Raw genomic sequence first — 144,179 nt, 5'->3', positions numbered from 1 at the left:
CAATAGTAGAATAACTGAGGCAGAAGAATGAATAAGTGATTGAGAGAAAGAATAGTGGAAATCTCTGCTGTGGAACAGAATACAGAAAAAAGAATGAAAAGAAATCAGGACAGTCTCAGAGACTTCTGGAACAACATTAAATACAATAACATGCAAATTATAGATTTCCCTATAGAAGGAGAAGAGAAAGGGCCTGAGAAAATATTTGAAGAGATTATAGTTGAAAACTTTTCTAACATGGGAAAGGAAATAATCACCCAAGTCTAGGAAGGGCAAAGAGTCTCATACAGGATAAACCCAAGGAGGAATACGTGGAGACACATATTAATCAACCTAACAAAAATTAAATACAAAGAAAAAATATTAAAAGAAACAAGGGAAAAGCAACAAATAACACACAAGGGAATCCCCATAAGTTTATCAGCTGATTTTTCAGCAGAAACTCTTCAGACCAGAGAGCGTGGCAGGATATTTAAAGTGATGAAAGGAAAGAACCTATAACTAAGATTACTCTACCCAGCAAGGATCTCATTCAGATTCCACAGAGAAATGAACAGCTTTACAGACAAGCAAAAGCTAAGAGAATCCAGCACTACCAAACCAGCTTTACAACAAATGCTAATGGAACGTGCTAGGCAGGAAACACAAGAGAAGAGAACAAAAGAGGAAAGGAAGAAAAAGGACCTACAAAAACAAACTCAAAACAATTAAGAAAATGGCAATAGGAACATACATATCAATAATTACCTTAAATGTAAATGGATTAAATGCTCCCACCAAAAGACCTGGCTGATTGAATGGATACAAACACAAGACCCTTATATATGCTATCTACAAGAGACCCACTTTAGACCTAGGGACACATACAGACTGAAAGTGAGGGGATGGAAAAAGATATTCCATGCAAATGGAAATCAAAAGAAAGCTGGAGTAGTAATATTCATATTATAAAAAATAGACTTTAAAATAAAGACTGTTACAAAAGACAAGGAAGTACTCTACATAATGATCAAGGTATCAGTCCAAGAGGAAAATATAACAACTGTAAATATTTATGCACCCAACATAGGAGCACCTCATTATAAAAGGCAAATGCTGACAGCCATAAAAGGGGAAATTGACAATAACACAATAATAGTGGGGGACCTTGGAGAAAACAGAACCCTCCTACACTTTTGGTGGGAATGCAAATTGGTACAGCCACTATGGAGAACAGTATGGAGGTTCCTTAAAAAACTAAAAATAGGGCTACCATATGATTCAGCAATCCCACTCCTGGGCATTATCTGGAGAAAACCATAATTCAAAAAGATACCTTCATCCCAATCTTTATTGCAACACTATTTGCAATAGCCAGAACATGAAAGCAACATAAATGTCTATCAACAGAGGAATGGATAAAAAAGATGCAGTACCATATATATTATACAATGGAATATTACTCAGCCATAAAAAAGAATGAAATAATGCCATTTGCTGCAACATGGATAGACCTAGATATCGTCATACTGAGTGAAGTAAGTCAGACAGTCAGACAGAGAAAGACAAATATATGATATTACTTATATGTGGAATCTAGAAAGGGTTACAAATAAACATATCTACAAAACAGAAATAGAGTTACAGATGTAGAAAACAAACTTATGGTTACCAGGGTGTAAGGGGGGAGGAGGGATAAATTGGAAGATTGGGATTAACATATACACACGATTATATATAAAATAAATAAATAATAAGGACTTACTATATAGCATAGGGAACTCTACTAAATACACTGTAATGGCTTATATGGGAAAATAATCTAAAAAAGAGTGAATATTTGTATATGTATAACTGACTTACATTGCTGTACACCTGAAACTAACACAACATTGTAAGTCAACTATACTCCATAATTTTTTTTTTAAAGAATGCTAAAAAAAAAAAGAAGTAGAATCTAGACTCCTTGATCAGCGTTTTCTGACTAGAATGAGTGGGGATAGGGCCACACATTTTTCTGTGGTATTTGGGAGCAGTAGAGTAGTTATTTTCTAAAGGTTTATCTCTTGCTGGTCAATACCTTTCCTGGTCTTTTGGTTAGAGAGAGCAGGCTTTTGTTTGGGCCAGCCATTTGCATTCCCAGGTTTCTGGGCTCTTCAGCTCCAAATACAGGATGGCTGAGATAAAAAAGTAAACTCAGGGAACTCAGCACTGTGTTAGTCTTTGGGTTCTTTGGTCCCTATCCATTCTGACTTCTCTCTACCTCTCAGTCTTCTGATATTCATTTTATATGTAATAACAAAGGTCTTTAGTTGTATTTAGCAGAAAGAATAGGGAAGAGTATGTCTATTCGATTTTTCCAGAGGCAGAAGTATATCCTGCATTTTTATTTGATAAATCTGACTACCCTACTCTTTCTGAAATATATTCTTCTTCTCTACCACCCTCACCCGGATTTCATGAGTATCATTTACTCTTCGTATTAGTTCTCAGTTTAATTACTTCCTCATGTAAAGCATATTGCACATTGGTGAAATGTAATGCTTTGTACAATGTATTTTTGAAGCACTAAAGATATAATATGCGAGAGTCAGAGTCAAGATGGTGGTGTGAGGAAGACACGGAGTTTGCATCTCCCCACAACTAGGGCACCTGCCAGACACTGGTAGGGGACCTCAATGCCCAAGGAGATGGGAGGAACACCCAAGTGAATGGTAAGATGTGGGGTGACTGAGGGGGGAAGAGAAGTGGAGGTCGGACAGGACTGGTGCCCCTGATGTGTGGCTGAGAGGTGGGAGGGGTTCCCATGCCTGGAGGGACCCTCAGGAACTTGGATAAGAGGGGAATGCACCCAGCGTTTCCCATGCCCAATCTACCAGGGAAGTCTGCCCATCTTTCAGGCTCAGTCCTATGCCCTCAGAGGCCCCTGTGGGCTGTGTTGGTCCTGGGGCCATAGGAGGGAGGATGGTGGAGAACAGGAGAGGCAGGTGGGAGGAATCCTCCATGACTAGAGGAGTGGGAGACGAGCAGAGGGTGTTTGCCTTGCCCACTCGGGCCCAGGAAGCCTGCTGGGCTTCCAGGTGCGGTCCCCTGTCCTCTGAGACAAGAGTCACGAGGAACGCCTGGGTCCCTTCTGTTCTGTTGAGCCTAAGCCCCACCCTGTACAGCCCCCAGGGATTTTTCCGGCCCTGTGAGTCCTAAGAATAGGCTCCACCCACCACCCAAGCCCCGCCCATGCCTAGGCCCCACCCTCCACAGCCAAGCCTACTTCCACCTTTTCTTTTTCCTTCTCTTTTTTTACTCTTGTGGTTCTGTTTTACCTTCCAGTTGTTTCATCTACAGTTTTATTTTTATATTCTTTCTAACATACCTGGATGTTTCCTAGTCTAATTTTAGTTTTTACTCATTATTATTGTTCTCCTTTTTTTTTTTTTCCACCCCACATGGCTTGTGGGATCTTTGTTTACAAACCAGGGGTTGGGCAAATCTCCTGCAGTGGAAGTTCTGAGTCCAAACCACTGAACTAACAGAGAACTTCAGACCCCAGAGAATATTAATCAGAGTGAGGTCTACTGGAGGTCCTCATCTCGGCACCAGGACCCAGCTCCATCCAACAGCTGATGAACTCCAGTTATGGGAGCCTCAAGCCAAACAATCAGTAAGAGAGGAACACAATCTCACCCATCAAAAAAAAAAAAATGAAATGACAAAATAATATGTCACAGATGAAGGAACAAGGTAAAAACTTATAAACCCAAATAAATGAAAAGGAAATTGGCAATCTACCTGAAAAAGAATTCAGAGTAAAATAGTAAAGATGATTCAGAATCACAGAAATTGAATGGAGGCATAGATTGAGAAAATACAAGAAATTTTTAACAAAGATCTAGAAGAACTAAAGAACAAACAAACAGAGATGAACAGCACAATAACTGAAATGAAAAATACACTAGAAGGAATCAATAACAGAATAACTGAGAGAGAAGAATGAGTAAGGGAGCTGGAAGACAAAAAGGTGGAAATAACTGCAGAGGAGCAGAATAAAGAAAAAAAGATTAAAAGAATTAAAGACAATCTTAAAGACCTTGGGGACAACACTAAATGCAATAACGTTTAAATTATAGGGGTCCAAGAAGAAAAAGAGAAAAAGAAAGGGTCTGAGAGAATATTTGAAGAGATTATAGTGGAAAACTTCCCTAACAGGGGAAAGGAAATAGTCACCCAAGTCCAGGAAACACAGAGAGTCCCATACAGGATAAACGTTAGGAGAAACACACCAAGACACATATTAATCAAACTAACAAAAATTAAATACAAAAATATATATTAAAAGCAGCAAGGGAAAAATGAAAAATAATATACAAAGGAATCCCCATAAGGTGATCAGCTGATTTTTTGACAGAAAATCTGCAAGCCAGAAAGGAGAGGCAGGATATACTTTAAGTGATGAAAGAGAAAAACCTACAACCAACATTATTCTACCTAGCAAGGATCTCATTCAGATTCGATGAAGAAGTCAAAAGATTTACAGACAAGCCAAAACTAAGAGAATTCAGCACCACAAAACCAGCTTTATAACAAATGTTGAAGAAACTTCTCTGGTGGGGGGAAACAAGAAAAGGAAAAGACCCACAAAAACAAATGCAAAACATTTAAGAAAAAGGTAATAGGAACAAACATATTGAAAATCACTTTGAATGTAAATGGATTAAAGGCTCCAACCAAAAGACACAGACTGGCTGAATGGATACAAAAACAAGACCTATATATATGTTGTCTACAAGAGATCCACTTAAGACCTAGGGACACATACAGACTGAAAGTGAAGGGATGGAAAAAGATATTCCATGCAAATGGAAATCTAAAGAAAACTGGAGTAACAATACTCATATGAGATAAAACAGACTTTAATATAAAGACTGTTACAAGAGATAGGGAAAGACACTACATAATGATAAAGGGATCAATCCAAGAAGAAGATATAACAATAATAAATGTTTATGTACCCAACATAGGAGCACCTCAATACATAAAGCAAATGCTAACAACCATGAAAGGAGAAATTGACAGTCACACAATAATAGTAGGGAAATTTAACACCCTGCTTACACCAACAGACACATCATCCAGACAGAAAATAAATAAAGAAACACAAGTTTTAAATGACACAATAGACAAGATAGATTTAATTGGTATTTATAGAACATTCCACCTGAAAGTGGCAGAATACACTTTCTTCCCAAGTGCACAGAGAACATTCTCCAGGATAGATCCCACCTTGGGTCACAAATCAAGGCTCGGAAAATTTAAGAAAATTGATATGGTATCAAACATCTCTTCTGACTGCAATGCTACGAGATGGGAAATCAGTTATAGGTAAAAAACTGTAAAAAACACAAATACATGGAGGCTAAACAATGCTCTCCTAAATAACCAAGACATCACAGAAGAAATCAAAGAATAAATTTAAGAATACATATAAACAAATGGCAATGAAAACACAACCACCCAAAACCTGTGGGATGCAGCAAAAGCAGTTCTATGAGGGAAGTTTATAGCCATCCAAGCTCATCTCAAGAGGCAAGAAAAATCTCAAATAAACAATCTAACCTTACACCTAAAGCATCTAGAAAGAGAAGAACAAAGAAAACCCAAAATCAGTAGAAGGAAAGAAATCATAAAGATCAGAGCAGAAATAAATGAAATAGAAATGAAAAAGCAACAGCAAAGGTCAGTAAAACTAAAAGGTGGTTCTTTGAAAAGATAAATAAAATTGACATACCCTTAGCCAGACTCATCAAAAAAAAAAAAGGAGAGCATGCAAATCAATAAAATTAGAAATGAAAAAAGAGAAAGCACAACTGACACTGAAGAAATTCAAAGGATTTTAAGAGAGTACTAAAAACAACTATATGCCAATAGAATGGATAGCCATGAAGAAATGAACAAATTCTTGGAAAGGTACAATTTTCCAAGACTGAACCAGGAAGAATTAGAAAATATAAACAGACCTATCACAAATAATGAAATTGAAACTGTAATTAGAAATCTTCCATGAAACAAAATCCAGGACCAGATGGCTTCACAGGCAAATTCTATCAAACATTTAGAGAAAAGCTAACACTGATCCTTCTCAAACTCTTCCAAAAATTTTCAGAGGGAGGAACACTCCCAAATTCATTCTATGAAGCCACCATCACCTTGAAATCAAAATCAGAAAAAGATATCACAAAAAAAAGAAAATTATGGACCAATATCACTGATTAACATAGATGCAAAAACCCTGAAAAAATACTAGCAAATAGAACCCAACAACATATTAAAAGGACCATGTACCATGATTAAGTGGGATTTATCCCAGGGATGCAACGATTCTTCAGTATATGCAAATCAAACAATGTAATACACCATATTAATGAATTGAAGAATAAAAACCATATGATCATCTCAATAGATGCAGAAAAAGCTTTTGACAAATTTCAATACCCACTTACAATAAAAACTCTCCAGAAAGTGGGCATAGAGGGAACCTATATCAAGATAATAAAGGTCATATACAACAAACCCACATCAAACATCATACTCAATGGTGAAAAACTGAAAGCATTTCCACTAAGGTCAGGAACAAAGCAAGGTTGTCCACTCTCACCACTATTATTCAACATAATTTTGGAAGACCTAGCCATGGCCATCAGAGAAGAAACAGAAATAAAACGAATACAAACTGGAAAAGAAGAAGTAAAACTGTCACTGTTTGCAGATGACATGATAATATACATAGAAAATCCTAAAGATGACACCAGAAAATTACTAGAACTAAACAATGAATTTGGTAAGTTTGCAGGATACAAAATTAATGCACAGAAATCTCTGGCATTCCTATACACTAACAATGAAAAATCAGAGAGAGAAATTAAGGAAACAAACTCATTTACTCTTGCAACAAAAAGAATAAAATACCTAGGAATAAACCTACCTAAGGAGGCAAAACACTTGTACTCAGGAAACTATAAAACACTGATGAAAGAAGTCAAAGAGGACACAAAAAGTTGGAGAAATACACCAAGTCCTTGTACTGGAAGAATCAATATTGTGAAAATGACTATACTACCCAAAACAATCTACAGATTCAATGCAATACATACCAAATTACCAATGGCATTCTTAACAGATTTAGAACAAAAAAATTTACAATTTGTATGGAAACACAAAAGACCCCAAATAGCCAAAACAATCCTGAGAAAGAAAAATGGAGTTGGAGGAATCAGGCTCCCTGACTTCAAACAATACTACAAAGCTACAGTAATTAAGATGGGATGGTACTGGTACAAAAACTGAACTACAGATCAATGGTACAGGATAGAAAAACCAGAGATAAACACAAGCACACATAGTCACCTAATTTTTGACAAAGCAGGCAAGAACATACAATGGAGAAAAGACAGCCTCTTCAATAAGTGGTGCTGGGAAAACTGGACAGCTACATGTAAAATAATGAAATTAGAGCACTACCTAACACCTTACACAAAAACAAACTCAAAATGGATTAAAGACCTATACGTAAGACCAGACAATATAAAACTTTTAGATGAAAACAAAGGAAAAACAGTCTTTGACATAAACCACAAGATCTTTTTTGACCCACATCCTAGAGTAATGGAAATAAAAACAAAAATAAACAAATGGGACCTAATGAAACTTCAAAGCTTTTGCACAACAAAGGAAGCCATAAACAAGATGAAAAGGCAACCCTCAGAATGGGAGAAAATATTTGCTAATGAAGCAACTGACAAAGGATTAATCTCCAAAATTTACAAGCAGCTCATGCAGCTCAATATCAAAAAAACAAGCAACCCAATTAAAAAATGGGTAGAAGACCTTAATAGACACTTCATCAAAGAAGACATACAAATGGCCAAGGGGCACATGAAAAGATGTTCAATGTCACTAATTATTAAAGAAATGCAAATCAAAATGACAATGATGTATCACCTGACACAGGTCAGAATGGCCATTATCAAAAAATCTAGAAACAATAAATGCTGTGGATGTGGTGAAAAGGGAACACTCCTACACTGTTTGTGGGAATGTAAATTTATACCACCACCATGGAGAGCAGTATGGAGGTTCCATAAAAACTAAAAATAGAACTACCATATGACCCAGCAATCCCACTACTGGGCATATACCCTGAGAAAACCATAATTCTAAAGGAGTCATGTACCACAATATTCATTGCAGCTCTATTTACAATAGCCAGGACATGGAAGCAACCTAAGTGTCCATGGACAGATAAATGGATAAAGAAGATGTAGCACATATGTACAATGGAATATTACTCAGCCATAAAAAGAAAAGTAATTGAGTTATTTATAATGAGATAGATAGACCTAGAGTCTATCATACAGAGTTAAGTAAGTCAGAAAAAGAAAAACAAATACCGTATGCTAATGCCTATATATTGAATCTAAAAAAAAAAAAAAAAAAAATGGCAGGGCAGGAATAAAGACCCAGACATAGAGAATGGACTTGAGCTCATGGGGGTGGGGAGGGAGAAACTGAGGCAAAGCTAGTGGAAAGCAGCAGCATAGCACAGGGAGATCAGCTCGATGCTTTGTGACAACCTAGAGGGGTGGTATAGGGAAGGTGGGAGGGAGGCTCAAAAGGGAGGGGATATGGGGACATACATATGCATATGGCTGATTCACTTTGCTGTACAACAGAAACTAACACACTGTTGTGAAGCAATTATACTCCAATAAAGATGTATTTTAAAAAAAGATATATGAGATTTGTTAAGTTCTCTCTTGCACACTTAACTGTAAGTACTGTGAGGGTAGGGATATGATTCCTTTTTTGCTCACCGTTATATCTCTAGTGTCTTTCTCAGTGCTTAGCATAGAGTCAGCAGTCAGTGAAGACTGTTGAATGAACAATTAAATGTTAGTAATATAAAATATCAACAGGAGGGATTTGGAATAGTAATGAAAATACAGGTGATTGGGAACTTCCTAAAGTGACTACAGTTGGATTAAAAAATTATTTCCATAGACCATTGTAGAACAGGGAAAGGCCTTGTTCAATAACATGATGTAGCAACTCTTACCAGAGAACAATGTTATATAGTAGATGATCATTCCACTTTTAAAATTTCAATATTTATTCCTTAAAGTATTCACACCTATACATGATACCTGGATTGGTAAAATGTTATGAGATCAGTGGGTTGAGAAATCCGTGGTTGAATTGATTCTTATCCTCTCAGTCTTCCCGTTAGCAAGAGAGATAGATAAACATTGGTATTCTCAGGCAAACAGCAGACTTATACTGTGAGAAAGGCAAGGTAAGAAAAGGGGAAGTATCATCCTACGTAGAGGAAAGAAAGAACAATCATAGCAAACCACTGCATTTGCTGAAGAGACACTTAGTCAAGGCACTGCTTGGCTGCAGCTCTCTGTGGACTCAGCACAGCTGTACCTCTTAAAGCAAGGTCAGATAAATTAACCAAAGTTAATTTCTTAAAATTACTTTGTCATCAAACTTTTATGTCTCTTCCCCTGTCATGAGTAAACCTTCAGGGTGGTTGTGCCTATTTCTCCATGTGTAAGCTGAAGGGGAAGATGGACATAATGCTCACTGTCATTTTTGTAAATGGCACCTTCACTCTTCTTCAAAACTCTGAAAGGAGATGGTAAAGGCAGGAAGTTAATATTGTAGCACAAGCCAACACGTTAAAATAGTAGAATTTATGTTTAATTGTTGGGATCAGCAGCATAGATCATTTAACAGAAAAAATAATACAAGTTTGCTTTACATTTTTTTTCTTTTCTTTTCTTTTTTTTTTTTTTGAATGGGAAGTTGTTGTTTAGTGAGTACAAAGTTTCTGTTTCGGAGGATAAAAAGTTATAGAAATGGATAGTGGAGATGGTTGCACAACTCTGTAAATGTATTTAAAGCCACAGATTTGCAAACATAAAATAGTTAAACTGGTAAATTTTAAGTTACTAATATTTTACCACAATTAAAAAAAATGTAGAGAGACTCCCCAAGGCTCCTTGTCACCGGCTGGAACAATTTTTCCCAAGCCATTCAGCCATTTATCAATAAAGGATAAGCATCATTTGAGGGTTACTGAATATTTTTTTTAATGTTTAGCAGGTAGGTATATATGACTAGATCATAAGCTCCTTTTGTGTTACAAAGTCGTGATTCTTTATATCTGCTTCAGTGTAACACATAGATGTTGAAAATTATTTATTAAAATAATTAATGCCTTTGGCCATCTATTTCTTTTTCAGTCAGTACAAATTACCTTATGTTAGGAGCTTTCTGTACATTGAACATTTTTACCAATGATTCATTATGAATTCTGAGTGGCTATTCTGGATCACGTTTTACTATTTGAACAGATTTTAAGACATTACATTAAACAAATTTCATGTAGTCCATATCACACATAAAATCCCAAGCCCTTGTGAACCTGTTGGCTGCTATCACAGTGGTTAGTTTACAGAGCAATAAATAATTTATACATCAAATGCTTAAGAGATGGATGCTTAGCAAAAGGACTTAAGAACTTTGAACCTGGAAAATAATACATACAACATCCTTGAAAACATTGATCTTTTTTTATCTTTTTCATTTTTTTATTTAATTTTTATAACATCTTTATTGGAGTATAATTGCTTTACAATGCTGTGTTAGTTTCCGATTTATAACAAGTGAATCAGCTATACATATACATATATAACCATTTATCCTCCCTCTTGAATCTCCCTCCCACCCACCCTATCACACCCCTCTAGGTGGTCAAAAATCACCAAGCTGATATCCCTGTGCTATGTGGCTGGTTGCCACTAGCTATTTATTTTACATTTGGAAGTGTATATATGTCCATGCCACTCTCTCACTTCATCCCAGCTTACCCTTCCCACTCCCTGTGTCCTCAACTCCATTCTCTATGTCTGGCTCTTTATTCCTGTCCTGCCCCTAGGTTCTTCAGAAACTTTTTTTTTTTTTTTAGATTCCAAATATATAGGTTAGCATGTGGTATTTGTTTTTCTCTTTCTGACTTACTTCACTCTGTATGACAGACTCTAGGTCCATCCATCTCACTACAAAAAACTCAGTTTCATTTCTTATTCTAGCTGAGTAGTATTCCATTGTGTATATGTGCCACATCTTCTTTAACCATTCATCTGTCCATGGACACTGAGGTTGCTTCTGTGTCCTGGCTTTTGTAAATAGAACTGCAATGAACACTGTGGTACATGACTTTTTGAATTATGTTTTTTGCAGGGTATATGCCCAGTAGTGGGCATATGGGTATATGCTGGATCATATGGTAGTTCTATTTTTAGTTTTTTAAGGAACCTCCATACTGTTCTCCATAGTGGCTATATCAATTTACATTCCCACCAACAGTGCAGAACAGTTCCCTTTTCTCGACACCCTCACCAGCATTTATTGTTTGTAGATTTTTTGATGATGGCAATCCTGACTGGTGTGAGGTGATACCTCATTGTAGTTTTGTTTCGTATTTCTCTAATGATTAGTGATATTGAGCATCCTTTCATGTGTTTGTTGGCAATCTGTATGTCTTCTTTGGAGAAATGTCTATTTAGTTCTTCTGCACATTTTTAGATTGGGTTGTTTATTTTTTTGTTGATTCTTCCAATCCAAGAACATGGTCTATCTCTCCATCTGTTTGCATCATCTTTAATTTCTTTCATCACTGTCATAGTTTTCTGCATACAGGTCTTTTGTCTCCCTAGGTAGGTTTAGTCCTAGGTATTTTATTATTTTGTTGCAATGGTAAATGGCAGTGTTTCTTTAATCTCTCATTCAAATTTTTCAACATTAGTGTATAGGAATGCAAGGGATTTCTGTCCATTAATTTTGTATACTGCTACTCTACCAAATTCATTGATTAGCTCTAGTAGTTTTCTGGTAGCATCTTTAGGATTCTCTATGTATACTATCATGTCATCTGCAAACAGTGACAGATTTACTTCTTCTTTTCTGATTTGGATTCCTTTTATTTCTTTTTCTTCTCTGATTGCTGTCACTAAACCTTCTAAAACTATGTTTAATAATAGTGGTGTGAGTGGAAAACCTTGTCTTGTTCCCGATTTTAGAGGAAATGGTTTCAGTTTTTCACCATTGAAAACGATGTTGGCTGTGGGTTTGTCATATATGGCTTTTATTATGTTCAGGTAAGTTCCCTCTATGCCTACCTTCTGGAGGGTTTTTATCGTAAATTGGTGTTGAATTTTGTCGAAAGCTTTTTCTGCATCTATTGAGATGATCATATGATTTTTCTCCTTTAACTTGTTAATATGGCTTATCACATTGATTGATTTGCTTATATTGAAGAATCCTCTCATTACTGGGATAAACCTCACTTGATCATAGTATAGTGTTGGATTAAATGTAGTGTTGGATTCTGTTTGCTAGTATTTTGTTGAGGAGTTTTACATCAATGTTCATCAGTGTTATTGGCCTATAGGCTTCTTTCTTTGTGACATCTTTGTCTGGTTTTGGTATCAGTGTGATGGTGGCCTCATAGAATGAGTTTGGGAGGATTCCTCTCTCTGCTGTGTTTTCGAAGAATTTGAGAAAGATAGGTGTTAGCTCTTCTCTAATGTTTGGTAGATTTCGCTTCTGAAGCCATCTGGTCCTGGGCTTTTGTTTATTGGAAGATTTTTAATCACAGTCTCAGTTTCAGTGCTTGTGACTGGTCTGTTTATATTTCCTATTTCTTCCCGGTTCAGTCTCAGAAGGTTGTGCTTTCCTAAGAATTTGTCCATTTCTTCCGGGTTGTCTATTCTATTGGCATATAGTTGCTTGCAGTAATGTCTCATGATCATTTGTATTCCTGTTATGTCAGTTGTTACTTCTTTTTCATTTCTAATTCTATTGGTTTGAGTCTTCTCCCTTTTTTTCTTGATGAATATGGCAAGTGTTTTATCAATTTTATCTTCTTAAAGAACAAGTTTTTAATTTTATTGATCTTTGCTATTGTTTCCTTCATCTCTTTTTCATTTATTTCTGATCTGATCTTTATGATTTCTTTCCTTCTGCTAACTTTGGGTTATTTTTTGTTCTTCTTTCTCTAATTGTGTTAGGTGTAAGGTTAGGTTGTTTATTTTAAATTTTTCTTCTTCCTTGAGGTGAGATTGAATTGCTATAAACTTCCCTCTTAAAATTACTTTTGCTGCATCCCATAAGTTTTGGGTCATCGTGTTTTCATTGTCATTTGTTTCTAGGTATTTTTTGATTTCCTCTTTGATTTCTTTAGTGATGTCTTGGAAATTTAGTAGCTTATTGTTTAGCCTCCATGTGTTTGTATTTTTTTACAGATTATTTCTTGTAATTGATATATAGTCTTATAGCATTATGGTTGGAAAAGATACTTGGTACAATTTCAATTTTCTTAAATTTACCAAAGCTTGATTTGTGAACCAAGATATGATCTATCCTGGAGAATGTTCCATGAGCAGTTGAGAAGAAAATATATTCTGTTTTCTTTGGATCGAATATCCTATAAATATAAATTAAGTCCATTTTGTTAAATGAATCATTTAAAACTTGTGTTTCCTTATTTATTTTCATTTTGGATGCTCTGTCCATTGGAGAAAGTGGGGTGTTAAACTTCCCTACCATGATTGTGTTACTTTCGATGTCCCCTTTAATGGCTAGCATTTGACTTATGTATTGAGGTGGTCCTATGTTGGGTGCATAAATATTTACCATTCTAATATCTTCTTCCTGGATTGATCCCTTGATCATTATGTAGTGTCTTTCTTTGTCTCTTGTAATGGTCTTTATTTTTAAATCTACTTTGATATGAGAATTGCTACTCCAGCTTTCTTTTCGTTTCCATTTGCATGGAATATATTTTTCCATCCCCTTACTTTCAGTCTGTATGTGTCTCTAGGTCTGAAGTGGTCTCTTGTAGACAACATATATATGGGTCTTGTTTTTGTATCCATTAAGCCACTCTGTGTCTTTTGGTTGGAGCATTTAATCCATTTACATTTAAGGAAATTATCAATATGTATGTTCCTATTACCATTTTCTTAATTGTTGTGGATTTGTTATTGTAGGTCTTTTCCTTCTCTTGTGTTTCCTGACTACAGAAGTTCCTTTAGCATTGTTGTAAAACTGGTTTGGTGGTGCTGAATTATCTTAGCTTTTACTTGTCTGTAAAGGATTTATTTCTCCATCAAATCTGAAAGGGATCCTTGGTGGGTAGAGTAATCTTGGTTGTAGGTTCTTCCTTTTCATCACTTTAAATATTTCCTTCCTCTCCCTTCTGCCTTGCAGTGTTTCTGCTGAAAGTCAGCTGTTAACTTTATGGGGATTCCCTTATATGTTATTTGTTGTTTTCCCCTTGCTGCTTATAATATTTTTTTTCTTTGTATTTAATTTTTTATGGTTTGATTAATATGTGTATTGGTGTGTTTCTTCTTGGATGTATCCTGTATGGGACTCTGCACTTCCTTGGCTTGATTGACTATTTCCTTTCCCATTTTAGGGAAGTTTTCAACTATAATTTCTTCAAATATTTACTCAGTCTCTCTCTTTTCCCATTCTTCTTTTGGGACCCCTATAACTCGAATGTTGGTGAGTTTAATTTTGTCCCAGAGGTCTCTGAAACTGTCCTCAATTCTTTTCATTCTTTTTTCTTTATTCTGTTGTGTGGTAGTTATTTTCACTATTTTCTCTCCCAGGTCACTTATCCGTTCTTCTTACTCAGTTATTCTGCTATTGTTTCCTTTTAGAGAATTTTTAATTTCATTCATTGTGTTGTTCATCATTGTTTGGGTGCTCTTTATTTCTTCTAGGTCCTTTCTAAACATTTCTTGTATTTTCTCCATTCTATTTCCAAGATTTTGGATCATCTTTACTATCATTACTCTCAATTTTTTTTTTTTTTTTCTGGTAGACTGCCTATTTCTTCTTCATTTTTTTTGTGGTTTGATGTGTTTTTTACCTTGCTCCTTCATCTGTTGTGTGTTTCTTTGTCTTCTCATTTTGCTTAACTCACTGTGTCTGGAGTCTCCTGTTCACAGGCTGCTGGTTCATAGTTCCCATTGTTTTTGGTGCCTGCCCCCAGGGCTAAGCTTGGTTCAGTGGGCTGTGTAGGCTTCCTGTTGGATAGGACTCATGCCTGTGTTCTGGTGGATGAGGCTGGATCTTGTCTTTCTGGTGGGCAGGACCATGTCCGGTAGTGTGTTTGGAGGTTCCTGTTACCTTATTATGATTTTATCCAGCCTCTCTGCTAATGGGTGAGTTTGTGTTCCTGTCTTGCTAGTTGTTTGGTGTAGGATGTCTATCACTGTATCTTGCTGGTCATTGAGTGGAGCTGATTCTTAGCATTGCGATTGAGATCTCTGGGAGAGCCTTCGCCATTTGATGTTATGTGGTTCTGGGAGGTCTCTTGTGGACCAATGTCCTGAACTTGCCTCTCCCACCTCAGAGGCACAGGCCTGACACCCGTATAGTGCACAAAGACCCTGTCAGCCACATGGCTCAGAAGAATAGGGGGAAAAAAAAAAGAAGGAAAGAAAGAATAAATAAAATAAAGTTATTAAAATAAAAAATTTAAAAATATTATTTAAAATAAAAAATTAAAAAGTAATAAAAATATAATAAAGAAGGATTTAAAGAAAGAGAGCAACGAAAGCAAAAAACAAATCCACCAATGATAACAAGTGCTAAAACTGTACTAAAAATAAAAAGAGAAAGGCCAGATAGTACCCTAGGACAAATGGTAAAAGCAAACCTATACAGGCAAAATAACCCAAAGAAGCATATACATACACACTCACAAAAAGAGAAAAAGGAAATCTCTCTCTCTCTCTCTCTCTCTCTCTCTCTCTCTCTCTATATATATATATATATATATATATATATATATATATAAAGTAAGAGAGCAACCAAATCAATAAACAAATCTACCAATGAAACTCTAAATACTAAACTAAATAAACATAAAACCAGAAACAAATTAGATGCAGAAAGCAAACCCTAAGTCTACAGTTGCTCCCAAAGAAGCCCACTGCCTCAATTTTGGGATGATTCATTGTCTATTCAGGTATTCCGGTGATATAGGGTGCATCAAGTTGATTGTGGATATTTAATCCACTGCTCCTGAGGCTGCTGGAAGTAATTTCCCTTTCTCTTCTTTGTTCGCACAGCTCCTGGGGTTCAGCTTTGGATTTGGCCCTGACTCTGCATGTAGGTCACCTGAGGGCGTCTGTTCTTCACTCAGAGAGGACGAGGTTAAAGGAGCAGCTGATTAGTTGTCTCTCACTCACTGAGGCCAGTGGGAGGGGGGGATATGGGATGTGGGGTGATCCTGCTGCAGCAGAGGCCAGCATGAGGTTGCAACAGCCTGAGGTGTTCTGTGTGTTCTCCTTGGGAAGCTGTCCCTGGATCACGGGACCCTGGCAGTGGTGAACTGCACAGGCTCTCAGGAGGGAATGTGTGGATAGTGAGCTGTGCTTGCACACAAGCTTCTTGGTGGCTGCAGCATCAGCCTTAGCATTTCATGCCTGTCTCTGGTGTCTCCACTGATAACCGGGATTAGCGCCACTCTCTGGAGCTCATTTAAGTGGTGCTATAAATCCCCTCTCCTCACACACACCAAAACAATGGTCTCTTGCCTCTTAGGCAGTTCCAGACTTTTTCCTGGACTCCCTCCCATCTAGCTGTGACATACTAGACCCCTTCAGGCTGTGTTCACGCAGCCAACCCCAGTCCTCTCCATGGGATCTGACCTCCAAAGCTGGAGTCTCAGCTCCCAGCCCCCACCCAACCCAGCAGGTGAGCAGATAAGCTTCTCAGACTGTGGGTGCTGGTCAACACCTATCCTCTGTGTGGGAATCTCTCCCCTTTGCCCTTTGCACCTCTGTTGCTGCGCTCTCCTCCATGACTCTGAAGCTTCCCCCCCACCACCTCCCGTCTCCACCAGTGAAGGGGCTTCCTAGTGTGTGGAAAATTTTCTATTTCACAGCTCCCTCCCAGAGGTGCAGGTTCTGTCCCTATTTTTTTGTCTCTGTTTTTCTTTTTTTCTTTTGCCCTACCCAGGTATGTGGGGAGTTTCCTGCCTTTTGGGAAGTCAGAGGTCTTCTACCAGAGTTCAGTAGGTGTTCTGTAGGAGTTGTTCCACATGTAGATGTATTTCTGATATATTTGTGGGGAGGAAGGTGATCTCCACATCTTTCTCCTCCACCATCTTGAAGGTCCCTGATCTTTTAAATATTCAATAATTCCTCACTCTCCTGTGAACCTGACACCAGATGAAGGCTTGTGTCCTGGGGGCCCCCAAAGTCCTCTTTCAGTATGTGGAGTTGTCTTTTCAAAGGACAGAACCTCCAATCTCTGGAACTCCACACTCCAAGACCCTCCTTTCAAAGTGCTTGCTGCCTCTCCCCTTCTCTACTTTGATTTTCTCCAATTTTTTTCCATTTCTACTTACACATTCATTTAACTCTTTCATTAAGTTTGAATAATAGAAATGTACTATTAGCTTGCATTAGAAAAGACACATTGAATGCCAGGTTTAGGGAAAGGAGCCTAACATACAATAGTTAGAGGTGGAAATATTTTGGGACTCGTTTTCTGAAGATGTTCCACAAGGGTATAAAATAGTCCCAAGAGAGGTCAAGTTGATAAGATATTACTAAGAGTTTTATTCTTGGTGGAGTACACCAACCATTTTCCCTGTTCAACTGTTCATTTATTTTCTAAGATAAAACTGAAGTTATAGAATATTTGAGGAATTTGAATCTCTGCCATAGCACTCACCCTATCTCCTCCCTCAATCCTGTTCCTGTGATACTCCCTACAACCTCAGCAGGATCAGGAGCTACTGAGAATGAGAGATGGAGGAGGATATGCTTTGTCAAGCTCAAACTAGTCATCAATGTGGTAGATTTGAAGTTTCAAAGCAAAACTAAACCTTTCATGTTTGGCATTTGGTTAATAATTTGGAGGATTTAAGTAAGATTACTGGTAGTTCAAAGAATTTTATTTCTGTATTTTTCCTGAAATTAGTGAAAGAGGAAAAGAGCAGAAATTGTCGTCCTCATTCATAAGGCAGAAAACTTGGTGCCATTTTCCCAATGGCAGTGGGTTGGAGGAAGATGTTCACTGCAAGTTATGCATGGACTAGTGTGTCTCAGGGATCATGTCAAGATGATTTCAATTCCTAAAAGCTGGAATAGACAGTTCATATATCTGAATGAGTATAACTGATTATTAACATGAAAAATAGCTTTGCTATGTGCAGACTTCAGTTAAAGAAGAGATAGAAAAGATTAAGGCTCAGGCACCTCTCTAAAGGCTCATGGGAACTATTTATTGAGCAGAATATAATTCAGAATTTTGAGCAGAATAGACTCAGGAATTCAGAGGAGGTGTTTTTAGAGGAGGGATTTATAATTGTCAGATAAAATATTCAGTGGGTGCTCTGTACAAGAGGAAGGGTTGAGTTGAGCTTTAAAAGAGAAAGATAATTTCATAATCATGAAGGTTTGGAAACTGCATTTGTCTGTTTGTTCTTTAGGTTTAGATGATCTGAGTAGGCTGTAAGAATTCCAGCTACAAATGATAAGACATTTTTCTTTAGTTAGAACTAAACCAATCATTGTGAAAGCAGAGGTTTGGCCTCAGCCATTTTACCCAGCCTTATTTGGGTGAATCTGTAGGGTATTAGTTGATTACTGTCAATAGTTGAGTCTGTGTATGACAGTGTACTGGAAACAAGATAAAAAAGAGAGCATATTCTGTAATTCTGAACATGGGAGTGTTACTTCCATCTTGAAGAAGGCACACTATATGGAGGAGCGGAAGAGGGAGCACTGAGGACAGAAAGGAAGTTGAAGATATAAAGTGCTTACAGGCAAATTGGCTCCCAGCCAGAAAAAGGAAATGGCTCTAATGGCATATTTATACACCCGTTTCCAGATCTTTTACTTTAAAAAGGGACAGTTATGCAGATCTACTCTGTAGCATTTATGGATCTCTATCACCTGATGCAAATCTACACATTTCACTAAATCTCCCTAAATATATCTGCTCTTTTATTATCTTATTTAATGACCCCTCCCTACCTTCAATATTGATCCATTTTCTGTATATCCTTTAACATGTAGTCCAAGTCTAGCCTCCCAAACATGTCCATAGATGAACCAAACACATACAGTTCCATCCCACTATTTATTTTTATTAACAGCTACAACATTTATACTGTATCATCCAATGTAACATGTTTTCTAGACAAATATATTCATGGCCAATACCACTCTCATATCTACTGTCTGCCACCAAGACTTCTCCTAAGATAAATGCTCATACTTGCAATTTCTAGACTCAATTCACTGAAATTATTTTCTTGCTAGAAAGACACATCTAAAACAGATTATCCTTCAAATAGTCTTCCCAGATTCATTGCTAATCTTCGATGCTTTAACTCACACTGAAGTTCTTCTCTTCTTCATCACCGAATTAAATTTCCTTACCTTTTTGCTTGCACATAATTTAAACACATAAGTAGTGTAAGGTCTCTAATGCATTCCCAGAAGATATATTTCTGCATCATAATGTTCTACTTAGGTCATAAACTACTCAAGGTCAGTGTGAGTGCCTGTTTAACTCTCTTCATGTTCTTCTTACAGCAGCATATACCAAGAGATCCTGAATCATTGTCTTCATGAAAAAGTAGTTGAAGGTGTTTTTCTCCTTAACATTGGAAAGAAAATCAAGGTTAAGTTGAAAATGTATAAAAAACCATTTAAGTTTAATCAGAAAACACTAAATTGTGTGTAGGTATTTATATTTCTTTACCTCTTCACTCAAGTTGAAATTTCTTTAAACACAATATTAGTAAAGGCTAATGACTACTAAGTAGTCAGATTTATGCTATAATGTTAGGGAAGAAGTAAATTTTAATAAAAACTTAGGTTTCAAGGTATGGATGGGGTCCTTGGCTTGGAATTTTATAGGACCAGAAAAACTAAGGCACTGAGTTCACAGGCATATCCCTGGGGGCTGAGCACTGCAGCATTGACACCTCATCTTTGCCATCAGATGTTTGGAGGCATAAAGGCCACCATAGCACATGTTTTTTTCAGAGTAAGTGCACAGTTAGCCTTGACATACCAAAGCCAGTAAGTCCTCATGTATTCTCCCAGCAGTTGGCAATGTGAATCCCAAAAGCTGGCAGTTCAGCTGAATTTTGACACTGGGATTCATTGATTAAGATGTGCAGTGTCCCCCAACCCAAGTCATGTTATTCCAGATTGTATCATTTGAGGCCTTCCTGAAATAATTCATCCAGCATTTATACTAGTTCTTTACTCCTCAAGTACAGATGACACACAAGATAAGATATTGTGTTTCTCCATGTTGCTTTCCTTTAGAATATTCAAGGGCATGCTCAGACTTAGCAATAACATAATCATGATTTCAAAGGAAAGGTCTGAAACCAAATGAAACATGAGTATGCATTCACTTAAGAAGCTTCTTGTCAAAGATTACATGGATTAGCCTGGGTTCACAAGGTAAGCTTATTCTATATCATCCTTTTGTGTCTTCCGGGTCTCATTCACAAAAGTAAACTTCCTGGAACTTGAGAACTGAAGCAGAGAAGAGAAAACACACACACACACACACACACACACACACACACACACACATGTTGACGTTGGCCTTAACAACTTTCTTGGAGGATAATTATTCCTTTTAATAAATCTGATCAAGTTGAATATGTCCAATGATTCCTTATGGAAATTAGAATATGTAGAATATGGCCTTCAAGGCCACAATTCCTTCTTTATGATCTAAATTACTGTCACTCTCATCTTTGCTCCAGGAAATCTTAGCCACAGGATCTTTCTTTCACTTCTGGAAAATACCACATTCATTTCCAGCCCACAGCATTTATCCCTGATGATCCTCTGCCTAGAATATACCCTGTTTGGCTCCTACTCAGCTCATGAATCTCTGCATGGAGGTCACTTTCTCACCTATGCCTTTGCTTTTGCTGACCAACCTAATCCCATAGATATTCCCTAGTTATACATGCTAAAATTCCACAATTGATTGTTACAGACTAGGAGGATTTGGGGATACTTTGGTTAATATTAATAATGTGAACATTTCTTTAATCTGTCATTTCTTTGATTCTATGGCACACATTTCTGCTTTTTTTTTACATTGTAACTGTTTTTTTAAAAATCAGTGTGCTTCTTACAATACATATCACAACACACATGCCAGCTGCTGGATGGGGAACAAGTTCAGATAAATTCATCATTGCCTGGGAATTTACCAATTTAGCTTTGCTTAATCTCATTCACCCATCTATTGCAAGGTTGCTACTTAAAGGTAGCTACTTCAAGTTAAATGCTTAAATCTCTATTGTCTTCAGAAGACACATAGTGGATGTAGCTTTTAAACAAAAATTTATTATGTTAGTATGTAGCAGAACAGAACATAATCTCTCACACAGCAGGCAAAACAATTCAGGGGTAGAAACTGACAAATCTCAGGAATATATCATGTTTCTGTTAGGCTAGAGGGGTTGGTATGCCTAATCAATACTTCATGGAGGGGTAGCACTTAGACACCAAACATATCATGAGGTTTTGGTTAATGTTTCAGATATTTTTCTTTTTACTTCCATTGGTAGGATTTCAGTTATTGGGGGAAAAAAAGGACTATAAGTTTAACCAAAAAACAGAAATGCAAATAAAACACCAGTGTTCTATGTGCCTCAAAATTACCTCTATCATAAAGCTGTCAAACACGAGTCTTGTGGGTTACGAGAAGCTGTGTGGCCCTGTGATGCTGCCTGTAAATATCAACTTCCCAAGACACTTTAGTCTTTGGATGTCAAGAGGCTTCTACCAGAATTTAGACTATGAGATGGAACTCATATGCTATTTTGTGGATAAATTTGTACTGGAGCTTCTTTAAAAGTATGGAAAAAATATTTAAAACTCAAATTTATTTAGCTTTCATGCAGCCCATAAAAATATAAATTCGTAATGTTGATGAAATATAGTGAGTGTGTATGTTTGTGTGTGTGTTTGTAGGACTTCCTGTTATGTTATATGTAATTGTCACAAATTGTGGGGGTCAAACTTACAGCTAAGGTCTTAGCAGTGTATGGTCAGGCTTGTGATACAAGAAAGATAAGAGTGTCTCCTTCCTATGGGGGCAGTCTGGATAATGTCAACAAAGGTCCAACTCAGCAGCAAAAGTCTTGAAGTTAAGACTTAGCACAAGAACTGCCAAGATGAAAAATGCTCTGAGATTAGGGGTCTGCAAAGGGGTGCATGGGGATAAGTGTTTGTGGAGACCATGTGGGAAAAAATCCTTCAGGCCTTGGATCACAACAGAACCGGAGAGTCAGGGAAACTTTTGGGCTGCTTTGGCAGCTGTGGCTCTAATGAATTCTTTCCATTGAAATAGCACAAAATTTCCCTCAATGATGATTTATGCCTTCAAGAATCCAGGGGGTCCTCATCAATTAAAATCTTCCCTCTTCTTTCAACCATAGGACTCTGTAGCTTTGGACTATGTCAGTAATATTTTCTCAGCCAATTAATCCAATAATTGGTTAATTTATTCATTCAGTTAACAAGCATATATTACAGGGCTGTTTAGAATGACTATGTAAATAAAACAAAGTCCCTGGCCTCAAGGATCTTAGAGTTTAGTGAGAAAGGCCCATGTGAAATTAATACTCCAGAAGCCAGCCAGGTGAGAATGGGTTTTGTTTGCTTAGTTATAAGCAATGTTTCTTTGTTTTGATTTTCTAAAGTTTACAGTATTTTCTGTACTACATTATTCCCCCAGAGCTAAGTGAGAGCCTAAAAATGTGTGTGTGTGTGTGTGTGTGTGTGTAACTCAAACAATAGAATATGTGTATTCTATTTGTTTGGCTCTACACCACTTGTTAGACTTAACTGGAGTTTGGTGGAAAGGGATTAAAGATGCATGGTAGGGCTTCCCTGGTGGCGCAGTGGTTGAGAGTCCACCTGCCGATGCAGGGGACGCGTGTTCGTGCCCCGGTCTGGGAGGATCCCACATGCCGCAGAGCGGCTGGGCCCGTGAGCCATGGCTGCTGGGCCTGTGCGTCCAGAGCATGTTTTCTGCAACGGGGGAGGCCACAGCAGTGAGAGGCCAGCGTACCGGAAAAAAAAAAAAAAAAAACAAGATGCATGGAATAAGAGAGGAGCAAGTCCTGACAGAGGTAAAAGGGGTCTGATCCTCTTGATATCATTGAAGCCTGTTGTACCATGAATATACAAGGAAGCCTGATAAGAAATATCTTCACAGGTGTGGAAGCCAAGATCCTGAGCCTAGGAGAATGCCTAGGCCCATGATCTGTCACTCAGGCTAAGAGGATAATTACTGACTTCCATGTGAGAAGCTGCTTCTAACTACAGCTGGATGGCCAGTTCTCTTAAATGACCAGGCCAAGATGACCATGACTTTCTGTTGTTTCCATGGAACCGTTAAAGTCCTGCCTTAGATTAAGATTCCTGTTCAGTGAATGTGCACTGGAAATACTATTATCCTTCTTGACATACGGATGTCCTGGAAAGTCTAATTGCATTCCCAAAAGGCAGAAACCCTTTAAAAAATTAAATTAAATTAAATTAAAAATTAAAAGGCCATGTTTCAGTCAAGGGTCAAGCTCCTAAAGAGTGAAGACAAAAAGAGGTATGGAATTCTATAAGCCAAGTAGAAGCTAGGGAATGGTTATAAATAAATGTATAGTTTTCTCTATTCCATCTCACCTTCTACTTCAGTGGCTTCTGTCTTTCCAAAAGAAAATTAGGATGTTAGAGCTTCTAATCCTGTTGTACTGCTACCTTTTATGGTCTATATGAATATTCCTCCTCCATGAAATCTTCACTTAAATTTCAGATGTACAATAATCTCTATGGGAAAAAAGAAAACAAAAAGCAAAACTATAGGCTAGTTCTAAAAGACAATTTATCCTTTCCTTGGTTTATGAAAAATGGTGCATATTTAGCTTAATTGAATAAGATGTATCCTTACACATCTTTATATTTCCTTATACAATATCCTTCAAAGGTAAGCAGCCAGATATGGCTTGAGTGAAAAGAATTCCTTGTTCTGGGAAGCCTTAGGAAATGTATTGAAAGCTAGAAAGAATTCAGTCAGGAGGAGAGGAAGAAAGAGTAAATTTCAGGGTAGTAACTGAAGCCTGAGCAATGATCCAAATATGGTAACATTCCAAACATCCTTAAGAGACCACAAACAGACAGGCCCAGTGGTGTATGGTAATGTTTTAAAAAGAACAATCTGCAGTTCATTGAATACCCATTCCTCTTCTGAACCCTGCAACCTGATCTGTTTTACTGGAGCTAAAGGTAGAAGCACAAGGGAAAATGATTCCAAATACAGAATGATAGCTATCAAGTTAAACTTCTTCCTTGTAATAACTGTAGGTCAACTAGAACGGCATGTGGCAAAGTTCAAATAATTCATGGCCACATAAAAGTAAAGCTAGTGCTCAGAATCAGTCAAGATTTTTCTTGGTTGTCAGTGAGCGAATCAAACACAAACCCATTCAAGCAAAAAGGAAAATTAGTTGGCCCATTTAACCAAACCACATATGCGCGCACACACACACACACACACACACACACACACACAGAATGGAGAGCCCACAACAAGATCAACCAAATAAGATTCACCAATTGTGTGCTTGCGTGTGTGTGTGGTGTGTATGTGTGTGCATGCACACGCAAGAAGAGACAGAGAGAGGGAGAGAGAGATACCTGATATAGACTATATGTCCTTGTCTGCCTATATTCTGATTGTATGTTGGCCTCAGTTTTTCGGGGCTCTGCACATGGCTGGGAACATAGTCACTGACAGCTCTGAGTTCACAGCTTTACAGCTTTGTACTCAAGGGAAAAGTACCTTCTCTCTTGGAGGGACCATATTAAAAATTCCCAGGAGATGTTTAATTGACCTGGTGTATATCCTTTGCCCTCCCTGAGCCAAACTGTGTGGCCACACAGATGGGCTATTCTGATTGGCTTGCCTGTTTCTCAAATTCATTCTTATGGCCAAAGGAAAATGCCACTGAGATTGGAAGCCCCAGCAGCCACATTTGGGTCAAGAGGTCTACTTCAAAGATAATAAATTTAGTTAATTGCCAAAGAAAGGGAGACTTCTAATTGATAGCACCAGGCCACTGTGAATGGCCCTGATGTGTCCAGTCTTATGTACATGTCTGACTATGTAGATTCCTTTAACTCTTATACTCAACTTGAATTCTCTCCTAATTCCTTTCTTCCTGGTCTCATCTTGTCACTCCTCCTGTTACCTATCTTCCATGATTTTGAACTGTAATATTCCCCTCTGTCACCCCAGTGTCTTTGAAAAATACACATAGATGTTCATTACTGTTGGCTAATTTCTTTATCTTTCAACAGGACCAGTTAGTTATATTTTCCTTTCTACTAACTGACCTCCCCTGAATTTTAATATATATTATAAAATAGTCTTTCAGACTCAGTAAATTATGCAATTTTGCATAACATTTATTTTGAATAGTATCCTGTGTCCATAGCATGTGGCTTTAATTATCAAGATTAAAGGGTTCCTCCACTATCAAGGAACAATAGTTTTAAATTTGTAAGTAAAACTCATGCTTTGTTTATTTATTTTTACCTAACAAAATGGATATGGCATTATGAGATCATTCTAAGATTTGGTTAAGGGATAACACATGTGATTATATTTATACACACACACATGTAAATTCAGACTGTTAAGAAAATGTTAAAGAATTTCTTTAAAATGTTAAAGAGTTTTATAAAAAATAGAGATGTAGAGATGGTTCCTAGAGGGCAACTATAACATGGCCTTCTCTTCAGCAGAGGGTTTATTAAGGTTTCAGGTTCAATTGTAGAGAAACTGTCCAGGGAACAGATCTCAACCTGTTCAGTTTGGTTTATGGGTGTGAGATGTGTTTAAATTGAGCTAATTAGCTGTTTTTAGTCACATTAAATTAGTGATCCATCTCTCTGGGTAAGTCCCCAAAAATTTATGGGGTTTTTTTTTGTTTTTGTTTTGTTGTTTTTGCGGTATGCAGGGCTCTCACTGTTGTGGCCTCTCCCATTGCGGAGCACAGGCTCCGGACGTGCAGGCTAAGCAGCCATTTCTCACGGGCCCAGCCGCTCCGCGGCATGTGGGATCTTCCCGGACAGGGGCACGTACCCGTGTCCCCTGCATCAGCAGGCGGACTCTCAATCACTGCACCACTAGGGAAGCCCAACTGATGTATTTTTTAAAGCTCCCAGGTTTAGAAGCCATTGAGTGATAGATGGCAGTTAGATCTTCCGTATCTAATTAAATTGTCATTTCTATATACTTAAAATGATTATGGGCTGAAATATTTGCTACAGTATAAACAGTGGGGAAAATTGTTGAAAATTTCCATTGGGGTCTTCTCACATTGATTTATCTGGCCTCAATGCACTTCCACTCCCACCAAAATAATTTTTTTATCTTTTGTTTTCTAGTTCACATGGTACCTCCTCTGTGAAGCCTTTTCCATAGATTTTGGTTGCCAGATTTAACAAATAAAATATAGGATACCCATTTAAATTTTAATTTAATATAAACAGTTTTTGTTGTTGTTGTGGTTGTTGTATAAGATTGTCCTAAATATTGCATGGGACATTCTCATACTTAAAACAAAGAAACAAACAAACAAAAAGCATTGTGTAATATGCAAATTTAGTTGGACAGTCTGTATTTTTTCTGGTAACTCTAATTTAGGTATTATGTTAGTTTGTTAAGGATTCTATAACAAAATACCACAGGTTGGATGGCTTAAACAGCAGAGATTTATCTTCCCACAGTTCTGGAGGCTAGAAGTGCAAGATCAAGGTGTCAGCTGGTTTGGTTTCTCCTGAAAAACCAACTCAGTTCTGCTGTTTTCCTCCTCAACATATATACTATGTCTTAGCAAAACATGGTCTATATATGCACAAGAGTAAACATTAACTTCAAATGTATGTCTCTGGAAATAGGTGCCAAGAGTACTTAACTTCCAAATTTATTGTATGACATTATCCTCCATCTTTTCTGCACACTCTACTAGGTTCCTTTATGAATGCAACTGCAGTTGCAAGGTAATCTCAAAAACAAACTCTGACTTCTGCTCCATGTCATTGTAAAATACTTTATTTTTTAACACCTGAAAAATCAGGCTCCTCCAGGAAGGAAGGGAAATGGGTAACAAGTATTTCTGGGGCCAGATTGGCAAGGATACTCAATCTTTTGTCAAAAATTTACAATATTTTTTTTGAATAATAACATAATTCTGACTGAAGGAAATCAAGATTAGGAATAATACGATGAAAAAATTTTGGGGGCTAGGACAAAGATTTGATTACAGGAAGTGAAAATCAAGTTTTACAAAACAACATTGCAAAGTGTTGCTGTATGTGGTATTCAGAGCTTATCTATTAATGGGCAGGAGGTCAGGGATTTTAATAAAGGTGGATTCCTCTACATTTCAGCTTTGTCTTTGGAGAGGCCCGCTTCACATTTACAATCAGTGGGTGGCTATTAATCTTATGAGGGATTTTGTTTTTGCTGTTACGGTTTTCTCTTTTCCTTTAGCAGCTTTCAGTCACCAGGAACTGCAAGTGAATTTAAAGTAAGAGATATTTCTCTTAAATGCTTGCAATTTTCTGGTTCCTCGGCCCCTAGCAAATGTCTCATTGTGTTCAACTAATATTTACAACATTTTGCAATACAGCTATTTTATATTATTTTCAAGGTTACATTCCCCTGCCTTGCTTTGGAAACTCCTTAAATATATAGATAGATTATCTAGATGTATACAAATGAGACATTTCTTAGGTTCAAAGACACTCATAAATAAGAAAAATGGGGTAGTTTCCTATTCTACTAAAGTCCTCCAAATCTCAGAAGCTTGAGATAAATCTCTGACCTTCCTACCACATAAAGGCCCATATTTAGAAGACAGAGGATCTTTGCTTATTCACATAAAGTGACACTATAAGGTGAACTTTCAACCTTCAGTAGGAAGGTGATGGAGCAGTGATGCAAGATTTGTGAACTATGCCTAACTATAATATGTCTCTGACTGGTGTTGCTACAACAATTTCACTGTTTTGAATATCTGAGTGTATTAAGGTCATAGACTCAAGTTCCAGCAGTGAAACTATTGAGTGCAAAATTGAGCATACACAGGAAGGTATTCTGAAAAAAGGCTTGTGGCTGGGTAGACTGGGCACTGGAGAAAGGCCAGCTGAGAAGGAGACAGGCAGTTTCATTAATTCATTGCTAACATGACTTCTGGTGAATGGTTCCATGTCTAGGGAGATTTGAACTAATTTAGAAAGATGACAATAACAGTCTGTGACATGAGAAAACTTCAATCACATTATGTTGGGAGACTCTTGAGACACATCTGTAGGTAAGACATAGTAATCAGGAACAGACTGTTTTCAGACACATAAAGACAGGAGCAAAGATATATGAAGTTATCTTAAAAGTGCCCAGCTGAGTTTGTCCTTGTATGTGGGCTGTTTACTGTAATGTAGGTAAACTTGAAAGAAGTAATGAATAATAGCACATTGCTTCTCTCCTTATGTCGTATGCTGAACATAATCATAAACTGTAACAGGTGGATAATCTTGTGTGTCCTATCTAGGGCCTGATGAACAATAGATATCACTTTATAATAGTTAATAAAACAACAAACAAGTACTACAAGTTCCTTAGGGTCAGAAAAATCCTACAGAAACAAAGGGGTGAAACAACTGTAACAGCAGGAAGAATTATAGATATAATACACTGGTAAAATATATTTTTTACAATTAATCACCCAAAATTGATATATTAATATCTAAAGTCCATATTTCTTTTCAGAGTATCTTAGTTTTTACCTAATATCTTTTCCTTTTCCAGGATCCCATCCAGGATACCACATTCCATTTACTTACATGGCTTCTTAAGATCCTCTTGGCTGTGGACAATTTCTCAGAATTTCTACATTTTCAAGATTTTGATAGTTTTGAAACATATTGGCCAGGTATTTCTTAGGATGACATTCATTTAACATTTTTCCGTTTTTCTCATAACTAGGCTGAGATTATGTGTTTTATTCAAAGAAAGGACATAGATGTCAAGTGCCATTTTCATCACATAATAGCAAAGTACATACTATCAACATTAGTTATCACTGTCGATATTGATCTTAATCACATGGCTGGTGTAGTGTTTATCAGATTTTTCCACTGTAAACTCTTTTTTTTTTTTTTTTTTTACCTTTCCATACCTTTATCTTTGGAAAGAAGTCACTATGAAGAGCCCACACTTAAGGAGTGAAGATTTATGTTCCCTTCATTAAGGTCATAGTATCTACATAAATTATTTGGAATTCTTCTGCAAGGGAGATTTATATCTTCTCTCCTATTAATACTTTATTCATTCAGTCATTTATGTTATAACTATGGATTGTGGGTATTTATTTTTTACTTTGAGTTATAATCAAATACTACCATTTTATTTGTTTCTCAAATTTTTCCTGCTGTGCCTATTAGGAGCTCTTTCAATTTGGCCCTGTATCCCTTAGACATAATGCTATCTTCTTTTTTTTTTTTTAATAGCACTTCCTTACTTCCTAGTACTACAAGATGTTATAGTACATTTATTGCCCTATTCCTAGAATAAACCATTTCTCTAAGGAGTCCTGGTTCCTTTTATTGGAAAATGGTATTAGAAACCAAGATCTGAACCCTAGGTTTGCTGATTGATACCAAAGTGCTGTTGCATCGAGGACCTTCCATCTGACAGAGGAAGAAAAGTATACATGTGTATACAAACCTACATTTATAAACATTTCTATAAATGTATCTATATGTAACCACCTGTATTTATAGATAGGAGTATTTATACAGATGGTTACATATAGATATATATATATAGATACATCTGATATCTCCAAGTCTAATCCATTACCAGAGGCTTTTTTGTATTAATCTATATGATCATATGATTTTTCTGCTTTTGCCTGTTGATAAGGTGTATAATACTATTTCATATTCAAATAGTGTCCATGCCTAGAATAAATCCAATTTAGTTGTGTTATATAATTTTAAATGAATTATTAAATTCAATTTGCAATATTTTTGAGGATTTTTTTTTTCATTTAGATTCTTAAGAGATAATGGTGTCTAATTTCCTTGTCTTGTAATATTTTTGTCTGGTTTTGGTGTTAAGGTAATGCTGACCTCATAAAATGACTTAAGAAGCTTTCCTTCTGCTCCTAGTTTCTGGGAAATATTATTAATAATTGGTATTATTTCTTCCCTAAATATTTGTTAGAATTAACTAGTGAAACAATCTGGGCATGGTGCTTTCTTGTTTGGATGGTTACTGATTATTGATTCAATATCTTTAATATAAGTATGAGACTACTAAAATTATCTCTCCTTGTTTGAGTTTTGGTAGCTATGCCTTACAAAGAATTGGTCCATTTCATATATATTATCAAATTTGTGGGCCTAGAATAGTTCCAAATATTACTTTATTATCCTTTGTGCCCATGACATCAGTAGGGACAATACCTCTTTCATTTCTTCCATTACAAATCTGTGATTTTTCTGTCTAATTTTATTAGCCTGGTTAGAGATTTACTAAATATTTTATCTTTCCAAAGAATCAGGTTGGTTTCATTAATTTCCAGTATTGTTTTCCTGATTTCAATTACACTGCTTTCTGCTCTACTTTGTATTATTTCTTTTCCTATGCTTCTTAAATCATTCTTCTTTCTCCAGATTCCTAAGGTGGAATCTGGGGCCAAGGAGAGATTTATTAAGTAAGAAGAAAGTGGATGAAAATATGGTCATTGACGAGACCCTGGATATGAAGGAAATGATTCTCAACGCCGAGAGAGTCAGAGGTCTCTAGGCGGGGGCTGGAATCCGTGGGGCCCCTGTGAGAGGACTTCAGTCTGAACAGCAGCACCCTCATGGGTCTGCTGGCCATTGCAGTGGCCATTTCCACAGTCATCGTCATCAGCTTCGTGATGCTGAGGAACAGGCAGTACAGCACCATCAGCCATGGGATCGTGGAGGTTGACCCAATGCTCACCTCAGGAGAGCGTCAGCTGAACAAGATGCAGAATCATGGTTACGAAAACCCGATCTACAAATACCTGGAGCCGGTGCAGATTTAAGCATGTGAAGCGCGACACCCGGCTGGAGTGGGGGGTGAGGCGGGCAGCAGACGTCCAGAGGTTTGGATCGACGACTGACAGACAGTTACTTCCAGAGGATTTCATCTTACACTCAGACCTCCTGGATCATTAAAACTATAAAGTACTACTGTAGAATCACAATTTCCATTCTTTTTAAATGGGTGAAAAAATGTTAATATAACAATATATGACATATAAACCTTAAATGAAGTGAAAAAAATGCCTATTACAGATATTTGATTGATGTAGTTTTCTTTTTAAAATTAATCAGGAATCCCACTTCTATTGTGTTGTCTCACACATGCTCTCTGTAGAAATGGAAAATGTTGATTTTCAATGATAGGCTGTATATGCTACATGCAGGCCGTTTGTTCCAGCTGCATTGTGTCAATCAGCTCTTTACGGCTCACTGTCCTGGTTTTTGTTTTAAAAAAAAAGAAAATGCAGTATTCACTTTAAATGAGCTTTCAGAAAGTTGCTGAGAAACTAACTGAAATAGGAGCCGCAGTTGATCCTTAAAATACATCATGATCCCCCTCTCAAGATTCCTTTGAAGGACCAGTTTCTTGGAAGTCTGGTGCTCCCACCACTGGGAACCTGGGTGTCTCTACACAAGTCCTGTCACCAAAGAGACACTCAAAACAAGCATTTGAGTTCCAGCATCTTTCAGTGAGCCTTGTGTGTACAGATTAGGGACACTACTGCGTTTCTTCTGAATCCAGTTCTTACACAGAAACTGACCTGTAATTTGTACATGATGTTCTTCCACTGTCCGCCATTGACTCACTGTAGCTTTTGACTGCTCACTTCCCTCCCGAGTAATGTCCAGATGTGTTGTTTTCCTCTTTGGGCATTTCCCACCTCCTCTGAAGGCACTGGTCTCCACTGTCCCTTCCATTCACTAAGAGAAGACAGAAGGAGGAGGTGGCCAGCATCCTGGGGAGGATGAGGGAGGTTTGCTTTTCTCTGTAAGGTGGATGCTCCAAGCTGTGCACAAAATGATCTGTAGACCCCATGGAAAGGTTTGAAGATTTTGTTTCCTTCACATGTGTCTTTGTGATGCTTGTATAGTTGATATTGATGCTCACAGCTGCTTATTTTCCTTTTTTTTTTTTTTTTTTAATTCTGAAGGCTCTGTTAACCTGTGATTTTTGTTTTGTTTTGTTTTGTTTTGTTTTGCGGTATAGGGGCCTCTCACTGTTGTGGCCTTTCCCATTGCGGAGCACAGGCTCCGGATGCACAGGCTCAGCGGCCATGGCTCATGGGCCTAGCCGCTTCGCGGCATGTGGGATCTTCCCGGACCGGGGCACGAACCCGTGTCCCCTGCATCAGCAGGCGGACTCTCAACCACTGTGCCACCAGGGAAGCCCCTGTGATGTATTTTTTTTTCTATTTCCCTGTGACTTTTTTTTCTTCTTCGTCTCCTTTACCCCATCCATGACTCTTCCCACTATGCACAGGTAAACTTCACCTACAAACTCCTTAATCTGATCTGTGGAGAACGTACAGAGTTTAAACACATCAATGCTTCCAAAAAAAAAAAAAACCTTGAGAAGCACAAAAATACATGGAGGAAACTTAAAAAAAAAGAGGGACTTCCCTGGTGGCACAGTGGTTAGGAATCTGTCGAACTCTGGTCAGGGAAGATCCCACATGCCACAGAGCATCTAAGCCCATGTGCCACAACTACTGAGCCCGTGTGCCACAACTACGGAAGCCTGCACACCTAGAACCCATGCTCCACAGCAAGAGAAGCCACTGCAATGAGAAGCCCAGGCACCGCAATGAAGACCCAGTACAGCCAAAAAATAATAATAAATAAATAAATTTTTTAAAAAATAACTAAATAAAATAAAAAAGATTAGTGAATTGAAGTCTTTCTTCCTTTCTGATATGTGCATTTATTATTGTAAATTTCCCTCTAAGCACTACTCTCTCTGAATTCCATAAATTTTAGTAGGTTGTATCTTCATTTCACTTAGTTAAAAATATCTTCTAATTTTTCTAAAGACTCCTTTATCCATGTGTGTTGTTTAGAAGAGTGTTGGTCAATCTTCAAATATTTGGAGACTTCCCAGCTGTATTTCTGTTATTGAATTCTATTTCCATCATAGTATGAGAACATACTTTGTATAACCTATTCTTTTTAAGATTAAAGTGTGTTTTACAGAACACTAGGTACTCTCCATTGGTGAACGTTCTATGTGAGTTTAAAAAGAATGTTTCATTGTTGTCATATGGAGTATTCTATAAGTGTCAATTAGATACATCAATTAAGCTCTTTAGATAAACTATATCCTTACTGATTTTCTTCCTACTTGATTTATCAATTACTGAAACAGAAGTATAGATATATCCAGATAAAGTGGTAGGTTTATTTATTTTTCTTTTCAGCAATATAAATTTTTGCCTCAAGTAATTTGAAGCTATTTTGTTACATGCATACACATTAAGGATTGTTATATCTTCCTAGGCCCCTAACTCCTTTATCAATTTGTAATGCCCATCCTTATCCCTGATAATTCCCCTTATTCTGAAGTTTGCTTTGTCTGACTTCTCTTCTGTACCATTCTAGCTTTCTTTTTCTTAGATAGTAATCTGTGTCTTTATATTTAAAGTGAGTCTCTTATAGACAATATGTAGTTGAGTCTTGTTTTTTTAGTCCACTCTGATAGTTTCCATTTTTTTTAATTGGTGGATTTAGACCACTCACAATGAAAGTGGTTATTGATATTGTTGGATTTAAAGCTACCATATTTGTAACTGTTTTTCTTCATTGCACTTGTTCCTTTATTTTCCTTTTTTTCTCTTTTCTGCTTTTAACTGAGAAATTTATATATATTTTTCATTTTCTCTCCCCTCTAGCATATCAGTTGTGCTGATTTTATGCAACTTTTGTAGTGGATTCCCTGGAGTTTGAAATATGCATTTGTAACCAATCTAAATGTACTCTCATATAATACTATACTGATCACGGGTAGTGCTGGTACTTTAGAATAGAGAATTCTTATCCCATATAAAGTTGTTGTCATTCATTTCACTTATATTTATGCTACAGTAATAAAATACATTAATAATATTATTACTTTAAACAAGGATTCTTTGGTAGAGAGTAGAACTCAAATTTTCTCACACACACAAAAATATAAATATGTGAGGTGATGGATGTGTTAATTAATAACCCAACATTTTTTCCTATTAGATCATTTAAGAGTAGAAGCAATAATTTGTTTTTTAATTTTGCCTTCATTTATTCCTTTTCCAATGCTTTTCTTTTTGTATGTAAATCCAAGTGCCTAATCTATAGAATTTTCCATATCTCTGAAGATCTTCTTTTTAATACTCCTTACAGGGCATATCTGCTGGCAATTAATCCTCTCAGCTTTTGCTTGTCTGCAAAAAACCTTTATTTCTTCTTCACTTTTGAAGGATACTTTTCTGGATATAGAATTCTAGATTGGCATTTTTAACACTTTAAATATTTCACTTGACTCCCTTCTTGTTTGCATGATTTCTGAGAAAAGCCCTCTGTAAACTTTATTCATTTTCCTCTGTAGGTTAGGAGATTTTTCCCTCTGTCCTCCTTCAATATTTTCTTTTTGTCTTCGGTTTGCAGTTTTATATAAGTATTATATGCCTAGGAGTCCTTTTTTTCTGCTATTTATTTTGCTTGATGTTCTGTGCCTATCCTGAATCTATGGTTAGGTTTTTATTCTTAACTTCAGAAAGTTCTCAGCAATTAGTTTTCCTGCTTTGTTCCTTCTTTATTCTCTTTTTAATATATCAATTAAAGTTATGTTATGCTTTTTGAAATTGTCTCACAGTTATTATATGTTCTATTATGGTTCTTTTTTCATTCTTTTTAAACAACTTTATTTCAATTTGGGAAGTTTCTATTGACATACCTTCAAGTTCTTTGATTCTTTACTTAGCCATACTAAGGCTATTGATAAGTCCATCAACAGTATTACTTATTTCTGTGGTAGTGTTTTTGATTTTTAGAATTTTTTAAAATTATTTTTTAGAATTTCCACCTTTCTGCTTATAGTACCCATTTTTCCCAGGTTAGTTACTTTTCCAATTAGAGCTCTTAACAAATCAATCAGAGCCATTTAAAATTATCTGTCTGATAATTCCAACATCTCTGCCATATCTGAGATTTGTTCTAATCTTTGTCCCTTCAGATGGTATTTCTTTACTACCTATAGCATGCCTTCTAAATTTTTGTTGGAAGATAGACAAGATATATTGGATAGTGGAAACTAAGTAAAATAGGTCTTTAGTGTGAACTTGTATGTTAATCTGACTAGAAATTAAGCTTTGTTTAATGTTAACTGTAGTTGTAGGTGTCAGGGATCTTAAATCCCTTTAGAATTCTTGCTTTTGTCTCCCTTGTCTATATATATTCATAAGAACTCCATTTTTGTTGAGTCTGAGCCTTACAGCCATATTAGCAGTAATTCATTCTTACTGAAGTCATGTTAATATGGTAATAAGAAATGGGGGAGGGAGGAATTCTATAATCTTATGATTAATCTCTAGTGAACCTGTGTTCCTTGGATGCAATTTCCAGACCAGTTTTTTTCTTTTTTCCTTTTCTTAGGTGAGACAGGAAGGCTATATGGGGCTCTAGTTGGGTAATTGGACTTTCCACCTATGTGAGATAAGTCTCCAGTAAAGTATTTCTCACTAAATATTATGTGTTTGTTATGGAGAATATATTGGGTTTATTTCAAAATGATTACTTTTTCTCTTCCCTTACCTCCCCCTAAAAAATAGGTGACCTTTTTATCCTTCACCATGGTAACCTTGTGAGATACTTGGAAGTAAAATCCACAAAAGTGTGGGACCCTTCTGTATCTGCAGCTCCCAGGAGCTTTTCACTCTTAAACTTGTATACACTCAGCCTTCAATAGTTCCTCAATATTACCTTTTAAGTGTTTCTACTAGTTTGTTTCAGTGGTTTCTGAGTTCAGGTAAGTTGATTTCAACTATTCCTCTGTATTCACCTGTCTCTTTTTGTTTTGGTGTGGCAGTTTGCCTTGCAACCTCAATTCTCTGATGGATCCAAGAAAAGTCATTGGTTTTTGGTTAATTCAACTGTTTTTGTTGTTGTTGTTGTTGTTTTGTGGTAAGGGTTACTTCCAAACTCTTTTTGTGTCAGAGCTGAAATAATACACAGAGTTTCAGTCTTGCCTCTTAGCAGAATATGATTTTAGGCCAAAACGTTTGCTTTACAAATAATGTGGACTAAACAAATATTCCAAATTAACCATGATTCTTAAGAAAACAAAACAGATATAGACATACAACTAGTTGGTTTAATGTCATTACTGACTTTTATCATATTAGAATTCAGTATGGGTAGAAATGTTGTGCTAATATTTTTCTCTTGGCCTCAACCAAATTAAGGTTAAGGATAATTGTTAAATTTAGGATACTTGTTTTTTATGGAAGACTCTTTTGGAGTTAAGTCTACTCTAAATCTGGTATAAAACTTCAGGTAAAGATAAAAAATATCTCAAATACTGGACAAAATACATAAGGGAAGGGTGGCTATAATTTAATGATAACCATATATGCGTTGATTTCTTTCTAGTTTATAAATTGGCTCTAGTAGAAATGCACAAGTTCTAGAAATCTCTTGATGAATTAGAATCATTGGAATAAATAATAAATTCCCAGAGAGACTGACCTGCTTACTTGAATAGAGAGGTTTCCTTTATACATAAATCTTCCTCTGTTCATGGGATAAAAACAAAATCACCTGAGAAGTAAAGAGCTTTATTTACTCCTTGTCAGTTTTTATTTAGTCCCAAGTAGCTCTTTTAGTTATTAATTTTACTATTTTTTTTCTTTAGGCATCAGCAGTGCTGTTTAAAACAACAATTACTTGGATGCCATTTTAAAAATTTCTTCTACAATTGAACTAAGCCTAAATTTAATGATTGCTTCCTGTTATCAATCATCTCAATTATTCAACAAATACACTGATGCAAAAAACCTACCCCTACCCTAAAAGACACAAATTATCTATGTTCTGATCCTTCATCAAAGATCAGAAGTTACAGCAATTCATTATATGCTCCCACTTTGCATGATATCATCCCAAAATCTGTGCAAAGTCCAGTCTTGCACCCTATCTCTTTGGGTATATTTTATAGAGGATAATATGATCTTTCTTGAAAATTGAGCCTGACACACTGAAATAAGTATAAAATGAGTGAAATTCTTCCAAAATACTCTCTTAGGAACACCAAATTTTTCCAAACTAGCTATAACAAAACGCAAAACAATCAAACCCAATAGTAGGGAGAATTGTCAAGGGAAGGTCACTTAACACAATTTCCTTCCTCCATCATGTGGAAAATTTGATCCTTTGCTTATATTTTGGAGTATCTGAGCTTGATTTTATTAATACAGATTAAATGTATTTCTATAGGTATACTCACAAAAGACAGCATTAAACTAATTTTACTTTATACAGCAGTTCTTACTAATCATCAATTTTATACACATCAGTGTATACGTGTCATTCCCAATCACCCAATTCATCACACCACCACCCCCAACCCCCCACCGCTTTCCCCCTTTGATGTCCATACGTTTGTTCTCTACATCTGTGTCTCAATACCTGCCCTGCAAACCAGTTCATCTGTACGATTTCTCTAGGTTCCACATATATGTGTTAATATATGATATTTGTTTTTCTCTTTCTGACTTACGTCACTCTGTATAACAGTATCTAGATCCATCCACGTTTCAACAAATAACCCAATTTCGTTCCTTTTTATGGCTGAGTAATATTCCATTGTATATATGTACTACATCTTCTTTATCCATTGGTCTGTCAATGGGCATTTAGGTTGCTTCCATGACCTGGCTATTGTAAATAGTGCTGCAATGAACATTGGGGTACATGTGTCTTTTTGAACTATAGTTTTATCTGGGTATATGCCTAGTAGTGGGATTGCTTGGTCATATGGTAATTCTATTTTCAGTTTTGTAAGGAACCTCCATACTGTTCTCCAGAGTGGCAGTATCAATTTGCATTCCCAACAAAAGTGCAAGAGGGTTCCCTTTTCTCCACACCATCTCCAGCACTTTTGTTTGTAGATATTCTGATGATGCCCATTCTAACTGGTGTGAGGTGATAACTCATTGTAGCTCTGATTTGCATTTCTCTAATGATTAGTGATGTTGAGCAGCTTTTCGTGTGCTTCTTGGCCAACTGTATGTCTTCTTTGTAGAAATGTCTATTTAGGTCTTCTGCCCATTTTTGGATTGGGTTGTTTGTTTCTTTAATATTGAGTTGCATGAGATATTTATATATTTTGGAGATTAATCCTTTGTCCACTGATTCATTTGCAAATATTTTCTCCCATTCTGAGGGTTGTCTTTTCATCTTGTTTATGGTTTCTTTGCTGTGCAAAAGCTTTGAAGTTTCAATACGTCCCATTTGTTTATTTTTGTTTTTATTTCCATTACTCTAGGAGGTGAATCAAAAACAATCCTGCTGTGATTTATGTCAAAGAGTGTTCTTCCTATGTTTTCCTCTAAGAGTTTTAGAGTGTCTAGTCTTACGTTTAGGTCTCTAATCCATTTTGAGTTTATTTTTGTGTGTGGTTTTAGGGAGTATTCTAATTTTATTCTTTTATGTGTAGCTGTCCAGTTTTCCCAGCACCACTTATTGAAGAGACTGTCTTTTCTCCATTGTATACCCTTGCCTCCTTTGTCATAGATTAGTTGACCATATGTGCATGGGTTTATCTCTGGGCTTTCTATATTGTTCCATTTATCTATATTTCTGTTTTTGTGCCAGTACCATGTTGTCTTGATTACTGTAGCTTTGTAGTATAGTCTGAAGTCAGGGAGTCTGACTCCTCCAGCTCTGCTTTTTTCTCTCAAGACTGCTTTGGCTATTCACGGACTTTTGTGTCTCCATACAAATTTTAAGATTTTTTGTTCTAGTTCTGTAAAAAATGCCACTGGTAACTTGATAGTGATTGCATTGAATCTGAAGATTGCTTTGGGTAGTATAGTCGTTTTCACAATATTGTTTCTTTCAATCCAAGAACATGGTATATCTCTCCATCTATTTTTATCATCTTTAATTTCTTTCATCAGTGTCTTATAATTTTCTGCATACAGGTCTTTCATCTCCTTAGGTAGGTTTATTCCTAGATATTTTATTCTTTTTGTTGCAATGGTAAATGGGAGTGTTTTCTTGATTTCACTTTCAGATTTTTCAACATTAGTGTATAGGAATGCCAGAGATTTCTGTGCATGCAATTTTACCTGATTAGCTCTAGTAGTTTTCTGGTGGCATCTTTAGGATTCTCTATGTAGGCTATCATGTCATCAGCAAACAGTGACAGTTTTACTTCTTCTTTTCCAATTTGCATTCCTTTTATTTCTTTATCTTCTCTGATTGCCATGGCTAGGACTTCCAAATCTATGTTGAGTAATAGTGGTGAGAGGGGACATTCTTGTCTTGCTCCTGATCTTAGAGGAAATGCTTTCAGTTTTTCACCAGTGAGAATGATGTTTGCTGTGGGTTTGTTGTATATGGTCTTTATTATGTTGAGATAGGTTCCCTCTGTACCCACTTTCTGTAGATTTTTTATCATAAATGCGAGTTGAATTTTCTCAAAAGCTTTTTCTGCATCTATTGAGATGGTCATATTGTTTTTCTTCTTCAATTTGTTAATATGGCTTATCACATTGATTGATTTGTGTATATTGAACAATACTTGCATCCCTGGTATAAATCTCACTTGATTATGGTGTGTGATCCTTTTAATGTGTTGTTGGATTCTGTTTGCTAGTATTTTGTTGAGGAATTTTGCATCTATATTCATCAGTGACATTGGTCTGTAATTTTCTTTTTCTGTAGTATCTTTTTCTGGTTTTGGTATCAGGGTGATGGTTTCTCATAGAATGAGTTTGGAAGCACCCCTTCCTCTGCAATGTTTTTGAAGTGTTTGAGAAGAATAGGTGTTAGCTCGTCTCTAAACCTTTGGTAGAATTCACCTGTGAAGCCGTCTGGTCCTGGACTTTTGTTTGTTGGAAGATTTTTAATCACAGTTTCAATTTCTTTACTTGTGATTGGTCTGTTCATATTTTCTATTTCTTCCTGGTTCAGTCTTGGAAGGTTATACCTTTCTAAGAATTTGTCCATTTCTTCCAGGTTGTCCATTTTATTGGCATAGAATTGCTTGTAGTAGTCTCTTAGGATGATTTGTATTTCTTCAGTGTCTGTTGTAACTTCTCCTTTTTCATTTCTAATTTTACTGATTTGAGTCCCCTCCCTCTTTTTCTTGATGAGTCTGGCTAATGGTTTATCAATTTTGTTTATCTTCTCAAGAACCACGTTTTAGTTCTTTTGATCTTTACTATTGTTTTCTTTGTTTCTATTTCATTTATTTCTGCTCTGATATTTATATTTCTTTCCTTTTGCTAACTTTGGGTTTTGCTTGTTCTCCTTTCTCTAGTACCTTTAGGTGTAAAGTTAGATTGTTTATTTGAGATTTTTCTTGTTTCTTGAGGTAGGCTTTTATAGCTATAAACTTTCCTCTTAGAACTCCTTTTGCTACATCCCATAGGTTTTGGATCATCATGTTTTCATTGTCCTTGTCTCTAGGTAATTTTTGAGTGCCTCTCTGATTTCTTCAGTGATCTCTTGGTTATTTAGTAACATATTGTTTAGCATCCATGTGTTTGTGCTCTTCACGTTTTTTTCCCTGTAATTCATTTAGAATCTCATAGCGTTGTGGTCAGAAAAGATGCTGGATATGATTTCAATTTTCTTAAATTTACTGAGGCTCGATTTGTGACCCAAGATATGATCTATCCTGGAGAATGCTCCATGCGCATTTGAGAAGAAAGTGTAATCTGCTGTTTTTTGATAGAATGCCCAATAAATATCAATTAAATCTATCTGGTCTATTGTGTCATTGAAAGCTGTGTTTCCATATTTTCTGTTTGGATTATCTGTCCATTGGTGTAAGTGAGATGCTAAATTCCCCCATTATTTTTGTGTTACTGTCGATTTCCTCTTTTATAGCTGTTAGCAGTTGCCTTATGTGTTGTTGTGCTCCTATGTTGGGTGCATATATATTTATAATTGTTACATCTTCTTCTTGGATTGATCCCTTGATCATTACATAGTGTCCTTCCTTGTTTCTTGTAGCATTCTTTATTTTAAAGTCTATTTTATCTGATATGAGTATTGTTATTCCAGCTTGCTTTCGATTTCCATTTGCATGGAATATCTTTTTCCATCCCCTCACTTTCAGTCTGTATGTGTCCCTAGGTCTGAAGTTCGTCTCTTGTAGACAGGATATATGTGGGTCTTATTTCTGTATCCATTCAGCAAGCCTGTGTCTTTTGGTGGAAGCATTTAATCCATTCACCTTTAAGGGAATTATCAATATGTATGTTTCTATGACAATTTTCTTAACTCTTTTCAGTTTGTTTTTGTAGATCCTTTTCTTCTCTTGTGTTTCCTACTTAGAGAAATTCCTTTATCATTTGTTGTAGAGCTGGTTTGGTGATGCTGAATTCTCTTAGCTTTTGCTTGTCTGTAAAGCTTTTGATTTCTCCATCGAATCTGAATGAGATCTTTGCCAGGTAGAGTAATCTTGGTTGTAGGTTCTTCCCTTTCATCGCTTTAAGTATATCATGCCACTCCCTTCTGGTTTGTAGAGTTTCTGCTGGGAAATCAGCTGTTAACCTTATGGGAGTACCCTTGTATGTTATTTGTCATTTTTCCCTTAGTGCTGTCAATAATTTTTCTTTGTTTTTAATTTTTGCCAATTTGATTATTGTGTGTCTTGGCATGTTTCTCATTGGTTTTATCCTGTATGGGACTCTCTACACTTCCTGGACTTGGGTGACTATTTCCTTTCCCTCATTAGGGCAGTTTTCATCTATAATCTCTTCAAATATTTTTTCGGCGGTCCTTTCTCTCTCTCTCCTCCTTCTGGGACCCTTATAACACAAATGTTGTTGTGTTTAATCTTGTCCCAGAGGTCTTTTAGGCTGTCTTCATTTCTTTTCATTCTTTTTTTTCTTTATTCTGTTCCACAGCAGTGAATTCCACCATTCTGCCTTCCTGCTCACTTATCCTTTCTTCTGTCTTGGTTATTCTGCTATTGATTCCTTCTAGTGTATTTTTCATTTCAGTTATTGTATTGTTCATCTCTGTTTTTTTTTTCTTTAATTCTTCTATGTCTTTGTTAAACATTTCTTTTGTCTTCTCAATCTTTGCCTCCGTTCTTTTTCCAAGGTCCTGGATCATTTTCACTATCATTATTGTGAACATTTTTTTTTTTTCTGGAAGGTTGCCTATATCCACTTCATTTCATTGTTTTTCTCGGGCTTTATCTTGTTCCTTCATCTGGTACATAGCCCTCTGCCTTTTCATCTTGTCTATCTTCCTGTGAATGTGACTTTTGTTCCAGAAGCTGCAGGATTGCGGTTCTTCTTCCTTCTGCTGTCTGTTCTCTGGTGGATGAGACTATCTAAGTGGCTTGTGCAAATTTCCTGATGGGAGGGACTGCTAAACTAATTTTTTAAATTACATAATTATGCTCAAATTTCAAGCAGAAAAGCTAAAACCTACTATACAAACGTCATCCTGTAGGACATGTACCTGCTCTACTCAACATGGGATACCTCTGTCACTCTGTAAATATCTAATTAAGTCACTTTTCTTGTCTGAAGTTGCTGAGTTGACTAGTTTTTCTTCTATCAAGGTTTAGAAAATCAGACCCTTTAGAAGCACATTGATGGCCCTCTACTAGCAAAATTTTAATGGTGAATTTCCCAGGATTCAAGTAAATTATGAGAGTTCTTGGTGTCTATTTCTTTCATCATCAATACCTACTTTGGTTTCTTTGACAGAGTAACACATGTAAACAGCTGCAAATGTCACATGTACAAGATGTTGCACAGATACTATAGCAATGTTGTATGTTACACATATTGCACTTTTCCAGAAACAATATAGATTTGGCCTGAAACAATCACCCAATGAAGATGGAGTGATTTGGGCACCTAAATTTTATGTAAAAAGATGACAAGTGAAGGACAAATTCAGGTAATTGCATTCAACTCGCCACTATCTAAAAGGCCATCTAGGCATCCTAAAATCACACAGGAGTGAAGGAGCACAAAGAGATGGGGAGAATACAGCCTCACAGACTGAATAAACTTTAACGTGTTCCTCACACTTTCACCCGTTTAACTCCATATCTACCAATGACTTGGAATTATTTTTGTTTAAATGATGAGAAGTATTAGGCACAGATATAATGCATTTTTTATATATATTTTGGAAACAATTTGACTTTATTTTTCAAGAAATTTTTTACACAAGCAATACCTGAATATATACTTTTGAAAAATTCAGGCAATGTAGAGGCATAGAATCTCTTGTTATCTTCTATCTCCTCTTCCTAAAATTCTCATCAGAGATAAAAACTGTTAACACTTGATAGATTTAAATTTATGTATAAGTAATTACACACATCTATAATTTAATAAACATATTTAGAAAAATACTCTTTCAGTTTTGTCTTGAGATTTGTCTCTTTTTTTCCCTCTTAACAGTAAATATTGATTAGAATTGTCTAAGTTGTACTGCAGTAACAAATTAAGTGGCTTAACCAAATAAAAATCTATTTTTCATTTATATTTCAGAGATTGGTAGAGGGGGCCATCTCTGTTCCAGAGTTACTCAGGGACTCTTTCTCTTACTGTACCACCCTTAGTTACTATCATAGAAATGCAACTGGAGAGCTAGAAATGGGCTTTATACTGTCTCAGTCCAGAAGTGATATGTCATTTTTCCTCTGAGCTCATTGGCCAGAATAAATCATGTGGACTCACCTAACTGCAAAGTGTATTAGAAACAGGAGTAAATGTAATATTTGGAGAGTACAGTAAGTCCCCTACATATGAACCTTCAAGTTACGAACTTTCAAAGATGCAAACGTGTATTCACATGTCCATTTATGTTAGTTCACATGTCTGGTATACATTGTCACATGTATGCAACCTCTACCAGTGGTTGTGCTTTTGTGTACTTTACTGTGCAGTACTGTGTAGTGTATAGTAGTAAAGTATCTTTATTTCAAGCCCACGATTTCTGGAACAAGTATAAAAGCAGCCATGATGTAGCTGATACAGCTAAGAAGAACCAAGTGATAACAATGGAAACAAAAGTGAAAATAATTGAGAGAGTGGAGTGAGGCAAAAAGATCGTAGCCATTGCTCATTCTTATAACATGAATCGTTTAACCACTGGCATGATTCTAAAGAACAAGATCATGGAACATGTGAAGTCTACTGTGCCAATTGTATCAACAATAATATTGAAGAAGCGTGGAAAATGATGGAAGAGATGGAGAAACTTCTCAGTGTGTGGATGCAGGATCAGCATCAGCGTCAAGTCCCATTCAGAATAATGCTGATTCGAGAGAAAGCTAAAAGCCTTTATGAAGACTTGAAGAAACACGGTGAAGAATCAGAGGGCACATCTTTTTATGCCAGCTATGTCTGGTTTCTTCAGTTGAAGTCTAGAGCCACACTTCACAACGTAAAATTAAGTGGCAAGTACATATACGGTAGCTGCCTGGGAATTTCCTGAAACACTTTGAGAAATTATTGATGAAGGCACTTATTTACAAGAGCAGGTTTTTAATATGGATGAGACAGAACTGTACTGGAAGAGTAAGAGGGAAAAGTTGATGCCAGGCTATAAAGTTGGAAAGGATAGGCTAACTCTGTTGTTTGGTGGCATTGCTTCCAGCAATATGAAGCCTCTCTTAGTTTATCATTCAGAGAACCCTAGAGCCCTTAAAAACATAGCCAAGGCCTCTCTTCCTGTTGTGTGGAAGAGTAACCCCAAAACCTTGGTTACACAGGCCATTTTCCAGGACTGTTTTTTCCACCAATTTTTCCTGGAGGTAGAGAAATATTGCTTGGAGAAGGACGTCCCATTCAACATTCTTCTGCTGCTCAACAATGCTCCAGGTCACCCTCCATTCATGGATGACTTTCATCCCAACTTCAAAGTAGTGCACCTACCACTGAATACTATGTAGCTCATCCAACTTATGGACCAGGGAGTTATAGCAACTTTCAAGAAATATTACTCACATCATACTCTTTGTCAGGCAGTAAAGGCAAGTGATGAATCAAGAACAACCTTGCAACAATTTTGGAAGGACTATACCATCTACAAGGTCATAAAATACATTGACTTTGCCTAGCATGAGGCTATGGCCATCACCATGAATTGGATTTGGAAGAATCTTTGCCCACAGTTTGTTCATGATTTCCATGGATTTGAGAAGGTGGGTGAGGAGTCCAAAGAGGTCTTAAGCAACATAGTGACCCTCAGAGAGAAGCTGCAGCTAGGTCTGCAAGAGGATGACTTCATTGAACTCCTTGCTGTACAACACGAGGAGCTTACTAATGAAAATATGATGGAATTGGAGGTCCAGAGAAAAGAAAAAGAGAGACAAGATGAAAAAGAAGTAACTGAATAACCAAAGAGATTCACAGTGCAGGAAATAGCAAGGGGATTTTCTTTATTTGAGGAGGCACTGTTAATTTTTGAGGCACAGAACCCAAACATATAGCGAAAGTTGCAATGGCCATTCTGAATACAATCCAGTGCAACCATGTCATCTATGACAAGAAAAGAAGAGCTACTACCCAGACATCTCTGGATCATTTTTTTCAAGATTGTAGATAGAATTGAATCTAGCAAGGAACTGGAACCTGTGACATCAATGTCAGGCATGAGTGAAAATGCAGCTTGCCCTCCATCTCCTATTGCTGAGGGTCCTTCTGCTGTACCATCTCCCACCTCCTCTCCCTTTTCCAGTCAGTAACTCTTCTTGCCTGTTCACTCGATGCCAGCCCCTGTTTACCAGCTGTTGTACCATACTACTGTACTTTTCAAGGTACTGTACTGTAAGATTGAAAATGTTTTCTTTATTTTCTGTGTTTGTTTTTTATGTATTATTTGTGTGAAAAGCATAAACCTATTACAGTAGAGTACTATATAGCCGATTGTGTTAGTTGGATAACTAAGCTAACTTGCTTGGACTTACGAACAAACTGGACTTAAGAACATGCTCTTGGAATGGAACTTGTTCATATGTAGGGAACTTACTGTATTATTATCTCTGACAATATCTTATAGCTATTTCAATATCAGTATATCATATATAATAACTGCAGAGTAATCCATAGACTGATTGTAATATAATTCAGTAGACCATCCTTATGCATAGAGACTAGAGTCATTCTTACACTGTTGCAGTGAGCATCTTTGCATAAATATCTTTGTTTATTTTTACTTCAGATATAGTTTATTTACAATATTATATTAACTTCATGTGTACAACAAAGTGAATCAATATTTTTATAAATTATACTATATTTAAAGTTATTAAAAAATATTGGCTATATTCCCTGTTGTACAATATATGGTTTTAGCTTATTTATTTTATACATAGTAGTTTGTACTGCTTAATCACCTATCCTTATCTTGCACTTTGCCCCCTTTCCTCTCCTCACTGGTAACGATTATTTTGTTCTCTGTATCTGTGAGTCTGTTTCTTTTTTGTTATATTCACTAGTTTTTTTGTTTTTTTTTTATGTTTTAGATAAACACATATAAGTGATAAACACATATCCACATATAAGTGATATCATATAGTATTTGTCTTCCTCTGTCTGAATTATTTCACTAAGCATAATACCCTTCAAGTCCAACCACCACTCTTGCAAATGGCAAAATTCCATTCTTTTTTAAGGCTGAGTAGTATTTCATTTTATGTGTATATAAAACACATCTTCTTTATCCATTCTTCTATTGATGGACCCTTAGATTGTTTCCATATCTTAGCTATAGTAAATAATGTTGCTATGAACATTGAGGTATATATATATATCTTTTTGAATTAATGTTTTTGTTTTCTTTGGGCATATAACCAGGAGTGGAACTGCTGGATCATATGGTAGTTCTATTTTTAGTTTTTTGGGCAATGTCCATAATGTTTCCAGTGGTGGCTGCACCAATTAACACCCCCACCAAGAGTGTAGTATGGTTCAATTTTCTCTGCATTCTTGCCAACATTTGTTATTTTTGGTGTTTTTGATGATAGCTATTCTGACTGGTGTGAGGTGATATGTCATTGTGGTTTTAATTTGCATTTCTCTGATGATCAGCAACGGTGAGCATATTTTCATGTGTCTGTTGACCATCTGTATGTCTTCTTTGAAAAAAATGTTTATTCAGGTCTCCTGCTGATTTTTTAAATCATATTGTTTGTTTTTTGATGTTGAGCTGTATGAGCTGTTTATATATTTTGGATATTAAACACATAAACACTGGAGAGTGTGAAGAAAGGGGAACCCTCTTGCACTGTTGGTGGGAATGCAAACTGATGCAGTCAGTATGCAGAACGGTATGGAGTTTCCTTAAAAAACTGAAAATAGAACTACCATATGACCCAGCAATCCCACACCTGGGCATATACCCTGAGAAAACGCTGTGGTCCAGTGTCTAAGACTCTGTGCTCCCAATGCAGCAGGCCCAGGTTCAGTCCCTGGTCAGGGAACTAGATCTTACATGCCACAACTAAGAGTTCACCTGCCACAACTAAAGATCTCACACACAGCAACTAAAATTCCCACATGCCACAATTAAAAGATCCTGCATGCCACAACGAAGATCCCATGTGCCAGAGCTAAGACCCAATGCAACCAAATAAATAAATATTTTTAAAAAACCACACATGCACTCCAATGTTCATTGCAGCACTATTTACAATAGTCAGGACATGGAAGCAACCTAAGTGTCTATCAACAGATGAATGGGTAAAGAAGATGTGGTACATATATACAGTGGAATATTACTCAGCCATAAAAAGGAACAAAACTTGGCCATTTGTAGAGATGTAGGTAGATCTAGAGCCTGCCATACAGAGTGAAGTCAGAAAGAGAAAAACAAATATATATTAATGCATATATGTGGAATCTAGAAAATTGTTACAGATGAACCTTTCTTCAGGGCATGAATAGAGACACAGACATAGAGAATGAACATGTGGACACAGGTAGACAAGGGGGGGTCAGATGAATTGGGAGATTGGGACTGACATATATATACTACCATGTGTAAAACAGATAGCTAGTGAGAACCTGCTGTATAGCACAAGGAACTCAGCTCAGTGCTCTCTGGTGACCTAGATGGGTAGGATGGGGGTGTGGGAGGGAGGTTCAAGAGGGATGGGATATATGTATACATATAGCTGATTCACTTTTTTGTAAAGCAGAAACAAACACAACATTGTAAAACAACTATAACCCAATCAAAAATTAAAAAACAAAAACCTTATCAGTCATATCATTTGTAAATATTTTATCCCATTCAGTAGTTTTTCTTTTCATTTTGTCAATGGTATCCTTTTCTGTGCAAAAGATTGAAGTTATATTAGGTCCCATTTGCTTATATTTGCTTTTATATTCTTTGCTTTGAGAGACAGATCAAAAATAAATATTGCCACAATTTACATCAAAGAGTGTTCTGCCTATGTTTTCTTCAAGAGGTTTTATGGTATCTGTTCTTACATTTAGGTTTCTAAAATATTTTGAGTTTATTTTTTACATGGTGTGAGAAAATGTCCTAATTACGTGTTTTTAGAAAGTGTTCTAATTTCATTTTCATCTTTTTACATATGTAGTTGTCCAGTTTTCCCAGCACCATTTATTGAATTGACTGCCTTTTCTCTTTTGTACAGTCTTGCCTCCTTTGCTGTTGATTAATTGACCATAAGAGCATGGGCTTATTTCTGGGCTCTCTATTTTGTTCCATTGATCTATGTGTCTGTATTTGTGCCAGCACTACACACTGCACTGATTTTATTGCTGTAGCTTTGTAGTATAGTCTGAAGTCAGGGAGCCTGATACCTCCAGCTCTGTTCTCTCTCAAGATTATTTAGGCTATTTTGTGTCTTTTGTGTTTCCATACAAATTTTGAAATTATTTGTTCTAGTTCTTTGAAAAATGTCATTGGTGTTTTGGAGGGATTGCACTGAATATGAAGATTGCCTTGGGTTATATAGTCATTTTAACAATATTAATTCTTCCAATCCAGGAATGTTATATTTTTCCATCTGTTTGTGTCATCTTCAACTGCTTTCATCAGTGTCATAGTTTTCTGACTACACATATTTTGCATCATTAAGTAGGTTATTTCTAGGTATTTTATTCTTTTTCATGCAATTGTAAATGGAATTGTTTCCTTAATTTATCTTTCTGATAATTTGTTCTTAGTGTATAGAAATGCAACATATTTCTTTAATTTAGTATCCTTCAACTTTACCAAGTTCATTGATGAGCTCTGGTAGTTTTATGATGGCATCTTTCAGATTTTCTCTGTATAGTATCCTGTCATTTGCAAATAATGACCATTTAATATTTTCCTTTCCAACTTGGATTCCTTTTATTTCTTTTTGCCTGTCTGATTGCTGTGGCTAGGACTTCCAACACTGTATTGAATAAAAATGGCAAGAATGGGAATCCTTGTCTTGTTTCTTATTTTAGAGGAAATGTTTTCAACTTTTCAACATTGAGAATGATGTTAGCTGTCGGCTTATTATATATGATCTTTATTATTTTGAGGAATCTTCCCTCTATATCCATTTTCTAGAGTGTTTTATCATAAATATATGTTGCATTTTGTCACAAGCTTTTCTGTATCTATTGAGATGATCATATGCTTTATATTCCTCAATTTGTTAATGTGGTATATCACATCAATTGAATATATATATATATATATTCTTGATCTTGTTTAAAGTCTCATTTAAGGCTAGTGTTTCCTTATTGATTTTCTGTATGGAAGATCTGTCCATTGATGTAAGTGGGGTGTTGCAGTACCCTACTATTATTGTGTTACTGTGAGCTTCACCCTTTATGTCTGTAATATTTGCTTTATGTATTTAGCTGTTCCTATGTTGGGTACATATATATTTATAATGGTTATATCTTCTTCTTCGATTGATCCCTTAATCATTATGTAATATCCTTCTTTGTCTCTTATAACAGTCTTTTTTTTTTAAGACTATTTTGTCTGATATAAGTATTTTTGCACCAGTTTTCCTTTGATTTCCATTTGCACAGAATACCTTTCTCCATCTCCTCCCTTTCAGTCTGCATGTGTCTTTAGGTCTGAAGTAATTCTATTATAGGCAGCATATAAACAGGTCTTGTTTTTATATCCATTCAGCCACTCTATATCTTTTGTTTGGCTCATTAGTCCACTTACGTAAAAAGGAATTGTTGATATTTATATTCTTGTTGCTATTTTATAAATTGTTTTTGGTTCCTTTTGTAATTCTTTTTTATTATTTTCTTCTTTTGTTCTCTTTCCTTGAGATTTGATGACTGTCTTTAGTGTTATATCTAGACCTCCTTCTCTTTTTTTGTGTGTGTAACTATTACAGATTTTGGTTTGTGGTTACCATGAGGTTTATATATATCTATATCCATATTCTCTATATCGATATACCAATATCCATATATATATACATCATTGCTTTAAGTTGCTGATCTTTTAATTTCAAATGCATTTTAACATTCCTACGTTTGTACTCTCATCCCCTCGTGACTACTCTTTTCACAATCATATTATATATCTAAATGTTTTATGTATCCCTAAACTTCTTATTATTGATAAAGATAATTGTACTGCTTTTGTCTTTTTTTCATATTTATAACCCTTTATTAATCCAGTATATATATATATTTTTAGTTTCTGCTTTATAAAAAAGTGACTCAGTTATACATATACATATGTTCCCATATTGCTTCCCTCTTGCATCTCCCTCACTCCCACCCTCTCTATCCCACCTCTCTAGGTGGTCACAAACCACCGAGCTGATCTCCCTGTGCTATGTGGCTGCTTCCCACTAGCTACCTATTTTATGTTTGGTAGTGTATATATGTCCATGCCAATCTCTCACTTCGTCACAGCTTACTTTTCCCCCTCCCCATATCCTCAAGTCCATTCTCTAGTAGGTCTGTGTCTTTATTCCCGTCTTACCCCTAGGTTCCTCATGATTTTTTTTTTCCTTAGATTCCATATATATGTGTCAGCATACAGTATTTGTCCCTCTCTTTCTGACTTACTTCACTCTGTATGACACACTCTAGGTCCATCGACCTCACTACAAATTACTCAATGTCATTTCTTTTCATGGCTGAGTAATATTCCATTGTATATATGTGCCATATCTTCTTTATCCATTTATCCTATGATGGACACTTAGGTTGCTTCCATGTCCTTGCTATTGTAAATAGAGCTGCAATGAACATTTTGGTACATGACTATTTTTGAATTATGGCTTTCTCAGGGTATATGCCCAGAAATAGGATTGCTGGGTCATATCATAGTTCTATTTTTAGTTATTTTAAGGAACCTCCAGACTGTTCTCCATAGTGGCTGTAACAATTTACATTCCCACCAACAGTGCAAGAGTGTTCCCTTTTCTCCACACCCTCTCCAGCATTTATTGTTTCTAGATTTTTTGAGGATGGCCACTCTGACTGGTGTGAGATGATATCTCATTGTAGTTTTGATTTGCATTTCTCTAATGATTAATGATGCTGAGCATTCTTTCATGTGTTTGTTGGCAATCTGTATATCTTCTTTGGAGAAATGTCTATTTAGATCTTCTGCCCATTTTTGGATTGGGTTGTTTGTTTTTTTTGTTATTGAGCTGCATGGGCTGCTTGTAAATTTTGGAGGTTAATCCTTGGTCAGTTGCTTCATTTGCAAATATTTTCTCCCATTCTGAGCATTGTCTTTTGGTCTTGTTTATGGTTTCCTTTGCTGTGCAAAAGTGTTTAAGTTTCATTAGGTCCCATTTATTTATTTTTGTTTTTATTTCCATTCCTCTAGGTGGTGAGTCAAAAAGGATTTTGCTGTGATTTATTTCATAGAGTGTTCTGACTATGTTTTCCTCTAAGAGTTTGATAGTTTCTGGCATTACATTTAGGTCTTTAATCCATTTTGAGCTTATTTTTGTGTATGGTGTTAGGGAGTGTCCTAATCTCATACTTTTACATGTACCTGTCCAGTTTCCCAAGCACCACTTGTTGAAGAGGCTGTCCTTTCTCCACTGTACATTCCTGCCTCCTTTATCAAAGATAAGTTGACCATATGTGCGTGGGTTTATCTCTGGGCTTTCTATCCTGTTCCATTGATCTATCTTTATGTTTTTGTGCCAGTACCATACTGTCCTGATTACTGTAGCTTTGTAATATAGTCTGAAGTCAGGGAGCCTGATTCCTTCAGCTCCATTTTTCATTCTCAAGATTGCTTGCCTATTTGGGGTCTTTTGTGTTTCCATACAAATTGTGGAATGTTTTGTTCTAGTTCTGTGAAAAATGCCAGTGGCAGTTTGATAGGGATTGCATTGAATCTGTAGATTGCTTTGGGTAGTAGAGTCATTTTCACAATGTTGATTCTTCCAATCCAAGAACATGGTATATCTCTCCATCTATTTGTATCATCTTTAATTTATTTCATCATTTTCATAATTTTCTGCATACAGGTCTTTTGTCTCCTTAGGTAGGTTTATTCCTAGATATTTTATTCTTTGTGTTGCAATGGTAAATGGGAGTGTTTTCTTGATTTCACTTTCAGATTTTTCATCATTAGTGTATAGAAATGCCAGAGATTTCTGTGCATTAATTTTGTATCCTGCTACTTTACCAAATTCATTGATTAGCTCTAGTAGTTTTCTGGTAGCATCTGTAGGATTCTCTATGTATAGTATCATGTCATCTGCAAACAGTGACAGCTTTACTTCTTCTTTTCCAATTTGGATTCCTTTTATTTCGTTTTCTTCTCTGATTGCTGTGGCTAAAACTTCCAAAACTATGTTGAATAAGAGTGGTGAGAGTGGGCAACCTTGTCTTGTTCCTTATCTTAGTGGAAATGGTTTCAGTTTTTCACCATTGAGGACGATGTTGGCTGTGGGTTTGCCATATCTGGCCTTTATTATGTTGAAGAAAGTTCCCTCTGTCTACTTTCTGCAGGGTTTTTTTATCATAAACAGGTGATGAATATTGTCTACAGCTTTGTCTGCATCTATTGAGATGATCATATATTTTTTCTCCTTCAATTTGTTAATATGGTGTATCACATTGATTGATTTGCATATATTGAGGAATCCTTGCATTCCTGGAATAAACCCCACTTGATCATGGTGTATGATACTTTTAATGTGCTGTTGGATTCTGTTTGCTAGTATTCTGTTGAGGATTTTTGCATCTATGTTCATCAGTGATATTGGCCTGTTGTTTTCTTTCTTTGTGACATCCTTGTCTGGTTTCAGTATCAGGATGATGGTGGCTTTGTAGAATGAGTTTGGGAGTGTTCCTTCCTCTGCTATATTTTGGAAGAGTTTGAGAAGCATAGGTGTTAGCTCTTCTCTAAATATTTGATAGAATTAGCCTGTGAAGCCATCTGGTCCTGGGCTTTTATTTGTTGGAGGATTTTTAAACACAATTTCAATTTCAGTGCTTGTAATTTTTCTGTTCATATTTTCTATTTCTTCCTGATTCAGTCTTGGCAGGTTGTGCATTTCTAAGAATTTGTCCATTTCTTCCAGGTTGTCCATTTTATTGGCATAGCATTGCTTGTACTAATCTCTCATGATCTTCTGTATTTCTGCAGTGTCAGTTGTTATTTCTCCTTTTTCATTTCTAATTGTATCGATTTGAGTCTTCTCCATTTTTTTCTTGATGAGTCTGGGTAATGGTTTATCAATTTTGTTTATCTTCTCAAAGAACCAGCTTTTATTATCCTTGACTTTTGTTATTGTTTCCTTTTTTTCTTTTTCATTTATTTCTGATATGATCTTTATGATTTCTTTCCTTCTGCTAACTTTGGGTTTTTATTCTTCTTCTTTCTCCAATTGCATTAAGTGCAAGGTTAGGTTGTTTATTCGAGATGTTTTCTGTTTCTTAAGGTAGGATTATATTGCTATAAACTTCCCTCTTAGAACTGCTTTTGCTGCATCCCTTAGCTTTTGTGTTGTCCTGTCTCCAATGTCATTTCTTTCTAGGTATTTTTTGATTTCCTCTTTGATTCTTCAGTGATCAATTCATTATTAAGTAGTGTACTGTATAGCCTCCATATGTATGCATATTCTACAGACCTTTTCCTGTAATTGATATCTAGTCTCATAGCATTGTGGTCAGATAGGATACTTGATAAAATTTCAATTTTCCTAAATTTACCAAGGCTTGATTTTTGATCCAAGATATGATATATCTTAGAGAATGTTCAATGAGCACTTGAGAAGAATGTGTATTCTGTTTTCTTTGGTTAGAATGTCCTATAAATATCAATTAAGCCCATCTTCTTAAATGTATCATTTAAAGCTTGTGTTTCCTTATTTATTTTCATTTTGGATGATCTGTCCATCCCTGAAAGTGGGGTTTTAAAGTCCCCTACTATCAATGTATTACTGTCAATTTCCCTTTTTATAGCTGTTAGGATGTGCCTTATGTATTGAGGTGCTCCTATGTTGGGTGCATAAATATCTACAATTGTTATATCTTCTTCTTGGATTGATCCCTTGATCACTATGTAGTGTACTTTTTTGACTCTTGTAATAGTCTTTATTTTAAAGTCTATTTTGTCTGATATGAGAATTGCTACTCCAGCTTTCTTTTGGTTTCTATTTGCATGGAATATCTTTTTCCATCCCCTCACTTTCTGTCTGTATGTGTCCCTAGGTCTGAAGTGGGTTTCTTGTAGATAGCATATATATGGGCCTTGTTTTTTTTGTTGTTGTTGTTGTTTGTTTGTTTCCATATGTGGGCCTCTCACTATTGAGGCCTCTCCTGTTGTGGAGCACAGGCTTTGGACGTGCAGGCTCAGTGGCTATGTCTCACGGGCATAGCCGCTCTGCGGCATGTGGGATATTCCCAGACCAGAGCACGAACCCGTGTCCCGTGCATTGGCAGGCAGACTCTCAACCACTTCGCAACCAGGGAAGCCCTGGGTCTTGTTTTCATATCCATTCATCGAGTCTGTGTCTTTTGGTGGGAGCATTTAATCCATTTACATTTAAGGTAATTATCAATATGTATGTTCCTATTCCCGTTTTCTTAATTGTTTTGGGTTTTTTATTGTAGGTCTTTTCCTTCTCTTCTGTTTCTTGCCTCGAGAAGTTCCTTTAGCATTTGTTGTAAAGCTGGTTTGGTGGTGCTGAACTCTCTCAGCTTTTGCTTGTCTGTAAAGATTGTAATTTCTCCTTCACATCTTAAAGAGATCCTTGCTGGGTAGAATTATCTTGGTTGTAGGTTTTTCTCCTTCATCACTTTAAATATGTCCTGCCAGTCCCTTCTGACTTGCAGAGTTTCTGCTGAAATATCAGCTGTTAACCTTATGGGGATTCCCTTGTGTGTTATTTGTTGTTTTCCCTTGCTGCTTTTAGTATGTTTTCTCTGTATTTAATTTTTGACTGTTTAATTAATATATGTTTTGGCATGTTTCTCCTTGGATTTATCCTGTATGGGACTCTCTGTGCTTCCTGGACTTGATTAACTATTTCCTTTCCCATATTAGGGAAGTTTTCAACTATAATCTCTTCAAATATTTTCTCAGTCCCTTTCTTTTTCTCTTCTTCTTCTGGGACTGCTATAATTCGAATGTTGGTGTGTTTAATGTTGTCCCAGAGGTCTCTGAGAGTGTCCTCAGTTCTTTTCATTCTTTTATCTTTATTCTGCTCTGCAGTAGTTATTTCCATTATTTTATCTTCCAGGTCAGTTATCCGTTCTTCTGCCTCAGTTATTCTGCTATTGATCCCTTCTAGAGTATTTTTAATTTCATTTATTGTGTTGTTCATCATTGCTTGTTTACTCTTTAGTTCTTTTAGGTCCTTGGTAAATGTTTCTTGCATTTTCTCTATTCTATTTCCAAGATTTTGGATCATCTTTACTATCATTATTCTGAATTATTTTTCAAGTAGACTGCCTATTTTCTCTTCATTTGTTAGTTCTGGTAGGTTTTTATCTTGCTTTTTCAACTGCTGTGTGTTTTTCTGTCTTCTCATTTTGCTTATCTTACTGTGTACGTGGTCTCCTTTTTGCAGGCTGCTGGTTCATAGTTCCTGTTGTTTTTGGTGTCTGTCCCCAGTGGCTAAAGTTAGTTCAGTGGTTTGTGGAGGCTTCCAGGTGGAGGGGACTAGTGCCCGTGTTGTGGTGGATGAGGCTGGATCTTGTCTTTCTGGTGGGCAGGTCCACGTCTGGTGGTGTGTTTTTTGCGGTGTCTGTGGCCTTATTATGATTTTAGGCAGCCTCTCTGCTAATAGGTGGATTTGTGTTCCTATCTTGCTAGTTGTTTGGCATAGGGTGTCCAGCACTGTATCTTGCTGGTCGTTGAGTGAAGCTCGGTGTTGGTGTTGAGATGGAGATCCCTGTGAGATTTTCGCTGTTTTATATTACATGGAGCTGGGAGGTCTCTTGCGGACCAGTGTCCTGAAGTTGACTCTCCCACCTCAGAAACACAGCACTGACTCCTTGCTGCAGCATCAAGAGACTTTCATCCACACAGCTCAGAATAAAAGGGAGAAAAAATAGAAAGAAAGAAAGAAAGAAAGAAATAAAGAAAGAAAGAAAGAAAGAAAGAGGATAAAATAAAGATAAAATAAAGTTATTAAAATAAAAAATAATTTTTAAGAAAAAAAATTTTTTTAAGTAAAAAAAAAGAAAACGGATGGAGAGAACCCTAGGATAAATGGCGAAAGCAAACTATACAGATAACATCTCACACAGAAGCATACACATACACACTCACAAAAAGAGGAAAAGGGGAAAAAATAATAAATCTTGCTCTCAAAGTCCACCTCCTCAATTTGGGATGATTCATTGTCTATTCAGGTCTTCCACAGATGCAGGGTACATCAGGTTGACTGTGGAGATTTAATCCACTGCTCCTGAGGCTGCTGGGAGTGGTTTCCCTTTCCCTTCTTTGTTATCACAGCTGCCGGGTTCAGCTTTGGATTTGGCCCCGCCTCTGCGTGTAGGTCTCCGGAGGGCATCTTTTCTTCGCTCAGACAGAACGGGGTTAAAGGAATAGCTGATTCTGGGGCTCTGACTCATTCAGGCCAGGGGGAGGGAGGGGCACAGAGTGCAGGGCGAGCCTGTGAGAGCTGAGGCCGGTGTGACGTTGCAGCAGCCTGAGTCATGCCATGCGTTCTCCCCGGGGAAGTTGTCCCTGGATCCCGGGACCTGGCAGTTGTGGGCTCCACAGGCTCCCGGGAGGGGGGGTGTGGATGGTGACTTGTACTTGCACACAGGCTTCTTGGTGGCTGCCTCAGCAGCCTTAGCATCCCATGCCTGTCTCTGGGATCTGCGCTGTTAGCCGTGGCTCACGCCTGTCTCTGGAGCTCCTTTAAGCAGTGCTCTTAATCCCCTCTCCTCGCGCACCAGGAAACAAAGAGGGAAGAAAAAGTCTCTTGGCTCTTTGAGAGGTTCAGACTTTTCCCTGGACTCCCTCCTAGCTAGCCATGGTGCACTAACCCCTTCAAGCTGTGTTCGTTCCACCAGTCCTCTCCCTGAACTCCGACCAAAGCCTGAGCCTCAGCTCCCAGCCCCCGCCCGCCCTGGCGGGTGAGCAGACAAGCCTCTCGGGCTGGTGAGTGCTGGTCGGCACAGATCCTCTGTGTGGGAATCTCTCCGCTTTGCCCTCCGTATCCTTGTTGCTGTACTCTTCTCCTTGGTTCCGAAGCTGCCCCCCTCCACCACCCACAGTCTCCGCCCATGAAGGCACTTCCTAGTGTGTGGAAACCTTTCCTCCTTCACAGCTCCCTCCCACTCGTGCATGTCCCGTCCCTATTCTTTTGTCTCTGTTTTTTTCTTTATTCTTTTGCCCTATCCAGGTACGTGGAGAGTTTCTTGCCTTTTGGGAGGTCTGAGGTCTTCTGCCAGCGTTCAGTGGGTGTTCTGTAGGAGTTATTCCACGTGTAGATGTATTTCTGATTTATCTTTGGGAAAGAAGGTGATCTCCATGTCTTACTCTTCCGCCATCTTCCTAGTTCTACTGCTTTTGTCTTTTAACCTTTCTACTAGCTTTGTAGCATGTATAATTTACTATGTTTACTATATATTTTCCTTTACTGATGAAATTCTTCCTTTCACAACTTTCATACTTTTAGCTGTGGCTTTTTATTTTTTGCTTTGATAAGTCCCTTTCGCATTTCTTATAATGTTGTTTGGTGGTGCTGAAGCCTTTTAGCTTTTGCCTATCTGTAATACTTTTGTGTGTGTTTTATTAACATCTTTATTGGATTATAATTGCTTTACAGTGTTGCATTAGTTTCTGCTGTATAACAAAATGAATCAGCTATATGTATGCATATATCCCCATATCCCCTCCTTCTTGCACCTCCCTGCCACCCTGCCTATCTCACCCCTTTATTGTGGTCACAAAGCACTGAGCTGATCTCCCTGTGCTATGCAGCTGCTTCCCACTAGTTTCCTATTTTACATTTGGTAGTCTATCTATGTCAGTGCTACTCTCTTACTTCGTCCCAGCTTACCATGCCCCCTCCCTGTGTCCTCAAGTCCATTCTCTATGTCTGCATCTTTATTCCTGTCCTGCTGCTAGGTTCATTGGAACCATTGTTTTTTTAGATTCCATACATATATGTTAGGATACAGTATTTGTTTTTCTCTTTCTGACTTCCTTCACTCTGTATGATGGACTCTAGGTCCATCCACCTCACTACCATAACTCAGTTTCATTTGTTTTTATGGCTGAGTAATATTCCATTGTATGTATGTGCCACTGTAATACTTTTTTTTTTTTTTTTCGCTACGTGGGCCTCTCACTGTTGTGGCCTCTCCCATTGTGGAGCACAGGCTCCAAACGTGCAGGCTCAACAGCCTTGGCTCGTGGGCCTAGCTGCTCCATGGCATGTGAGATCTTCCTGGACTGGGGCACAAACCCATTTCTCCTGCATCGGCAGGTGGACTCAACCACTGTGCTACCAGGGAAGTCCCTGCTTTTTTTTTTTTTTTTTGTAATACTTTTGATCTCTCTATCATATCTGAATGGGAGCTTTGCCAGGTAGAGTATTCTTGGTTGTATGTTTTTCCCTTTCATCACTCTAAATATATCATTCCACTACCTTCTGACCCGTAGAGTTTCTGCTGAAAAGTCAGCTAATAACCTTATGGGACTTTCCTTATATGTACCTTGTTGCTTTTTTCCTTGCTGTTTTTAACATTATCTCTTTAGCTTTAATTTTTTGTCAATTAAATTACAATGTAATCTTTGGATTAATCCTATTTGATACGCTCTGTGCTTCTTGGACTTGGATGTAAGTTTCTTTTCCCAGGTTATGGAGATTTTCATAAATTATGCCTTCAAATATCTTCTCAGCCCCTCTGTGTCTCTTTTATCTTTCTGGCACCCCTATAATGCAAATATTAACACATTCAATGTTGTTCCAGAGGTCTCTTAAACTGTCTTCATTTCTTTCTGTTCTTTTTTTCTTTTCAGCATCAGTGATTTCCATTACTTTATCTTCTAGCTCACTGATCCACTTCTCTGTATCATTTACTTTACTTTTTATTCCTTCTAGTGTATTTTTCATTTCAGTTATTGTATTTTTTCATCTCTTTGTTGTTCTTTACATTTTCTAACTCTGTTAAAATTGTCTAACTTCTCACTCTGTGCATCCATTCTTCTCCTGAGTTCTTTAATCGCCTGTATGATCATTACCCTGAACTCTTTCTTGGGTAGATTGACTATCTCCACTTCAATTAGTTCTTCTTCTGGGGTTTTATCTTGTTCCTTCATTTGGAACATACTTCTCTGTTGCCTCATTTTGCCTAACTTGCCTTTTATTTCTATGTATCTGGTAGGTTGGTTACATTTCCTGGCCTTGGAAAAATGACCTTTTGTAGGAGATGCCCTATGCATCACAGAGGCACACTCCCCTCCTGTCAACACAGCTGTATGCACTAGGGGTGCCCCCTGTGTAAGCTGCATGGGTCTTACTATTATGGCAACTTACTACTGTTGTGGTCTGGGCTTGGTTAACCCCTAGTCCAGTTGGATGCCAGGTCCTGCCTTGTGCAGAGGCTGCTAGCCTCTGGTTGAGGCAGCCAGGTCATGTGGCAACTAGCTGCAGAAACCTGGGTGGGGCACGCAGGGGGCTGGGGTTACTGCTGGCTCACTTTTGGGCAGAATCAGAGTCCAGGAGACTCCTGGGCTTGTGTCCACCCACTGGCAGGTGAAGCCAGATCCTGGGGCTATTGCCAGACCACTGGTGACCAGCGCTGTGTCCTAGGGTCTGGCTGCAGGACTCAGGGGTCCAAGAGCTGTGTCGGACCACTGATGAATGGGGCTGGTTCCAGACACAGCTGGCTGAAGTGTCGTGGGTGTCCTGAAGATTTTGTTGGCTTGTTATTGGGTAGGGCCAGTGCCAGCCAGTCCCAGAGAAATTATTGACCTGATGGTAGGTGGGTTGGGTCCATTTGCTGTGGGACTATGTTTGTACTGCACTGGTGTCTACCTGCTGCTGGATGAGCCTGGTCCTAAGGCTAGACCAGACTGTCTGGTAAGTGGGGCCAGGGTCCAGCAGGTGCCAGACCAGATGCTGGCCTGTTGATCAGTGGGCTGGTTCCACAGGCTATGGGGCTGTGGTTGTCCTGTGATTGGTGTCCATTTGCTGGTGGGTCAGGCTGGTCCCAGACTAGAGCAGGCCCACTGGTGAACAGGGCCAGGGATTCTTGGGCTGGTATCTTCCCACTAGTGGGTGGATCTGGGTGTTGGGGTCTCTGACTGCAGGGACCTAGGGGTCCTGAATCTAGTGTCTGTGCACTAGTGTGTGGGATCAAGTTATGTGCCCTCTTGTGGGCAGGGTCATGTCCAGCGGAAGCTGTGAGCTCAAGAGGTTCTTAAGGCAGTCTTTCTGCTGGTGAGTGGGGCTGTTTCGTCTCCAAGTTGGTTGCTTAGCCTGAGACGTCCCAGTACTGGTGCCTAAAGTTTATTGGGTGGGGGCAGAGCTGGGTCCTGTGGCTAACAAGTCAGAGGGAGTATTTCAAAATGGTGCTTGCCAGCAGCAGTGTCCACATGTTACAATGAGCTCCCAAAAGTGACTTCTGCCAGTGTCTATGTCACCAGGGTGAGCTGCAGTTTCCTCCTGCTTCTCCAGAAGACTCTCCAGATCAGCAGGTAGGTCCAACCCAAGCTCCCTTCAAATTGCTGATTCTGCCCTGGTTCCTGGAGCATGTGAGATTTTGTATGTATCCTTTAAGATTGGAATCTTTGCTTTCCCCAGCCCTCTGGTACTCCTGAAAGTAAGCCCCACTGGCCTTCAAAGTCACACATTCTCGGGGCTTATCTTCCTGGTGCAGGAACCCTGGGCTGGGGAGCCTGATGTGTGTCTCAGACTCCTTGCTTCTTTGGCAGAACCTCTACAATTATAATTATTCTCCTGTTTTTGTGTCCCCCACCTGGGGATATGGAATTTGACTATATCACCACTCCTCCACTTCTTCCAGTAGTATTTATATTGAAAAGAAAAATCTACATATAAGTGGACCTGTGCAGTTCAAAACCATGATGCTCAGAAGTCAACTGTATTTCCTTTCTCTTAGGAGAAATGCCTGGGAAGTAAGGTTCTCTCTCTCTTACAATATGTGCTTTTGGTGGCAACCTTGAAAATGATTGAAGACTAAGTGAATACACAGAATGAGGCATTGCTGAGACAAATTCACAGAGAAACAGAGTTAGAGTCCTGACTATATGAGGTCTGAAGATTCTCCACTTCTAGATGTGTTACATAATTATGTAATATTCCTCACACCTTAAGCCCATTTTAAATAAGTTTGTATAACTTGTATTTGAAAATCTTTCTGGAGGTTCAGAGAAAGTATGCTGGTTGATAAAATGTATATTATATCAGAAAGATTTTTTAATACAAGTTACAGAACCTGATATAATAATACAGTATTTTGTTTCTAAGAGTTTATCTCCAACTTTATGGAGCACAAAGGGATGTTTGATTAAATGCAAACACATTTTATCAACCAACATAATTTCTCTGAACCTTCAGGCTTTTACCAGCCTTTTACAGTTTATTATTTCCTTCCCACCAAATCATATCCATTGCCCCTGATATTTAAAATTCTTCATTTATGGGAAAAATTTCCATACCAATGTATTAATCCCACTTTGGATATTCTAAAAATACCAGAATATACTCATATTCCAAAAGACAGTTCTTTCACAATTACATATAGCTGTCAGCAGTTATGTATTTATTTATCAGTGTTTTTAATATGTGCTGGTGTTTCCTCTTCCACTACATTGTAAGCTCCAGTGAAAAGTTAGGCTTGAGGTTTCCTTTTCATTTCCCATGGCACCTAGCACCAGACTCTAAGTGCAAGGGTTTTTTAATCAATTTCTCCTGATGATAGATGATATAAAACATTCCTCTAGTTACCTAGGTGAATTGGTTATGAAGTTCTTTGGTTTTCTGCTTCATAGTTTCAATTCACTTATTATCATAAAATCTGAATGAAACAGGTGTGACTGTTTGTCATAAATTTATGTCTCAATTCAATTTTATATCACATGTATTTTTGCTATTATAACTCCAATTCCTGCTCAGGCTGGTCCAGTTTCATTTTTGTGTCCTTGGGACTGATGTCTCTCCTGAAAGACAGTTCAGCTTTGCTATCCAATTTGAGACCATCATCTTCTGACATAATGCTGTTCTATGAAAGCTCACCTTGTCCCTTTGGGGCCACATCCTGTTAATCATCACCAACCTAATAAAAGTGATGTTAATACTGCAGCCGTAATACTCTCATCTCCCTCTGCAGGTCTTCTGGGCTGCTCAGATGGCTAATGTTTTGTTAAAACTTTTTTACTTATTATGTGTGACAGAGCCTGATTAGCCTCTGAATTACTCCATGCCTATTTTTAGTCTGCCATGCTTCTATCCTTCACAGACAGTTTAATCCCAAAGTATTAATTTGTCTCTATATAATGCTGACTTGTCTTTCTACAGGTATCCTAAATCTTCCTGTTTTCACTCAAGGTCCATCCACACTGCTTTAACTTGTATTCCTTGCTCACTCCTTTCAATGAGTCGCCTCTCTCAGGAGGGAGACAACTCCTTGTTTGGAAGCCATGAGAAATATTAAGGCCCATCACTAAACTACTCTCAACACATCCAAGAAAATATATGAGATTTTAAATATCTGTAATCAACAAGGACACTATAATCATCTAACCTTACCATTCTGTAAGAGACTTGAGATGATTTTTCTGTACTTTAATGCTCATAAATCGTGTTGTAGAGGAAAACTAATATACCTGCATCCAACTGAAACCAAAGCAAGATCGTTTGAAATGAACAGCCTTTGGAATAAACTGACAATAACAAAGAAACAAAATGGGTGGCCCAAATACTCAGTGCTGTGTGTGGAAAGAAAGAAAACAGAGGGACATGGTGGTTATAGAGCTAGTAGAAAGCATCAACAGAGAGTTCAGACCAGTGTATGCTTCAAATAAGAGCTAGGATACTGAAAAGAAACAAACAGTGACGAATGTAATCAGGATGGTGAGAACATTATAAGATAGCAATTTGAGAATATAATTAAAATATCATGAGCTTGGTTTGAGAAAGAAAATGAAAGAAGATAACCAGTTGAATAGAGGCGTAGAGTAAAAGTTACATATGTTTTTCAGTTGCACTGAATTTCAAGTTGAGAGTGTGAATATATTCTAACAGGACAGAGACATTGGAAGGACAGGAGAATTGTAGGTTGAAGTCAAAATCAGTTAGACATAGATATTGTACATCCAAATCATTCAGATACTATTATGAAGCCCCATGGAATCTTCTCTATCCAAGGCTTGATCCAGAAGTGTATGGAAGTCTATATATAAAAAGTGCCTACTAAGAAGACATACAAATGGGCAAGAGGTACAAGGAAAGCTTCTCAACATCACTAATTATTAAAGAAATGCAAATCAAAATTACAATGAGGTATCACTTCACACTGGTTAGAATGGGCATCATCAGAAAATCTACAAACAACAAACGCTGGAGAGGGTGTGGAGAAAAGGGAATGCTCTTGCACTGTTGGTGGGAATGTAAATTGATACAGCCACTATGGAAAACAGTATGGAGGTTCCTTAAAATTAAAAATAGAATTACCATATGACCCAGCAATCCCACTACTGGGCATATACCCAGAGAAAACCATAATTCAAAAAGAAACATGCACTCCAATATTCATTGCAGCACTGTTTACAATAGCCAGGTCATGGTAGCCACATAAATGTCCATCGACAGACAAATGGATAAAGAAGATGTGATACATGTATACAATGGAATATTACTCAGCCATAAAGAGGAACAAAACTGGGTCATTTTTAGATATGGATGGACCTAGAGACTGTCATACAGAGTGGGAAGTAAGTCAGAAAGAGAAAAACAAATATCGTATATTAACACATATATGTGGAATCTAGAAAAATGGTACAGGTGAACTGGTTTGTACGGCAGAAATAGAGACAGATGTAGAGTACAAATGTATGTACACCAAGGGGGGAAAATGGGTGGTGGGTAGTGGGATGAACTGGGAGATTGGGATTGACATATATATACCAATATGTATAAAATAGATAACTAATAAGAATCTGCTGTATATAAAAATAATAATAAAATAAAATTCAGAAAAAAGAAAGTTTATCAACAATGTATTAGCATAAAAAAACACTTAAAAAGTTTGATCACATCAAAAGATGCTTTTTAATTTCTATTTTTCAGAAACAAACTTAATAAGCTTAAAAAATAAAATTAAAAAAATTAATTTTTAAAGAAAAATAAAAAAAATAAGTGCATACTATCACTTTACCAGCATTTGTAGATTTAATTTCATGAGTTTTTCAATCAATTCCATTCTGTAAAACTTTCTTTATTATTTTCATTCTGACTAATAACCTAATTTCTCCATTACTAATCCATTTCCACTTACTGCTTCATCCTGATTCTAGATATAACCTTGATACGCCTGGCCTCATTTCTGTCACCTGACAACTGGATACCTTTATGTACACACCTCAGGGAAGTCTTCAACTTGACTCTTCTTGGTCTCTGGGATCTCCAGCCCCTCATTCTATGAGCTGCTTCTGAGGATAGCCTTCCATCCTTTCTGAAATACATACACAGACAGGATTTGACATGCAATAGACAATACTTGGTGAGTATAAAATGTCATTTCTATTCTAGAATCAGGACCAGAAACAAACCTCTTAGTTCCCTATTCATCTTTGCACACCCACAATCTCTGCAGTGACTGGCATGGAGTACATACTCAACGTATTTACTTCAGAATTTGGTTTGTTTAATAAATATGATCACAATTATAATTGTGGTGATGGCTTCACAGGTGCATACATATACATCGGAACTCATTGAAGTGTACCCTTTCTGTTCAATTCATCATGTATCAATTATTCCTCAATAAAACAGTTAAATATATGTATTGATCACCTGCTATGTGGCATGAACTTTACAATGAGCTTTGCAAGCATATAATGATGAAAAGACATATTTCCTGTGCTAAAGGATCATACAGTTGAGAAATATTGATAATGGCAGGAGGATAAAGTAACACATTTGGCTTGGATGAGTCTGGGGAGGATTCACAGAACTAAGACTTAAAATAAATAGAAAATTTCCAAGTGGTCCGATAGCTGGAGAGCATTTCAAACCAGGCAGAGAGACTTGTGTAAAATCACTGAGATATGAGAATGCTAGGTGTTTTCAATATGGGTAGCATATAAAGAATGAAAGATGACCAGTTCAAACTAGTAAATAATACTATAAATTATAGGACATTGATCTTGAGAGTCCAGACAAACATAAAGCAGTGGAACTGAAGTTCCTTTTTTTGGCTGTGATATTGTTAATAATTTCTGTAACTTAATCCTTAATCATTTCCATGTAAATTCCATGCATCTTTTATACTTGTCCAAATAGTTAATTATATTCATCATTTTATGCTACAGGGTAGATTTTGGCATAGATTGTCATCTCTATTTGACAGAAAATGAAACTGAGGGTCAAATGAAATGACTTGATCAGAGTGACAAAATTAATCAGAGATAAGAATGAAACCCTATCCTATTGACCGTTTTTCCTGTGTCATGTTCAGCCTCAGCTCAAAAACACTGAAGCATTCCAAGAATCCAGGGTCTCTTGTTTTTTGCTCTTCAAAGAATTATGATTAACTGTTTGCTTTTTTCAAAATCTCTAGCTATAACAAAAAAAGGGAGAGAGGAGTATTTTAATAAAAAATGATCGTTACAATCACACATCTACTGGAGTATGATAAGCTCCATAATTAGCATGATGCACAGCACACTTATGGGGCCTCTCAACGGTTTCATCAGACTACCTCTTGAAACATTCTTGTAACACATGAAGAAAATAAGAAATATGAAAGTTTGTTTGGGTTTCTACTTAGTGTTTGTTGTATTGCTCCTGATAAATTATCCTGTAAGTTGCATTCAACCAAGGAGATGACTGAAGAATCATGATGCAGTGATCTAAGGAAGTGGACACTTGGAGAAGTAAGTCTAGGAGAGTTTAATTCAGCCTTGGCCAATGCAGTCTTGATTAAACTTCCTGTTATTTAATCCTCCTATCTTTACTCTTCCATATTAGTAAAATGGGTGATTCTGTTCAATCATCATCAATTCTATATTTATCTTTGTCATTTGTTTTGTATCCTAACTTTTAAAAGCCTTGACTGATTTTGCACTTAATCTAAAGAATTCCAAGGAAAGGGTAGATTTCACTTGTGCTCATTCCCCAAATGCCTCACAATTCTATCTTTCACCATCATTTGTTCACCTATTGATGAATGTGCCATCAAGTTCCTGAGCCATCTAGGAAAATCATCCAGTGCCATTCCCTCACTTCCTACCCGATTTAGTCTTAAACTTTGGGGTTCTACATATGAATAATGTTTTTATTCTTTTTTTTTTATCATGAGTGGGTGTTGAATTTTGTCAAATGCTGTTTCTATCTCTGTTGATATGATTATATGAGCTTTCTACTTTAGTATGTTGATGTGGTGAACTACACTGATTTTTAAATGTTGAACCATATTTGCATACTAGGGGAAAATATAACATGGTTGTGGAATATAAATTTTTTTACACGTTGTTGCATGTGATTTGGTAGTATATTGTTGAGGATATTTGTGTCTATGTTCATGAGAAATATTGGTCTGTAGTTTTCCTTTCTTCTGCTATATTTATCTAGCTTAGGTATTAGAGTATTAACGACCTCATAGAATGAGTTAGGAAGTGTTCCTCTGATTTTATTTTTTTTTAATGAGAAATGGAATATTTCCTGACATATCAGTAAACAAAGGATGTCAGTCATCAGCGATTGCAGCCACTGCCAACAGTGAGCTTGTGAGCCCTGAGGAAATTCAGGAAGGAAAGAATATCTGCCATCTAGCAGCCATCAGGGTGCAGCCACTCCCTATGGTGAACCCTGAGGAAACTCAGGATGTGAAAATACAGGATACTAGCCCCAGATCGCTGAGGTTCATATCAAAGGAATGATTTCAGTGAGCCCAGACTCTTACATCTTCCTATACATAGAAAAGCACTAAATTCCTTAACTTGGGATATCTGGTTTTCTTTCATTAACAATAATGTTTTGATATTCTCAACTACCTGTGCTTTGTCTCAAAACTCCTATAAATCCTAGCTATCCCCTCACCTCCTTGGAGCAGTTCTCTCAGGCTTACTTGAGATGCTGTCTCCCAGGCTTGAAGTCCTAAAAATTCCTGCAAAATAAACAAAATTCTCAACTTTTAGGTTGTGCACATTTCTTTGGTCAATATGAAGTTGAAAATTGGTATCATTTCTTCCTTAAACATTGATATAATTCTTCCACAAAACCATCTAGGTCTGGAGCTTTCCTTTTGAACATTTACTAAGTAATTGATCCAGTTTCTTTGACAGATATAGATCTATACAAATGATCTCTTCCTCCTTATGTAAGTTTTGATAATTTTTGCTTTCAAGTAAAACTTCCTCTAAGTCATCAAATATGTGAACATAAATAGTTTTTCATAGCATTCCTTATTTTTCTTTTTATACTCAAGAGATCAGTAGTGATGTTTCCTCTTTAATTTCTGATTCTGATAATTTATATCTTCTCTCATATTTTGCCTTCTTTAGCCAGGATAGAGGTTTACAATGACCTAGTTTTGAGCATTGTTGCTTTTATCTATGGTTTCCACCTTTTAAATGTCCTTGATTTCTCCTCTAATTTTTATTTCTTTTCTTCTGCTTACTTTATGCCTAAATTGTTCTTCTTTCTCTATTTACCTATGGTGGAATCTTATACTACTGATTTTAGATCTTTCTTATCTTCTAATATGTGCTTCTAGTGCCATAAATTTTCCTTTAAATGCTATTTCACTATACCCCCAAACTTTGATAAGTTGTATTTTTATTTAGTTCAACTATTTTAAAAATTTCGTTGTCTTCTTCTTTGACTCATGTATTATTTAGAAATGTATGTTTAATCTCTAAATACTTGGGGATTTTCCATCTATCTTTCTATTATTTTAATAGAAATAGATTAATTTCAATTAAATTAATTTAATAGTTTAATTCTGTTGTGGTCTGGCAACATATCTTGTATTCTTTCTCTTATTTCAAATTTGTTAAGTGTATTTTATGAGTGAATGTTCCATATCAGCTTAAGAAGAATTTTTATTTTGCTGTTTCACATAGGAATACTGTATTCTATAAATGATAATCTCATCAAGTTGATTGATGATGCAGTTTGAGTTAACAATACTCTTAGTTATAGACTAACTAAGGATAGACATTGTCTGTTTGACCCATCAAAAACTGAAAGAGGGATGTTGAAGTTTTTAGCTTTATAGGTGCACTTTAAAACTTTTTTCCTTTACAATGTTATCATTTCTTGTCCCATGTTATTTCAACACTGTTGTTGGGTGCGTACCCATTAAGAATGTTTATATTTTCTCAGTAAGCTGACTTTTTCATTATGCAATGGATGTCTTTATCTCTAATAATTTTCCTTGTTCTGAAGTTTGCTTTGTCTGAAATTAATATAACTATACCAGTTTTCTTTTGATTAGTTTTAGCAGGGTGTATCTTTCTGCATTATTTGTTTTAACTTACCTGAGCCTTTAAAGAGCTGTTTTATCTTTTCTGTAGATAAAATATAGTCAGCTGTTGTGGGTTTTTTTAATCCTTTTTGATAATCTCTGTTTTATTTTCTTTGGGCGGGTGGTTATTTAGACCACTCACATGGAAAGTGATTATTGATATAGCTGGGTTAATGTCTACCATATTTGTAACTGATTTTTTTTTTTTTTTATTTCTTGGACTTGTTCTTTCTACTTTCTTCCCTTTTTCTTCCTTCTCTGGTTTAATGGAGTATTAAATATGATTCCAGATTATATCCTCTCTAAGATATCAATATATTTATTTTTAAAATTCTTTGTCTTTTCCCTAGAGTTTATAATATATATTTTTAACTAATCCACATTTGCTTCAAATAACTACTGCTTCATGTGGAGTGCAGATATTTTAGATCAGAGTATTTCACATTCCCAAGTCCTTTTTTTCCCCACCCCTAATGACATTTCTGTTTCCAATTTCTCTTACCCATATGCTACAATCACGCCACACATTTTTACTATTGTTAATTTAAGCAAACATTTATCATTTCCGTAAATTAAGAATAAGAAAAATAAAAGATTATAACTTTTAAAATTACTTCTCTGATGCTCCTCCTTTTTTATATAAATACATGTTTCTGATCTATATGATTTTCCTCTCCTTATAAAACGTTTTTGACATTTCTTGCAGAGCAGGTCTGCTGTCAATGTGTTCCCTCAATTTTTGTTTGCCCAAGAAAGTCTTTATTTCTCCTTCTATCTTAAGTGTTAATTTTGCTGGATAAAATAGTCTACACTCATGTTGTTTTTTTATTTGTTTGTTTTATAAAACTTCAATATTCCATTTTATTGTCTTCTTGCTTGCATAGTTTCTGATGAGAAATGTTTTATAATTTTATCCTTCCTCCTATATAGAAAAGATGACCTCCATTCCCCCAAATTTTTGTCTTTGTTTTTCTGCAGTTTGATATGACATGCTCAGGTGTAGACTTTTTATATTAATTCTCCTTGATGTTCTCTGAAATTCCTGGATTTATAACTTGATGTTTTGTCATTAATTTTGGGACATTTTGACCATTCAAACATTTCTTCTGCTCTATTCTTTTTATTTTTCTGGTATTTTAATTATTCTTATGTTACACTTTTTGAAATTGCTGCCCTCACCAAGTCTTGAATGCTCTGTTCTGTCATTGTCATTCTTTTTGTTGCCCTTTGTATTTCAATTTGGCAAGTTTCTATTGATGTAATTTCAAGCTCCTTGATTCTTTCTTCAGCTATATTCGTTTTACTTTTGAGACGACGAAGGCATGCTTCATTTATGTTTACATTCTTTTTTGATTTCTTGTATTTCTTTTACATTCTCTAATCTTAGAGTTTCTATCTCTGCTTATATAACTCATCTATTCTTGCATTTTGTCTACTTTATCCATTAGTGATCTTACTATATTAATCATAGTTCAAATTTGCTATCAAGTTGGATTAATTCCAGGGTCACAAGGATGGATCAACATATGTAAATCAATCAATGTGATTGATATGCCACATCAACAAAAGAAAAGACAAAACCCACATGATCATCTCAATAAAGGCAAAAAAAGCATTTGATAAAATTCAACATTCATTCATGATAAAAATTCTCACCAAAGTGGGTATAGAAGGAACATATCTCAACATAATAAAAGCTATGACAAACCAACAGCCAACATAATACTAAATGGTGAAAAGCTGAAAGCCTTCCCATTAAATTCTGGAACAAGACAAGAATGCCCAGTCTCACCACTTCTATTCATCATAGTATTGGAAGTCCTAGTCACAGCAATCAGACAGTAAAAATAAATAAAATGTATCCAAATCAGAAAGGAAGTGGTAAAATTGTCGTAAATTCAGATAACATGATACTCTATGTGGGAAACCCTAAGGACTCCACACAAGAACTAATAAATGAATTCAGCAAGGTAGCAGGATGCAAGATTAGTAAACAGAAATCTGTTGTATTTCTTTACACTAACAATGAAATATCAGAAATGGAAAATAAAATTTAAAGTCACATCAAAACAAACAAACAAACAAACAAAAATAAAACCCCTAGGAATAAACCTAACCAAGCAAGTAAAAGACTTACACACTGAGAACTATAGAACATTGCAAAAGGAAATTGAAGATAATTCAAAGAAATGGAAATGTATCACATGCTCTTGGATTGGAAGTATTAATGTTGATAAATGGCCATTTTAACAAACAATCTGATAGGGATTTAAGGTGATCCCTATCATATTACCCATGACATTTACCAATATCATAAATAAATGAGAGAATGTCATCACATAACTCACATATATTTAAGAGACAATAGGAAACACTATAAAAAACTTGTCCATAAATTTGACAATTTACATAAAATGGATGAATCTCTTAAGAGACACAAACTACTAATAATCATCCAAGATTACCTAAATAGTCATATATTTATTTAAAAAGCTGATTTCATAGTTTAGAATTACAAATAATTTAGATTTTCCAATCTGTTAATAAGAAAGGAAACAAAAAATAGTACAGATGTACACAAATTGATACTTCGTTTTGCCAAGGTCTTCCATAAGAGCACAAAGTTAGAGATGAGCTATTTCAAAATAAATTACTTAGTAATGAGAAATTTGACATACTGAAATAGAAGGGAATGAGGCAGGGCACAACCTTTAAAAGAATGACAGAACCATAGGACATGACAAAAACTGGTTAGAACTAACTAGGTCCAAGATGGCAGAAGATTCAACTTCCAGTAAACCTTGAGCCTCATTATACGCTCATTGTAACACATTAGTATGCTAAATGACACACCCACCAGGGCCTTGACAGCTCTGAGGCTGACTATAAAAGGCCAAAATGGTTTCAGTGACCCAATTCCTGGAAATCTCCACTGCTTCCCTGAAGTATTTGGAATAATCCTTCCACTCATTAGCCTATGAAATTACCCAGTCCATAAAAATTAACCACACCATATTTCAGGGCTCTGTTGCCTTTTGAGATGGCCCACACTCTGTCTGTGGAGTGTGTTTCTCTCTAAATAAATCCACTTCTTACTTATCACGTTGTCTCCAAGTTCTTTCGTGAGGAAGCAAGAACCTTAAATTCACTGGGAAAAATACTGAGATTTTTCTATTTGCCACAAGAACAAATTGACATGGATGACTATATAAAAGAAACATTCAACTCTAAAAAGGGTGATAGCAGCAGCATTTTCCATTAGAGAATGACCTCCCACTTTCCCATACAATTAACATTGCTGTCCATTGTTCTGTTAAACATATGCAAACTGCAGAATTCCTTAGTCCTTAGATATAGTATCTGCTCTATGTCTTAAAACCAGGCTGAGTCCTAGCTATGACTCTTCTCCTCAGGGTTGAGCTGGGAGCTAAGCATCAAATCTGGAATTTCACCATAAGAGTAACCCCAGTGGCCTTTGGACACGTAATAGACAACATATATAGGGGAAAATCCCCACAGAAACACCAGGATGTCAAAGGTCAGGACAGGAGCAGCCCAGCCATTTCTGTCTCTCTTTTGCTAACATAGCCCACCAACAGGAGGGAGCCTTAATGAGAAAGGTGCCAATCAAAAAATGCACTGTAGCAAGCACAGTGGCCTTATTAATGGGTGAAGGCATCTCAACACACTACAACAGCTACAGTTGGAGTGCGAGCTGCAAGGACAGCAGGCTCAAGGATGGCAGCAGAGATGCCCAAGGCCTCAAGGCACATCTCAACTAACTGCTTCCAGCTCCTACTAGCTCTTCTACATACCTAAATTTGACACTGGAAGTGGCTGTGACCAAGAGGGTATTTTTTTTTAATGATTTCAAAGTAGTATTTATCTTCAAAGGGGAAAAAAAAAATCTCATTCTGTGTATTAAAAACAAACAAAAAACTAAAGTTATCATCCATTTTAAACTGAATATCTTGAATGTAGAGACAAAGACATTTTATAAATATATAAATTTATGAGCACTTGCTATGTTCCAAGTATTGTACTAAGCTCTTATTTTATGCATTATGTTCACTTCTAGTCTCAGCAATATTTTACACATATAGAGACAGAAACTAGATGTAGAGAGGCTACCTGACTGAACCCTGTACATGAGTTCATTGACAGAGCCAAGACTTATCCCATTTGTTAGATTGCAAACCCTAAGTTGTGATCCATTTCACTATACAAATCTCTTTCTGGAATCACAGAAGACCTATACTTATATAGGGTGTAGATTCGGGTTAAGAATACCAGAAACATACTTTCAACATATTTGAATACGTTTTTGATACCCTCCATAGTCAGTGTTGCTTCTCATTTACATATCTTCATGGCCATAGCTGTTTATCTCTAAAGGAGCCCTACAAACTGAAATACACAAACAAAATGAATTTTAAATCATGAAGCACAGGTAATATCCATGGATTATTTTTCTCAGAAAATTAATGATTTTATTCAAGTCTGTGATTTCAGGAAATTGTTATATTTGTGTTTGGTTTGATATAACTGTAGATTTTTCACCTGCTGTATCATGAAGTCTGGACCAGAGAAGAAAAACCACAAACATTTTATCAAAGTGACAAGACAATGATCCACCATGTATCTCGGCTACAAAAATATGTTATTAGATTCAATTTATCATGAAAAATTGCTAGATTGTGAGGAGGCTGAAATGGCAGCATGGCAAGAGTGCAGCTGTTTGGTACTAATTATCTTAAGCGTTGACCTTCCAAGTCACCCCAAACCCTGTATTAATTCAGGAGGAGAGCTTAGATGGACAACTCAGAGACATCAGAAAATTCAAACAGAAGTGTTCAGCTTAACTCTTGCAACACTGCATGAGCAGACACACATTACAGTGATATCTAAAGTCTTGACAATCCTATCCCAACCTACCTTTTCAGCCTTGCTTGTCATTCCTCTCTGCACAAATTCCCTTGTGTCAAATTAATATACTCACTTTTCTTGGAAAAAGTCATCCTTTCTTTCTGCCTCTTGCCTTCACTGACGCTGTTCCAGACTACTGAAGGACCCTCTACTTCCTAACCCCTTGCTGAGTTAATAATAATTCTTTCCATGTCAACCTCATCCTAACATCTTTCTCTATAAGATATCCCTAAGGTTGAATTCATCCATCTTTTCCATATAATCAATTAATTAACAATTTGATTTATCTCTCTGCCTAAGGTAGCAATTTTTACATGGAAGGAAGTATGAGTGAAGTAATTGCTGATTCTTTCATTCTTTGTGTCACAAATGCCTTTTTGCCTTACCATCTTTGCTGCCTTTACGCCACATTCCTTCCTACTGAAGTCATAGGATGGGGCTTTTAACCAAAAGGGGACATAGTTAATATTGGTTTTATAAGTTGAATTGTGTTCTCCAGAAATCATATGTTGAATCACAGTACCCTAGAATGTGACTGTATTTGGAGAAAAGGTATTCAAAGTGGTGAGTAAATTAATGAGACTTTTAGGGTGGATCTTAATACAAACTGACTGATGTTCTTATAAGAAGAGGAAATTTGGACAGAAAAAGAGACACCAGGGATAGGTGTGCACAGAGGAAAGACAATGTGAGGCCACATCAAGAAGGCAGCCATCTACAAGCCAAGGAGAGAGGCTTCAGAAGAAACCAATTCTGCCAACACTTTGATCATGGACCTTCAGAACTGTAAGATAACTAATTTCTGTTGGTTAAGCCATATAGTGTGTGACTTTTTTTTATGGCAGCCATAGCAAACTAAGACGTTAGAGTATCTATTTTCTAAGATAAAGTGATAATCTTTGTCTTTGATACTAAAGTGACACATAAGATATCCAAGGGCAACCCTTGTCATCTGTTTGGTTTATTGTGTTTGAAATGATAAGAATCAAGACACAGATGAAAATAAAGTTTGGGAAAAGAGAGAGAGGAGAGAGAAGTGAAGTAGGTGTTTAGGAAGAAGCAGAAATGGGAGAGCATGCCATGTGGCATGTGAAAAGAAGCTCCTTTGTTCCAAATCTTATTGAATTCAAGCCAAACTTCCTTATCCTGGGTTCCAATGACAGATCACTGGTAGACTCAGAAAATCTTCTTCTCAAGAAAACTAATTTAAGTATTTTGGGTTTTGTACTTATAACCAATAATTTGGGCTAAGAAATTTATTGAGGGTAGAGGTGGCAAAGAAGTTAACCCTGATATGTGCTATGAACTTTCAGTACATGTTTAATCTGCACCCTTCAATATGTTTTAACCCTAAATCCTAATTGTTAGTTAAAGGCATAGTGCTCTATTGACCTCTGGATTATCCTCAAGGTACATACATCACTATTTGAAGTGTTTTAAATTTTTGAGATTTGTTTATCTCACATTATAGGAAGTTGAGTGGGAGGTGGCTACTGGTTCTGGTTTGGTAGCTCATGGTCAAGATGGGTTTGTTTTGGCATTTCTTTTATATCTACTACCTCATCGTTGCAACATGTTTGCCCTCCGTATCAGACATCATGTTTGTATTTAAAGGAGATGGAGAGTAAATAAGAAAATCCATACAAGCTCCAGCTGTTCCCTTTTTATCAGGAAAATAAACCCTTTCCAGATGTGTCTTCCCCTCTAGAACAGATATCTGCTATGCCTTATGGACCAGACTGGGTCACAGAGTCATTGCTATCTTCAGAAGAGTCTGGAAAAACATTCTAATGTTTATAGTGGGAGGAAAACAAAGGAGAACAATAATGGAAATAGGTTTTAGGTGGCTAATCAATAGTATTTTCTTAATATAAATGTTACTACACTGTGGACATATAAATAACAGAAATATTTAAACGTGTTGTGTGTGTGTTTTGTGTGTTTCCAATTATTGCAAAAGTTTCAATTACCAAAAATGTCCAACACTTAATGAGATCACAAAGGACCAAATTTCTGACATGAAATATCATTTCTTCCCTCCCTTTCCCCACCCTATGGTCTCCACTGCTCTCTGGAATCACCATTTATCTCGGGAGAGTTTTTTTTTTTTTTTTTAATTTCCAGCTTGAGTCCTTCCCTGAAAGCATTATTGACTCTCAGTCAGACATAGGGTGCCAGTGATTGTGCCATGTAACTGCATCATGTGTGATTCTCTCTCTCACTCTCAATCTCTCTTTCTTTCACTCTCATTAGAGTTGAAAACAGCAACATCAACACACCCAAAACCTGTACCATCTCCAAACATAAATAGAAGTTAGTCTCCATTTCAGATTATGTTAAAATGAGTCATGTAGATGAAGTGGGCTTGCTCTTTTTTGCTCAAAAATTAAATACATTTGAATCATGTATCATAATGTTATCTGTGATGAAGTCTTTTGTGTATTACAGGTGTAATTAAAAATATTATTATCCTTAAACTCCAAGTACTTGTTGTGGAAGAGTAACTTTCACATACTTCATATCACTGAACCATCTCAGGACAGGCAAATATCATAGTAAGTTCTATTTTTTTGTTGCTGCCCATAGGTTTCATACTATCTCACGTCACACTCTTTGTACATATTTTCTCTATTGGACAAACAGTCCTTGCCATCACCTTCATGTGGACTACTCAATAGTTACCTCCATGGATTCAAAGATTTTCCTCATCCCCAATGGTGTAATAAAGTGAATCCACACTAGCTCATTATAGCCAGTTGTTACATCTTTAGAAATATATGAGCCTGTTAAACCATTGTTAAGCACAGCTATTGTTAAAAACAAACAAACAAACAAAAAACTTGAAATTAAAACTACATTTAAGCCACAGTAATAAATATATAAACTCATAACTTTCTAAATATTTTACATTATATTGCTATCTATGTTCTTATGGTTAGGGGAGGGGTGTGGTTGGAGACCAGTTATTGAAGGTAGCAAGGAAAAGGTAACAAAGAAAAGTACAGTAAACAAGGGTAAGGTTGTTATGCAGATTTAAGTCATTGACTTCTCCATTAATGAGAGATTCTTTTGATTTAGACATCCTTCTCTTAGTACAGAGAGGGAGACACCCTTACAAATGAAGATTTCCCTTAGAAATGTAAATACCCCTTACAAAAGGGAAGAGCTGCTTGGTGGTTTTCAGAGCTTCTCCCATGTCTGGAGTTTCTTTCTTTTTTTTTTTTTTTTTTTTTATTAAAGTATAGTTGATTTACATTATATTAGTTTCAGGGGTACAGCAGAGTGACTCAGTATTGTTACAATTTATAATCCATTAAAAGTCCTTATAAGATAATGGCTATAATTCTCTGTGCTATACAATATATCCTTGTTGTTTATACATAATTTTATACATAGCAGTTTGTATCTCTTAATGACATACCACCAGTGTGCCTCTTTCCCCTCCCCTCTACGCATTGGTAAACACTAGTTTGTTTTCAATATCTGTGAGTCTGTTTTTGCTTTGCTATATACATTCATTTTCATTATTTTTTTAGATTCCACATATAAGTGATATCATACAGTATTTGTCTTTCTATGATATTTCACTAAGCATAATATTCTCTAGGTCCAGCCACATTCCTGCAAATGGCTGAATTTTATTCTTTTTATGGCTGAATAATATTTCTTTGTACATATATACCACATCTTTTTAAATCATTCATCTATTGATGGATACTTGGGTTGCTTCCATGTTTTGGCTGTTGTAATCAGTGCTAGTATGAACATTTTTGTGCGTGTATCTTTTTGAATTAGTATTTTCATTTTTTTCTGGATATATACCCAGAGTGGAATTGCTGGATCATATGGTATTCTATTTTTAATTTTGGGGGGAATCTCCATACTGTTTTCCATTGTGTCTGCACCAATTTACATTCCCACCAACAGTGTACAAGTGTCCCCTTTTCTCAAATTTCTCATCAACAATTGTTATTTGTGGTCTTTTTCATGATAGTTATTACAACAGGTGTGAGGTGATATCTCTATGTTGCTTTGATTTGCATTTCTCTGTTGATTAGCGATGCTGAGCATCTTTTCATGTGTCTGTTAGCCATCTGTATATCTTCTTTGGAAAAAATGTCTATTCATGTCTTTGGCAAATTTTTTGATTGGGTTGTTTGTTTTGGGGTCTTTTTTAATATCGAATTGTGTGATCTGTTTATGTATTTCAAATTTCAACTCCTTGTTAGCCATATCATTTGCAAATATTTTCTCCCATTCCATAGGCCATCTTTTCATTTTGCCTATGGTTGCCTTTTCTATGCAAAACCTTCTAGATTTAATTAGATCCTATTTATCTTTTCTTTTGCCCTTTTTTGTATTTACTAGTTTATTCACAGTAAAGATAAAGTACAAATGTTTACCATGCATAGATGCTGATCTGAGGTGTTTGAATGCTCCCTCATCTCTGGTACTGTGCCCACTGTGCTCACTGCACATCATGTGTGGTTCTGTCCTTGCTGAGGGGACAGCACCCTAGGCTAAGCAGTGCAGCAGCCCACTCATTTCTTTCTGCAGCTCAGGAGAGAGAAAACCTAATCCATAAGATGTCCATTTTGTTACAGGCAGAGATTTATAAATTAACATTATTTTTGAAAGATTACAAAGACAGACTGTTCTGATTAGGATAAAAAAAAAAATAAATACATCTAATTTTTAGTTTATTTCTCCAATTCAGTCAGAACTGAGACCTAACTTCTTTGACAGTGCTCTAATACCTGTACTGAGACTTATACTATTCAATGAGTCAAAATTTTGAAATATTTATTTACAGGGTCATAACTGTCTTTGAAATTAGTCAGCTTACTGAGCAATTCGTTTGTCCATACACATTCACATTTAACTACTGCTACAAATAAGATATCCGAATTTCTCCAGTGTCAATCTGAGTTTATATATATATATGGATACAATTTATGACAAAGAGTGTTCTGCCTATGTTCTCTTCTAGGAATTTTAGGGTTACAGGTCCTACATTTAAGTCCTTAATCCACTTTGAGTATATTTTGTATACTGTGTGAGAAAATATTCTCATCTATTGTTTTACCTGTAGCTGTCCAGTATTCTCAGCACCACTTATTAAACAGAGTGTCTTCTCTCCATTGTATATTCTTACCTCCTGTGTTGTATATTAACTGGCCATAGATGTGTGGGTTTATTTCTGGGCTCTCTCTTTTGTTTCATTGATCTATTTGCCTGTTTTTGTGCCAGTACCATGCTGTTTTGATTACTGTAGCTTTGCAGTATATTCTGAAGCCTGAGAGAGTGATACCTCTAGCTTTGCTATTTTTTCTCTAGATTGTTTTGACAATTTGAGGGTATTTTGTGGTTCTATATGAATTTTAGGATTATTTGTTCTAGTTCTGTGAAAAATGGCACAGGTATTTTGATAGATATTGCATTAAATCTGTATATTCTTAGGGTAGTATGCATGCTTTAAAAATATTATTTCTTCCAATCCATGAACCTAGGATAGTTTTCCATTTATTTATCAATTTCCTCCATCAAGGCTTTATAGTTTTCAGAGTATAGATCTTTTGCTACCTTGGTTAAATTTATTTCTAGGTATTTTATCCTTTATGATGCAATTCTAAACAAGATTGTTTTGTTTTGTTTTTACTTCTCTTGCTGATATTTCATTATTAATGTATAGAAAAGCACCTAATTTCTCTATATTAATCTTGTATCCTATAACTTTGATAAATTCATTATTAGTTCTAGTACTTTTGGTGTGGAAACCTTAGGGTTTTCTATATAAAGTATCAGGTCATCTGCAAACAGTGACAGTTTTCATTGTTCCCTTCTAATTTGTATTCCTTTTTATTGTCCAACTGCTAAGGCTACAACTTCCAATACTAAGTTAAATAGAAGTATTTAAAGTGGGCATCCTTGTTCCTGAATTTAGAAGAAAGGCTTCCAGATTGTCATTATTGAGTATGATGTTAGGTGTGGGTTTGTCATAAATGGCCTTCATTATGTTGATGTATGTTTTCTCTGTACCAAATTTGATGAGAGTTTTTTATCATAAATGGATGTTGAATTTTTCAAAAGCTTTTTCTGAATCTATTGAGATAATCATGTGATTTTTATCCTTCCTTTTGTTAATGTGGTGTACCACACTGATTGATTTGTAAATTTTGAACTATCTTTGTGTCCCTTGGAATAAATCCAACTTATTGTGTATGATCCTTCTTATATATTGTTGGATATAATTTGCTAATATTTTGTTGAGGATTTTTGCATCTATTTTCATCAGAGGTATTGGCTTGGAATTTTCTTTCCTTTTCTTTTTTTCCTTTTTTTTGAGTGTATTTTTCTGGTTTTGGTATCAAGGAAATGGTGGCCTCATAGAATGAAATTGGGAATGTTCCATTGAATTAAATCTTTTGGAAGAGTTTGAGAAGACTAGTTATTAGTTTTTCTTTATATGTTTGGTAGAATTCCCTAAAAAGCCATCCAGTCCTAGACTTTTGTTTCTGTGAGTTTCTTTTATTACAAATTCAACTTCACTTGTAGTAAAATTGTCTGTTTCTTCTTAGGTCTTGGCATGTATGTTTCTAGAAGTTTGTCCATTTCTTCTCGATTGTCCTTTAAATATTCATTGTAGTTATAGTTGATTTTACAATTTTTTTTTGTCTTTTAATCTTTGTAATGGCTTATTTAAGTGGTTGATCTTCAGTCCTCACCATACATTTACTTTCCCAGTGTGAGTTTCCCTTTCTTATAGATTCTTATTACTTTTCCGCATAGAGAAGGCCTTTTAACATTTATTTTAGAGTAGGCTTATTATTGATGAAGTCTTTTAGTTTTTGCTTGTCTGAGAAATTCTTTGTCTCTCCTTCTATTTTAAAGGATAATTGTTCTGGGTAGAGTATCCTAGGTTGCAGGTTTTTCCCTTTCAGAACTGTGCATATATCATGCCATTCCTTTCTGGCCTGCAAAGTTTCCCCAGAGAAATCAGCTGATAGCTTCCTAGTGATCCACTTGTATATGACTTTATTTTTATCTTTCTGCTTTTAGAATTCTCTCTTTATCCACTTTTGCCATTTTAATTATGATATGTCTTGGTGTGGGTCTACATTCACCTGGCAGCTGCTAGAGGAGACCTCTCTCTACCTTGCCTTAAGGCCAAGACTGTGCATGAGTTCCTCATGAGTGGAATTCAGGCTTCCCACAGCCGTTCAAACTGTCCAAACAGTCCTCTAACAAGCCGAGGATGCTCGTCTCCCCCACATAGGACCCCAGGACTGAAGCATCCTATTTGTGTCTCTCACTGTTTACTCCCCAGAACAGATGTCTGCCCATGCAATCTCCCTTTTTCTCTGGGTGCTCTCTCACAGGCACATGTCCCTACCCTATTGCTTTCTTCCCTTTCTACCTGATTACCTTTGTATCTTTCTTAGAATCTTTGTTGTACAGGATTCCTTTTGACAGTTTCCAGTTATTTTTCTGTGAAGAACTATTCCACATTTGTATGTACTTTTGATGTCTTCATGGAGGGGAGAGTTCCACATTCTTTTACTCCACCATCTTGTTCCAAACCTGCAGTTTCTTAATAAACATCTCAAGGTAATCCTTATGACAAAGAGGTATATTTTGGGGAGGGCAGGGCAAGTTCTGCTCCCCTTAGAATCAATGGATTCTTTGGAATTTTTGTTAAATATTTTATATTGTATTATTTTCTTATGGTTTTGCTGTACAATTTTGTATCAGGGAGATTCATAATAAATCCATGTTTGTTTATAAATGTATGCACTACTTGCCCACATGGTTAATTGTTAAATATCTATCATCATATCATTCCCTCACCTCCTAGTTCAGTTCAGAGTTCCCTCCTCTGAGCTTCTGTAGAACCCAGCAGTTTACTGAACCATATTTTGATGTGTTTATTTATTTGTCATTTCCACCAAATTGTGAGCCCCTGAAAAGGATAAATTGTGTACTTCATTTTTGTACTGTCACATCTAAGGCAGAGCTTTAAATAAATGTCATGATCAAATGAAACTCTGCTTCCAGTTTGCAAGTGGAGAAATTAAATATAAGAAAATCAGGATATATGCCTACTATCATCATACAGTTGGTAAATTACAGAGCTAGGATTTGAACTAGATTGTGGGTCTTAGTTGCTCAGACCTTTACAGAGAGCCAAAAGTTCCAGTACCAAAATCCCATTTTTCCATAACAGTTGTGTAAGCAAAGGCACTGTCACTCACTACCAGAATTCCTACTAATGACCAGCAAGTTGTGGAACAGAGGTGAGAATTTTGATTGTGTTTTAGTATTTTTTATGATGCCTCTGCAATTGAACCAAGACGATAAATACATAAAACCAAATTCAAGTGCTTGAGAAAAAAAAAAAAAGGGTATATCTTTTTATAAATGCCAAATATCAGGAGACTTCTATTTTGTTAAGAGTGTGATGAGGAATGAGTGTCCTTTAGTAATTCTGTAGACACAGGACCAGTAACCTGACCTCACAACTACTTTTTGGAGTAATCTGAATCAAGGGAAAGGGAAAAATCTTATGAGGCTGAGGTTGTTTTTTTTTTTTTTCTATTTCTTTGTCCCCACCTCTTCCTATACATCTTCCTAAGATGAGAGCAATCAGCAGCCTTATTTAGCCACCAGGACACATTTTGCTAAACAATAGATTCAAGGGAGAAACTTTAGGTAATACAAAGGCAGATGAGCTGCATATTTTCCTTCTTTGATAATCAAATAATTATTTTTGTCATCTTAAGAACTATCTGCTTACAGTGGAATTCAACATAGGGTTTCATTTTCTTATCTGATCTTCCTTTCAGTCCACTAGTTTCCATTTCCTGCCCTATTTGAAATTCCCTTATAATTCATGTGGCAGAAGACTGGTTTCAAAGGCTGATTATATTGACAACTCAGGAGGAGGAGAGGTTTTGGTTTCCTAAAATGTCCTCTCACCCCTCACTACCACACCTCCTGCAGTTTCAGTCTGGATCTCAAGTAGGCACTTTCCTTCTGCATCTTAATTCTGAAGGAGTTATTTTTATGTGTGCACCGCCTGATCAGCAAACTCTCTGTTGCCCTCGTTTTATTAATTACTGTTTTGTAAAGAACTCAGAAGATGAATAGTGCTATATAAGTGCCAAGTATCATGATTTCATTGTCCTATTTCAGTTCTTATTAGAATGAAGTATCATCATAATAATCAGCTTGTTGTATTTATAACTCAGGATGGGGAGATCCATAGTAGTAATATCTTTACTAGTTCCATTTCTAAGTTTCTGAAGAAGCTACTGAAACTTGCACTGTTCCCCTGGGATAATTCTCAGGCTTTTTATATTGATTGTCCCTTAGAAAACCAACTCCTTGAACATAAATCAGGTATGATAGGAGGGGCTTCACTGGTAAATTAAAATGTACATGGAATTTTTACTCAAATGGCTTAGGTTTTAGCTTTAATTCAATGATTGTGTGAATTGGATAATCATGTAATTCTATAAAACCAATGTTTTCACCTATAAAATGAGAATAAAGGCAACATCTAGTTCATAAGATCATTATGAGGATCATGTTAGGTAATGCCCCTGAAAGCATTTTGTGGGGAGGAAAAAAAAAGAAAAAAATAATACTGTTTAATTAATTAATGTATTTATATTTTATTTTTGCAGTTTAAAAGAATAAATTCAGTTTTTAGAAGAAGAATGTGTAGTGGGGACCCTAAGAAATATAAAATATGTTACCTGGGATTTATTTTTCTAGCAATAAGGTGATCATAGAGATTGGCATGTAATTGTTGACGTGAAGAACAGAGGTCACCTCTGATTGATATTATGAGAAAGAATTGCTAATAAGTTATTGAAACAAATGAAGAAGATGGTGAAGAATAGAAATAAATGATTAGTCAAAATCCAAACTAAGGGAAGTGGAGAAGAAAAGTGGCACAGACAAAGATGATGAAGGTGGGAGAAGTGTTAATTCTGGAGGAAAGAGGATAAATGCAGTGTTAAAGTCTTACAGCCAATGATGATAGTCATCATCTTTCTTTCCTTCATCAGTAAGTTCCATATTTGTTTGACTATGGCTGAAATAAAGGCATAATAGCACTGAGGTTTTAAGCAAGGACTTTGAACTCAGACCTCCTCTATTCAAATCATTGCATTTATCAGATGTTTGAGAGTTATATTCCCCCAGTACCTCCTTCTCCTGTTTTATTGCTTTTCTTTGGTGGTGATAGGAAGTCACCTACCACTCTTGCTTCTCTGAAAGTAATCATAGTCTCTTTCTCCATCATTCTCACTCTCTGCTCTTCTCTTCATCTTCATGTTCTGTAGTTTAATGAGACAGTGTCTAGGAGGGGATTTCTTATTATACATTGTGTTTGATGCATTAAGGATATAAACAGGTAGTTCAATAGATACATGCATACATGGATGTATAGATAGATAGATAGATATGTAGATCAACCCCAAGAGTTTTAGTTGTTTTGGCTAGCTGCCTTATTACTATGAACTTTGAAGCTATCATATTCTATGTCCAAGCTGAATATTATCACCATTGCCATTCCATGTTATAAGCAGGAATTCCTAGTTGACAGATGGCTGTGATGATCTTTCTGACTCTATTCATGTTTTTTCACCTTTTCCTCAGACCTCTCTGACAGGAATCAATTCAGAAGACTTTGGAGAAATCAAAAATAATTTCTCTTTAAGAAGAAAAACTTAACTTATCCAACTGTTCAAGAAATGACATTAAGTTTTACCACCTGAAGACTGAAAAAGCTCCTTCAAACCTGTTGAGCAGACTTCCACCAACATTTTATGTGTCTTTTAATACATAATTTCTCCTTCTTGAATTTTTAATTTCCTATCTATATTATAGGGGGAAAGGGCTAAAAATCATAAAGGCTTCATCATACTTTGCAATTTATGAATGCTAATTATTAAGATAAAGTCTTTAGAGAAATATCACACACTCAACCCCACTTAGGAGATACTCTTCTGTTGAAAAGACCACGTGAAGAAACTTAAGTTGAGAGGACACCTTCAGAGAAGCCAATGTGAAAGGGTAGTACTGCTGTTCATCCACTAACTACTGTTCTAATTTTGAGATGCCAGGACAAGTGTTCCAGGCTCTGCCCCAGGGTCGGTGTTGCCTCCAGATATTTCTAAATCAAGTAGAAACAAGTTATGGTACAAAAGGCACTGGGGCCATGGTGTGCCAAATGTTCACATGAAAGGAGTCACAGTTGATGTTGTTTCAGATGAAATTCTAGACTCAAAATTTTATTTGGAGCATGTATTCCACAACAATATTTTTCCTGTCTCAGAAATATACTAACATAATGTCAGTTAGCAACAGTTTTTAATGATTTATAATATAGGGTTAAAATCATCTCAGAAATGGTTATGAAGGGCTAATAGAGTGCTAGTTTATGTTAAGTGGAAGTCAGACTCTATATAGATTATAAATAAGTTCACAACCCCAGACACTCATCTCTCCTATTAATGAGAATGTAAACCATACAGAAACTTCCATGACTTTCAGACCTATTTTCCTTTTTGCAATCTTTTGTTTCTATCAGCTTTGTTTTCTGCACTGTTTTAACTATTGAACATGTCCAACTTTATTATTGTACTATGGCCTTTTTGGTAAGTCACTATTTGGAATTTTAGAAGCACCTAAATCCCCTAAAATACCATCTGACAACCCCTGCCCCAAACCCCAGAGCAAGTGACACCCTTGAGACAAGACACCCTTGGAGTTTCTTCTAAGAGAACAGACACTAATGTATAATTATGTTGCCTCTCACACCCTATCAGTTCAAAGTTCACCTAGACAGCGGAGTAGGATTTCTTCACTTTTCAGAATTGCAGGCAGGAGCAAACAGAAAGTTTACATATATGACTCTCAAATTCATACTGGGTAGAGGAAGGCAAGAGACGGGAGTGGATGTCTATTGTCTGTAGCCTCAAGCTTTGGATGGAAACTAAATTTCCTGGACTCCATGTGACCATATGTTTGCATTTATCCAGTGTTCAGTATGCTGTCTACAGGTCAATGTTCTCAATCTCACCTAACCTCAGTTATCTCATTAAAAAAATAATAATAATAACACATCTCATTGGTGAGTTATGATGTACATACATATGAGAGTTAAATAAAATACATACATTCACATGTATTTATCATCAGATGTGATCCAGAGCCACTTACTTAAAAATTGTCTCAGTTTTCTAATTTAAAAAAGTTTTTTAGCTATTATGAGTTTTAAAATACACAAACACACAAATATATACATACCAGGAAGAGTTCCTGGCTTATCATAGGTTTTTCATGCATAGCAGTAACAACATTAATCAACATTATTACATAGTAAAAATATTGATAATACTAGAGAAAACACAGAGAAAATCCAAATAATTGGGATGAGAGAGAAAGTAAAAAGATGACAGTAAAGAGAAAGAAAGCAGGCTTTATAAGTGTTCTTTAAAAGAGGAAGAGGAAGAAGAGAAGACCAGCATATGTATTATAAATACCTCTGGCAGGGGGAGGAATCATTTTGTGGGAAGATTTGTAGAAAACAGTAACACCAGTGATGAGGGCAGAGGCCTGGCAAGAGATCACACGGAGGAGACACTGATTATTAATTCTATTGGATATACCAAGGGACATACTTGCTGTAATTCAAAATCTAGGACACAAGAAATTTGATATGAGCATTAGATGAGAAGATAAATTGAATTTATTATAGGGATGGCATCAGAAGTAAAATGGACCAATACTGTTCAGAGAACTTTGTGATGATTCTACTAATAGGCTAAGGCTAAAGGCCCTGTTCACTCACTTGGAGATGAAGCAGTGTCTATGGGCACTTTTTGTTTAAGAACTGAGATGAATTATAGCTGCACAGAGCACATCTAAATTTCAGCTATTGATGAAGCTCAGGAAACCATTTAAGTAAAAGGCACAATCAGGTAAAATATTTTAGGTCCAGGGAATAAGTACCATTTTTAAAGGTTAATTTTGATAGTTTCTGGGGACAAAAAGGACACATCTATCCAAACTGCACAAGAAAGTGAAATAATAAGAAAGAACCCAGGATGACAGATAGACTCTAGGACTCTTCATGGGAGAGAAAGAGTCTTGGTGTTGGTAGTATCTGTGGAAATTAATGCAGGAAAATTTCTCAAAGTCTTGTTAACACAGTCACTCATTTGTTTTTCCTTTTAATGGGTGCCACTGAGCTCCTAGCAGGTGTTGGGTTCTCTAGGGATGCAAACTTTCCCCCCTAAATAACAAAGAAGTAAGTATATAAGATAGTCACTGCATTTAAAGACCTCACCGTTTATTAATAACATGCTATTAAAAATAGTTGATGAGAGTTTCAGAAAATAGAAGGAAGGGTAATGAGGATGAAGTTGTAAAGTGAAAGATGGGAGAAAAGGCAGAGTAGTCAGAGACAAACAAATGTAAGGATCTGGAAAGAGCTGGTAATGGAGAGAGAACCCCCTCCAATTTTCCTCCCAAAAAGATAGTTGGCCTGAACTTTAAGAATAAGGAAGTAAGGGAAATATTCATAGATATTAATGTATAGCAGTGACAAAGAAAATAACAACAATTGTACAAAAATATATGGAACTAGGTAACAGAAAGAGGAATAGTAGAGGAATGGGTGAGTAGCAGACAGTGCACATAACAGAAAGAGGTAGGAAGACAGAATTTAAGATGGCTCATTTATACAAGCTACATTAGGGAATATAATTTCCAATAGACAAATTAATTAGTTAAGGGGTGTAGATTAGGACAACCGATGTCTGCAACAGACTGAAGAACCATTGTGTTAAGGAGCTTTCACTTAGAAGAAGAATGTTAGGCGACAATGTTTTAAAAAGGTCAGGCACAATTATCTCACATACTACAAAGTCTAGAGCAGATGACTCCTGGATTGATGAGAAAGTATAACTTAATGGTACAAATATAAATGATGGATCCAACCTGTCAGTGCTCAGATTCCAGCTGTGCCACTGACTAGCTCTGTGACCATGGGCAAGCTACTTAACACCTTTGTTCTTTACGTTCCTCTGATGTAAAATTTGGAAAATAGATCTTAAAAGCACTTAGGGTTATGTATAGAATTAGATAATATGTGTAAAGAGTATAAAATGCTTGGCATTTAATAAACCCTCCAAAAATCATCAGCCATTATTACCAACATCATAAGTATCACCATAAATTATTTGTTCTGAGGCATAACAATGTCACTAAGAACCAAGTTTTTTCACACCACTGTATCCTGCTGGTCTGAAGCACAAAATCTCCCTGTGGCCAAGGAATCACTAGTCCCAAGCATCATTGCTTCATAAGATAATGCCCAAGATTAAGAGAATAGTGACTGTGAGAAGGGGTTCCTCAAAATCTCTCTCTTGTTTTTATAAAAGATGGTCTTTTCCAGAATCTTCTCAGCTGACTCCCTCATATCCATTTTTGGCTAGAAATGACTTATGAAACATCCTTAGCTGTAATGAAGATCTGAAGATTGGGACAGCAAGCATTTGGCATTTTCTGTACTATTTTGGAAGACAGATTCTACCATTAAGGGGGGAAAAGATGGGAATGATTTTTGAGTTAACAAGAAACAATGCCTATAATATTATATAATTTAAAACAAAAGCTATGCTATTTTATAATAGCTTTTTTTTTCTTTTTTTCAGGAATTCAGAAGATGCTTAAATAAATGTGTGTTGAATGTAGAAGAAACGTGCAAAGGTGAGGGACTAAAACAGAGGTTTTAATGAACAAAGTAAATATTCCAAAATATAGAACTATTACACAGAAAGTACAAATAAAACATAGATGAGGGGAAGAAACAGAAAATAATGAGGGAAATTTGTGTGGATAGGGTAAAGATTAAAAAAGAAGGAAAAAGCAGGAAAAGAAAAAGCAAAGCCACTAAAGGCTCAGAGAATGCAATCATAATAGAATAGAGGATTGTTGGTTTTGAGATAAGAAATTCTTAGTTTATTTATATATTTTCAAATATAAAATTGTAAAGAAAAATTGAAAAATTAAGCTTAAAGAATAAATCATAAATAGAAAACCATATAGAGAAGAAGTTTAAGGTATTGTTGAAGAAGTTTAAGGTATGAAGAAGTTTAAGGTATTGTTGAAAGGGTGTATTTATAGAAGGAAGAAAAATCTTTATGGAAAATGATAAAATTATGCATTCATACTAGAAAACCTATCTGAGAAATTTTAAAAATCATCACTGAAAATCAAATATTATGTTGTTGGTCAAGGGAAAGTGCTGCTGATTTGATGACATTTTTAAAATTTTTGAAACAACATCGAGAAAAATTTTGAATTCTTCTTTGCAGCTGTACGTGGGAAAAAATTAAATGACCAGGACATTAAAATAAATAGATTAACAATTATATTTTACAGTGAAGAAAGTGTAAGAGATTGGAGACCAAAAACACTAATAAAAATTCTGGAAATCCTGAGAAGACCCAATGGTAAATCAAAAAGAAGTGGAAAATTTCTATTGGTCCCAAGATAAATCATGGGGGACTGTAAAAGAGGGAAGGGATGTGGATATTTATTTGAAAAAAGACAAGATTTTATTGGGCTATATAATTTTCCCATTAAAACCTTGTAAATATATGGTGTGTCAGGTGAGCTCATATAAAATGTCTCACACCATAATCAGTAGTTTACTGGGAAAGAGATTAAGTCACAAGATGAATGAGTCAGAGATGTTATTTTAAACATTTATTCAGATTTATTACTGTAAAGTCCTACTGAGTCAGAGGATGAAAAGATAAATGAGATCTAGGGCTCAAAACCATCTTACAGTTAGGGAGAAAGACAGGTTTATCCCCCCAAAATACCGGCATATGAGCTTCCATAACTCAGGGGCAAAGGCAGTGCATCAGAGGCTAAGAATGAATTTTCTAAAATATTCATTTTACTTTTGCACATTTATTTTATCGTGTGACAGGCCTCTTTTATGTCCCATGCCAACAATCAGTAGCTTGATCACCATTAGAAATCAGTATCTGAATAGGTTCAGGACAACAGATATGATATTTAAATATAAAACCTCTATACCAAGCTGAATGTTTTATGGAAGCTTTTATTTTATGTTGTCTGTAGAAACACTCAGCAAATAAATGCTACATTTGAGAAAACTACAGTGAAAATGTTTAGAAAGGAACAGTGTGGTATAGGTAGAAACAGCTGTGGTTTATGGATAGGGCACTAAAACGGTGGTAAGAGTAAAGATGTATTTCTCAATCTCAACATTACTGACATTTTGAACTGGATAATTCTTTGTTGTGGGCACTCCCTTGTCTTATACATTGGATTCCAGTAGCACCCCTCTTCTAGCTGTGACAACCAAAAGTATCACTAGACATCACCAAATGTCATTGAGGGCAAAACTGTTCCCAGTTGAGAATCACTGGTGTAAAGGAAAAGAAATCACCATGTAACAATGTAAAGTGATAAAGAAAGTAAAGAGGAGGGGGAATAAAGGCAGAGTCTCATAATAGAAAAAATAACAGAAAAGAGGGGAAAATGAAGAGAAGAAGGAAGAGAAATAGGAAGAAGAAATAAGAGAAGAGAATAGAATATATGTGTAGGACTTAAGGCAAAATTGTGTATGTATGGTGAATCAGAACGTCTTGGATATATTTTCAAATATAAAATTGTAAAGAAAAATTGAAAAATTAAGCTTAAAGAATATATCATAAATAGAAAACCATATAGAGATATTATGTAATAATATTGTGTGTGGTGTCAATGGAATTTATGCATATCATGATTCAATTTGTTTTAATGTAGTTCATATAAGGTACATCTAATATGTATGGCTCCATGGAACACTGGGATACATTTAGAAAACATCATATGGATCACCTACAGGAAAAAAGGACAAAGCATAAGATTCAGAGTTATTTAATATTTTGTGTTTTAACTGAAGATGGAAAAGGATAATACCTAGGAGTCACTCTATCCCTGATAGAATGGTTATGTTCTCACCAGGAGAAAAGATATTGAAAAACAAAGTTCTTTAAGGTTGATGGAAGCAAAAGAAATTAAACACAGCAGAGGTACTGTATCTAGCTAAAGAAATTTCCATGTCAGGAAAGACTGTGCCTGTCCATTGGAAAATAAATCTATACTTAGTCTCCACATAGCACTTTTTATTAAGCTTACAATTAACTAGCAGAAATTATTTTTTAAAAATAGAAAGTTTTCAAGTTACAAGTAGGAAGAAAATCTTTACATTTCTCACTAAAAGAGAAAAGGGAAAAGCACCATCTTTGGACAGATTATCTGAGAATTACTGATGCATATACAAGAGTAAGAGTCAGAGGGAGGATTTGGAATGGTGAACTATTATTACAGAACTGTAGATGAGGTAGGTGAGGGGAAGCAATGATTTTTACAGTATTGGGCTATAAGAAATTGATATGCAATGCCTGTGGAAGTTTTGTTGGTTTCCTTTGATGAGAGAAGAACTGTAAATATGAATAAAATGTAAATATACTTTATGACAAAATAAACTTATGAGGATTAAATGGGAGAAAGGATGTGGAAGTACGCTGAATAAGTTAAATGCATCATTTAAAAAGGGGATTACTGTGATCTGAAACCCTAAACACTTTCCTGTAAACTATTTTTTTAAATAAATTTATTTATTTATTTATTTAATTTTCAGCTCTGTTGGGTCTTTGCTGCTGCGCATGGGCCCTCTCCAGTTGTGGTGAATGGGGGCCACCCCTCATTGCGGTGTGCAGGCCTCTCATTGCAGTGGCTTCTCTTGTTGTGGAGCATGGACTCTAGGCACACAGGCTTCAGTAGTTGTGGCATGCAGGTTCAGTAGTTGTGGCTCACAGGCTAAGTAGTTGTGGCTCATGGGCTTAGCTGCTCCACGGCATGTGGGATCCTCCCAGACCAGGGCTAGAGCCTGTGTCCCCTGAATTGGCAGGTGGACTCTCAACCACTGCTCCACCAGGGAAGCCCTCCTGTAAACTATTGAAACACCCTTTTCCACACCCGTGAGTCATACAGACACATGCATGTGTCCCAAGATGCAGGTAGGAACAAGAACAAGGCCTAGAAATGTCCAGTGACCCTCTATCCACAAGGCCACCCAAGTAGGCACAAACAAAGTGAAATATGTGAAAGTGTTTTCTTATCCATAAATCCCTACATGCACTAAAGAAGCATTGTTATTATTAATGATAGAAGTAACAAGAAGTATTAATTTCATGATCCTCCACAAAACAGGTGAAATGCATTCTGGAGATCACAAGTTGATTACTGACCCTGCTATCCTGACTTCTGTGTCTGAGGGCAGCTCTCCAAGCAAACACTAATAGAGACAGACTTTTTCAAGGCAACTAGATTGTAAGCATCCACTGAATAGAAATCATCCATTTTACTTCAGCATCACTATCACAGCTTACTACAATGCTAAGCATTCAGTGGTGTTGAATAAAAAGATTGAACTGAAATCAATGGATTTAAACAGCTGAGAAACAAATTCACATAATGAAAGTTGAAACTGTGTGTTCAGCCACAAGAATTAAAATAATTAAACAAACTTAATATTCTCAGCAACGTAGAGGAAATTAAACAAAGTACAGTAAAATGACAGTGACAGAGACGTCTGGCTAAGATAGAAGAGTAGGAAAACCCTGAGCTTACCTCTTCCCATGGGCACAGCAAAATTATAACTATTCACAGAATTACTATTTATGAGGATGACCTGAAGACTGGCAGAAAATATTACCCACAATAAAAGATATAAAGAAGGAACCAAAAGGAAATATGTTGGAAGTTGAGATGCAATATAGTCAAGATCCACACTCCTATGTAGCTGATCTAAAAAATGGGAGAATAATCATAATAGTAGAGGTTCTCCCTGAGGAATGAAAGGTCTGAACACCACCTTGGGGTGCTGCAGTGGGAAGAGAAGCTACCAGAATACTTTGCTTTGAAAGCTAGTGGGGCTTGCATATGGGAAAGCTGGAGGGTTGTAGGAAAGAAAGACTAATTTTAAAGAGTGTGCACAAACTCTCACACACTCCAAGTCCTAGCACAAAGTCAATAATTTGAAAGGAGCCTGGGTAAGACTCACTTACTGATCTTGGATAGCCTCCTGAAGAAGTTATAGGTCACTGGGACTCCCCTGGGGACATAAATGTTGGTGGCAGCCATTTAGGAGCTCATTCTACCACAAGGACACTGGTGTCCTCCTGTCAAGAACCACTTTGGAGTGCTTTCTCTAGCCAATTAGTATTGGGGGCTTCTCTGCCCACCAGTGGGCTAGCATCAGCCCCAAGAACCCCTGAGGCCTGCTGTCAGACACAATGGACCCAGCCCAGCCACCAGTGTGCCAGCAGTCAACTCATGAGTCATGACTTGGCAGCCAATGAGGTCAGTGGCCAGACCTTCCTTCCTGCACACACAAAGTAGTCAGATCCACCACAACATAAGGGTCCATGCAGCCCACAGGAGTGCCCCTAGAGCATATAGCTCTGATGACCAAAGGGGAATGAACTTCTGTGCATCACAGGACATCTCCAGTATAAGGCCCCTTCTCTGAGATCAGGAAATGTAATTGACCTATCTAATACATAGAAATACACAAAGAATTAGGCAAAATGAGGAAACAGAGGAGTATGTTCTTAATGAAAGAATAAGACAGAACCCCACGAAAAGAACTAAACAAAGTGGAGATAAGCAATCTACTCAAAAAAGAGTTCAAGGTAATGATTATAAAGATGCTTAACACACTTGGGAGAAGAATGGCTGCACCCAGTGAGAAGTTTAAAAAGGGTTCGAAAATATAGGGAAGAACCAATCAGAGCTGAAAAATAAAGTAACTGAAATTAAAACACACACACATGCACACACACTAGAAGGAATCAACAGTATATTAGATGATACAGAGGAATGGATCAGCAAACTGGAAGATAAGCAGAGTAGTGAAAATCACCTAAATTGAACAGAAAAAAGGAAGAATATATATATATATATATATATATTTTTTAATGAGGATAGTTTAAGAAATCACTGAGGCAGAATCAAGCATAGTAACATTTTTATTATAGGGTTTCCAGAAGGGAGAAGAGAGAAAGAAAGGCAGAGAAAATGTATTTGAAGAACTTCTCTAACCTGGGGAAGGAAACAGACATCCAGGTCCAGGAAACACAGAGATTTCCAAACAAGATAAACCCAAAGAGGTCCACACCAAGGCAAATTATAATTAAAATGGAAAAATTCAAGATAAAGAGGTAATCTTAAAAACAGTAAGAGAAAAAAATACAACTAGCTACATACAAGGGAACTGCCACTGGGCCATCAGCTGACTTTTTATCAAAAACTGCAGGCCAGATGGGAGTGACACAATATATTCAAAGTGATGAAAAAAAAAAACCTACAACTATGAATAATCTACTTGGCAAGGCTTTCACTCAGATTTGAAGTAGAGATAAATAGTCTTATAAACAAGCAAAAGCTAAGGGAGTCCAGCACCACTAAACCAGCAGTATAAGAAATGTTAAAGGGACTTCTCTAAGTGGAAAAGAAAAGACCACAACTAGAAATATTAAAAAAAAAAAAAGACAAAAGGAAAATCTCATTGGTAAAGAAAATATACAGTAAAGGTAGAAGAGTAACCACATATAAAACTAGTAGGAAATTTTAAAACAAAAGGAGTAAATCATCTATATTCACAATAAGAATTTAAGGGATATGCAAAACAAAAAAGATGTAAAATATGGTGTCAAAAACATTAAACATGGGAGGAGGAGAATAAACATGCAGAGTTGTTAGAATGTGTTCAAACTTAAGATATCATCAGCTTAAAATAATCATAAATAAAATATGTATGAACATCATATTAACCATAAACAAAAAAAACTATAATGGATACACACACACACAAAATAGAAAGAAAATCAAACATAACACTAAAGACAGTCATCAAATCAGAAAAGAAGAGAGCAAGAACAAAAAAGAACTAAAAACAAATAGAAAACAATTAACAAAATGATAAGTGCATACCTATCAATAATTAAATGTAAATGAGCTAAATACTTCAATCAAAAGACCTACATAGATGGCTGAATGGATAAAGCAAAACAAAACCCATATATGTGCCACCTATAAAAAGACTCAGTTCACATCTAAAGACACCCATAGACTAAAAGTGAGGAACTGGGGGGAAAAAAGGTATTTCATGCAAACGGAAATGAAAAAAAAGCTGTGGTAGCAAAACTTACATCAGAGAAATTTGACTTTAAAACAAAAACTGTAACAAGGGACAAAGAATGACACTGTACAGTAATGAAGAGATCAATCCAGCAAGAAGATATAACCATTGTAAATATATATGTACCCAATATAGGATAACCTAAATACGTAAAGCAAACATAAAGGGAAAAATTGACTGCTACTCAATAACAACAGAGGACTTTAACATCCACTTAGATAAATAGACAAATCATCCAGACAGAAAGTCAATAAGGAAACACTGGCCTTAAATGATGCACTAGATGAGATGGAATCTATCTGTCTATCATCTATCTATCTATCTATCTATCTATCTATCTATCTATCTATCTATTGAACTTATCTATCTATCTATAGAGAGAACATTCCATCCAAAAGCAGCAGTATACTCATTCTATTCAAAAGCACGTAGAACATTCTCCAGGATAGATCACATGCTGGGCTACAAAATAAGTCTCAATAAATTTTTTAAAAAGTAAAATTATAACCAACCATCTTTCCTGACCACAAAGGTATGGGAGTAGCAATGAAATATTAAGAAAAAAACCCTGCAAAATATACAATCACGTGGAGGCTAAACAATATTCTACTCAACAACCAATGGACCACTAAAGAAATCAAAGTGGAAATAAATAATATCTGGAGACCAATGAAAATGGAAACACAATGGCTCACAATCTATGGGACTTACTAAAAGTAGTTAGTTGTAAGAACAGAGTTTATAGCTGTACAAACCTATCTCAGAAAACAAGAAAAATCTCAAATAATCTAATCTTACACCTAAAGGAACTAGAAAAAGAAGAACAAAACCCAAAGTTAGTAGAAGGAAATAAATAATAAAGTCAGAGCAGAAATACATGAAATAGACTAAAAAAAGTAAAGAAAAGAAAGGATCAATGAAACTAAAGGATGATTCATTGAAATGATAAGCAAAGTAGATAAGCCTTTAGACAGACTCATCAAGAAAAAAAGAGAGAGGGCCTAAGTCAGAAATGAAAAAGGAGAAGTTGTAACTGACACCACAGAAATACAAAGGATCATAAGAGATTACTATGAATAACTATGTGCTAATAAAATGGGCAATCTAGAAGAAATGGACGAATTCCAAGAGATGTGCAATCTCCCAAGGCTGAACAAGAAAGACATAGAAAATAGAAACAGACCATTACCAGTAATGGAAAAAGAAAAACAAAAAAACTTGCAGCATTCCAAAGTCCAGGATCAGACGATTTCACAGGTGAATTCTGCCAAACATTTAAAGAAAGTTTAACACGTTTTCCCAAACTATTCCAAAAACTTGAAGAGGAAGGAACATTTCCAACCTCATTATATGAAGCTAGGATAAGCTTGATACCAAAACCAGACAAAGATATCACAAAAAAGAAAAATGTCCAATATCACTGATGATCACATTTGCAAAAATCTTCAACAAAATATTAGCAAACCGAATCCAACAATACAGCAAAAGGAATATACACCATGATCAAATGGGATTTATCCTAGGGATGCATAGATACTTTAATATCTACAAATCAGCCAATGTGATACACCACACTGACAAATTGAAAAATAAAAATTTACAAATATCTCAATAGGTGCAGGAGAAGCTTTTGACAAAATTCTACATTCATTTATGATAAAACTCTCAACAAAGTGGGTATAGAGGGAACATACCTCTATTTTAATAAAGACCATGTATGAGAAACCTATAGCAAACATTGTACTCAACAGTGAAAACCTGAAAGCTTTTGCTCTAAGATCAGGAACAAGACAATGTTGCCCATTCTTGCCACTTTTATTCAACATATTATTAAAAGTACTAGCCACAGCAATCAGACAAGAAACAGTTACATAAGGAGTAAGCTGGAAAGAAAGATGTAAAAGTGTCACTGTTTGCAGATGACATGATACTATATATATAGAAAATCTTAAAGATGCCAACAAAAAATTTTAGAATAAATTAATTTGGTAAATTTGCAGGATATAATATTCATATGTAGGAATCTGTTTTATTTCCATATAATAATAAGAAACTATCAGAAAGATAAATTAAGGAACAATTCCATTTACCATTGCATCAAAAAGACTACAATATCTAGAAAAAAATTTAACCAAGGAGTACAAGAAAACTTGTACTCAGAAAACTGACACTGATGAAAGACACTGAAGACAACAGAAACAAATGGAAATATATAAAATATTTATTGGTTGGAAGATTAATATTGTTAAAATGACCATACTTCCCAAGGGAATCTTCACATTCAATGCAATCTCTATCAAACTACCAACAGCATTTCTCACAGGACTAGAACAAATAATCCTAAAATTTGTATGGAACCAAAAAAGACCCCAAATTGTCAAAGAAACCTGGAGAAAGAAGAACAGAGCTGGATGTATCATGTTTTCTGATTATAAATTACAATGCAAAGCTACAGTAATCAAAACAGTATGGAACTGTCACAAAAACAGACATATAGATGAATGGAACAGATTAGTGAGCCCAGAAATAAACTCACACTTATATGGTCAATTAAACTACAACAAGAGAGGCAATATTCTACAATGGGGAAAAGACCACCTCTTCAACAAATGATGTTGGGAACACTAGACAGTTACATGAAAATTAATCAAAGGAGACTACTGTCTCACACCATATACAAAAATAGACTCAAAATGGTTTAAAAACTTAAATGTGGGGAGGAGCTTCAAGATGGCGGAAGAGCAAGATGCAGAGATCACCTTCCTCCCCACAAATACATCAGAAATACATCTACATGTGGAACAGCTCCTACAGAACACCTACTGAATGCTGGCAGAAGACCTCCCAAAAGGCAAGAAACTCCTCACGTACCTGGGTAGGGCAAAAGTAAAAAGAAAAAAACAGAGACAAAAGAATAGGGATGGGACCTGCACCAGTGGGAGGGAGCTGTGAAGGAGGAAAGGTTTCCACACCCTAGGAAGCCGCTTCGCAAGTAGGGACCACAGGTGGTGGGGGGGGGAGCTTTGGAGCCATGGTGGAGAGCACAGCAACAGGGGTGCAGATGGCAAAGTGGACCGATTTCCACACAGAAGATCAGTGCTGACCAGCACGCACCAGCCCAAGAAGCTTGTCTACTCACCTGCCGGGACACGTGGGGGCTGGGAGTTGAGGCTCGGGATTCGTAGGTCAGATCCCAGAGAGAGGACTGGGGTTGGCTGCATGAACACAGCCTGAAGGGAGCTAGTGCACCAGAGCTAGCTGGGAGGGAGTCTGGGAAAAGGTCTGGAGCTGCCAAAGATGCAAGAGATTTTTTCTTGCCTCTTTGTTTCCTGGTGCATGAGGAGAGGGGATTAAGAGCACTGCTTAAAGGAGCTCCAGAGATGGGTGTGAACCACAGCTATCAGCATGGACCACAGAGACGGGCATGGGAGGCTTAGGCTGCAGCTGCAGCCACCAAGAAGCCTGTGTGCAAGTACAGGTCACTATCCACACCTCCCCTCCTGGGAGCCTGTGCAGCCCGCCACTGCCAGGGTCCCATGATACAGGGACAACTTCCCTGGGAGAACACATGGCACGCCTCAGGCTGATGCACTGTCATGCCAGCCTCTGCCTCTGCAGGCTTGCCGTGCATCCATACCCCTCTCTCCCCCCAACTTGAGTGAGCCAGAGCCCCTGAATCAGCTGCTCCTTTAACCCCGTCCTTTCTGAGTGAAGAACAGACGCCCCAGGTGACCTACACACAGAGGCGGGTCCAAATCCAAAGCTGACCCTGTGAGCTGTGCAAAAAAAGAAGAGAAAGGGAAATTTCTCCCAGCGGTCTCAGGAGTGGTGGATTAAATCTCCACAGTATACTTAAAGTACCCTGCATCTGTGGAATACCTGAATAGAAAATGAGTCATCCCAAATTGAGGAGGTGGACTTTGGGAGCAAAGATATTTTTTTTTCACTTTTTCTCTTTGTGTTAGTGTGTATGTGTATGCTTCTGTGTGTGATCTTCTCTGTACAGCTTTGATTTTACCATTTGTCCTAGGGTTCTGTCTGTCCGTTTGTTTTTTTTTTTTTAATTTTTACTTTAACAATTTTCTTTCTTAATAATTAATTTTTATTCTAATAACATTCTTTTATTTTATTTTATGTTATTTTATTTTATCTTCGTTATTTCTTTCTATTTTTTCCCCATTTATTCTGAGTGGTGTGCATGAAAGGCTCTTGGTGCTCCAGCCAGGGGTCAGGGCTGTGCCACTGAGATGAGAGAGCAAAGTTCAAGACACTGGTCCACAAGAGACCTCCCGGCTCCATGTAATATCAAATAGCGAAAATCTCCCAGAGATCTCCATCTCAATGCCAACACCCAGGTTCACTCAACAACCAGCAAGCTACAGTGCTGGACACCCTATGGCAAACAACTAGCAAGACAGGAACACTAACCCACCCATTAGCAGAAAGGCTGCCTAAAATCATAATAAGGCCACAGACACCCCAAAACACACCACAAGACATGGACCTGCCAACCAGAAAAACAATATCCAGCCTCATCCACCAGAACACAGGAAATAGTCTCCACCAACAGGAAGCCTACACAAGCAACTGAGCCAACCTTAGCCACTGGGGACAGACACAAAAGACAATGGGAGCTACGAACTTGCAGCCTGCGAAAAGGAGACCCAAAACACAGTAAATTAAGCAAAATGAGAGGAGAGAAAAACACATCACAGATGAAGGAGCAAGGCAAAAACCCACCAGACCTAACAAATGAAGAGGAAATAGGCAGTCTACCTGAAAAATAATTCAGAATAATGATAGTAAAGATGATGTAAAATCTTGGAAATATAATAGAGAAAAAAAAAAGAAACATTTAACAAGGACATAGAAGAACTAAAGAGCAGACAAACAGCAATGAACAAAACAATAAATGAAATTTAAAATTCTCTAGAAGGGAACAATAGCAGAATAACTGAGGCAGAAGAACGGATAAGTGACCTGGAAGATAAAATAGTGGAAATAACTACTGCAGAGCAGAATAAGGAAAAAAAGAATGAAAAGAACTGAGGACAGTCTCAGAGACCTCTGAGACAACATTAAACCCACCAACATTCGAATTATAGGGGTCTCAGAAGAAGAAGAGAAAAAGAAAGGGACTGAGAAAATATTTGAAGAGATTATAGTTAAAAACATCTGTAGTATGGGAAAGGAAATAGTTAATCAAGCCCAGGAAGCACAGAGAGTTGCACAGAGGGTAAATCCAAAGAGAACCATGCCAAAACACATATTAATCAAACTATCAAAATTAAAACAAAAAAAAATATTAAAAGCAGCAAGGGAAAAACAACAGAAAACACACAAGGGAATCCCCATAAGGTTAACAGTTAATCTTTCAGCAGAAACTCTGCAAGCCAGAATGGAGTGGCAGGACATATTTAAAGTGATGACAGAGAAAAACCTACAACTAAGATTTCTCTACCCAGCAAGGATCTCATTCAGATTTGATGGAGAAACTAAAATGTTAACAGACAAGCAAAAGCTAAGAAAATTCAGCACCACCAAACCAGCTTTACAACAAAGTCTACAGGAACTTCTCTAGGCAGGAAACACAAGAGAAGGAAAAGACATACTATAACAAACCCAAAACAATTAAGAAAATGGTAATAGGAACATACATATTGATAATTCCCTTAAATGTAAATGGATTAAATGATCCAACCAAACAATATAGACTGGCTGAATGGATACATAAACAAGACCCATATATATGCTGTCTACAAGAGACACACTTCAGACATAGGGACGCATACAGACTGAAAGTGAGGGAATTGAAAAAGATATTCCATGCAAATGGAAATCAAAAGAAAGCTGGAGTAGCAATTCTCATATCAGACAAAATAGACTTTAAAATGAAGACTATTACAAGAGACAAAGAAAGACACTACATAATGATCAAGGGATGGATGCAAGAAGAAGATATAACAATTGTAAATATTTGTGCACCCAACATAAAAGCACGTCAAAACGTAAGGAAAATACTAACAGCCATAAAAGGGGAAATCGACAGTAAGAAAGTCATAGTAGGGAACTTTAACACCCCACTTTCAAAAATGCACAGATCATCCAAAATGAAAATGAATAAGGAAACACAAGCTTTAAATGATACATTAAACAAGATGGACTTAATTGATATTTATAGGACATTCCATTCAAAAACAACAAAATACACTTTCTTCACAAGTGCTCATGGAACATTCTCCAGGATAGATCATATCTTGGGTCACAAATCAAGCCTTGGTAAATTGAAGAAAACTGAAACTGTATCAAGTATCTTTTCTTACCACAATGAGACTAGATATCAATTACAGGAAAAAGACTGTAAAAAATACAAACACATGGCCACTAAACAATACGCTACTTAATAACCAAGAGATCACTGAAGAAATAAAAGAGGAAATCAAAAAATACCTAGAAACAAATGACAATGAAAACATGATGACCAAAAACCTATGGGATGCAGAAAAAGCAGTTCTAAGAGGAAAGTTAATAGCAATACAATCGTACATTAAGAAACAAGAAACATCTCAAATAAACAACGTAACCTCACACCTAAAGCAATTAGAGAAAGAAGAACAAATAACCACAAACTTATCAGAAGGAAGGAAATCCTAAGATCAGATCAGAAATAATTGAAAAAGATATGAAGGAAATGATAGCAAAGATCAATAAAACTAAAAGCTGTTTTTTTTAGAAGATAAACAACATTGATAAACCATTAGCCAGACTCAGACTCAGCAAGAAAAAAAAAGCAGAAGACTCAAATCAATAGAATTAGAAATGAAAAAGGATAAGTGACAACTGACACTGCAGAAATACAAAGGATCATGAGAGATTACTACAAGCAACTCTATGCCAATAAAATGGACAACCTAGAAGAAATGGACCAATTCTTAGAAATGCACTACCTTCTGAGGTTGAACTGGAAATAAATATAAAATATGAACAGACCAATCACAAGCACTGAAGTTGAAACTGTAATTAAAAATCTTCCAACAAAATAAAGTCTAGGACCAGATGGCTTCACAGGCGAATTCTACCAAACATTTAGAGAAGAGCGAGCACCTATCCTTCTCAAACTCTTCCAAAATATAGCAGAGGCAGGAACACTCCCAAACTCATTCTACAAAGCCACCATCATGCTGATACCAAATCCAGACAAAGATGTCACAAAGAAAGAAAACTATAGGCCAATATCAATGATGAACATAGATGCAAAATTCCTCAATAAAATACTAGCAAACAGAACCCAACAGCACATTAAAAGGATCATACACCATGATCAAGTGGGGTTTATCCCTGGAATCCAAGGATTCTTCAATATACGCAAATCAATGTAATCAATGTAATACACCATATTAACAAATTGAAGGAGAAAAAACATGATCATCTCAATAGATGCAGAGAAAGCTTTTGACATAATTCAACACCCATTTATGATCAAAACCCTGCAGAAGGCAGGCATAGAGAGAACTTTCCTCAACATATTAAGGCCATATATGACAAACCCATAGCCAATATTGTCCTCAATGGTGAAAAACTGAAACCATTTCCACTAAGATCAGGAACAAGACAAGGTTACCCACTCTCACCACTCTTATTCAACATAGTTTGGAAGTTTTAGCCACAGCAATCAGAGAAGAAAAAGAAATAAAAGGAATCCAAATCGGAAAAGAAGAAGTAAAGCTGTCACTGTTTGCTGATGACATGATACTATATAGAGAGAATCATAAAGATGCAACCAGAAAACTACTAGAGCTAATCAATAAATTTGGCAAAGTAGCGGAATACAAAATTACTGCACAGAAATCTCTGGCATTCCTATACACTAATGATGAAATATCTGAAAGAGAAAGTAAGGAAACACTCCCATTTACCACTGCAACAAAAAGAATAAAATATCTAGGAATATACCTACCTAAGGGGACAAAAAACCTGTATGCAGAAAATTATAAGATACTAATGAAAGAAGTTAAATATGATACAAATAGATGGAGAGATATACCATGTCCTTGCATTGGAAGAATCAACCTTGTGAAAATGACTCTACTACCCAAAGCAATCGACAGATTCAATGCAATCCCTATCAAGCTACTATTGGCATTTTTCACAGAACTAGAACAAAAAATTTCACAATTTGTATGGAAGCACAAAAGACTCCGAATAGCCAAAGCAATCTTCAGAAAGAAAAACGGAGCTGGAGGAATCATGCTCCCTGATTTCAGACTACACTACATAGCTATAGAAATCAAGGCAGTATGGTACTGGCACAAAAAAAGAAATATAGATCAATGGAACAGGATAGAAAGCCGAGAGATAAACCCACGCACATATGGTCCCCTTATCTTTGATAAAGGAAGCAAGCATATGCAGTGGAGAAAAGACAGCCTCTTCAATATGTGGTTTTGGGAAAACTGGACAGGCACATGTAACAGTATGAACTTAGAACACCCCCTAACACCATACTCAAAAAAAAGCTCAAAATGGATTAAAGACCTAAATGTAAGGTTAGACACTATCAAACTCTTAGAGGAAAACATAGGCAGAACACCCTATGACATAAATCACAGCAAGATCCTTTTTGACCCACCTCCTAGAGAAATGGAAATAAAAACAAAAATAAGCAAATGGGACCTAATGAAACTTAAAAGCTTTTGCACAGCAAAGTAAAACATAAGCAAGACGAAAAGACAACCCTCAGAATGGGAGAAAATGTTTGCAAATGAAGCAACTGACAAAGGATTAATCTCCAAAATTTACAAGGAGCTCATGAAGCTCAATATCAGAAAAACAAACAACCCAGTCCAAAAATGGGCAGAAGACCTAAATAGACATTTCTCCAAAGAAAATATACAGACTGCCAACAAACACATGAAAGAACGCTCAACATCATTAATCATTAGAGAAATGCAAATCAGAAGTACAGTGAGATATCATCTCACACCAGTCAGAATGGCCATCAACAGAAAAATCTACAAACAGTAAATGCTGGAGAGGGTGTGGAGAAAAGGGAACCCTCTTGCACTGTTGGTAAGAATGTAAGTTGATACAGCCACTATGGAAAGCAGTATGGAGGTTCCTTAAAAATCTAAAAATAGAACTACCATATGACCCAGCAATCCCACTACTGGGCATATACCCTGAGAAAACCATAATTCAAAAAGAGTCATGTACCACAGTGTTCACTGCAGCTCCATTTACAATAGCCAGGACATGGAAGCAACATAAGTGTCCATCATAGGATGAATGGATAAAGAAGATGTGGCACATATATACAATGGAATATTACTCAGCCATAGAAAGAAACGAAATTGAGTTATTTGTCATGAGGTGGATGGACCTAGAGTCTGTCATACAGAGTGAAGTAAGTCAGAAAGAGAAATGCAAATAATGTATGCTAGCACTATGGAATCGAAGAAGAAAAAGAAAAAAGGTCATGAAGAAACTGGGCCAAGATGGGAATAAAGACACAGACCTACTAGAGAATGGACTTGAGGATATGGGGAGGGGAAAAGGTAAGCTATGACAAAGTGAGAGATTGTCATGGACATATATACACTACCAAATGTAAAATAGATAGCTAGTGGGAAGCAGCCGCATAGCACAGGGACATCAGCTCGGTGCTTTATGACCACCTAGCAGGGTGGGATAGGGAAGGTGGGAAGAAGGGAGACACAAGAGGGAAGAGATATGGGAACATATGTATATTTATAACTGATTCACTTTGTTATAAAGCAGAAACTAACACACCATTGTAAAGTAATTATACTCCAATAAAGATGTTAAAAAAAAAAAAAAAACCTTAAATGTAAGACCTGGAACCATAAAACTCCTAGATGAAAACATAGGCAATACACACTTTGATATCAATCTTAACAATATTTTTTAAATTTGTCTCCTCAGACAAGAAAAACAAATTCAAGTGTAAGCAAATGGGACTACTTCAAATTAAAAAGCTTCTGGACAGTGAAGAATACTATCAACAAAATAAAAAAGCATCCTATTGTATGTGAGAAATTATTTACAAATTATGCATTCAATAAAGGATTAATATCCAAACTATCCAAAGAACTTATACACTCAATAGCAAAAAAAAAACCCCAAATAACCCAACCAAGAAATGGACAGAAGACATGAATAGATATTGTTTTTCAAAAGAAAACATGCAAATAGCCAGCAGACTCATGAAAAGATGCTTAACATGACTAATCATCAGAGTAATGCAAATCAAAACCACGTACTACGTTAAACCTGTCAGAATGGCTATCATCTAAAAGAAAATATATAAGTGTTGGGGAGAATGTGGGAAAAGGAGAACCCCCATGTGCTGCTGGTATGATTGTAATTGGTACAGCCACTATGGAAAGCAGTACGGAGCTTCTTCAAAAAATTAAAAAAGTACCGTACAATCCTGTCATTTTACTTCTGTGTATTTATCTAAAGAAAAAAAAATGTTAATTCAAAAAGATATATGCACTCAAATGTTCATTGCAGCATTATCTACAATAGGCAAGATATGGAAGCCAATTAAGTGTACATTGATTTATGAATGGATAAAGAAGATGTGGTATATACTACATACAATGTAATATTGCTCAACCATAAAAGCAAAATTAAGTCTTGCCATTTGCAGCAACATGGATGGATCTAGGTTTTATGTTAAGTGATATATCAGAGAAAGACAAATATCTCATGATCCCACTTACATGTGGAATCTAAGAATGAAAACAAACAAAACAAAATGAAAACAGACTCATAGATACAGAAATGAATGGGTGGTTGCCAGATAAGAGGGGGTTAGGGGAGGGAGGTGAAATAGGTATAGGGGATTAAGAGGTACAAACCTCCAGTTACACAATAAATCAGTCATGGTGAGTAATACACAGCATAAAAATATGGTCAATGACTTTGTAATAACTTTGTATGGAGATGGTTGGTTACCAAACTTACCATGGATGTCATTTCATGATGCGTGCAAATGTCAAATCACTATGCAATACACCTAAAACCAGCATACTATTGTACATCAACTTTAATGCAATAAAGCAAAGGGCACTGCTAACCTCTTTTTTCTATCGTTCAATGCTCCCTACAGGGAGGTTCCAAATTTTCCTTTCAGTATTTTCTATTTCACAACTGTAATAGTTCCCGTCAACAAAAATTCCCTCTCCCCAGACACAACTTGCATGAATTTTTACTCACACTAGCTCTTTCCTGAAATGTCTTTCTGAGTACACATTTGCAAATCTACTTGTGTTTTTAGGGCAGTCACTAACACCATTATCCTCCTCTACATTTTTTTTTAACCCCGTATAATTCTTAGATGTCTATAGCATACATAGGCACCTATTCATCAAACAGTGTTTTCCTCTTGTATTTGCTATATTTCAGTGTAGCCTTCCCTACATAATTGTAACATTTTGAGGATAATATACTCTTTGCTGTAGCACAAGAGTACTGACTGCTTAATAAAAATGTATTGGTTGACTGATTACTAGGTCCAAATAATAAAAAGTACAATTAATCACAACACTTATTCCACAGATTAAATCTACCTTCATTTATCCAGGTAATTTAATCTTAGTATGTGTATTTGTGGAAATTTTGACTCATATATTTTGGTCATGTATATTTGGGAAAATTCTAGTTTCGTAACATAAGAAAAATAGAAGAAAGCATAGGGATTAGAATGGTGTTTTGGATCAACGCACATTTCCTCACGTGGACATAGTTGGGTGGCCATATTCAGAAACTTAGAGTCTGAGTATGATGTGAATGTAAATTAAAGACCACCCAAATGTTCTTGTATGTTAAAATAGAGAGTGGGTATTTAAAAAGATACAAACAAACAAACAAAACCCAAACCAAAAAAAACACTGTGCTTCCATAGTCTTCTGTGAATCCTTAGTGTAACTTGCCAGAGAAGTTGATTAGACATTGACATCAGTCAGTCCTAGAATGAAATAGGGAATTTGAAACAGGGAGCAAAAACAAAAACAAAACATGAGGCAAGTAGAGTTGAATTTGAATTCACTAGTGTTGGTGAACGTGGCTTACACATCCTAGTTGATACAAAATCAACTCTTTCTATGTATCTATCTATGGATTTACATATCTATCTATCTATCTACTTTTGTTAAAGTAATAAATACAACTCTAATTTGAATGTCAAAATATAATTCCAGCCCTGCCAAGAACTTGGCATATGGGTGGACACAAATACAACATTGTATTAATGGGAAAAGTCAAAGAAAGAAGTGTCAGTTTACTTCTGTTTCCTGTCTCCTATTCCAATTTAGTAGTTCATCACCAGTTTTCTTTACATTTACTCTGAATGAATTGTAAAGCCCAATGCTAGCCTTAATATTCTCTCTGTCTCTTCTTTCTGGGGAAAGCTAAGGAGAAATTTGCTTCTGGGCCAGAAGTATAGCACTTTGTCATATTGTCACTTTGGCCTTGCTCCAGATTCTGCATAGAATCTGCATATGTCCCAAACTGCATAGAAAGACGTTTCCAACTCACCACTCTTTGCTTGCAGGGGATGGTGCATACTCTTCATGTCCAAATTGAAGTTTTATTTCTTGCATTGTTGGTAGTTTTGAAGTATGGTTTGGACAGAGCACAGCATCCCTGGCTGTCTTCAACACACCACCAGGGAATCACACAATTGCTCAGTAGGCTAAATTTAAAACCTTTCAAAAAATAGCTTTTCTCCTGTCTGCATGTTTTCCTAGGAACAATCTCCATAAAAATGACTCCTAATTTAAAGAAAACTAAGGCATTCCTCACCACTGACAAGGAAAATGGCTGTTTTTGGCCAAATCATAGAAATGAGCTTCCTTAAGTACATTGTACCTTTAAAAGCTAACATTATTGCCGTGAAGCCCGAATGGTACCTTGTCAGCATGGAATAACCAGACTGGGCCAAGTTGTCATTTCTGACAGGTCAGTGTAATGAGCAAAAGAACGCTGAGTTTGTCTAAAACTTTTCACTGGAATCAGCAAGGTAGAGCTGTTTGGGCCTATAACAGCTCTACGTATGTGACTGGTTAAATGTGTCACATTATCAAACATTGTGGCCCACACTATCACAGTCACCACATTTATGCTTTGTTTCCTCCCCCAAGTACCCCCCAAAATTCTTTATATTTCTAATTTAAAAATAGGACAGATTGCAGAGCTTTGAGGCATTGGATGTTAGCTATGAGTGATTAGATGAATGCCAAATGTCCAGTTACCCCTTTCAGAATACTGTGCAGAAATAAATACTAATCTAATGAACTTGCCTCTGGGCCTCTCCTTCCCCATTTCCCGGGATTTCTCTGATAGCATCTTTGTCATCATGAAAACAGAGAAATAGAATACATAAAGGAGACAAACAAAAACTGAGTAAAATTGACATTAGAGGGCCCAACTGAATTACTAGATGACATCCATTGTCCAGCATCCTCCCTTACCTGTGCTGAGGAGCCTGCACACAGATTTGCCATTTTGATACAAAACACAAATGTTGTGACAGGAGATCACCTGGATCCATATTTCTCAGTAAATAGATAGCAAAGCTTGAAGGTTCTGCCCCTTCCAGCTTTACCAGCCAGCTGTGGTGCCCTCTTTTTAATCAGATGCATCAGAAAACATTTTTCCCCCATTTCAGAAAAATTCACTTAATGTTCGTTACTAATTCTCACTCTAGCCATGATTAATATAACAAATAATTACAGCTTAGATCTCATATAGATACAACTAATTGTTCTGCCCACAGTTCATTTTGACTAACAATTAAACACAGATTTTAAAACAAAAGTAAGATCTGGGGAGTGACTGTCACCTGGCTTTGCTCTTGCGGCTGCAGGAAATGCCTATAGCTTGTTTTCCTTTTCTTTGATGGTGACAAAATGTTTACTTGTTTGTTTGTTTACATTTCTCTTTCATTAGGTGATAAGCTCTATTCCTTTACAAGTCTTGTTTCTCCAGTCAGTGGTGTGTTGAAGGTCTTGAGCAGAGCACTAGAGAGAAATAGAGGGAAGTTGCACCAACTGAATTTTCTCCAAAGATCAAGTGCAAAATTGTCCTCCACATTGTCGAAGTGAAAGATGATGGGGGACTGACACCTCTGATCTGACTGCGAGGTGATGGGTCTGGCCTATGTGTCTGTCTGCCCTGGTACCTATAAACCCCACCCCAGGAGATGATAATCTTTTATTCTGCAGTCCTGAAGCAGAGTGGACTGCTGATGAATTTAGGAAGGTATATAGGAGTGGTCTCTGGAAATACATTCCCCAAAGTGCAAACTTTCACAAAACTTCTTGGGAATTCTCACAGCCGTGAATGAAAAATATTCCTAGTTTGATAACTTACCCATATGCCTCATCTGCCTTGGCAAATAAGAGACATATTGAACTCTCTGCTGAAGAATTTGCTTCCACAATTAGTGCATAGAGTTAAGTCTCTATCAACCACTTTGCCTTCTCCCAAAATAACAAAACATTCTATTTTTATTGGAGCAGAGTTAAGCATAAGTTATCTACATGAACTAAAACTAAAATCATTAGAATGCCCAAGGAGTGAGACTTCTGGCTAGCTTAATATTCAAATATAACTATGCTTCAAACCAGAAAATTTTCTTTGCTCTTTCAAATATTTCTAAAATATTTAAGGCCATTTCCCTGACTTCGTACAGTCTAGTAGACAAACAGAATATTAGTTTACCCTTTAAGGAGTTCATAACATTTTGACTAGATTTGGGGGCCAGAACTGGAAATTTTTTTTGCACATCTTACATAATTAGTCTGATATAATTCCTCTAAATACATTCACAACTGTGTGATACTACTTTATATTGATTGAACATTTATCAAGTGACCAGATTTGGGCTAGGGATAGTGAGTCAATCTTCTACTTTTTCTACCTTCATTGGATAAAGCATATGCAATTCTTGAGAACATTTAGTTAAACTAAATTCCAGCTCAGGCCATGCAGCGTGAAGTTACTCAACCACAGCACAAAGCTTATACTGCTGACCTCTCCTCTGTCACATTTGCCTGGTGTTCTGTCTACCATATCAAACTTCACATGATGTGTTTTTATGTTTAGTCAATAATTTTAGGTTTAGTTCCATTCCAGGTTCTAGAAAAATGCCACCCACAATAATAAATAGTTTTAGAACAACAGACCAAAATTAAAAGTCTAAGCACTGTCAGAAATACTACTAGTTCAAGAAAGATATGTTGTGTGAGTTCTCAGATCTGAAAATTCTTGGTTCATTCTTTCTGATGAATCCCACCTTTGTCAATCTTTGTGTGTGTTACTTCTCCAATTCACTTTCTAGTCTCTCATTTCCTTTAGGACTCAAATTCTGCTTTGCTCTAGTTAATTTTACCATCCTAAAACTCCAGTAATTTATGTCAGCAAGATTTGAATAGTGTGATATGTGAACTAAATGAACAACATCAGACTTCCTAGAGGCTGTGAACTCAAAGACAGCCAATGTGTGTTGCAATTTTGTACCCCTGGGAGTATAGCAGAATAACTATGATCTAGAAGGGCCTGAAAGTTGTTCATAATGAATGAATGGACAGGTGACTGAGTATGACCTAACAGAGTTTTGCGCTAGGGATTTCCTGTGGTTCCCATGATATCCCTGGGTATCATCTATGCTGAATTTCCTATGATTCATTTTTCTGGGACCAACATATAATACCTCAGAAGCCCTCATTTTTAGGAACTTTAGTATGTATCCTCAGATTTGATTCTCAGATTTTCAGATTTGAAAGGGTCATTGCATGGTCATAAAGCCATCTCACAATTTCCAAAGAGGCTTGAATTTAAAACTAAAGTCAAATTTAGTTTTTATAGTTCAACCATTTACATACAAGAATTTACAAAGAACTATGCATAGTTATAACCATTATCCAGGCTTTTTAACCACCAAAGACACCCTTCCTTATTTTATTTCCCTGTGACCCCACACATCTGAGATGGCATCAACAAATAACCAGAACTTCTAGGTAACTTAAAAACATAAAAAATATCCAAATGGATTATCTGGACAATGAAATGATAAAATTCCAGCCTAAGCAAAAGTAACTAAAGTGAGCTAATTCTGTGCAACTCCATCATGGGGAAATGTATGATTTCTGTTAGACTTTTTTTTTTAATTTTTAAAATATTTATTTATTTATTTATTGTGGCCGTGCTGGGTTTTAGTTGTGGCATGCAGGATCTTTTCAGTTATGGCATGTGGGATCTAGTTCCCCTATCAGGGATGGAGCACAGGCCCCCTGCATTGGGAGTGTGGAGTCTTCCCCACTGGACCATTAGGGAAGTCCCATCTGTTACACTTTTAAAAAGTAGATTTATCAGAAGAAATCCATGAATAAGATCCTCTCCCTGTCCATTATGATGGTACTATCTTGAACGTTCCAACGTCTCTAGGGTAGAAAGAATATCTATAGGTGCTTTGAACAATATGAGTGAATTTTTAATGTCAAATCATATATAATTTTATTTTTCATTCTTTGGAAGCTTCTTTAGAGTACTGAAACTCATAGCAAAAAAAATAGATTTACTCTAAATTTAGAAATTACTGAAGAAATTCTGTAATTTTCACTTCATTTGAACAGAAAAAAAAATGTTTATGTCTTGACATATTTATCGGCTGCATGTTCCTTTCAAGCCAGTTTTCTGGAAGAGTTTAATTTATAGCTCCTATTATTTTGTTTTTCTTTTTAGATCTCAAAATGAATGTCATGCCTATGAAAAGTGCCAGACAGGAAACTAAAGTCCTGTGTTTATTCCAAGTCCCTAAATCACCATGGGACTGGAAGAAAGTCATCCGCAGGCACCTGGCTCTGTAAAAAACATTGGAAAAAGATGGAAATCAGAGCTTCCAATGGAAGAACAGTTGCTCTACAAGAATTTCATAGCACAGATTTTTGAAGAGAGTGGTATTATGGCTGTAATTTTAAAATGCTGTTTAAAAAATGCCACTCCTATCTACTGTTCAAAGCCTGTTTCTTCCCTGTGCTATTGCTCTCCTTTTGTCAAAACCACTGGCTTTATCCTTCAAATGAATATTGTGTTGCCAGATCTGTTCCTTGGTTCAGAAAGCTCTTTCCAGACTACCTCTTCTTTCTTTCCCGGTCTCTCTGCAAACTGTTAGACTTTGAAGCTCAGGTTGTTGTTCCTGGAGTCTGGGATGCCTTCCTCGACCATGTCCGTTCATATTCCTGAGAGTGCCATGGCATCTGCTAGGAGTCTCCATCCAAGACTGCCCATGAGAAGCGCCTGAGGGATGTGTGTAACAATGCTTAGGCCAACCCAGACCAAGTATGTTGACCTGGCATATCATTTTCCATATGTCTTAAATGTGCCAGTGGTGAGCATAATGGCTGAGGCTGAAACCCATTGTTCCATACTAAATTTTCACACTTATGTATGAGATAATTGCAATAATGTATACATATATATTTAATATGCACACACATACACATATTCATAAATATATATATATATATATATATATTTTTTTTTTTCTTGACAAGGAAAAACAAAATCAGATCTCAGCAAGGATGGCCTACATCACCTAGGGCAAAGGATATCTCATCTAAGCAAAATAGGGTAAAGGACCCAGAGTCTCATTGTCTTGTCTCTTTTCCTTTGCTTTCTTTTCCCCCCTGCCTCTTTTCTTCTCCTACAGCCACTGATGCACCAACAAGGCCTTCTAACCTTACCCAAATACTACAGAATAAAATTTTAAATCCAATAGTCTATAAAATGCTTTTTGATTTGGAAAGCCTGTGATTTAGAGTTTCAATTTCTTCACATCCTCTCAAATATATATATATATATATATATATATATATATTATAGCCATCTAAGTGGGTGTGAAGTGGGAGTTCATTGTGGTTTTGTTTTGCATTACCCAAATGACTAATGATGTTGACATTTTTTCATGTGCTTATTGGCCTTTTGTGTGTCTTTTTTGGATAAAGAGGTCTTTGGCCCTTCAGGTTTTTTGCTCATTTTAAATTAGGTTGTTTATCATTTTGTTATTGAGTTATTGAGTCAATTGGTCATAGATGTATGGATTTATTTCTGGACTCTTAATTTTATTCCACTGGTCTTTTCTATATATCTACCCTAATGCCAGTACTGTGCACACTGTTTATTACTATAGTTTTGTGATGTTTTGAAATCAGGAAGTGTGATTTTCGTTCTTTTTTCAATTTTGTTGGCTATTTAGGACAAATTAAAATTCCATATGTATTTGAGGATTAGATTTTCCAATTCTGAAAAAAAGGTCACTGGAATTTTGGTAAGAATTGTTTTCAATCAGTAGATCACTTTGGGTAGCTTTGACTTCTTAATATTAAGTCTTCCATGAACACAAGATATCTTTCCATTGATTTAGATCTTCTTTTATTACTGCCAGTATAATTTTTGTTATACTGTCAGTTTTGTAGTTTTCATTGCACAGATTTTTACCTCCTTGGTTAAATTTATTCTTAGGTATCTTATTCTTTTGAATGTTATTATAAATGTAATTGTTTTCTTAAATTCCTTTTCGGATTGTTCATTACTGGTATATGGAAACATAACAAGTTTTTTAAGTGTGTTGATCTTGTGCCATGAAACTTTGCTGAATTTGTGTATTATAACTTTATAACAGATTTTGATATGTGTATTCTTTGGGATTTTCTATACATGGAATCATGGCATCTAAGAGGAGAGATAGATTTACTTCTTTCTTTCCAATCTGGATACATTTTATTTCTTTATGTTGCCTAATTACTCTGAGTAGAATTTCAGTATAATGTTGAATGGCAATAATGAAATGGGCATCCCTGTCTTGCTCCTGATCTTAGTGGGAAATCTTTCCATCTTTCACCATTGAGAATGATGTTATCTGTGGGTTTTTTCATCAATGGACTTTATCATGTTGGGACAGTATGTTGTATGTTTGCATTTTATATTTTTAAATGTTCAAAAAATCAAAAGAAAAATAATGTTTTATAACACATGAAGATTATATGAAACTAAGATGCAATGTTCGTAACTATCTTTTTATTGGAACCCAACCACACTCATTCTTTCCCACATTTTCTAAGGCTGTTTTGGCACTACAAGGGTAGAGCTAACTATTTGCAATAGAGACCATATGGCCCACAGAGCCAAAAATATTTGTTATCTGGTTTTTTACAGAAAATATTTGCCAGTTCCCAGTCCAACCCTTCCAGACCAGAAGCTCTATGAGGACAGGTGTTTTGCTTTTATTTCAAGATTGAATCTTCAGCATTTCCCACTATTAGCTGCCTAGTAAATGGTGCACACTAAACAAGAATTTGTTGAAGAATGTGTTGATTACATAATCCTAAAATCTACCACTCCAAGAGCTCTTTCAGCCTTTGTTTACCTACTAATCCAAATGGTTATCGAAGGAAGCAAGAAAAGTCAAAACATCTAATTATCTTTCTATATTGAATCAGTACAAAAGTTTAAGATGAAAAGATGACTAACATTATATACAATAAAAGAAAGATATGTGTACATATATGTCTGCATATGAAGAGATACACTCACACATTCAGTGGTTCACACACAATAGGGATTTAATTTTATCAATTCCCTTTCTTTCTTGGAGTTAGAAGAATTGAATACAGATTCTATCTTGTGTACTACATCATAATTATATCAAGTGGCCTTATTTGTTTCTTGGTTTCTTAGTGTGTAAAATGGTCATAATCAGATCTCTTATGGGACTTTTGTGGTAATGACTTGAATATTAATTCACGGCACCTAGCACCAAGCCTGGACAAAGTAGCTGGTAGTAGTCTATAAGGTTATTATAAGTGAAAGAATGTAATGACAACTCAAACATTAGAACAAAAAACTAGGTTTATCTATAAACTAGCATGAGCATCTGAGATAATCTAGGGTGGTAGACAAGATAAATTCACAAACAATGATAAAAACTATCATCGCAAAATATCTTGGGTTTGGCTTTGCATGTTTTTAAGTACATTTGCCCTATAGGGCCCCCAGGAGATAAGAACTAAAATTTACTACATCCACTGTGGTCAGACTGAGTGGTGAACCTTCATACTGGGGCCATGCTTGCAAGAATTATTGCCCAGCTAGTGTATAAAAGGCCTCTAGGATATGTGTGTTTGTTTGTGTGTGTGTGTGTGTGTGTGTGTGTGTGTGTGTGTGTGTGTGTGTGTGAGGGATGGAAGTAGGGAGGGAGAGAGAAAGAAAGAGAGAGTGTGAGCTAGCTATTTGGCTCTTGAATAAAAGGGACAGTGAAACAGTGCTCTTAGCACTACATGTCCAATGCAAAAATAATATACATTTTGTCTCCATTTGGACTGTACTTCCTGGTAAATGTTGTGCTCAATGAGAATCAAGTTGAAAATGTTTCTCTGGTCCCATTTAAAAGGTTATACATAATGAGATTTTTGCTGTGGTGGGAAAGTTAAGAATTCTGGGTGACTTGCCAAATCTTTATCCCAAAGAGTGCTTTTAATACACATTGCAAAGCATTTGCCTCTGCAAGGTGTAAAATGCCAGAGCTCAGCTTCCTTTTTCAGGGTCTGTTACTCTCCATAGCATAATTTATCTTGAATTCCCCAGCAGTGTTAACTCTTTACCCACAGGAGCATAGGAGCTGTGTGTTGATGTGTATAGTTATGTGTATCCCCTGAGAGTCTGGGGTCAGTATTGTCACCTATATGGTTTTACTCATCCTTGGGATTCTACAATCCTGACAAACACAGAAACAATTTATCTTTTCAATTAATCAATACATATATTTTGAGCATCGTGTATGTGCTTGGGTCATTTCTAAGGAATATGGTACATGGTGCTCTCAAGAGACATTAAACAGTCTATGATAGTCATAGCATTTCTCTAGAAGAACACGTAAGAAACTGTTAATAGTAGATGCTTCTGAGGAGGTAAAGGGAAAGAAGGGAAGGATTACTCTTCACTACCTTTTGATACCATTTAGAAGTGTATAATGTGCTTTAGTTACTAAAAATAAAACTAAAAGTCACAATTTAAAGATGGTTTGAGGGTGAAGTTATATAGGCAGAAACAAATGGAGAGGGGTCTCAGAGAGCATGCCAAACAACATTACTGATACAATTTCTAAGCACTACTCAAGGGAAGGAAGAATGAGGACTGGAATTACTGGGAAAAATCTGGTCCTCTTGAACTGCCTGTGGATTAACAATCAGGTCATGAATTCATGGTCCAACACAATCAAAATATTCCCCAGTCATTTTGGGGAGTTCACAGAGGTGCCTCAAATACATTCACAAACTTCTCTATCAAATATCTCCCCTTGCCTCTTACCTATGCATCTGCTGGCCCTAAGTTGGGGATGGAGCCTCAGCAGGGCTGCCTCTGCCCATCCTGCTCCTGCTTATGGTGCATCTCTGCCCCCTAAACTGCAAAGTGCTTAAACTATGTCAACACTGCTACAATTCACCCACTACTCATCCTTTAGGCATCACACCATGGAATGGGATGGGTGTGGGGGGCAGCATAGCTTTCTAGAACCCCAGCTCTATGCTAAACTTTGTCACCTGGAGTCTCCCTGGTCTTACAAGGCACATCATGAAAACAATTTTTCTGCCCATTACTTACAGTCAATTATAGCTGGCTTGTTCTCTACATAAGGTTGGTCATAGAATGGGTACCAAGCTACCCTCACCACTGTTCACACCTTCCTGACCCTCCTCTCAGAGTCTCACGGATGATTTAGTGCCATGTGTATTATCTTATCTACAGAGATAATTGAATAGACAACTCCAACACATATGCATAACACACATATATAAACTATACATATCAATATTTTTAGAAGATGTGCATATATTTTCATTCCCATAGGAAATATATTCCCACATGCAATATCAGATGCTTATTAAATACCTATGGTTACAGTTGATTTTTAAAGTTTTATAATAAATACAGCCCTGGAGGATCCAAACCTGGAACAAAGATATATCCCATGATGTTTATCAAATGGATTTAGTTTTCTCCAACTTATAAGGATATAAAAATTAATTTCCTCAAGGGGATTGGAAAACAGGTTTTAGTACGCCTACTCCAATTATTTCATATCCTTTTCTTTGACTCTTCTGAGTGAAAAGGTCTGATGTCTTGAGTCTGTCCTCTCATATTTGGATAATGGAAGAAATATTTATTTTTTAGCTTTGCAGAAATTCTTAAGTGGATTTGAGTCCTAAACAGCTTTATAAATTATATGGTAAATGCTCTGTCCTGAAGTCCATGCAAGGACTGAGTCAGAAAGTGTTGGGTATGAATGGGCAGAGGTTGCCATGAGAGATGTAAGCTGAAGATTTACAGAGAGAATGAAAATTTACACCCCTAGCGGGTGTTTTGTTGATGGCTTGTAATAGTCTCCTAGGAGGTTTACCTTGCATGTCTGGTATCTTCAGAACAAATAGCCTCAGCTTGCACTGACCTTGATATCATTATGAATTATTTTAACAGGGAGAAACTTGGGAAGACATCTCTAATGTATTAGATACCACCCTGCTAAATGCAGCATCTGTAATAAAGGTCTCCTGTATCCGTCTGTTTACTGTGTGCTGGAGACATTCCAGGCTATCAAAGCCAGCATGAATATGTAGATTGTTTTATCTTCAGACAAGTTGGTACCCAAGTTTGGAATTCTTTTCCATTAATATTTGCAATAACCTGTAAAGTTTAGAAGGATAAGAAGCAGAAAGTTATTCAAATATTTGAGGTAAGATTATATATGGAATCATTAAAGGCAACTTCTTAAAGAAAACATGCTTAAAAAGAAAATGATATCGAGTAATTGTACTGGACCCAGCACTCTATTCACTAGTTTGCATCCTGATTTATTTATTTGGCTAGCAGGTGATTAACAGACCACTTAATATGTCTGCTATTTTAGTTTATGAAAGGAAGAAGTTGAACTAAATGATCTATAGGTTCCTACCAGCCTTAAAATTTCATGAGTCAATGAATGCGAGTAGAAGTTAGACACATGAAATACTAAAAGGACAACAATTATAAATTGTGATTTATTTCAAAAAATAGTGAATTAGGAATGTATTAGTAGCAGTTTTCACTAAGGAATGCAGAGTGGACAACTGCAGTACTTAGTGAGGGGCAGGGCAATGACTAATTGACATGGCAAAAAAAATTTTATAACTTTATAAATATCTTCTTTAACAACTTGCAGAAAAACAATCAATTTATTTCCCTCTGTACATATAAATATTGAGGACATGTCATTGCTTGAGAATGTAACTTCTCTGCTGTCTGACTTAGACTAGGTCTGAGCTGTAGTTTCCCTTCTATTCCATCCATAACAGGACAGATCCATGGACTGCTGGATGAAGTGGGACCTGAGGACAAAGAGAATTAGCTCCTTATCCAAAATGACTCTCCCTGAAGTCCACCTTTATGTGAATACACTGGAGACTCCTACAATGCATTGCAAGCATCATTGCAGTAATAATCAGCATCATTTACAAGACTACGTTTATTACATTAGCTAGCCAAGGGAGGTAGGTGAGCTGGGATGCAGGGGAGGGACATGATGAAGAGTAAAAAAGGGAGAATATTTTCCACCTGTGAGATACTTACTGACAGATGCCCATTTAACTACTAAACAACAAGTTCACCAAAGGTGCTGAGAATATTAGTTATATCAGAAGCACTGGGGGCAGTCAGGATTGGGTTGATATGGAACAAGCAGTATCGAAAAGAAAGAGGAAAGTGAACACCACATGATACAAAATTCATGAACTAAATGAACTCAACTAAACCCAGGGAGAGGTCCATGTATCTTCACTTCAAGTCTTAGAATTCTCATTTACTCTTTTTTGTGCACTAAAAAAGCTCAACTATCTTGTTTCTACCCAAACTGTCCAAGTGAATGATGATGCTAGAGCAAGTTACAATAACAACTTCAAGAAGTGGTTACTAGTAGAAATACTGAAAGATAAAAGACAACATACTGGTAAAGCCAGATTTGAAAACTTGGAAAGTCAAGTGGTCTAGTCCATTTGTGGGGCTAAAAGGAGATGAGTCACCTTAAGGATGTGACAGGCAATGTTTTCCCCCATTTGGATAAAGTTCTATGAACCAGGACTGAGCCTTCACTTCTCTTTTCCACTTTCCTTCTGAGGCTGCAGTAGAGGATCAAAGCTTTTCCTCTGCTCACTACCCTCTTGGGATTAAAGGGAAGCCCTCTGAAAGGAAGACATGCCTTACCTTCTGATGGAAAAGGAAGACATGTCTTACCTTCTGATGAAAAGGAATCTGATTAGAACTAACTCTAAGTTTACAATTCCTGCTTACCTGTGAGAACCCAAATGTATTATGAGAACATAAGGAACAGTAACCAATAAAAAAGGCTTTGGCATGACCAAATCTTTACAGTACCCAAAGAGTCACATCGGTAGAAAAGACCTATGACATTGTGTAAGCAAAATATTTGTTTACTTAACTAGCAGAAATTAATCTAACATTTTGTTTCTACGTAGACAGGCAAGAGATATTTATTGAGTGCCTATTGCATTCATGTAAGACTGCTTAGGGATGTAAGCCATTCTATCTTCTATGCTAACGTTCCTATGAAAGGAGCATAACCTGGCTAGATAAGCAGTGCAATTAAATGTCAGGTAAGGAATAAATAAGCAAGTGTGATTGCATTTTTAAGGACAGAGAAGTCACTTCCAGGTGATGCCAAGAGGAAATTCTTCTGGATATGCAGATATTTGAACTTGGCCTTGAAAGATTGGTAGTTATGAGGATCAGGATGTACAGTTTTTTAATTGTAGCACACAAATTACTGGATTTTGACACTTAACTTCATCTGAATCCACATGTGCATGACTATTGAAAGTGTACATTTAACTTAGTAAAGTATTTCTAACTCCCATTAGCCTTAAAAAACTACATTTAAATTGATTGAACATTTAAACATCAATGATGCTTTAGAATTGAGGAAAAATATGTTTGTAGTGTGTCAGGGAAGAGACATTGTGGAGTAAAGACAGGAGTAGTAAAAATGTAAAAATGTAAAGGAAGGTTTGTTGGAGAGATGGATGGATGACATAGATACTTTGCTGTGTGATGTAAGCTCAGTCACCAAACCTCTCTGTGCTTTGGGTTTATTACCCATGAGAATATGCTGGAAAAAAGGAAAAATATGATTATAAGCAGTTTGCTTGACATAAAATTCAATGTAAATGAGTAACTAATATAAGAAGATATGTTTAGTTAGATACTGATTGTTATAGAGCCTTTATCTGATCTTATAGAAGCTGTGTACTTTTATTTGCAGTTGACTCCAATTTGCCTTGTGAACATACATATAGTTGTACCAGTAAATACAAGAGGTCTTACCAAGAAGGTGAAGAATGGATTAGGTGGAAAGCCAAGGTAAAAGGCATGAAGGCTCAGCCAAATAACAAAGAATAACAGTTTCAACTTTAATTGTAATAGAGATAGTTACACAATGAATATGATGGCTATTTTATCCTGGAGCCAGGCAGCGGTTGGCAGAGCCACAATGTGGTAAAATATCTGTGGATACCTCTAGATAATGAGTCTATCTTGGGCCTTATGAGAGAGAAGAAATAAAGGTGCTGGCTGTGATTAATGGGCATGCAGTTGCCTCCAGCCAATGTCAGTCATGGCTGCATGTATGATTCACACAAAGGAAATGACACACTGGGGTCAGGAAAGGTATGAACCAAGGTGGGCAATAATCTGAGATCCCTTTTCTTTTTTTTTTTTTTTTAACGTCTTTATTGGAGTATAATTGCTTTCCATTGGTGTGTTAGTTTCTGCTGTATAACAAAGTGAATCAGCTATATGCATACATATAACCACATATCCCCTCCTTCTTGCATCTGCCTCCCACTTTCCTTATCACACATCTCTAGGTGGTTATAAAAAACCGAGCTGATCTCCCTGTGCCATGCAGCTGCTTCCCACTAGCTATCTATTTTACATTTGGTAGTGTATATATGTCAATGCTACTCAGCTTACACTTCCTCCTCCCTGTGCCCTCAAGTCCATTCTCTACGTCCATGTCTTTATTCTTATCCTGTCCCTAGGTTCATCAGAACCATTTTTATTTTTAGATTCCATACGTCTGTGTTAGCACACAGTATTTGTTTTTCTCTTTCTGACTTACTTTACTCTAGGTCCATCCACCTCACTACAAATAAATCAATTTTGTTTCTTTTTTATGGCTGAGTAATATTCCATTGTATATATGGGCCATATCTTCTTTATCCATTCATCTGTTGATGGACATTTAGGTTGCTTCCATGTCTGGGCTATTGTAAATAGTGCTGCAATGAACATCGTGGTGCATGACTCTTTTTGAGTTATGGTTTTCTCAGGGTATATGCCTAGTAGTGGGATTGCTGGGTCATATGGTAGTACTATTTTTAGTTTTTTAAGGGAACTCCATAGTGGCTATACTGATTTACATTCCAACCAACAGTTCAAGAGGGTTCCCTTTTCTCCACACCCTCTCAGGCATTTAATGTTTGTAGATGTTTTGATGAGGGCCATTCTGACCAGTGTGAGGTGATACTTCATTTTAGTTTTGATTTGCATTACTCTAATGATTACTGATGTTAAGCATCTTTTCATGTGTTTGTTGGCAATCTGTATACCTTCTTTGGAGAAGTGTCTGTTTAGGTCTTCTGCCCATTTTTGGATTGGGTTGTTTGTTTTTCTGATATTGAGCTACATGAGCTACTTGTATATTTTGGATATTAATCCTTTGTCAGTTGCTTCATTTGCAAATATATTCTCACATTCTGAGGATTGTCTTTTCATCTTGTTTTTGGTTTCTTTTGTTGTGCAAAAGCTTTTAAGTTTCATGAGGTCCCATTTGTTTATTTTTGTTTTTATTTCCATTTCTCTAGGAGGTGGGTCAAAAAGGATCTTGCGGCAATTTTTGTCATACAGTGTTCTGCCTATGCTTTCCTTTAAGAGTTTTATGATGTCTGGCCTTACATTTAGATCTTTAACCCACTTTGAGTTTATTTTTGTGTATGGTGTTAGGAGGTGTTCTAGTTTCATTCTTTTATATGTAGCTGTCCAGTTTTCCCAGCATCATTAATTTAAGAGGCAGTCTTTTCTCCATTGTATACTCCTGCCTCTTTTATCAAATATAAGGTGACCATATGTGCGTGGGTTTAGCTCTGGGCTTTCTATCCTGTTCCATTGATCTACATGTCTGTTTTTCTGCCAGTACCATGCTGCCTTGATTACTGTAGCTTTGTTGTATAGTACGAGGTCCAGGATCCTGATTCCTCCTGCTCTGTATTTTTTTTTTTTTTCTCAAGATTGTTTTGGCTATTTGGGGTCTTTTGTGTTTCCATACAAGTCATGAAATGTTTTGTTTTAGTTCTGTGAAAAATGCCATTGGTAGTTTGATAGGGATTGCATTGAATCTGTACATTGCTTTGGAAAGTATAGTCATTTTCACAGTGTTGACTCTTCCAATCCAAGGACATAGTATATCTCTCCATCTGTCCGTATCATCCTTAATTTCTTTCATCAGTGTCTTATAGCTCTCTGCACACAGTACTTTTGTCTCCTTAGGTAGGTTTATTCCTAGGTGTTTTATTCTTTTTTTGAGATGGTAAATGGAGTGTTTCCTTAATTTCTCTTTCAGATTTTTCATCAATAGTATATAGAAATGCAAGAGATTTCTGTGCATTAATTTTGTATCCTGCTACCTTACCAAATTCATTGATTAGCTCCAGTAGTTTTCTGGTAGCATCTGTAGGATTCTCTATGTATAGTATCATGTCACCTGCAAATAGTGACAGTTTTACTTCTTCTTCTCCAATTTGGATTCCTTTTATTTCTTTTTTCTTCTCTGATTGCTGTGGCTAAAACTTCCAACACCATGTTGAATAATAGAGGTGAGAAAGGGCAACCTTGTCTTGTTCCTGATCTTAGAGGAAATGCTTTCAGTTTTTCACCATTGAGAATGGTGTAGGCTGTGGGTTTGTCATATATGGCCTTTATTATGTTGAGGTAGGTTCCTTCTATGCCTACATTCTGGAGAGTTTTTATCATAAATGAGTGTGGAATTTTGTCAAAAGCTTTTTCTGCACGTATTGAGATTATCATATGGTTTTATCCTTCAGTTTGTTAATATGGGGTATCACATTGACTGATTTGCATATATTGAAGAATCCTTGCATGCCTGGCATAATCCCCACTTGATCATGATGTATGATCCTTTTAATGTGATGTTGAGTTCTGTTTGCTAGTATTTTCTTGAGGATTTTTGCATCTATCTTCATCAGAGATATTGGCCTGTAGTTTTCTTTCTTTGTGAAATCTTTGTCTGGTTTTGGTATCAGGGTGAAGGTGGCCTTGTAGAATGAGTTTGGCAGGGTTTCTCCCTCTGCTTTATTTTGGAAGAGTTTGAGAGAGTAGGTGTTAACTCTTCTCTAGATGTTTGATAGAATTCTCCTGTGAATCCATCTGGTCATGGGCTTTTGTTATTTAGGAGATTTTTAATCACAGTTTCAATTTTAGTGCTCGTGGTTGGTCTGTTTATATTTTCTATTTTTTCATGGTTCAGTCTCGGAAGGTTGTGATTTTCTAAGAATTTGTCCATTTCTTCAGGTTGCCCATTTTATTGGCATATAGTTGCTTGTAGTAATCTCTCATGATCCTTTGTATTTCTGCAGTGTCAGTTGTAACTTATCCTTTTTCATTTCTAATTCTGTTGATTTGAGTCTTTTCCCTTTTTTTCTTGATTAGTTTGGCTAATGGTTTATCAATTTTGTTTATCTTCTCAAAGAACCAGCTTTTAATGTTATTGATCTTTGCTATTGTTTCTTTCATTTCTTTTTCATTTATTTCTGACCTTATCTTTATGATTTCTTTCCTTTTGCTAACTTTGTGTTTTTTGTTCTTCTTTCCCTAATTGCTTTAGGTGTAAATTTAGGTTGCTTATATGAGATTTTTCATGTATTTTGAGGTAAGATTGTATTGCTATAAACATCCCTATTAGAACTGCTTTTGCTGCATCCCATAGGTTTTGGATCATCATGTTTTCATTGTCATTTGTTTCTTGGTATTTTTTGATTTCCTCTTTGATTTTTTCAGTGATCTCTTGGTTATTTAGTAGTGTATTGTTTAGCCTCCATGTGTTTTTAATTTTTACAGATTATTTTTCCTGTAATTATTTTCTAGTCTCATAGCATTGTGGTCCAAAAAGATACTTGATACAATTTCAATTTTCTTAAATTTACCAAGGTTTGATTTGTGACCCATGATATGGTCTATCCTGGAGAATGATCCATAAGCACTTGAGAAGAAAGTGTATTCTGTTGTTTTTGGATGGAATGTCCTATAAATATCAATTCGGTCTATCTTGTTTAATGTTTCATTTAAAGCTTGTGTTTCCTTATTTAATTTCATGTTGGTTGTTCTGTCCTTTGGTGAAAGTGGGGTGTTAAAGTCACCTACTATGATTGTGTTACTGTCTATTTCCCATTTTATGTCTGTTAGCATTTGCCTTATGTATTGAGGTGCTCCTATGTTGGGTGCATAAATATTTACACTTGTTATATCTTCTTCTTGGATTGATCCCTTGATCATTATGTAGTGTACTTCTTTGTCTCTTGTTATAGTCCTTATTTTAAAGTCTATTTTGTCTGATATGAGAATTGTTACTCCAGCTTTCTTTTGATTTCTATTTGCATGGAATATCTTTTTCCATCCCCTCACTTTCAGTCGGTAGTGGGTCTCTTTTAGACAGCATATGTATGGGTATTATTTTATATCTATTCAGCCAGTCTATGTCTTTTGGTTGGAGCATTTAAGCCATTTACATTTAAGGTAGTTATCAATATGTATGTTCCTTTTACCATTTTCTTAAATGTTTTGGGTTTGTTATTGTAGGTCTTTTCCTTCTCTTGTGTTTCCTGACTATAAAATTTCCTTTAGGACTTGTAATTTTTTGTAAAGCTGGTTTAGTGGAGCTGAATTTTCTTAATTTTTGCTTACCTTTAAAGTTTTAATTTCTCTGTAGTATCTGAATGAGATCCTTGCTGGGTAGAGTAATCTAGGTTGTAGGTTTTTCCCTTTCATCAGTTTAAATATGTCCTGTCACTCCCTTCTGGCTTGCAGAGTTTCTGCTGAAAGATCAGCTGTTAATCTTATGGGGATTCCCTGATATTTTATTTGTTGCTTTTCCCTTGCTTATTTTAATATTTTTTCTCTGTATTTAATTTTTGATAGTTAATATGTGTCTCAGCCTGTTTCTCTTTGGTTTATCCTGTATGGTACTCTCTGTGCTTCTTGGACTTGATTGACTATTTCCTTTCCCATGTTAGGGAAGTTTTTGACTATAATCTCTTCAAATATTTTCAGTCCCTTTCTTTTTCTCTTCTTCTTCTGGGACCCCTATAATTCAAATGTTGGTGTGTTTAATGTTGTCCCAGAAGTCTCTGAGACTGCCCTCAATTCCTTTCATTCTTTTTTCTTTATTTTGCTCCCTGGTAGTTATTTCCAACATTTTATTTTCCAGCTCACTTATCCGTTTTTCTGCCTCAGTTATTTTGTTATTGATTCCTTCTAGAGTATTTTTAATTTCAGTAAGTATGTTGTTCATCACTGTTTGTTTGCTCTTTTGCTCCTCTACATCCTTATTAAATGTTTCTTGTATATTCTCCATTCTCTTTCCAAGATTTTGTATCATCTTTACTACCATTACTCTAAATTTTTTTTCAGGTAGATTGCCTAGTTCATCTTCATTTATTTGGTGTTGTAGGTTTTTACTTTTCTCCTTTGTCTGTAACAAATATTTTTGTTGTTTCTTTTTTTTTTTTTTTTTTGATGAGTCGTGCTGTATTCCTGTCTTAATGATCATTTGGCCTGAATTGTCCAGCCCTGGAGTTTGCAGGCAGCTGGATAGAGCTTGGTTTTTGTGCTGAGATGAGGGCCTCTGGGAGGCCTCACTCTGATTGATATTCCCTGTGGTCTGAGGGTCTCTGTTTGTCCAGTAGTTTGGAATCATATCTCCCATCACAGGAGCTTGGGCCCAATCTCCAGCCTGGGAATGTAAATCCCACAAGCTTCATGGCATGGTAAAAAGAAAAAAAAAGAAGAAGGAAAAAAAGAGCAGTGCATTATCAAAGAACCAATAACAAAATAAAATTAGAAAGATAAAATATATATTAGGAAAAATAAAACTATAATTGAAACAACTGTAACAAGGTAAAATAAAACCACAACAGAAAAAATTTTAAAAATTGGGGGTTTGGAGGATAAGCCAGAAGCAGAGATCATCAGTCGTTGGGGGTTCCTCCCATCCCCTTAGGTGTCCATAGCACCCTACTGGTGCCTGGTAGGTGCCTTAGTTGTGATAAGATGTGAATTCCGCATCCTCCTAGTACGCTATCTTGACTCCACCCTAAGATCCCTTCTCTTATAGAAGACAGCCCCTTAACTATTACATTTGCTGCTCCTCTCTCTCTCTCTCTCTTTTTTTTAATTCCACCTCCCACCTATCTGATGTTACATGTGCATTTCTTCTCTCACCTGAATCCACCCAGGCAACACCATAGCAGAGGGAGACAGAATCTGTACTGACTTGCCTCACATTGCATATTCTCATTTCCTCAACCTAATAGTAAACAGTTTATATACACTTAGTTTGTCCTGCATTATCTTGTGAAATTTTTATATTATTTTCTTGTGTTGTTAATTAAGTCATTAACATGCCAGGAGCTTATAATCATAGAGGATGTAAAAGACTCCTAGAGGGAATAGCACATATATTCATTTTTATACTTTCTACTAGACACAAGGGAAAAGGGATATTTTATAAATATATCTTCAAAGAGTGGAAGAATGAATGAAGAAATGAACGTATTTTATTATTTACCTTGTGGCAGTACCATAAATTTCTATGTGTGGTCAACTCCTGAGATGGGTTGCATGGAGGGGGGATATACTCTCAAATCTGGCCAGCATCCATATTTCTGGACACTGACTAAGAACTTCATGTTGTAGCTCATTTAGTTATATCTCCATAAAGAAATTAGAATTTAAACAGCATCAATATCAACTTTTAATTGAATTCCACTTGTGAGATTGATGACTGGGTATTCAATGCTCAAAATGTGCCCAGAAAAAGAGGTCTTCTTTGGTTTTATTGGCTCTGTGACTCTTTATTTGAATTATTTTTACATTGTTTTAAAGTAGCTTTTATTGTGTAAGTTTTGTTTTTTTTCTAGTAAGACATATTGTTTATATATATACACACACACACAACACACACACACACATACACACATACTCACCACATATAGACAATGTTGCCTTTTATCTGAACCCTGTGATCCTGGAAAACAGAGAAGATTAAGAAATACCCCCATCCTTCTGTGTTGCAGAAAAATGGCAACATACAACTCTTCCTTATGTGAGCTGATAAGACTAATGGATGCCCCCTTGTTTACCTATGACAAGGTCAGGTAGAGACCATCCAAATTGCCATTCTTTGATTCATAAAAGATTGATTGAACTGCTTGTTCCCCAATCAATCTGAACACATGCTTCTTAACCAAACTCTGGTTAAAACTTTCTCCTTCCCTGTGTCCCTGAATTTAACCCACTCTCAAAATGAGCAGCAAATACAACTCCTCCAGAGAATGGACTGGCCTCAGGGTTAGTGCCCAATCACGTCACCCATTTATTCTGCTTCCCTACATCCAGTTCTTTCTAGCCTTGTTTACACTTATTTAAAAAAGAAAAACTCTCTTTTTGGTGACCGCTTGGGACACTTTCAGATCTCATGGTCAGAGCTCTCCCCATTGAAATAGTCTCCATCCTCCATGACAACAGCCCTCCTCCCATAATCCTTTCCAATAAAGTCTTTCCTTAATAAGTCCAGGTTTGATTTTTATAATTACAAACACACACACACACACACACACACACACACATCATGCATACATATACACAGATGTACATACATATTACAAAAATAAAATAATAAAAAAAGAGGAACTAAATAACAGTAAATGTCCTAAAAATACTCACCAAATATGTGGAGGGAGGAAGAAATGAAGGAGACAAGAGAGACAAAGACAGAGAAGGAGAAAGACATGGAGAGAATGGATGAGAGAGTGCTGGTTTCATTAAGTACATGAAAATTTAAAAATGAAAAGTATTCAATCTCCTTTCACATGAATTTAGCAGAAGGAAAACACATATAGTTGAAACTGCAACCATGGCTAAGTAAGAAAAATATTTGATGAAACAGATACTGATTTTCTAAAAAATGCTGTTAAGGTTAAGAAAAACAGTGATTTTTAAAATACATGTTTCAAATTATGTTAGTACTGATTTGCTCCACATCAAGAAAAAAAAGGGCAGTAACATTCTCGCTTATCATACTTCCCCTCTCCAGCTTCTATGTATTAATGTGATATTTTAATTTTGATTATTTTATATTTACTGAGATTTAGGGTAATTACTTTCTAACTTTTTTAGATTTTTTCAATTAAAAAAAGCTTCTAGTATAAAAACTTTAATGAAACCATGATATTTTTTAAATTATGCTTTCTCTAATTACTGAAATCTTTACTTTGATTAATCTTTCAACATGCTGGAATTAATATTTAGGACATTTTCTTTTTGTTGCTGTCATTGTTTTTGTTTTCAGGAAGGGATAATTTCTATTAAACTCTCTGAATTCCTTCACGTTTGAAAAACTGCCTGTTGCTTTCCTACCTGGACTAAATCTTGGTGTATAATATTACTTCTTTTTTTTCAAAATTTGGCAGCATTTTTTCACTGGTTTCTCATTGCAAATATTTACTATCATGGTGAGTGAGGCCAGTCCAGTATTGTCTTCTTTGCCTGTAATTTGCTTCTCCTCTCTGGAGAGTTAAAATACTTTTACCTTTACCCTTGAATTTCAAGAATTACCAATCCAAGGTATTTCACATTGTTGAATATTCTGTTTTAATTATTTCTAACTCTGCATATTTTTATTTAAAGATTCATTTATTTCTTATGTTAAGGAAATGATTTTATATTATTTTTGAGTGTCCTTTGTTTTGTTTGTTAAGCACCTACTTCAAGGATACCCAGTATCCTCATCTCTCTCACATGTAAGTCAGATAGCCCTGCTCTCTAACTGCTTTAATCTTGTGTTTTGTTTTTCTAGCTTGTCATCACTAGGAATTTCTCAAGCTTTCTTTCCATGTTTGTAATCTGAATTTTTAAAATGTGTATTCATCTCCTTCCTGCTTTTATATTATTTCTTAATCCCACAATCTCCCCGTTCTTTTCCCTCTGTTCTTTTGTAACGTCTTACTTGGGCAGCTTGTCAATACTTTCTATTTTCTCTCATATAGTATATGTGTGTGTGTGTGTGTGTGTGTGTGTGTGTGTGTGAGAGAGAGAGAGAGAGAGAGAGAGAGAGACAGAGACAGAGACAGAGACAGAGACAGAGAGAGATAAAGATTTACCACTTCCCAAAATATCTGAAGTGGTTGCTTTCTCGTCTGAGCTATAACTTGAGATTTGGGTATTTATTTTACCTATCATTTTTATACCTTGAGGACATACCTGGGATGGGCATGAGTTCAGATAAAATGATGTTTAGTATACTCTTTAAAAGACCAGGTTCTGATTCCTATAAGTGGGGAAAAAAATGTTTGCAAATACCAGCAAGAGTGAGCTAGCTAAAAAACTGTGTAGGGTTTTTATTCTAGCCCTGGCCCCATTCCAGTCTGCTGGGCCCAGTGGGTTTATCAGCATTCCCTCATTCATCTCCTCCTCTGCCTTTGAGATGCTGTAGGTTCTATAGATAGGTTCACTTCATCTAGTTGGTGGGTACTCACACTTTCTGTAGACTGAGTTGTTTCTCCCACTGAATGTTTGGATCCAGAGCATTCATTTTCATCAGAGACACACACCTGTCATTCATATTCCCTGTTTTCTACAACATATCAGTTAAAAAAGGGAAACAAATAGCATATAGTCAGTTTGCTCCATATTGAAGGACATTCGTGAGAATTCTCAAAGTTACTGCTTCTACCCTATTCCAGAAAGTTCTATTTTTTCTTTTTCTTTTTGGCTTCACCTTGGGAATTGCATGGCATTTAGCTGTGTGCCTTATTTAGGGTTGCTGTGAGGGAATTTCTTTGCTGATTTTGACAGTGTTTTTGGTCAGTGGTTTTTTACCATTATTACCTGCAAGAGTGTCCTCAATTGTCTCTAGATTCCCAGCTGTGTCATGCATGTCCACACGGAAACTTCTTCCATGCTTTCATCATTTCAGCCTCAGGTGATGCCTATTTTGTGAAGGCCTCATGGGGGTAACGCCTTATTGCTGCCACTGCTACAAGCCTTTGCCTGTCAACATAGCTCCCATTTCCTGGGGGCTGCCTTTCTCCCAGTTCCCTCAACATTTCTAAAACCTCAAGCTGTGTAAAAGCATCACTATGCTATATTCAAACCTCACGTCTGATCTCAAAGCTTTTTGAACTTTGTCTCTAGAGACTTAAAGCAGTGCAGTTTGTAGCCAGGGTCTCATAAAATCCTTCTTCAAATCAATGTCTTGACATTTCTTTACAGCCTTCTTTCTCCAAGCACTCAGACCTGTTCTGTGGAGGCCTACCTCTAACCTTACTGAGGCAGAAGAACGGATAAGTGACCTGGAAGATAAAATAGTGGAAATAACTACTGCAGAGCAGAATAAAGAAAAAAGAATGAAAAGAACTGAGGACAGTCTCAGAGACTTCAGGGACAACATTAAACACACCAACATTCGAATTATAAGGGTTCCAGAAGAAGAAGAGAAAAAGAAAGGGACTGAGAAAATAGTTGAAGAGATTATAGTTGAAAACTTCCCTAATATGGGAAAGGAAATAGTTAATCAAGTCGAGGAAGCACAGAGAGTCCCATACAGGATAAGACACATATTAATCAAACTGTCAAAAATTAAATACAAAGAAAACATATTAAAAGCAGCAAGGGACAAACAACAAATAACTCACAAGGGAATCCCCATAAGGTTAACAGCTGATCTTTCAGCAGAAACTCTGCAACTCAGCAGGGACTGGCAGGACATATTTAAAGTGATGAAGGAGAAGAACCTGTAACCAAGATTACTCTACCCAGCAAGGACCTCATTCAGATTTGATGGAGAAATTAAAACGTTTACAGACAAGCAAAAACTGAGAGAGCTCAGCACCACCAAACCAGCTTTACAACAAATGCTAAAGAAACTTCTCTAGGCAAGAAACACAAGAGAAGGAAAAGACCTACAATAACGAACCCAAAACAATTAAGAAAAAGGGAATAGGAGCATATATATCGATAATTACCTTAAATGTAAATGGACTAAATGCTCCCACTAAAATACACAGATTGGCTGAATGGATACAAAAACAAGACCCATATATATGTTGTTTACAAGAGACCCACTTCAGACCTAGAGACACATACAGACTGAAAGTAAGGGGATGAAAAATGGTAGTCCATGCAAATGGAAACCAAAAGAAAGCTGGAGTAGCAATTCTCATATCAGACAAAATAGACTTTAAAATAAAGACTATTAGAAGAGACAAAGAAGGACACTACAAGGGATCGATCCAAGAAGAAAATATAACAATTGTAAATATTTATGCACCCAACATAGGAGCACCTCAATACATAAGGCAAATACTAACAGCCATAAAAGGGGAAATCAACAGTAACACATTCATAGTAGGGGACTTTAACACCCTACTTTCACCAATGGACAGATCATCCAAAATGAAAATAAATAAGGAAACAGAAGCTTTAAATGATACATTAAACAAGATGGACTTAATTGATATTTATAGGACATTCCATCCAAAAACAATAGAATATACATTTTTCTCAAGTGGTCATGGAACATTCTCCAGGATAGATCATATCTTGGGTCACAAATCAAGCCTTGGTAAATTTAAGAAAATTGAAATTGTATAAAGTATCTTTTCCGACCACAACACTATGAGACTAGGATCAATTACAGGAAAAGATCTGTAAAAAATACAAACACATGGAGGCTAAACAATACACTACTTATTAACGAAGTGATCATTGAAGAAATCAAAGAGGACATAAAAAAAATACCTAGAAAAAAATGACAATGGAGACACGATGACCTAAAGCCTATGGGATGCAGCAAAAGCAGTTCTAAGAGGGAAGTTTATAGCAATACAATCCTACCTTAAGAAACGGGAAACATCTCAAATAAACAACCTAACCTTGCACCTAAATCAATTAGAGAAAGAATAACAAAAAACTCCCAAAGTTAGCAGAAGTAAAGGAATCATAAAAATCAGGTCAGAAATAAATGAAAAAGAAATGAAGAAAACGATAGCAAAGATCAATAAAACTAAAAGCTGGTTCTTGAGAAGATAAACAAAATTAATAAGCCAGACTCATCAAGAAAAAAAGGGAGAAGACTCAAATCAATAGAATTAGAAATGAAAAAGGAGAAGTAACAACTGACACTGCAGAAACACAAAAGATCATGAGAGATTACTACAAGCAACTCTATGCCAATAAAATGGACAACCTGGAAGAAATGGACAAATTCTTAGAAATGCACAACCTGCCAAGACTGAATCAGGAAGAAATAGAAAATATGAACAGACCAATTCATGTACTTTAAAACCTGCAAAGAAGATGAAGAGGACCAGAAGCAGTTGTCACTTCACCAATTCCCTGGAAAGAGACAAATCTCAGTTTAGGCTTCCCTGAAAGACTCTGCTAAATATATGTGAATGGTTGATATGTTAGGGTATGTTTAGGCATATATGTTAAAATTAATGTGTACAGTTAAATCTTTGCATAAGCACACTATTTTTTACATAGAATGAATTTCTTGAACTAGTTAATAGGGATGCAAAATTCTTACGCTTTTTCTCCTAAAATATCCTGAAGCAGCATAGTATTAAAAGAAAGAGTGCCTATATCATCACAGTCTTGCTGTGGTGGTGTGTCTTTATAGAACATTAGCCAATTTTATGGATTACAGGTTAGCTTAGTTTATTTAGGATTTCTTTTCTTACTAGTGAGACTGAATATTGTTATGTATGGTTATTGGTTAGCTGTATGTCTTAACCTGTCCTTTGTCAATTAATTTTATTGGTATGCTTTTCTTACTGATTTATGTTAAAAAATTTTAGATCTATCTTTCTTCTTCTTCATCATCATCATCAATTATCTACCTATATCTATCAATCTTTTGCTAATGATATTATTTAGGCAAAATGAAAATACATGTTTGGGTAACTTTTAAAATGCAGACTAGTCTTTATATAGCCCTTTATATCATGCCTATCCCAATGGCCTTGGCCTTTTTTTTTTTTTTTTGTCTTGATCTCCACTCTTGAATCTGTGACAGAAGCCTTCATATCTGTCTTGATATCTCTGTTCTAAATGATGGGTTTTTTCTTCTCTCAGTTGTTTTTCCCTGGTAAGATAACCTCTCTATTTGTGTCGTCTTCCACCTATGTAATTTCATCCAGTATTAAAACCTCATTGCACAGTCTATTTCCTCTCCTCATTCTGTTATTTTCTAAACAGACTGTGACATATAACATTTACATAAGCAAGTAGCTTGGTTTAATGTATTCTCTTCCCTTCTTATATGCATGAAATTTATAAAAACAATGAGGTTGCACTTTTCAAGCATTTTCAGGAAATACAGAACTATGGATGTGTGTAAGTCAATGCTTGTAGACCTACAATACCACAATTTTTAAAAAGTGAGTTAAATGTTTTCTAAGATAAACAGGTATTTCCTCTTGATGTGGTCACTTTCGACAATTTGAGCATGCTGGAAAGCCCAGAGTCAACCCTTAAAAAATATTCATTGTAGGAGATAACACTGCCTTTTATTGCATGTAATTACAATGAATTATTCCATATTATAGCATTGGAAAATGATAAAAATGTCATATGGCCCCTGTCCCTGGTGCACTGCCCTATCCACATCCACATTGCCTTATAATAAAATGGCAAATGGCCTATTTGCTTTTTGGTTTGTGTAAGTGCTGGCTGAGTTGACATACTCTTGAATTTCATCTATTTTCAATCAAATGCTCTTCATAAACTTGGCTTCTCTCAGCTGCCTGAGCCCATTACTAAGTTATATATTCCCTTTTCATTGCTCTATCACACTGCTATAGATTTGAATGACACAAGTCATCTGTGGTTTCTCTTACGAAAGGCTGTATAGTAACTTAAGATATTGTTTTCAGATTGGACTGTATTGTGCAACTCATATTCTAGTCCTGCCTTGACTCCCAACAGGGCTCTTTAGGTAGATAATAAAATATTTGAATAGAAAACATGCAATCCAAAATATTTGCACACATAGTAATTGAATGACTGCAAGTGGAAGATAATTTTCTTATTATTAATCCTGAACAGTTTAGCTCTATAGAATACCTGTACATTTACAATATGTGCTTAGTTTCATTGAATTTTTTCCTCCCTGACATCTGGTTATTTGAGCTTCTGCCAACATTGTGTCTGTGAAGCATATTTTTTCCAGCTATGCCCACTCAGCTTTTAGACTATTGATGTTTTTCATAGAGAACGGTGCATGTATGTCAAATTATAGCTATTGATCTATGTTTGTTCATTAATGCATACAGTTGTTTAGATAGTGTTATGACATGTCTGATTGTAGATATATAAATAAAAGGAGGAAAATTTTTTAAAAATGCACTTTTTTATATGAATTTCACTGTTAAGAGAAGATGGGTAATTTGAATTGAAAATGCATTGGAATAAATATTTCTTTAGATATGAGTTATCTTTTTTCTATTTTTCAGTATCAAATGGAAGTAATAGGATGTAGAGCTATAATATAGAGAGAATTCTATTTTTCAACAAAAATAAATCTTTTAAAACTATATTGTATCAAATTTCCTGTCTTTAAAAAATGACTTTTTTACATACTCCAACATATTTTTCTGTATTAAATGGATACTGTCAAAACAAGATTTAATCTTTTTCAGTTCCCACCTATTAAGGATCTTTTGCTAAAAGTTTTCAAATAAAACATCTTGCCTGACTAATTTTGTTTCTTGCCATTTTCTAATATTGATTGTCTCTACTAACTCTGTGCAGTGTTTAAGGTGGAGATGTAATTTAAATGGCTTTAATAATATTAATAGTAGCCTTCCTTTATTTTCATCCAAACTGTCAAGAAGTAATAATATATGAACATAACATTATCTTTGTGCAATTGAAGTATGTAGCAGGCTAGAAGGCAGATGTCGAGAGAGAGAAAGTATGACTCGTTTAGAAGAATGTAAGCATGAAGGCCCATATTTAAGAAAATCCATTTTCAAAGATCTAAGTATAGATCAGGTTGCAATTAAAACTCACCACATCATCTTATGTGCTTTGGATACTTCACAGAACTTTCATACTCATTATATCAAGTAGCATGCCACTGACAATACATGGGTGCCTGTGATGGAGAAAAGTGGCCCTCAGAACCAGGGGGAATCCCTGTAAAAGAAAAACAAAATGATCTGCTGAAAATGATATAGCTGGCTGTTGTCAGATTAAAACTAGGCCTGAGGTATCCTACCCCCAGGCCTCTTTGGTAAAGGCTCATTGCTTGAGCATCCAGTGTGTCCCAGTATGGTGTAGGAAAAACCATAGGGTCCCAATGGCCTGGATTTGAAGCTGATCTTATCAGTTATTAAAGGTTTGATCTCATGCAAGTCACTAATTTTCTCTGAGCTTCAGGCTCTTTGTGTAGTAAAGAATCCTTCCTTCTCAAGATAATTTTGAAGATTAAATAAGAAACTATTAGGAGCTTAAGTATTATACTAAGAACTGAGAATACATCAGTTAATAAAATATAGTTCTCACCTTTCAGAAGATCACATTTTTGGGGAAGAGGAAGAAAAATATACTAACATCAAGTGAGTGCATTCCTTGATAAAAGAAACACATGTGTTATAAGAGCCAAGGAGGAACACCTGCTAGTGTCAGGGCAAAGTAAGGTTGAGGGTGAGAAAGGGCTTCCTCGAGAGATGATGTTTGTATCAAACCTGACAGATACAAAGATGCCACTCAGGAAGGAGAGAAGTCATTCCAGGCAGAAGGATGAGCAAGTGCAAGGAAATAAACAGAGAAATCATAGTGATTTTCAGAAGTCACAAGGAATTCCATACAAAAGGTAGTCACTGGCTGATAAGATGGAAAGAGAGAGATGACCCATGAACTTTTATAATCATAAATTGTTTTTTTTAAATCATGTTGATGAGTTTAGATTTATCCCCAAACAGTGTACCAGCAAGAATTTTGAGTAGGGGATTAGTTTGACAGAACCTTAGAGTATTTATAATATTAAAACCACGGTTTTACCTGAGGCATGTCTTATAGAATAAATGTATTCCATTATTTTATAATTAAATTTTTAAAAATATTTTTAGATTGTTAATTGCCTATTTTTAACAGTCCTCAAATCTTCCTCCATCTGTTTTTATTTATTTATTTTGAACGATCACATACCTCAGTTGCCTCTTGGGAAAGGGTGCATGGGAAATAAATTACTTGAGGTCCTTCACATTTGAATCTTCATTCAATCCTCAGTTTTGATGGATTGCTTGGCCAAGAGTAAATTCCAATTATTCATAGTTTTCCCTCAGACTTTTGAAAGCTTATCTCCTTGTCTTCCCAATTCTGATGTTGCAAATGCAAAATCTCATACCTTCTAATCCCTGATCCTTTGTGTGGGACAAATCACCAGTATTCAGAAAATTCATTAAGATGTGCCCTGGCTTGGATTTAATGACTCCTTCCAATCTGGAAACATGTCCCTCCACTCTGGGACGTTTTAATTTATTATCGTTTTGATAACTCCTCTTTCACACCTATTATTTCTTTACTCTTCTCTCTCTTTCTGTATTTCCACCGAATGCTGGGCTTTCTGGTTTAAGTACTTAATTATTTTATATTTTCTTCTATATTTTCTATCTCTTTATGATTTTAAGTGTCTAAGAAATTATTTTAAATTTCAACTCTTCTATTTATTTTTATTGTATAATAACCTATGCATTTTTTAAAACGTTTAAACATTTTCTAAATAATTCTGTTTATAATATTCTATTCAGGTTTTCATGGGTGAAATATTGTCTCTCATCCACCAAATATAAGGTACAAAAATGCAAGAGCTATTCTACACATATACCAAGTACCGAGAACAGTGACCAGCATAGATGTTTTATGCTCTGCTTAATAAATATTTGTTGAATGCATAAATAAATGATGTTTCCTGGAAGACTCAGTTATAGTTTTATTGAAGTTTTCAGCTTATTCCTACTTTGTCTCTATCTCATTTAGTTTGTCACATTGTTTGTTTTCTCCTTTTGTCCTCATATTTCATGTAAGATATTTTACTTAAAAACAAAATAAAACAAGTAAATGGTGAAACTTGGATATCTATACTCAAGAGTGAGGCCAAAATAAGCTGACCAGAACTATCTGTGACATGAGCAGGACTTGTTGCATAGTGGACATCACCACAGTGTGATATGATGGGGAGCTTGTTGTCTCATTCTCTTTGTCTTTATCAGCATCTGTAAATGTTTTCTCCTGGGCTGGAGAGTCTCTTTATAATAATATTCCTTTAGGATAACATTCTTTTTTAAGAATAACATTCCAGTTTTCTGTCTATGGGCTAGAAGCCTGGCTTAGACAATTTGGGAAGATTGTTAAAGGAAGAGAGCTGTAGAAGTGGGAAATACCACAGTACTTCTGAGATTAAAAAAAAAAAATTCATTTTCAGGATAGACTGCTATCATATCTTTCAGATTTGTGATCTCTGGGTCAAGGATATTGTTGTGCATATTTATTCTTCTGGATGGAGGAAGGGAATTTTCTTGACAGCATGGATTTTGAAATGGAACCTTGGTTTCTAACTATTCATTTTATAAATTCCAAAAGATCCACTCGATTTTCAAATCCAGCCTGAAACCCTCAACCTCAAAAGTATCTGGTACCCCCAGTTTCTAACTGGCTTTGCAGAGTGAATCAAACTTCTTTCTATGTTTTTTTTCCTATACGAGCAATCAGGCTTACTCATGCTCTAATCTATTAAATCAGCTATTATCCATCAATCTGTTTATTCAAAAATTTTGTTGACAGTTCTAGTCTGATGTTTTCTCCCATCTAATTTTCTTTGTTTTTGTGGGCTTATTCTTTATTCCTGAATTGTCATTTTAATGGGGTTTCAACAAAGAGGAGAAATAAATGTTTGTGTTTTAGTTACCAACTTTACAGAGAAATTCTTATAAACAGAAGGAGACAGAGAGAGAGGGAGAGGGAGAGGGAGAGGGAGAGAGAGAATCTGAAACACGACCATTGCTTAGAACACTACTATTGCAAGCAATGAACACACCTGTAAATTGTTGTTCTGTAGCAGAGTCATTTACTATTGCCGTCTATTTAAGGTTACTTCAGTACTACAAACGGGACTCTAGTGAGTAGGAAGAATGATCACAGCACCCAGAGGGAATCTTTTCCTCTTTGTAAAACTTTACATTCACTGTGTCCACTTGAAACTTTCTGCTGCTTCTTTTCTGTTGTTTTTAACTTGAGGGACTTTTCCTTTATAACTTAAATATAGTAAACATCATTATATTACAAAAATGCACTGCTTATAGAATTGTTTAGGTATTATAGAAACCTACATCTAACTTCTGCAAAAGCCTTCTCCAATTACCCAAATCATTCTTTCTACTTCAATTCATTTTCAAAACCCTGAACCACTAATTCCTTTACTCATATTTTTGCACATTTCAGGAATTAACACTGCTTGTTACATTTATTAAATTTATGAAGTTTGAGTGATGAAAAGAATCTGAAATCAGACAGACCTAGATTTGAATTCAGCATACCCTACTAGCCATATGACCTAGAACCTATTACCTAATCTCCCTGAGCTTCAGCTCTGTAATCCTTAAAATGGGAGTAAAATAGAATCTATCTCATGAAGTAATCATGAGCCATAACATTTGATAAACTGAAATAGTTAGTAGTCTGTTTCCTAGGAATCAGTTTGCAAGGGTAGATAGATAGAAGGTATCTATCAAAAGGTAGAAAATATATCTACCTTTTGATGAACCTTGAGGTTCAATTTTTTTTTTTTATTTATGTAACTGATAAAGCTGAGAAATCCCTAAGGAGAAAGAGAAGATAATCAGCAGAGAAACAGAATGGAAAGGAAGTCTGAACTTGTTAGGCCTGGTTGGAGATGAATCATTTAACAAGTATCCTTATTAACTCTTGTCTTTGTTTGTTTCTTTTTTTTTTTTTTTTTCATGATTCAGGACAAACATCACCTAATCTGAATCTGGTTGCTTTTCCTAATCGTGTTAAGCCCCCTGAGAAGTGTAATAAAAAATACCAGTAACAATTTTGTCAATATCTATCCAGTGCCTTAATGTGCCATGTATTATTAGAAGCATGGAGGGAAAACACAAATACAACTATTAAAGAATAACATCATGTGGCCTCTAGGGCTTAACTACTTGGACTAATGCATTGCTCTATGGTTTCAGAGGAGGAAGGGAAATGCAGACTTGAAGGGATGGTGAGGCTGCAGTTAGGGAGTGGCCTTAAGTCATGCCCAGAAAGATGTCCGGGTTTTGATAGACTGAGAGGGAGTAGGAAGCATTTGAGACAGAGAATATTTTGAGTGAAGACCCAGAGAGGAACATGAACTTGGAAATGCAGGAGACTGACTGGCTGTTAATGCTGGAGGGATCCACCAACCATGGTGGACACCTGAAGTGGACCTAAGAATGTGCAAATGATTTGAGGATATAAAAGAACTTCAGCTATGTTCAAGATCACAGAGCCAATTACTAGCAAAATCATAAACCCATCCTTTAGTCCAGACCTCTTTCTAATTCTTTTTTTTTAATTAACTTTTATTGGAGTATAGTTGCTTTACAATGTGTGTTAGTTTCTACTATACAGCAAAATGAATCAGCTATACATATATATATCCCCACTCCTTTGGATTTCCTTCCCATTCAGGTAACCACAGTGCATTAAGTAGAGTTCCCTGTGCTCTACAGTATGTTCTCATTAGTTGTTTATTTTACACATAGTATCAATAGTGTATATGTGTCAATCTCAATCTCCCAATTCCTCCCACACCCCCCTTCTCCCTTGGTATCCATATATTTGTTCTGTATGTCTGTGTCTTTAATTCTTTATGCTATGAATGATTTCAAGGTCCCCACAGGGTCTGGGTCAGCATTCTATCAGTGCAGATACATAGAAGCCCTCAAACTTAATCAATAGGAATAGGAAATTCAGAAACCCATGCACGGTCAACATGGGTAGCTATGACATTGTCCTGATATAACAGCCAGGGTCATTTCTGCAGCCTGAAGATGGGTCTGCTTCAGATCTGCAGTTTTCCATTCACAGAGCTTATGCATCAGCCCCACCCCACCCCCATGCAATATACATGGAAGGTGCATATGGAAGACTGCACACTGGTTCCGACACTCCTCATGGCATTACACTGGCCACCTCTCAGGCACACAATAGGTCCCCAGGATGTTTTTCTCCTTACTGTGGTCTACACCTTCTTCCTTTTTACTCATGAAAATGTGAAATACCCCAGTACATTTGTCTTCTATTTATCCCTGTTTCTGGACTCCATTTATTGGTTATAATCCATGTTAAGATAAAGACTAGAAAAGGAAACATCCCCAAATGGTGGGTAGAGACTTGATATCAGGTCTGCACTCCATACCCAATTGCTCACAATTCACTAACCACCTTCTCTTCAGTTTTCCTGAAATGAGTGACTGTCTTCCCACCTCACATGTAAGCTCCTTGTGCACAGAGGCTGTGATTTATGCCTGATACCCACCCCAGGGAAACACAGAGTGTCTGGCCTGGAATTTGGGGTATTCAGGGTCTAATAAGTGTTGACTGATGGATGGATCCTTTGAAAGCAAAATGATTATTACTGGCCAACTGATTATGCTGATGGATGAAGGGAAAGAAAGTAAAACTCATCAATACAAGCATGATTGCAGCCTTCTCTGCAGCAATTTCCCCTTTTGTATACCCCCACTTCCTCTGGAATGTCTTGCTTGGTTATCCAAGAGAAACTTCACACCCTTCTCCCCCATGTTGACTCTCATCCCTCTTCCTTCCACTGGTACCTCCTGTATTTTCTTGGGGTTTGAATTCTTAAAAGAGAGCATGTAAACATTCTCCTGCAGCCTGCTGCCTGCCAGTGCCGAAGGCCTCGTCAGTGATGAGCCAGCAGCAGCAGCGCTGTGCTGGGCTGTGTTTTTGCAAGTACAAGACAGGAAATCCATGTAATTACCTCTGAAGCCCAAGAAGCTGTGCCGCCTGACAGAGCAGCATGTGTAGGAAGTACTTTGTCAGGCCTCTGCTGACTAATTCCCTGCTCCACCTGGGGTTGTGTGTGTGACTGTATGTGTGTGTGTGTGTGTAGGTGTGAGTGAGTGTGGGCACACCTGTGTCTGTAAATCCCACCAGCAGTCTCATGGATATTCAGCTCCAAGGCTCCCACCCCTCCCTGATTTACTAGCAATCCCCATTCAGCTTCACCTCAATTCAGAGAAAATCTGGGCTTTGGAAGGTCCTCAAGAAAGCCTTAAAAAGGGGCAGGACACAGTTTTCCCTTTCCCTGGTATGGCAGTCATGCAGGAGGACATACAGTGCTGCTGATCAGAAGCAGAGGAAAATACAGTCTCTGCAACACATCAGACATAATGAAGTTCAAGGCTGGGGCATCCTTTGAGTTGGGGAAACCAGACCCTTCCAAAGCAGAGTCCTCACATCAGCCCAAAAAACTGTAGGACCTGGACCATCAACATATGCTTTTTGACCTTGCAGCCCCCTGCACTTAAGGTGTTACAAGTTAGCCTGAATATCTAGAACTATCATCTTCCAGAGGAAACCCAGGCTGAAGGAAAGAGACCTACAGAGCTAGAGAAAACAGATGAATGTAGTTCCTCCTCATCCTGCATTACTAGAATTAGGGACCTTTGGGCCATTTTTGTAGAAAGACCCTGAGCCTTTATAGTAAATGAACTTCCTGACTTAACCTCGCTGATTGGTAACTGTATATAATGAGAAAACTTGGGGTACAGAACTGTGCTGAAAGCATATCTCTGCCACTGACTGTAATTGGAGCCTTTCTCCATGATATTGCAAGCTGCTTACAACACAGAATTTAATATTTTTCTTTTTTATTTTTTTTCCCCACTGGTCTATCCCCATCACATTTAACAGTGCCTGGGACTTAGTAAGGACACAATAAATGTTTGTCTAATGAATGAATAAATGGACCATTAAACTTTCTGAGTCTCTGTTTCTTCTGATGTGTTTTAGGATATGTTACCTCAAAATATGGCTCCTGGCATATTGAAGCTGAAAAATTTTGAGAAAACAGCAAATGCAAGAACACCACTCTGATTATCTCCCTGTCCTTCACTCTCCCACCCAATTGCTGTTCTCCCGTGGAACAAGTCATAGAACCCTCCTGTGGGAGGTGTCTTCTCTGTACCCAGAGGAAAGAGCATCCTTATCTCTGAAAGCAAAGAGACACCAAGGAGAATTCTAACAAACAGGGCTTGCTACAAGTTTACTACAGTTTACTACAATTACCTCATACTCCTTAACCTGTCACGTTCTTCCACGACTGCCCACTCTTCATAAAATATTCAGGTCTGTTTATTTGGGTCTTCATTTCCTTCTAAAATCAGCTGTGTTATGTAAAACTTACATTAAATACTATTGTATCTTTTCTCCTGTTAAATTGTTTTCATCAGTTTCATTTTCAGACTCAGCCACGGACCCTAAGAGGGTCTAAAAAACTTTTACCTCCCATACACTTCACATAGAAAAACAGTTCAATAATATTCTCTTTACAAGGTTGTTGTGTGGTTGAAATGGATAAAATAGACATGAAGTTCTATAAATAGGTATAACCTTCTTTCTCCATCTTCTAAAACAGAAGGCCTGAGGGACAATTTTTCCCATTTAATAGTACCCTGGAAAGAGCTCTTCCTAGAGTTTTGGCATGTACTGATGGCAGAGAAAGAAATAGCCATAAGGTTAAGTTTACATTATTGTGTAGAAACTAGCTTCTCTCCGTAGCCTGACAGATCAGCTCCAAAATCTATAAGAATCCCAGTAGGACTCCTGGAGATGGGAACATAGAGCAGTGAG

This window comes from Delphinapterus leucas, chromosome 14 (genome assembly GCF_059928025.1).
Source record: "Delphinapterus leucas isolate spDelLeu-1000000601 "Yukka" chromosome 14, BTC_Dleu_Yukka2, whole genome shotgun sequence".
NCBI lineage: Eukaryota > Metazoa > Chordata > Mammalia > Artiodactyla > Monodontidae > Delphinapterus > Delphinapterus leucas.
The sequence above is the reverse complement of the archived record's forward strand: the minus strand, read 5'-3'. Positions refer to the sequence as shown.